Source organism: Kogia breviceps, chromosome 3 (genome assembly GCF_026419965.1).
Source record: "Kogia breviceps isolate mKogBre1 chromosome 3, mKogBre1 haplotype 1, whole genome shotgun sequence".
NCBI lineage: Eukaryota > Metazoa > Chordata > Mammalia > Artiodactyla > Physeteridae > Kogia > Kogia breviceps.
The window spans coordinates 138,009,346-138,122,687 of NC_081312.1; the positions used below are offsets into that span (position 1 = coordinate 138,009,346).

General features: G+C 40.0%; 2 protein-coding genes across 3 annotated transcripts; both read right to left on the reverse strand.

The window, feature by feature from the left end:
* Window positions 1–1,730: 1,730 nt before the first annotated feature.
* Window positions 1,731–6,016, reverse strand: FBXL22 (F-box and leucine rich repeat protein 22). Of its 2 annotated transcripts, none has more exons than XM_067030720.1 (2): window positions 5,672–6,016; window positions 1,731–2,617 (listed from the first exon to the last, which is right to left on the reverse strand). In XM_067030720.1, exons 1-2 carry the CDS (start codon window positions 5,993–5,995, stop codon window positions 2,207–2,209), a joined length of 735 nt encoding a protein of 244 aa, XP_066886821.1. In that variant the 5' UTR covers window positions 5,996–6,016; the 3' UTR covers window positions 1,731–2,206. The 2 variants fall into 2 exon arrangements, with proteins under 2 accessions (XP_066886821.1, XP_058913820.1); XM_059057837.2 differs by having other exon boundaries at window positions 5,661–6,016.
* A 3,281-nt stretch (window positions 6,017–9,297) lies between these two features.
* Window positions 9,298–109,727, reverse strand: USP3 (ubiquitin specific peptidase 3). The gene is made up of 15 exons (XM_059057750.2): window positions 109,389–109,727; window positions 82,627–82,687; window positions 79,179–79,310; window positions 65,436–65,519; window positions 61,982–62,063; window positions 60,394–60,476; window positions 58,451–58,564; window positions 55,750–55,863; window positions 46,904–47,050; window positions 43,205–43,311; window positions 42,947–43,027; window positions 15,306–15,424; window positions 14,012–14,125; window positions 13,785–13,852; window positions 9,298–12,269 (listed from the first exon to the last, which is right to left on the reverse strand). Exons 1-15 carry the CDS (start codon window positions 109,477–109,479, stop codon window positions 12,104–12,106), a joined length of 1,563 nt encoding a protein of 520 aa, XP_058913733.1. The 5' UTR covers window positions 109,480–109,727; the 3' UTR covers window positions 9,298–12,103.
* Window positions 109,728–113,342: the final 3,615 nt, after the last annotated feature.

The following is a 113,342-nucleotide window of genomic DNA, read 5'->3' on the forward strand; positions in this document are numbered from 1 at the left end:
AAAATCACCCAAAGGACGCCTGGTTCTCACAGGCTAGTAGTAGGCCCTCGCGTTCCACTGCAGCTGGTGGCCTGGCAGGGCTGGCTTTCCCCACACAGGGATGAGGAAGGATTATGCCGGTCCAGGGTCAGTGCGGTTACCGGTTTCTAGGCTAAGGGATGGTCTAACCACGGGCCCAGGGGCAGCAACTGAGGCCTTCGGCAGTCCCTGGAGGGGTTTGCGCGAGGTAGGGTGCTGTTTAACTGTCCATAGGCTCTGCCTAGAGAAATTTCAGCCCCTCTGGGCCTTCACCATCATCTTCTTGGGGCCCTGGCACCTGCTGGAGGTGGCCTGAGTGGGGGATCTCCAGCTCTCGTTTCATCCTCATAATAACCTCTGAGACCTGGGTGAGGCCCCTCTTACCCGTTATTTTTCTCATCACCTCTCCTGCTTACCTTTCCTTCTCACTCACTCTGTTCCAGCCATAACACACCAGCCATGCTCCTAGTCTGGGGCCTTTGTGCTGGAGGCTGTTCCCTCATGTCTGGAATATTTTCCTCCAGACGCTGCACTGTTCTCTCCCCAACTTCCATTCTCAAATGCCTACTTCTCAATGGGGCTTACATTGGTTGACCTCTTTTAAGTTGCTTTTTCCTTTCCAGCAATTCCCAAATATCCTCTTACCCTGTATTTTCCCTCTTCCCCAGTACTTATCTTCTTATACACCCATTACTTACTGTCTCTTCCCCCACTAAAACATAAGCTCCATGAGAATGTCTTGTTTTCCTTGCTGTTTCCCCAATATTGGGGCAACGAATTAAGGAACCCATGTGTATGGTCAGGCCTCTCAAGATGGCTGTTCTCTTGCTCTCTGTACATCCCCTGCCTGACCAGTGCCTGTTTCACCTAAACCTTACACACATGACTAATATTCCTTTGTTCTTGTCCCAGGCCCCAGCTGAGGCTGTTCTTATCAAAGGGGTGGTGAGGGGCGTGCCATTCCATTGGTTTCCCTCGTAACTAATGAGCTCACCTGACATCAATTCCCCGATAACTGGTAATCTCCCCTTCCCACCACCAAGCACAGACTGCCACCATGTCCTGCCCACCATCAGCTGCACACAGTGGGGCGTCACTCCAGGACCTTGCTTCAGACATGTAAGATTCCTCCATCCATTAAACCATTGATGTCTCTGCTGCTGACTCTGGGCTCTTTCTTCAGTCTTAAAGCTGGACAAGTGCAGGCCTTGTAGGCCTGTGGCGTGCAGCCCAACAACGGGAGTAGGCATCAAGAGCCCCTTTCACAAAGAAGAAACACCTGGCCTCAGGTGGTTAAAGGGCCTTGATCTCAGCTGGTGATGGGAGGAGCCAGGGTGTGAGTATCACCCACCACTCCACCATTCTCCCTCCTTTCCCCACTTACCCAAAGTTTTCCCCGTGTACCTAGAACCAGGAGGCTGCAGGATGGCTGAGAGCCAGCCCTTCCTTTGGTGGCTAAAGGTGGGGCACCAGTGACTAAAGCCCTGAAGTTGAACTCCAGGCGTGCGCCCATGTTCAGCAAATATAGCAGGTAAAAATTTAACTTTGCATTGCCTTTTAATGGCTTCGTTAACCAAGGATTTAACCAGGTCTGCTGCTTTTGTTTTTATGTCTTTACTTTGGGTTTTTCCAATGATTGTTTCCCTTTATGATGGGAGAACGGTAGAAAATAAGGATAACCATCCAGTTTATGAAAGAATCACAACAACAAGTGAATTTTCTAGAATCGCGTTTTCAGTCACTGCTAGGAATGTATCTGCCAGATGAAAGGCTAGCGGCCTGGAGTGGGCGCGGAGCAAACAAAGCCTCTAGGTAACCCGTTCGATGGCCCTCTAGCGCCCTGCGCCCGGGGTGCCTCCCCTCCTCCCGCTGGTGCAGCACGGAGACGCGCCTCCGGGTAGCTCCGAGCGGCCACGCCTCCCCATGGCTGTTATTTAGACCACCCCCTCCCCAACTGCAACCTCAGCCGGGGAGTATGGGCTAAGGGCTCCCGCGCAGCGCCAGGCGGAGAACCGGGTGCTTAGGGGAGACAGGGAAGGGTGCTGTGTTTAGTGAGAAACACCCGAGTGTTTGCCAAGCATCTGGCCATCAAATCTTGCACTCAGCCAATGTATAAAATCGTAATGTGGGGGAGGCGCTCGTATCCCCGTCTTGGCTGAGAATGTGGAGGCTGTCTAGGGGCTGTTGTTCAGTGCAGGCCACTCCTCCCGCCCGGAGGCCCAGGGCCGGTGTCCCAGCCACGGCCCGGCGGGCCTAGCGCAGAAGCTGTTTGCGGAGGACAGCGCCAGGCGAACGCAGGCCGCGCGGGGGCTGATCGGGGATCATGGCCGCGCTGTGCTCGGCGCGCAGCGTCAGGCGCGGGCACGCGGCGCTCAGACGGCGCAGGCCGGCCGCGCTCACGTTGCGGCAGAAGTCCACGTGCAGCGTCTGCAGCGCCCGCCCGTGCACCGCCACGGCCGTCAGCGTGCGGTTGGTGACGCGCGCGCAGTTCTCCAGGCGCAGCGCGCGCAGGCGCGGGCAGGAGCGCAGGAGACGCGCCAGGCAGTCGTCGGTGACGTGGCCGCAGCCCGACAGCGTGACGGATGCCAGGTTGGGGCACCTAAGGAGAGAACGCGGTGACCGCGGGCCGGGGCCGAGGAGGGTGCGGTTAGCGTGCTAGCGTGCGGCCGCCCCCGGTCACGCCCCTTAACTCCCTGGTTGGTCCCCGTGTCAACTCTGGGAGACCGGACAGGCCCTCCCGCTTTTTATAGAGGAGGAACGGACCCAGAGAGTTTCGGGCACTTACCCGCGGTGACACGCCGGGATCTGAACCGTGGTTTCTGTCCCGTGTCCCCTGTTCATTCTGCCACTCCACCCCACCTTACTTTAATCTGCCTGGGCTCTTAGTCCCAGGAGCCCAAACCCCGGTCCTGCTGTGGACATAGGTGATGCTGCTTCCAAGGAGGGTCGGCTATAGTTTCTTTGGTTCTTTCAGACTTGTTGCCTTGGGTGGGGGTGAGGAAAGCGGTGCAGGGTGACCGCTCCAGTCTAGCTTCAAGCTGAGGCCCTGATGCTCCTGGCAGGACGGTGCAGGGAGGAAGGGTTTCCCGTGGGGTTGCTTAGAGTCATGCCCATTCCAACCCGTGAGGCCATCGGGGCACGCCTCTTGAGTATTTGCCCTGAGTTCTAGAGCCCTGGTTTCAGCTCAGTTGACTGAGGCAGTTATTGCATCTCCAGTGGGATGCCAGCCTGTCACAGGCCAGGATCCGGAGGTAGCTAGACCCAGGCCTGAGGTGGGTACAATTAGGGACACAGGTAGCTTGTCCAGAAAGCTTGGTGGGGGGCGCCTCTCTGCCCCAACCTTACCAGCACCTGCTGGGGGAAAAGATCTTGAGCAAGGTTGGACTTGGCTTATTTGCGCCATGACCTTGATTAAGTCACTCGCTGAGCCTTAATTTACCTGGGTGTGTGTTTTGGGGGTGGGTGTTGGGGAGGGAATAATGCCTACCAGTGGGGTTGTTGTGATGATTAAGCGAGATTTGGGGTGTCTGGAACCTGTACAGGACCTTCTGTAGGCTATCATAACCCATGTTTCCTGGAAGCAAGCAGGACCAGACCACTTCCAGTCCAGAAGGACCTGTCTCGGGTGCAGGCCTTGGCTTCCTGTAGCCAGAGGGAGCTGGAGTCGGGCCACAGGGGCCCTCTCCCCATCAGCGTCCGCCGTTGCCCCTTGCCTGAACCTGCCTGGGCCAGCTCAGCTCCCTTGTCCCTGAACAAGGAGGTGAGGAACTAAAACAGACTGGGCATGGCCACGTCCACACACCGAGTGCATCCTGTCTTCCCAAGTCCACACAACTTCCTAAGTCTTCATATCAACCTTCCACCCCCAATTTCATGAATGAGGAAACTGGCTCAGGGAGCTCAAGTGACTTGCCTATGACATATTTGCTGTCTGACCCAGGACAAATGTCTGAACCTTCCTGGGCCACCTCCTCATCTGTCAGGCAGAGAAACTGTTAACTTTCAGGGTGGTGGTAAGGATTAGGTAGGTGTTTAAGCCCCAGGGCTGTTAAATGATCCCTTCCTCTAAGAACCTTTAAAATAATCCTGATGCAGGAAGAAACCAGAGAAAGAAAAAGCCAGCTCCTTCCCTGCCCAGCCATCCTCAGCTTTCCTCTCACAACCCCTCTCCCCAGCTGATTGCAGATCTAGATTTGGTGCATACTTATCAATACCTACTATGTGCCAGTGCTACTGTGCCATTTAATCCTTGCAGCCTGTGAGATAAGGTAGTTTATCCCATTTTACAGATAAAGAAATGAGGTTGAAAGTGTTTAAATATTTGGGCTGGGGTCACATGGTTGCACAGTAGCAGAACTGGGGGACTCAGCCCCGAGCCCTTTGCTTTTTTGGTGACACTGAAGACCCTTGCTGTACCTAGATAGTGGCCTTGGAGGTCCAGTCCACACCTTGCTGGTTTGGGGGATTAAACCTGTTTTCCCTACAACAAGAATGCAGTAGATTCGGGACAAGCTTTTCACCCCATACATATCGCCCTCCCGTCTGATTTCTGGGCCTTGTTAAACTCATCAAAATGTCATGGTCCCATCAGGGACCAGCCCCAAGTCCATCTTCTGTTTTCTTCTCTTGCCTTAAAAAAAAAAAAGAAAGAAAGAAAGAAAGGTGGGGCGAGGCCACTACACTATTTCCTTCCATTCCTTGTTGGGCTGCCAGAATATAGCAGCTGTTAGACTTGGGTGGCAGCAAGCTGACTGAACCTAGTTTGTTAGTAAACAAGGGGGTGTCTTTCCTCAAAGGCAGGACAGGACTGGTAAAGTCTCAGTGAGAGTCTGTTCTTGCATGGACTGCTCTAGGCAAGAGGCTGTGACTATGAAGGGAGTCTCACCCATGGCTAAGCCTCTGTGGGGTCGACAGGTCAAATACAGGATGTATTTGGGACAGACACCAAAAAAATTATTCTATCTGAAATTCAAATTTAGCTGGGCCTTTTGAATTTTTATTTGCTAATATCCGGCAGTCCTAGACTGGGGCAAGTCACACAACGTGTCAAAGAGTTCTGGTTTGCTCATTTGAAACTTAGGCTGAAACGCTCTCTCCTTCAGGTACCGTGAAGATTAGTTAGTTTCTAATAAGGAAACCATTATCACCACCCCTACTTCTGGAGCCTGGCTTGGTCAGCTAACCCAGGGCTGAGTACCCTAACTCTCCTTCCTCAGCCGCATTTCACAGGTCTTGGGGTTTGCTTGCTAGGAGCAAATCGGAGGGGTGAGCTGATTGCTGAATCTCGAAATTTCTTCCTGGAGCCTGACCTTGAAAATGAAGGCCCAGCTGGACCCACCCAGCACTTAATGGCTGCCAGGGAGGACAGCTGCTTGAAACACAGGGACAGCTGAAGCCAAGTTCGTCCTCTTTGCCGAAGCAGCTCCAGGACCCGTGAGGCTAAGAGGAGGATTGGTGCCCGTTTCCCCCAGGATTTTATCCATCTTCTGGGGACTGTGCAGTGGGCAGGCCTGGAGGGTCTGCTTTGGGCCTAGTCTGAGGCTCCCTGAAGCAAAGCTGTCTTGCTCTTGTAATTTGCTCTTCCCTGACCCCTGGAAGCCTCCCAGAGCTCTGGATGCCAGCGCTGCTCGGAGGCGGCCTACCTGTCGCACACCTGGAGGAGGAAATCACTGACTAGGCTCTCGTGCCGGCTGCAGATGCTCCTCTGGAGGGCGCTCTTGAGCCAGTCCTCGATGCTGCACACCTGCACGCGGCTGGAGTGCCAGCAGATGGAGAGGCTCCTGAGCGCCGGGCTCAGGAGGAAGTTGTCCTTCTTGAGTTCTGTGAGGGAACGAAAGTGCAGCAGGGGCCAGAGTGCGGGGTCCTCAAACACGTCCTGGAGCTGGGAGCAGGTCCTGGCAAGGTTCTTCCTGCTGTCCTTGTCCAGAAAGGAGAAGAGGTGTAGCAGGCACTCGCGGTTGAGCTGGGTGATGTGCATGGTGCACAGCAACCGCAGAGAGTGGCTGGAGCCCAGGGACCTGGCCTACCTCCTGCTGCTCCTCCCCAGCTCTGGGCTGGTGGACATATATGGTTGAGGAATGGTGTTTATTTTTGGCCAACAACTGGTGCTGCTGCTCTGAAGAGGGGGGAAGCCCAGACCCAGCATACGTGCAGCAGTCCGTGGCTCAGCTTATGTTCCGAGGAATTGAAAATCCTGGCAGAAGAGCAGCATATTGAAGTTAAATAGCTTCCTTAAAAGGGATTTCTTTCCTTTTAGCTGACCATGGTGTTAGGCGGAGAGCTCTTTTGGCATTTTCATTTGTGGTGCTGGCTAGACCACCTCTGTCTGGGCTTGCAGTCTCTACTCACTGGGAGGGACTAATTGTAAATAGTATCTGTTTTTGTTTCCTAGGACATCAATATGAGTCTTTTGCTCTACTCTTAGTAGGAAGAAGCCTGCTGTCTATGAAGAGCTAAGGGTGACGGTTTTGTGCTCAGAGGTGTAAGCAGAAGCCATGGGTGACGTCTTTCTGTTATTTTGTTAGGTAGTGATGGTTTCCAGGCCAGGCTGACCTGCCTTCAAATCCTGCCACTCTCCTCCAGGCAAAGGGATTTCTTTGGTCTCCCAGTTGGCTGTATTTTTACCCTGAGCTTTTTCATAAAAGATTTGTCTTAAGTAGCTTATCTCTCCAAGGTTCTTCTGTGTGTGTGTCATGTTTTAAACTTAAGTGTACTTGGCTTTACATTTTTCCAGATATGTGTCCCGCTGTATCTAGTCTGTATTTCCCAAAATGTCAGGATGGATGAGGTAGCTCTTAATACAAAACTGTTGAAACAATTTTAAGTTGAAGTATTTTACTCTTTTGCCCTTTAAGCCAGCCACACACCATCCTCCTTGTGAGTGATGCTTTTAGTTCCTGGAATTAAGGTGCTAGGCAGGTTGCCTGAAGGTTGTTCATTAAGTTCTCCCTTCCTAAAGTAACTGAGATTTCTCAGTCCATGGATCCATTTTCTAATACTGCTTCACTCCCAATCATTCACCAGACCCTACCGCATTTCCCCTCCAGTGAACTCCTAGCTCTGTGTACTGGTTGGTTGGTTGGTTTGTGGGCTACAGTAGTGAGATGAGGAACCGTTTTTCCTCTTCTGGACCAGGGAACACCACCTCAGTGGGGTTACCTTTGTCCCCTTTCCCACATAATTAGAATGGGAAGGAATGGGAATACTTTGTTTCCACTTGCGTGGAGTAACAGATGAGGCAGATATGGCGGACCCTCTTCGGGAACTAAGGCTCGATCACACCTGGTGCAGCTTTGCCTGTAAAAGCAGAATGCAGCCTAGAGGAGAAAGCAGGCATTCTGGCCAGCTCCCTGGCTCTGAGGAGCCAGTCTCTGTGGTCCCCTGTGCCTCAGGTACCCCGCCACTGCCAAGGTAAAGTGGAAGGGGTGACTTTTCTTAAAAACAACATGAACCAATAAACAGCCCAAAGGAAGATGTGTTTCTCAAGGAAAGGTTAACTAGGAACTGCTCATATTTCAAGCTAATCATTTTAATTGTTCAAATCACAGCCAACAGCCAGAGTCCCTCTTTGGGCTCTAGCTACACTCACCCACTGAAACGGTACTGCTGCACCGGAGGTGGATTTACTAGAAAGCTTTATTATCCCCACTTGCCCTCCCAAATCCTTTTCAAACCAGTACTTTTTAGAGGGCTGATCCCTGGAAGTAGTTGGTTCTTTCACCTTCCTAAAAGGCAGAGCCGTGTTAAGTGTGCTGGCCACAGGGGAGAGTCGTTGTGGTTCCTGGTGACTTCCAAGCTGCACTCCTGCAGCTTTGCTCGAACAGCAAAAGGTGGGCAGGGTGAAAGTTCAGAGCCTGGCCTCTTTGCTTCTCTTCCTGTGGGGTTGTAGGGAGCGCCCCAGGATGCGGGGTGGGTCCCTGTGCATACCTGCCTGCAGGGAGGGATCTGGCTTAGGGCCTGGCTGTTGTGACAGCAGCTCCTCCCAGCTCCTCCCTTTCAGCCCTGTGGAGCTCAGCTCCGTGGCTGCAGCAGTAGCCGCTATGGCCTCTGACCAGCACAGCTGCCAAAAGGAGACGTGTGATATGGGAACTGGAGGCAAAACCATTTGGGCTGCAGGCGCCTTTGTCTTTAGTTTCAGAAGACTGATAGAAACAGGCAAATAAGTAACAGAAAAACGATGGGTGTGGACACAGGGTGGGTCTTGGTTTTTTTTGCTTGTTTGCAGGGGACATGGGGGCAGAGAGGGGTGTAAAGCAGCATATGTATTTTTTAACAATGGCACTTGTTTGCCTGTTTGGCTTTAAAAGGCGATCCTTTGCTCGGAGCCCCAAACCTAGTTCCTCAGAGTAGAGTCTGGCTCCGAAGGAGTCAAGCGGACCTCATTTTTATAAAATCAGTGTCACAAGGAAAGACAGGATAAAGTCACTCAGTGCAGGTGAGCTCCCTCAGGACCTGAATGCAGGCACTAGAGGATCAATCCCACCACCACCCCTGCCCGTCCAGGTCACTCCGTCTGAGCCCATGTACACTAGCAGCCCCAGATGGTGAGGGGTCTGTAAAAACCTACTACTACTACCGGTTGACTGACTCTTAACGGCCTGTAGCTTGAGCTAAGTACATCATAACTTACTATGCTCCACTGAAAGGTGTTCAGAAATAATAGTCAAAAGGAAAGAGACCAGATCTTTAATGATACTTTCCATAAAACAGTTCAGGTTGGTGAAGCAGAAAAGGGATGTGATTACAACTTAAATGAAATCAGTCACTTGCACAGTTAATCCTCTCAGCATCATACAGACTAGGTTTTAGTGGAAATGATTATGTCACACACAACCAACCAACACTCACAGAGGGCAGTCTGGAGTCCGTCACAGTCAGACCTGAGAGGGAAGGTACTGCACCCAGTGAGGTGATGCACAGACCTTGGACCACAGCATGACGCCACCCACGCCCACCCCTTCCTGTGCTGTGGGCACCTTCCTGCGGCCATACGCTCACCCCTTGGGACCCATGCCCTGGATGCAGGAACGGACTTTGCTCAGGAGCTTCTCCAGGGCCTGTGTGGAGAAGCCACTTCAGCAACCGGGGGGATGTGAGAAAGTTTAGGGGACAGTGGAGGTGGAAGTGGGATAAGTATATCTAAATAGACTTATGTACATACACTGAACCAATGAAGAAGAGGTTTGGCTTTAAGAAATAAATATGTCCCCAACCCCAGAAACCAAGCTGCTGAGCAGGTTCCACAGGTGAGATACACATTTAACACTTAACCAGGGCCCATATACTTTACTGGTTTTATTCTATTACATTTGTCATCACTAGACACTGAGTAGAATACAGTGGACAAGCAAAAGTTTCTCCACCATGGAGAGAGATTTGTGTTGCCACAAACTGTTTCTGTCACCCACCTCTGTGGGAGGACTTCTGAGAAAGTTTTCTTGTTCCAAGGAGCCCTGTGACTCGGCGTGAGGCCCTGCCTCAGCACTGCTCTCTGAGTGAGAAGCCACAAACATGCTAGAGACAACACGGCACAAGGGAAGAGCCCCGAAGAGCACGAAGTCAGCTTTTGAAATAGGCGTGATAAAGCTGCACAGTTAAATTTTCAAAATACAGATATAGGCACATTTACATCACTGGTGTTGAAGTGCACAGTTCACATGGATCCAATCACTTTTCCAAAGAACCTTCATGATATCCTTCAAACACGTCTGCCGAAGTAAAATCAAGAAATAAAAACACTACAGAATTCAGAGAGGAGATGTGTTCATTTCCTAAGCCAACAGTGTTGCCTGTGTGAGGACCACTTTCCCCAACAAAGCAGTCTAGTCTGTTGTAAGTTCCATTTGGTATAAAGGCCACTTTCCTCCATCAACACTGCCCGAGGCTCTCTTGCTTGAGTTCTAACTGCTGCCTGTCCAGAGACTAATGATTTAAGTGCAAATGTTAGAAGTTACAGCTGTGTACCTTCTAAACAAAAGAGCCTGGATTCATAGGAGCGAGATCAAGGGAGATACACGTTTCAAGTTCAATGACATGTGATGTTAATGCACTGATACAGTAGATCAAATTATGTGGAACTGTCATTTTTGTAGATCAAAAACAGTCAAATAGAATTTCACATGGCTCGACCTGTGTAATTGAACATTGTGAACTGCTTTAAATACATGTTTCCCTCTTAATTCTGGGCCCTCTGTTGCTAAGTTGTAAGACTTAAACACGATGGCAGAGCTTTTTTCTCTGGAGTGAAAGTGCAGACCAGCGCTGTCTGAGAGGGTTCTGCACACAGGTGGAACTGTCCCAGACCTGGGTGGTCCTGTGCCACGCGTGGCTGCTGAGCATTTGAAATGTGGCCAGTGTGACTGGAGAACTTAATTTTTAATTTATTTTTAATTAAAATTAACATTTAACTAACCATATGTGGCCAGTGACTGCTGTGCTGGACAGTACAAGTTTAGACGTAATTTGCTCCTAGTCAAAGTATATAGCAGATGTGTTCTGCTCTGAGAAAATGTGGGATTTATCCGGTTAATGTTAAAGTGGAAATGGAGCACATCTGCAACTGCAAATATCCGACCTAGGAGGAGAGCCACCCAACTTTCTTTTACATTCATACACTTAAATTATCTGGACTATTTTTTTCTTTTAACAGAAAAACAAGAATAGCAAAAAGTCCGGTTGGCTGGCTTAACAGGAAGTACATTCTGCCCCTTGTAACAACTTGTGGAGAATTGAGAAGGGAGGAAAATAATGATTGGGACAAGGAATGAACATGAAAATGTGCATGGTCCTATCCCACAGGCCTAGCTGGAGCTCCTTCCTTTTCTCTCACTAATTTGCACATCATGCCACCAGCACCCCAAGATCCACAGGCTGGCTTGGAGCACTTGCAGAAAGCACAGTTACCTTTATTAGATGGGATTCTGGTTCCAGATTTCAGTTTGAGTTAAATCTAAATAGTGCTGGTGCCTATTTTTCTTGAAAATTTTAAAACAGACTACTAACCTCAAGAATAGAAACTCCACTATTCAAAGTGAAAATATTTTCAATTGCTCTGCTATGAGGATAGGCCAATGAGAACTGTTAAAACTTAGACTAGTAAAGACTTTAGTTTCCTTCTGTGGAAGCAGACCCCACAGTATTACCCGACGTTTAGGTAATGGTCAGAATCAACTCTGGAGGGTAGCATCTCAACCTCAGGTGACCAAGTAAGTAAGACTACAGCGGACATGCAGTTAATCCCAGTGCTACAACTAACGGGGAATTAGGTGCTGACTCAAAAAGGTGAACAGAAGCTACGGTTTCATGGCAGTGGATAAATAACACCTGGATAACATGTAGCCGAGTCATGGAATTTTTTAAACACTTAAGTGTATTTGGCCTTACCGGGAGTTTTCAGTACCCCTATCTCTATGAAAATACCCCAAAACCAAAAAAAAAGTAATTCTTGAATTTGCAATATAGTTACAACTGAACCAACAAATTTAGTTAGTGCTGATAAACAGCAGCTTTGAGAGATACGAAGAGCAGCAATTACCTGGTCTACTTAATGATGCCCTTTCAGTTATCTTTTACAAGCAAAAAGAATGATTACTGAGCAGTCACTGAAATCTTGTGGGCCACAAATTACGTGTACACATGATCCTTGATTTTGAGCCAACCTGATCTCCGTTAACAGCTGTGAGAAGGCAGCAAGCAGGTGGTTACGTTGCTCTTCACGATCAGGAACATCTCTTCCTTTCAGCATGTGAGAGTAACAATGCATTGATGTAAATGTGCCTCAAAGTGAGACCTGAACATTAATATAAAAAAGTCAAATAGAACTAAGTTCTTGAAACTACATATAAAAACTGAATTATTACAACTAAAGCAGCAAATCAAAATATCTGCTGAGGTTTTCTGGTAGAACTAAAAAAAAAAAATTAGTTGGTGCCCATGTTCAGTAAGTCACTACCATTGACAAAATAAAACTAAACCCAAAATAGGAAACTGAAAAGTGCATAATGAAGTTAAATCTTGGATCAAGTATTTATGGAAAATTGGAAATGTTTGTCCGGTATAGTTGACGAATAATGATTTGGAGGAGGTATTAAAGTTTTTCCGACCCAGCTTTGGCCTGGCGTTCCACATAAAAAAGGATGTAGGCCTTGGCCTTCACAACGGTGTCTTCATCAGTCAGTGTTACAGTACTGTCATTGAAATGGAACCAGCGACCTTCATGAGTTGCATATGCTGTGTAATGTCCAGAACCGACCCTGTAAGGAAAGGTCAAATGATCAAAGAAAAAGACTACAGAAATCACAAAAGAATCTATGCAACCATATAAATTACTAGGTAGACAATAAATTTTAATAAGTACTGTAATTAGAGAATAAATCCTAGAGGCTTGTAATTTAAGATGGTTGCTTGGGCTCATGTGCTTATCTTCTCAAAACTCATTGAAAACTCATTGAAATGACACTGGAAAACAGGGAAGAGTGCCATGGACTGACCAGAAATTGAGGATTTTTTAGGACACACACAGCAGTGTTTATATGGTACTGGATTAACAGAGAAACCAAACAGTGAAGGAGCTCTCAACCTAACAAGAAGAGGTCAAAGCCTATGGAAACGTGGAAAACTGAGGACCAGATTTCCTATCAAAGTCTTAGAAGAAACCTGAGCATAAGACAGAAATCTGCCTCCAGGGAAGCACTTTCCCTCCTACTCTGGCCATCAAAGGCTTTTCTCTCTCAGCATGACCCACCCACTCACACATGGAGCCCCAGAGTCAGTCCTCCCGGGTAGGAGAAAGCCTGTAGATAGAATAGAGACCTTCATAAACTGCTAGAAAAACCTTATTACAACATTTCCATGAGCTGAAGACATCAGACTAAGAGTGCCCCTGTCAACTACCAAAGAGAAACACATGTAATTTCTTAAGTCCAAAGAAAAAAACAAATGAGAATCAGACACTTAGTGGACTTGTCATTTATAACTATGAATGGTGAAGTCAGTGGAGCAATGTTTACAAAGTTCAGAGGGAAAAGGATTTTCAACACGGATAGCGGTTTGCCAAGTCTGAAGGTAATACTGCCATTCTCAAGCAGACCAGAAATAAGGTATATACCCCTAATACAAACTTTCAGGGGGAAAAAGTAATCGAGAATGTCATTTAACAAAATAAGAAATGCACCTTTAAAGTAGATGACATGAAGTAAAGTTGTTCTAAATAATCCCCTACTTCCCCCCATTTAAATATCAATTGGCCAAGGAAATCAACAGCTTTGGAGTAAAGACTACTCAGGATTTTGTGGACAATAGACTGGTTCCGAATGCTGGGCTCAAATGAACCCTTCTCCATTTTGGTTTCATGCGCCTTCTCTTCATGCTTTGCAACATCCTCAGGAATATTCTTTCCCACGAAGGTTGAAGGAAAGTTCTACTTCACCCACTTTAATGAATCTGAATCTACTGTATAGGGAGTCTGGGGAGAGTTTTCGGGAGTGGTACAAAATTGTGGGTCTTGGGCTTCCCTGGTGGCGCAGTGATTGAGAATCCGCCTGCCGATGCAGGGGACACGGGTTCGTGCCCCGGTCCGGGAAGATCCCACATGCCGTGGAGCGGCTGGGCCCGTGAGCCATGGCCGCTGAGCCTGCGCGTCCGGAGCCTGTGCTCCGCAACGGGAGAGGCCACAACAGTAAGAGGCCCGCGTACTAAAAAAAAAAAAAAAAAAAATGTGGGTCTTCACTCTGTATTCTGAGCCCTGAGAAGCCCGCTTGCATACTCACCCGGAACCATGGTGCACCACCACAGCAGCAAGGTCATAGAGGCAGTTCTCCGGGCCGCTGTTCTCAGGCTACAGAACAAGGGAGAAGGTATCCCAGGACTGAGTTAGGAGCAGTGGTCAATGACATCAGCATCTCCCTACCTCAGTGACCTCTACCCTCTCTTTGTGAAGACGTAATTTTACTGAAGAGCCATCTTTTCACCAGGCTAACAAAGGTAATTACCTTACCTCTAGTAAGTAGCATTTCATGTCTAGGCCTCTCAGGGGAAATTCTACATATGTATCAACTTTGTTTCTTAAATATGCTGTCCAATGAAATCTTTTCAAATGTAAGCATAGCACCTGGATGAGAGATAAAGACAAAAATTATAAACAATTTACCTTTCAATCAAAATTAGCTACTTGGTACTGATGTCTCTTAAATAATATTTTAGGTGGCCTACCAGTTTTTCTTTTGATTCTTGATATTAGTTTCTTCCGTGAATACCTTATTGTGGTACTGTGATTTATAACAGTATATTTTTAGTCTTTGTCTCCTTTCCTGGTACAGAGCTTCTAAAAGCCTTGAAATTTTCTAAGTGAGGAGAGCCATGAAGGTGTCTTTTTATGTTAATGAGGTATGGGCGCTTGTTGCCAAGAGAGCCAATCAAGAGATGAGAGAGTTGGAAGTTTCAGTCCCAACCCCCCTGACCCCCAAGAGGGGAGAGGGACTGGAGTTTGAATGATCAGCAGTGGCCAGTGATTTAATCAGTCAGCCTAAAGGACAGAGTTTGGAGAGCTTCTACGTTGGGGAACCAGAGCTCTTCCACGTGCCACCATGCAGGGCCCCAAACTCCATGAGGACAGAAGCTCCTTTGTTCAGGACTTTGCCCTTTGTATCTCTTCATCTGGTTGTTGATTTGTATCCTTTAACATCCTTTGCCATAAATTGGTAATCTAGTGAGCAAACGGGTTTCCTGCGTTCTGTGAGCTGCTCTAGCAAATTAATAGAACCCAAGGAGGGGGTCATGGGAACCTCTGATTTATAACTAGTCGGTCACAAGTAGGGGTAACAATGTGGACTTGCGACTGGTGTCTGAAGTCCAGGGAAAGGGTCATAGGAACCCTCTATCTGTAGTTTGTAGTTGAGAAGCATAATGCACAAAGTAACAACCTGGGCTTGTGATTGGTGTCTGATGTGGAGGGTGATCTTGTGGGACTGAGCCCTTACCCTGTGGAATCTGATGCTATCTCTGGGTAGATAGTGTCAGAATTGAGTTCAATTGTAGGACACCCATGGTGTCAGAGAAGTGCTTTTTAGTGGTGTGGTGGGGAAAAAAGAAACCTCCACACATTGTAAATAGTGATTAGCACACATTTACTTATGAATTCTTAAAGGGTGTATTTAGTTTTACTGAAAACCTTAGAGACCAAATGCAGAACAATTATATAAGTATAAAGTTAGAAAAATAATTTGTCTTCCAGTCAGTCATAAGCATTTTTTCCCTCAAAACTGCATTATAATTTGAAACTCAACACTTACCTTGGGTAGTTTCTGAATCCAAAACTTTTTAGTGGACTTTTGTTTCTTCTTGCACTTGTGGCACATATATAACTCTGTCTCATCAAGTTCTTCTAAGTCAGTAAAACTGCGAAGACAATCTAGAACCAAATTGATTTTGGCAGCATTAAAACAGGATGTCTTTTATAGAGGCAGTGTACTGTAGGAAGAAAAGATTATGAACTTCGAAGCTGAACAACTCAGGTTCAGATCTCAGCTTTATTAGCTATATGACCTTAGAAGAGTCAGCCTTTCTCAGTTGCAAAATGGAGACCAAAAAAAAAAGTCTACATTGAAGGACTGGTGAGGAAGAGAAATAACATGTATAATGTGCCTGGCATCATGTCTAATAATCTGATGATGATCAATTCATGATAGATGGTATTACTGTAGTTGGGTTTACTATTATTAGTAAAAGAATTAATCTGGATAATTCTGATAAAAATGGTTCCCTAATGAAATCAAGGTTCAAAGAGCAATTTTCTCTCAGTATCTTACATAACAAAGGACAAAGCCCCAAGTTCATAAAAATGTCAAGTTTACCTCAAACATTTTCAGTCATAACTTAATAAACATACATTACAGAAGGCTGCATTATTGACCTTCCTGTTATATCTCCAGTGAATCCTTTGCTTCACACACTACTCAGAATCCCCTAGATAAACCACAGCTATCTATTTTTCTTTTAAAGATTTAACTGTGTAATATGGCATTTGGTAAACTTTGGCCCCAAGCCAAATCCAGCCACCTGGTTTTGTAAATAAAATTTGGAACATAACCACACCCACTCATTTATATACTCTGTGGCCGCTTTTACACTACAACAGCAGAACTGATTTGCTGTAAAGCCTAAAAGCATTACCATCTGGCCCTTTATAGAAAAAGTTTGCCAAATCTTGGCAAAATTAGTAATATATTCAGAAGTCCATGTATCAATGAAATGTACATATTGTTCTGTGAGAATAAATGTGTATTTTTAGAGAAAAATATGAATGCTTATGTACTCACCACTCCAGTAAGGAAATGGACTCTCTCTAGTACTTGCGGAGCCAGACTTTATGTGAATGGCAGCCCCTAGAGCGGTTCAGGGGGGCAGCCTGTGCAGCAGCCCTGTTAAGAGCCCCCTGAGTGCCTCATCCCAGTCAACCCTCCCCCAACCCCAGAAGCAGTCATTATCCTGACCTCCGTTTAATCATTTCTTGGCTTGTCTTTATATTCCATATATATACATTTATGCATCTTTAAACAATATACTGTTTGGTTTGAGAAGTTGGGTCGCAAGCACAAACCTAGCGTATAAGGAAAGGCAACACTCTCGCTGTGCTCAGAGTGTTCAAGTCATAGTCAGCCTTGGCACTAGAGAGAGTGTGAGAAAGAGCCCATTCAGGGGAGTTAGTGGGGCAAGGCCTAGCAGGGATTAGATGTGGGCCGGGTGCTACACAGGCCAGCACGTAGCCAGAGGCCCATGTACTCTCTTCTTTTTTTAAGCATACCTTTTAAAGCATAACATATATTAGCTTCAGGTGTATAATATAATGATTCAATAGTTGTATATATTGTAAAATGATCACAATAAATCTAGTTACCTTTAGTCACTGTATATGTTTCAAATTTTTTTCTTCTGATGAGGACTTTTAAGATTTACCCTCTTAGTGACTTCCAAATATGCAATACAGTATAAACTATAGTTAGCATGCTATATATTACATCCCTGTGACTTTATAAGTGCAAGTGCAAGTTTGTACCTTTTGACCCCCTTCACCCATTTTACCCACCCTCCACCCCAGTTCTGGCACCCATCAATCTGTTCTCTTTATGAGCTTTTGTTTTTTAGATTCCATACATAAGTGAGATCATATGGTATTTGTCTTTCTCTGCCTGACTTATTTCACTTAGCACAATGCCCTCAAGATCCATCCATGTTGTCCCAAATGGCAAGACTTCATTTTTTTTTTTTTTTTTTTCTTTTTGGCTGCATCGGTCTTCGTTGCTGCACGCGGACTCTTCTCTAGTTGGAGCGAGCAGAGGCTACTCTTCATTGTGGTGCACGGGTTTCTCATTGTGGTGGCTTCTTTTGTGGAGCACGGGCTCTAGGCGTGCAGGCTTCAGTAGTTGCAGCACCTGGGCTCAGTAGTTGTGGCTCTCAGGCTCTAGAGCACAGGCCCAGTAGTTGTGGTACACAGGCTTAGCTCCTTTGCAGCATGTGGGATCTTCCCGGACCAGGGATCGAACCCCATGTCCCCTACATTGGCAGGTGGATTCATAACCACTGTGCCACCAGGGCAGTCCCGAGATTTCATTCTTTCTAAGGGCTGAATTATATTCCATTGTGCATGTGAGTCAGTGAGTGTGTGTGTGTGTGTATGTGTGTGTGTGTGTGTGTGTGTGTGTGTGTACGTGTGTATGTATCACATTTTCTTTACCCATTCTCCCATCAGTGGACACTTAGGTTGTTTCCATATCTCGGCTATTGTAAATAATGCTGCAATGAACATGAGGGTGCATATATCTTTTGAAATTAGTGTTTTTGTTTTCTTTGGATAAATACCCAGAAGTGGAATTGCTGGATCATATGGTAATTCTATTTTTAATTTTTTAAGGAACCTCCATACTGTTTTCCATAGTGGCTGCACCAATTTACAATCCCACTAACAGTGTATGAGGGTTCCCTTTTCTCTACATCCTCCTCAACACTTGTTATTTGTTGTCTTCTTGATGACAGCCATTCTTACAGGTGTGAGGTGGTATTTCATTGTGGATTTGATTTTTATTTCCCTGATAATGATGTTGAGCATCTTTTCATATACCTGTTGGCCCTCTGTATGTCTTCTTGGAAAAATGTCTATTCGGATCTTCTGTCCATTCCTTCAGCTGACTCTTTTTTAAAAAAATTTATTATTTTATTTATTTATTTTTGGCTGCACTGGGTCTTCGTTGCTGTGTGCGGGCTTTCTCTAGTTGCGGCGAGCGGGGGCTACTCTTCATTGCGTTGAGTGGGCTTCTCATTGCAGTGTCTTCTCATTGCAGTTGCAGAGCACAGGCTATAGGTGCATGGGCTTCACTAGTTGTGGCATGTGGGCTCAGCAGTTGTGGCTCATGGGCTCTAGAACGCAGGCTCAGTAGTTGTGGTGCATGGGCTTAGCTGCTTCGTGGCATGTGGAATCTTCCCGGACCAGGGCTCAAACCTTTGTCCCCTGCATTGGCAGGTGGATTCGTAACCACTGTGCCACCAGGGAAGCCCCTTCAGCTGACTCTTGAACAATGCAGGTCCACTCATACAGATATTTTTTAGTAGTAAATACTACAGTACTACATGGTCTGTGGTTGGTTGAATCCATGGATGCAGAAGAACTGTGGACATGAAGGGCTGACTATAAATTATACATGGACTAACTGCCTCATTGCTCAAGGGTCGACTGCAATCAGATTGTTTTTTTCTGCTATTGAGTTGTGCAAGTGTTTTACATATTTTGGATATTAACCCCTTATCAGATATATGATGCAAATTCAGTAGGTTGCTTTTTCATTTTGTTGATGATTTCCTTTGCTGTGCAGAAGCTTTTTACTTTAATGTAGTCCCACTTGTTTGTTTTTGTTGCCTTTGCTTTTGGAGTCAGATCCAGAAAATCTTCACCAAGACTGAGGTCAAGGAACTTACTGTGTATGTTTTCTTCTAGAGATTTTAGGGTTTCAGGTCTTACGTTCAATTCTTTAATCCATTTTGAGTTAATCTGTGTGTAACATAGTGGTCCAGTTTCATTCTTTTACATATGGCTGTCTGGTTTTCCAAACACCGTTTATTGAAGAGATGGTCCAGTCCTTTCCCCATTGCATATTCTTGGCTCCTTTGTCAAATTAACTGACCATGTATGCATGGTTTATTTCTGGGTTCTCTATTCTGTTCCATTGATCTATGTGTCTGTGTTTGTGCCAATACCATACTGTTTTGATGACTGTAACTTTGTAGTATAGTTTGAAATCAGGGAGCATAATATTTCCAGCTTTGTTCTTTTTTTCTCTAGATTGCTTTGGCTGTTTGGGGTCATTTGTGATTCCATACAAATTTTAGAATTATTTATTCTAGTTCTGTGAATAATGACATTGGTATTTTCGTAGGGATTGTACTGAATCTGTAGATTGTCTTGGGTATTATGGTCATTTTAACCATTGATTCTTCCAATCTGTGAGCACAGTATATCTCTCCATCTGTTCGTGTCATCTTCAATTTCTTCTGTCACTGTCTTGTAGTTTTCCAAGTACATGTCTTTTATTTTAATTAATTTTTATTGGAGTATGGTTGCTTTACAATGTTGTGTTAGCCTCCACTGCACAACAAAATGAATCAGCCATACACATGCAGATATCCCCTCCCTTTTGGACGTCCCTCCCATTTAGGTTACCACAGTGCATTAGGTAGAGTTCCCTGTGCTATACAGTATGTTCCCATCACTTGTCTATTTTATACATAATATCAATGATGTATATGCCAGTACACGTCTTTTACATCCTTGGTTGGATTTCTTTCTAAGTATTCTTTTTGATGTGGTTGTAAATGGTATTTTTTTCTTAATTTCTCTTTCTGATAGTTCGTTATTAACATATAGAAATGCAACGGGTTTTTGTATGTTCATTTTCTATCCTGCAACTTTACTGAATTTATTTAATTCTAACAGTATCTTGGTGGAGTCTTTGGCATTTTCTATATATAATATGTCATCTGCAAATAGTGACAGTTTCACATCTTCCTTTCTGATTTGAATGCCCTTATTTCTTTTTCTTGCCTAACTGCTCTGGCTAGGTCTTCCAATACTGTGTTGAATAAAAGTGACATAAGTGGGCATTCTTGTCTTGTTCCTGATATCAGAAGAAAAGATTTCAGCTTTTCACCATTGAGTATGATGTTAGCTGTGGACCTGACATATATGGCCTTTATTATGTTGAGGTGTATTCCCTCTATACCCACTTTGAGAGTTTTTAGCGTAAATGGATGTTGAGTTTTCTCAAATCTTTTTCTGCATGTATAGAGATGATCATATGATTTTTCTCCTTTGTTTTTGTAAATGTGGTATAACACATTGATCGACTTTGCAGATGTTGAACCATCCTTGCAAACCTGAAATAAATCCTACTTAATCATTGGTATATGATCCTTTTAATGTATTGTTGAATTGGGTGTGCTAATATTTTTTTGAGGTTTTCTGTGTGTATATTCATCAGCTATACTGGCCTGTAACTTCCTTTTTTTGTGGTGTCCTTGTCTGACTTTGGTATCAGGTAATGCTGGCCTTATGAGTTCGGAAGTGTTCCCTCCTCTTCTGTTTATTGGAAGTTTGAGAAGGATTGTATTCTTCTTTGAATGTTTGGTTGCATTCACCAGTGAAGCTGTCTGGTCCTGGACTACTGTTTGTTGGGAGGCTTTGATTATTGGTTCAATTTCCTTACTAGTAATCAGTCTGTTCACATTTCCTATTTCTTCATGATTCAGTCTTGGTAGGTTGTATGTTTCTAGGAATTTATCCATTTCTTCTATATTGTCCAATTTGTTGGCATATAATTGTTCCTAGTAGCCTCTTATGATCCTTTGTATATCTGTGGTATCAGTTGTAATGTTTCCTCTTTCACTTCTGATTTTATCTATTTGAGTCCTTTTTTAAAATAGTTTTTAATATGTGCTTTTACTTATTTATTTGGCCATGCCACGTGGCATGTGGGATCTTAGTTCCCCAGCCAGGGATTGAACAAGGCCCCCTGCAGTGGAAGCACAAAATCCCAACCACTGGACTGCCAGGGAATTCCCAGTCCTCTCTTTTTTGCTTGGTAAATCATAACAAAAGATTTGGCAACTTAGTTTATCTTTTCAGAGAATCAGCTCTTAGATTTATTGATCTTTTCTGTCGTCTTTTTTGTCTCTAATTCATTTATTTCTGCTCTGATCTTTGTTATTTCCTTCCTTTTAGTAACTTTGGATATCATTTGTTCTTTTTCTAGTTCCTTGAGGTGTAAAGTTCGGTTCTTTATTTGAGGTTTTTCTTGTTTCTTGAGGTAAGCATTTATTGCTGTGAACTTCCCTCTTACAACTGCCTTTGCTGTGTCACATAAGTTTGGTATGTTGTATTTCCCTTTACGTTTGTCTGAAGGTACTGTTTGATTTCTCTTTTGATTTCTTCTTTGACCTACTGATTGTTCAGTAGCAAGTTGTTTTCATCTCCACGTTTGTCATTTTTCTAAGTTTCTTCTTGTAGTTGACTTCTACTTTCATACCATCATGGCTGGGAAAGATGTTTGATATGATTTCAGTCTTCTTAAAATTATTAAGACTTGTTTTGGGAATTACCTAGTGGTCCAGTGGTTAGGACTCCATGCTTTCACTGCCAAGGACCCAGGTTCAATCCCTGGTCTGGGAACTAAGATCCCATGAGCCACACTGTATGACCAAAAAAAAAGACTTGTTTTGTGGCCTTACATATGATCTACCTGGGGAATATTCCATGTGCACTTGAGAAGAATGTGTATACTGTTGCTTTTGTATGGAATGTTGTGTATATATCTGTTAAGTCTATCTGATCTAATGTGCCATTTAAGGCCAGTGTTTCCTTACGGATTTTCTGTCTGGGTGATCTATGCATTGATGTAATTGGGGCATTAAAGTCCCCACTATTTATTGTATTGCTGTCTATTTCTCACTTTAAGTTGGTTAATATTTGCTTTATATAGTTAGGTGCTCCTATATTGGGTGCCAAAATATTTACAAACGTTACATCCTCTTGTTGTATTGACCCCTTTATCATTATATAATGCCCATCTTTGTGTCTTATTAGTCTTTGTTTTAAAATCCATTTTGTCTGACATACCTATCCTAGGTTTGTTTTGGTTTCCATTTGCATGGAATATATTTTTCCATCCCTCTACTTTCACTCTGTGTGTCCTTATATCTGCAGTGAGTCTCTTGTAGGCAGCATATAGATGGGTCTTGTTTTTTTAACCCATTCAGCTGCTCTGTCTCTTGATTGGAGAATTTAGTCTATTTAAAGTAGTGTACCTACTGCCATTTTGTTAATTGTTTTCTAGCTGTTTTGTAGTTCCTCTCTGTTCCTTTCTTCTCTTGCTCTCTTCCTCTGTGGATTGATGATTTTCTTTAGTGGTATGCTTAAATTCCTTTCTCATTATCTTTTGTGTATTTACTGTAGGTTTTTACTTTGTGGTTACCATGAGGTTTACGTATTATATTTTAGACTTACAACTTATATTTATAACAGTCTATTTTAAGTTGATAACAAGTTCAAACGCATTCTAAAGCTCCATTTTCCTCCTGCCCACATTTTACGTTTTTGATATCACCTTTTTTGTGTGTGTGTGTGGTACATGGGCCTCTCACTGTTGTGGCCTCTCCCGTTGCGGAGCACAGGCTCTGGACGCACAGACTTCACGGCCATGGCTCACGGGCCGAGCCGCTCCGTGGCATGTAGGATCTTCCTGGACTGGGGCATGAACCCGTGTCCCCTGCATCGGCAGGTGGATTCTCAACCACTGCGCCACCAGGGAAGCCCTCACATTTTTTAAAAACATCTTTATTAGAGTATATTTAATGTCACATCTTTTTATCTTAGCTCTTAATTATTGTATAGTTGTTTTACTACTTCTGTCTTTTAACCTTCATACTAGCTTTCTAAGTGATTAATCCACTACCTTTACTATATATATTTACCTTTAATGGTTAAAATTTATACTTTATGTTTTTGTTACTAATTAGTGCCCTTCATTTTCAGCTCAAAGAAGTCTCTCTAACACTTCTTGCAAGGTCACTTTAGTGGTGATGAACTCTTTTAGCTTTTGCCTGTCTGGAAAACTCTATCTCTTCTTCAGTTCTGAATGATAAATTTACCAGCTAGAATATTCCTGTTGGAAGTTTTCTTTCAGCACTTTGAATATATTGTGCTACTCCCTTCTGGCCTGCAAAGTTTCTGCTGAAGGATTAAGATTCTCTCCTTGTTTTTAACTTTTGACACTTTAATTATGTGTCCTGATGTGAGTTTTCTCTTTGTTGAAGTTCTCACTGTTGTTCATCCATTCTTCTCCTGAGATGGTGAGCAACTTTATGACCATTATTTTGAACTCCTTATCAGGTAAATTACTTATCTCTGTTTAATTAATGTTTTTTTCTGAGGTTTTATCTTGTTCTTTCATTTGGAACATAGTGCCCTGTTTCTTCATTTTGCTCGACTCTATGCATTAGATACAACAGCCACCTCTCCCAGTCTTGAAGGAGTGGACTTTGTGTAGGAGATGAACCATATTGCTCAACCATGCCCTAGCTCTTGGTTGTCTCTCAAAGCTTTGTGATTGTCTAAGCAGCCGCCTATTTTATTTTCAATAGTTCCCAGTAGTTGAAGGTGTGTCAAGACCTGTCAGTGTCCCGAAGAATCTCAGGCAGCAGCTTTTAAAGTATGCAAATATATACAGGCCTATGGGACTGCAAGCATAAGTTTCACTAGCCACCAGAGCTGGAGGTGTCCCTCCCACCAGAGTCAAAAAATTGGGGTCCAGACGAGGGTATAAACTCCTTTCTGGGAGATACCAGTGAGCTGTGGCAAGGCAGAGGGAGAGTGCAAAGATGACCTCCCTGGCCTGTGCTGCCTGAGAGTACCTCTATATGCCCCTAGGTGTGTGCCAAACCAGAAGCCTGCCTCTCAGGCCAAAGCTCCAGGATAAGTAAATTGGCCTCTTTTGCAGGAAGACTTGGGGTTTTAGTCTGCCGTCTGTGCAGTGCCCTAGAGGTAGTAGCCTACCAAGCACTATCTTCAATGGTTAGAGTCCTGTGGGACCCAGGAACACAAGTCCCTCCCCTCTGGCCTCCAGAGACAGGCAATCAAGGGGCATCCCATGGGCTGCAGTCACAAAAAATGGGGCACCAGATGTGTCTAAGAGCTCCCCTTCAGGATATACTGGAACTGTGGAGTATGGCAGAAGGACCCATCCTCCAGGTTCTCTGGAAAGGATTATAGTCAGCCCTTAGGTGTGTGTCTAATTAGAAGCCTACCCCTCAGGCTACAGCTATGATGATAAGCATATAGGCCTCTTTCAGAGAAAGGCTGAGCTCCTAGGTCTGTTGCTTCTTTCTGTGCCTGGAGAGTGATAGCTGTTTAAGAGCTTTTTCTCCATTGGTTACAGTCCTCTGGGACCTGTGAGCATAAGTCCTGCTGGCCACCAGAGCCAGGTGACATAAAGGTGTCCCCTGACAGCAGCTACAAAAATCCGAGTGCCAGACAAGGGTATAAGCTCCTTTCTGGAAGATACCGGTGAGCTAGAGCAAGGCTCTAGCCTTGCTAGAACACAAAGGTTGCATCTGCTGGCCTCCACTCCCTGAGAGCAACTCTGTAGGCCCCTAGAACTGCATCAGACCAGAAGCCTGGCCCTCAGGCCAAAGCTCCTGGACAAGCAAAGTCTCAGAAAGACTGGGTATGTTTGTCTGTTTTCTATGCAATGCTGTGGGGATGGCAGTCTGCCAAGAACTGTGTCTCCATTGTTATAGTCTCATGGGATGCAGGAATGAATGTAAGCCCCTCAGGCCTCCAGAACCAGGTGATAAAGGGGCAGCCCCTGATGGGAGCTGCCAAAACTGGGGCACCGGATGCATGTGAAAGTTCCCCTCCAGGAGATGTTGGTGCTCTGGAGTATGGCAGAGGACAGCCTGAAGATGGTGCCTGCTATCTGGAGCAAAACAGAAAAGGAGTGTAAAGATGGCACCAACCCAAAGCAGAACACACACACAAACAAAACGTGGCACCTGCAGGTTTTACCAAGGCAAAGGGAGAGCGTGAAGATGGCACCCACCAGCCTCCATCCCTGAAGGGTATTTCTGCAGGCCCCTGCCCCTCAGGCTGATGCTTTAAGGTTAGCAAATAAGCCTCACATAAAGTCTCGGTGCTTTTCAAAGGTCTGCTTCTGCATGGGACCCTGAAGTGAGTGAGTCTGTGCACAAGCCCTTTAAGAGCCATTTCTAAGTCTCGTGGTTCTGGTGGATGCAAGCCCTGCTGGTTTTCAAAGCTGTTTTGAGGCCTCACCTCTCAAGTGCAGGTCTTAAAAGTTGGAGTGCCTGGTGAAGGGAGAAGCTCTGGGTTTTGAGTTCCCTCCCTATGTGGGTTACTGCCCTGGGTGTGGGCTTATGGTGAGATTGTGTCTCAGCCTCTCCTACCCACTACAATGTGGTTCCCTTCTTACTTGCCCAATGTGCAGGAGTCGCTGTTAGTTTTTAGGGTTTTTTTCAGAGCAAATTGTTCCATATGTAGCTGTAGATTTGGTGTGTCCATGGAAGGAATTAAGCTCAGGATCTTCCTATGTCACCATCTTGAGCTGGAATCCCCATGCATTCTTTTTTTTTTCTTCTTCTTTTTTAATTGAAGTATAGTCGATTTGCAATGTTGTATTAATTTCTGCTGTACAGCAAAGTGATTCAGTTATATGTATATATACATTCTTTTTACATTCTCTTCCATTATGGTTTATCATAGGATATTGAATATAGTTCTCTATGCTATACAGTAGGACCTTATTATTTATCCATTCTATATATAAAAGGTTACATCTGCTGACCCCAACCTCCCAATCCATCCCTCCCCCAACCCTCTCCCCCTTGGCAACCCCAAGTCTGTTCTCTATGTCCGTGAGTCTGTTTCTGTTTTGTACATAGGTTCATTTGTGTGTGTGTCATATTTTAGATTCCACATACGAGTGATATCATATGGTATTTGTCGTTCTCTTTCTGACTGACTTCATTTAATGTGATAGTCTCTAGTTGCATCCATGTTGCTGCAAATGGCATTATTTTGTTCTTTTTTATGTCTGGGTAGTATTCCATTGTGTATATGTACCACATCTTTCTTATCCATTCATCTGTCGATGGACATTTAAGTTGTTTCCACATCTTGGCTATTGTGAACAGTGCTGCCATAGGGGTGCATGTATCTTGTTGGATTAGAGTTTTGTATGGACATATGCTCAGGAGTGGGATTGCTAGATCATATGGCAACTCTATTTTTATTTTTTTAAGAAAGCTTCATACTGTTCTCCATAGTGGCTGCACCAACTTACATTCCCCCCACCAGTGTGGGAGATTTCCCTTTTCTCCACACCCTCTCCAGTATTTGTTATTTGTACAATGATGGCCATTCTGACCGGTGTGACATGGTACCTCACTGTAGTTTTGATTTGCATTTCTCTAATAATTAGTGATGTTGAGCATCTTTTCATGTGCCTTTTGGCCATTTGTATTTCTTCTTTGGAGAAATGTCTATTTAGGTCTTCTGCCCATTTTTCAATTGGGTTGTTTTTTTGTTGTTGAGTTGTATGTACTGTCTGTATATTTTGGAAATTAATCCCTTGTCAGTTGCATTGTTTGCAAATATTTTCTTCCATCATATAGATTGTCTTTTTGTTTTGTTTATGGTTTATTTTGCTATGCAAAAGCTTGTAAGTTTGATTAGGTCCCATTTGTTTATTTTTGTTTTTATTTCTATTGTCTTGGGAGACTGAACTAAAAGATCATTGGTACAATTCCCTGCAGGCATTCTTAACTATACCTTTGCTCCCTGATCCCAATACCTGGAATGTACATCCCACAACTGCCTCTCCTCAACTCAACTTTTCATGTTTTTTTGGTTTTTTTTTTTTTGAGCCTTTCCCAACCTCCAGGGGAAGTGACACTTCCCTCTTAACCTTGTCCTAATAGATTTTGGTAATACTCCATTGCCAGCCTGCTATTTTATCTCAAGGATGGTTCCTAGGAAAGGGTATATTGTTTTGACCTTTTATTTCCTGAAGCAAGTAACAAATATTAAACTTAGAGTGACGCTGCCCTTAGGAACCTCCGAAGTTACACATCTCTAGCTACAGGAGTACTGACTATACCACAGACTGGCTTGTACTATGAATCCCTTTAGACTGATCACTATGGTCTTGTAATCTCTGAAGCTGAAATTATGAGAACTTCCATCAGCAAGTATTTGTTGCATCGTGTGAAAGCTGTAACCTTGCAGGGAAGGAGGGGGAGGTGAGGAATGGGATTAGACATAGGAAAGAAAGATATAATTTTCCACATTTAAAAATCAGCATGTAAACACTCAATAAACTAGGAAAAGAAGGCAACTTCTTTAACATGATAAAGGTCATGTATGAAAAATTCAAAGCAAACATCATACTGAATGGTGAAAGACTGAAAGCTTTTCCCCTAAGATTAGGAACAAGACAAAGATGCTTTTGCCACTTCTATTCAACATAGTATTGGCAATTTTAGCCAGAGCAAATAGGCAGGATAAAGAAAAGGCATTAAAATTGAAAGGAAAAAGTAAAATTATCTGTTTGCAGAAAGTATGATCTTTTATGTAGAAAACTCTAAAAATAAAAAACCAAACTGCTAGAGCTAATATACCAATTTGGTAAAGTTACAGGATACAGAATCAGCACACAAAAATCAGTTGTTTTTGTACACTAACAATGAACAACCCCAAAATAAAATTAAGACAATCTCATTTACAATAGCATTTTTAAAAGGAATAAAATACTTAGTAAAACATTTAACCAAGAAGACAAAGGATTTGTACTGAAAATTACAAAATACTGCTGAAAGAAATTTTATAAAGACCTAAATAAATGGAAAGACATCCCACGTTCATGGATTGGAAGACTTGATATTGTTAACATGACAATACCACCAATAGAAGTACAAAGATTCAATGCAATTTCTGTAGAAATCCCAGTGGCATTTTTTTGCAGAAATAGAAAAGCCCATCCTAAAATTCATATGGAATCTCAAAGAATCCCAAATAGCCAAAACAATCTGAAAAAGAAGAACCAAGTTGCAGGACTCACACTTTTCTGATTTCAAAACTTACTACAAAGGCATAGTGTAGTACTGACATAAAGTTAGTTTTCAGGGTTCTTTCAGAGGAAATTGTTCCATATGTAGCTGTAGTAGTGACATAAAGTGAAAGAGAATAGAGTCCAGAAGTAAACCCTCAAATATATGGGCAATAGAATTTTGACAAGAGCAACAGGATCATTCAATGGGGAAATGACAGTCTTTTCAACAAATGGTGCTAGGGAAACTGGATATCCACATGCAAAAGAATGAAGTTAGACCCTTACCTAATACCATATACAAAAATTAATTCAAAACTCTTAGAAGAAAATATAAGGAAAAAGCTTCATGACTTTGGATTTGACAATGATTTCTTTGATATGATACCAAATGCAGGGGCAACAAAAGAAAAAAATAGATAAACCAGACTTTGTCAAAATTAAAAACTTTTGTGTATCAAAGGACACTAACAACAGAGTGAAAAGACTAACCACAGAATGGGAGAAAAATATTTGCAAATCATGTCTCCAGTAAGGGATTAATAGATAAAATATATAAAGGACTCCTACAACTCAACAACAACAAAAATAAACCACTTGATTCAAAAATAGGCAAAGGACTTAGACATTTCCCCAGAGAAGATATACAAATGGCCAAATAAGCACATCATTCAACATCATTAATGATTAGTAAAATGCAGTTCAAAACCACAATGAGATACCACTTCACACTCATTATGATGGCTATTATTTTTTAAAAAAAACTGAAAAATAACAGTTATTAGCTAGAATATAGAGAAATTAGAATCCTCATGCATTGCTGGTGGGAATGTAAAATGGTGCAGCCACTGTGGGAAACAGTTTGGCAGTATCCCAGAAAGTTAAAGAATTACCATATAATCTAGCAATTCCACTCCTAGGTATACACTCAGAAGAACTGAAAGCAGGGACTCAAACAGATATTTGTACGCTTAGGTTTGCAGCAACATTCTTCATAATAGCCAAAAGGTAAAAGCAACCCAAAGTTACATCAACAGATTAATGGATAAACAAAATGTGGTATAAATGTACAATGGAATATTATTCAGTCTTAACAAGGCAGGCAATTCTGATACATGCCATAGTATGGATGAACTTTGAAAATGTTATGCTAAATGAAATATGCTAGTCACAGAAGGATAATAGTATGATTCATAGAATGTAGAATAGAGGTACCAGGGCTAGGGAAAGAGGAATGAGGAATTACTGTTTAATTGGTACATTTTCTGTTTTGGATGATTTTTAAAGTTCTGGAAATAGTGGCGATAGTTGCATAATATTGTGAGTTTACTGAATGCTGCTGAATTGTACACTTAAATTATTAACATGGTAAATTTTACGTATATTTTACCAGCATAAACAAACTTTTTTTTTAAGTAAGTGAAAATCAATATCTGCCTGAAGCTTTCATAAACAAAGAGAGTAGGGAAGAATGATGACTCTGAGATGCTCGGTCACTCAGCTTCTCCGTCCCATTAACCAGGTGGTGGTATGATTTGCTAAGCAAGACATCCATTCCTCAAGTCTCCCCAGCCACATAACACTGAGAAGCAGAAACAACTTGATGGTGGGGAAGCATCTTTTTCCTATATTTAACCTGCATTGAACCACTTTCCTGTGTATGGAAGCATGCAGTCATTCAGAGGGAGTTACTAATGAGTAAGTAGGTGGCATTGTGAAAGTCTCCGTTGATAATTATTTAGACCCTCTAATTTCAGGAATATGATACCCTTACAAATGTTGAGATCATTGAAAGAATATATCAACATTTCACAGCGACTCAGTTGCATTTTTGAGACCAAAATGTAAAATGCACAGAAGTACTGTAGTGCTCTCTGGTTTCTTCTCCCTGCTAAGAAACGGGTGGGTGCCTCTGCAGCAGCCCTGCAGGACTCCCTCCATGGGGAGGCCCTGCCCACTTTCCACACACGGGCCTACAGCCACAGCATCTGGCCTTGGCCCTGCATCATCCTGCTCCTTTTCTGAAAACAAAGCCCCTCCCTCTAGCAACCGTCCAGTCCTTTTCTTCTCCCCAACACAGTTTCACCTTCCTCCAGCATCTTTTTGCTTTCCAACATTTTCTTCCTTTGTATTTTTCCTCCTCCCTGACTTTGTGAGAGGCTTAAACTTATGGGGTGACCACCAAGTAAGTGGTCCCACAACTGACTTATGTACAAGATAGTGCAGAGTTCCCTCCTTTTCATGTGAGGCCGTACATGATAAACCAAAATGGAATAGAAGCCATGAAAGGCCCATCAGACAATTCACACGCAAGCAATACAAGCTGAGCCTAGTTTTTCCAACACTCAGTTTTAAAAATGGTGGCCTCAGCTGTCTCTTGGAGCCCTGTCTCTCTCTGTTCTCACACCTCCCCCTGGCGCTGCCACAGGTACAGGAAGCCCACACCTGCGGCTGTCCCTAGACAATGACAGGCCAGAAAACTGCTGTGCTGGGGGCAGCCTCTAGGAGTAGTTTCAGTGAAGAAACGACATTATAAATCCTTGCTGGATTTGTAGAGAACTACCCCCACTACCACAATCATCTCCCTATGGGTTTAAAAAAGCTTCTTTGGTTCTCCTGAAAAGTTAAGGCCTATTTGTAATGGTTTCTATGGGTTAAAAAAATAATAACTCACAACAATTCTAAAGTTCCAACTGCTGCCTTTTTATAAAGTAGCTTTTAAAGGAGTTTTTAAATTAAAATATTCTTAACCATGGTATTTCTGGAAATAAGCTTATAAGGGATGTTTTTTTTCCTCTTTGTGCTCTTTTGAATTGTCCCCAAATTCTACAATAAACATACAAAGAATTTTGCTTCTTTGTTTGAAACATATGCACATAAACATTTCTTTAAAAGGAGGACTGCCTAGATACAGCATCTCCTTGACATTCACAGATTTGACAACTGCCATCTTAACTATTTGAAAAGTCTGAATGACCCCCAAATGTACTACAGTGTAATATTTTGCAGCAGCATGAACATGAATCTCACCTCAGAGCTCCCATGTAGAAGTGAGTCACATGGCCGGTGACCAGTCTACTAGGCACCCGTCACTCACACCTCAGCCAAGTTTTGTTGTTCTCTACTTACCTTCATTAAGGATCTGAAAAAATGCTTAACGTTTTCATTTGTACTTTACTGCATTTCATGAGGGAAAAATATATGTGTTTGTGTGTGTGTATATGCCATATATATATATGTATGTATGTGTGTGTATGTATGTGTGTGTGTGTGTGTGTGTGTGTATATGCATGCCAAGGTGGCTTATGAAACTCCTAAGATTCTTAAAGGTTTCAGGGCATATATTTCATAAATGTCAGTCTAACGCATTACATAAACTGTTAAATAGCATTCTATAGAGAGCAGGGATTAACACTGATTTGTTGAAGTTACTAGATCACTTTATACACTATATAAATTAAACAAAGCAGTAATTGGGAAGTATGCATAAATAATCCACATTTTGTTGTACTCCCCCAAAACAAATATATAAAGGTGATATACAATAAGTTAAAAAACTCAAACAATATAAAAGAGATGAAAAATAGTCCCAGTTCCATTTCTTTCTGAATCCCACTACCCACTAAGATAGTCACTGTGAACAGGTGTATGCTGCTCAAGCATTTTAATGCACGTATTTTTTTAAATATTATATAAATGGAAGAATTCATGGAATAATTCTATATATGTACTTCCATGGATAGTGTTTGACTCTACAATATTTTGTAGCTTTCTTTCTGTGGCCTAGCTGTTGATCAGTTTTATCTTTCTTAAATGTTACATAGCACAGTGTATGAAATCAATGCCCTACTGGTGGACATATAAGTTACTTCTGATTTTTTGCAATAGCAATGTTTCCATGAATATCTTTTACATAAGTTACTGTCCACGTTCACAAATGAAATTACTATGTCTAAAAAAAAGCCCATTAAAAATGGTGATCACTACCCTCCAAAAACAACTGTACCAATTTATACTCCTAACACCAATATATGAGAGTGCCCACCATACGAAACTTTCACTAACAATGTATATTATCTGTCTTTATCATCTTGACTAATTTTGCTTTACTTACACTTTCTTGAATATAAATGAGACTTAGTATTTTTCCAGATGTTACACTGACCATGTGCATTTCTTTCTTATTCATATATTTTGCCCAAGTACTTTTTTTCATATATGTTATAAATATTAGTTTCAAGTTTATCATCTTTTCTACTTTGTTTATGGCATCTTTTACCATTATACAGTTAAATTTATGAATTTCTAGCCTTCATGATACACTTACAAAGCTCTCTCCTACAACATGATCAAAAAGATGTTTTACTATAATGTCCTTGTGGTTTTATTTTTCACACTAAATCTTGAAGTCTCAAATTAATCTGGGAAAACATATGAGTTAGGAATGAAATTAAGGATTCCCACATAAATTTTCATTTACACTAACAACTTATTGACTAATTTCTTATTTTCTCCTCTAACTTGAAGTGTCTCCTTTGCCATATATATTCCATATATATTCCCATATCCATAGTACTTCTAGGACACTACCTATGTCATCTCTGTCCTGCTCCATTATTTTTGTTTTAAAACTTTTTTAGTTCCTCTTAAGAATATCTGCTTATAGAAGAAATTCTGAACTAATTAGAATAAATTTAAGCAGTAATTTGGAGGAAAACTACATCTCTATTATACTGGGTCTTCCCATCCAAGAATATGACATGGCTCTGTTAATTCTAGCTTTTTCTGTCCTTTTATAACGTTTTATAATTTCTTCATCTAGGTCTTGCATATTTCTCAATAAATTTATCCTCAAGTACTTTGGAGTTTTTAATTACAACAGTGAATAGGATCTTTTGCTATGTATAAGAAAGCAGTTGGTTTTTGCCTATTTTCTATTTGGCCACCTTACTAAGCTTTTTAGCTCCACATTAAGCATTTATTTATCAAATCAATATCTGTGTTTATTTTTTGTTAACTGAGGGCTAGAAAACCAGGTCTCCTGCGTTCCAGAAATAGCTAGGGCTAAATATTCTTTCATAATTTCCAACTGATTCTCTTGAAATGTTCTAGGTATGTAATAATTTGGTCTTTCCTCTTCACTACTTATTCTTATTTCTTTTCCTTGTCTACTACCTTGTCCTACAGCAGCAGTCCTCCTGGCTGATTCCTGACTGTAATGGAAAGTCATTAGTGCTTCACTATTAACTATGATGATCACTGACAGCTTCTGATAGATAATCCTCAACAAGAACATGTCTATTCCTATAATAATAGGGCTTTTTTCCCTTCTTTTAATCAGTCATGAATTTGCAATTTTATCAAAACCTATTTGGGCATTTTGATTTTTCTTCTCCCAATAAATTATACTTTCTAATATTAAATCAGTCTTGCATTATTGAAATAAATCCTACTCGATCTCTGTATATTACTGTTTTAGGACACTACTGGATTCTATCTGCTAACATTTTATTTAAGATTCTTTATAGTATTAGTAAGATAAAGCTACATTGTTTTTCCTTTCGGATGGTATCTTTGTTAGGGTTTAGACATGGGGTTATTTTAACCTCCCATATACCCTTTCAGTTAAATGATTTCAAATGACAGTGGTCTTTCTCACCATCACCTTTCCTTCTTAAATGAAAACTAACTTTAACAATTACAGACCCAAAAAGCACAAAAGTAATTCTAGCCAAGTAGATGTCTAAGCATGTAAACGCAAGACTTATCAGGTAATCACACATCTCCATCCCCATTTAATAAACAAATGTGTATTACTCACCTAAATTCATCACACTGTGGACTGTCCAAGAAAAACGACTGCCCTTAATTGATATTAGTGGTAAACAAAAAGAATGAAGCGTTACCACATCCCATCATATACTTTTTAAAGCTGATGTAAGCTATTTATTTGTTTATTTTTTACTGAAGTGTATTTGATTTACAATACTGTCTGGGTTTCAGGTGCACAGCAAAGTGATTCAGTTATACATAGGCATATATGGATTTTTTCAGATTCCTTTCCCTCATAGGTTATTACAAAATATTGAGTATAGTTCCTGTGCTATACAGTAGGACCTTGTTGCTTATCTACTTTATATATAGTCATGTGTATATGTTAATCCCAAACTCCTATTATAATTTATCCCTTGCCCCGCTTTCCCCATTGGTAACCTTAAGTTTGTTTTCTATGTCTGTGTGCCTATTTCTGTTTGGTATGTAAATTCATTAGTATCTTTTTTTTTTTTAGATTCCACATATAAGCGATATATGGTATTGGTCTTTCTCTGTTGGCTTACTTCACTTAGTATGATAATCTCTAAGTCCATCCATGTTATTGTAAATGACATTATTTTATTTTTTATGGCTGAGTAATATTCTGTTGTATATATGTACCACATCTTCTTTATCCATTCCTCTGTTGATGGACATTTAGGTTGCTTCCATGTCCTGGTTATGGTATATAGTGCTGCAGTGAACACTGGGGTGCATATATCTTATCAAATTATGGTTTTCTCCAGATATATGCCCAGGAGTGGGATTGCTGGTCATATGATAGTTCTAGTTTTACTTTTTTAAGGAACCTCCATACTGTTGTTCATAATGGTTGTAACCAATTTACATTCCTACCAACAGTGCAAGAGGGTTCCCTTTTCTCCACACTCTCTCCAGCATTTATTGTTTGTAGACTTTCTGATGATGGCCCTTCTGAGTAGTGTGAGGTGATACCTCATTGTAGTTTTGATTTGCATTTCTCTAATAATTAGTGATGTAAGCATCTTTTCATGTCCTTTTTGGCCATCTGTAGGTCTTCTTTGGAGAAATGTCTGTTTAGATCTGCCCATTTTTTGATTGGGTTGTTTGGTGTTTTTGTTATTGAGCTGCATGAGCTGTTTGTATATTTTGAAGATTAATCCCTTGTCAGTTGCTTCATTTGCAAATATTTTCTCCCATTCTGAGGGCTGTCTTTTTGTTTTCTTTATGGTTTCCTTCTCTGCGCCAAAGGTGTTAAGTTTAATTAGGTCCCATTTGTTTATTTTTGTTTTCATTACTGTAGGAGGTGGATCCAAAAAGATTTTGTTGCCATTTATGTCAAAGAGTGTCCTGCCTATGTTTCCCTCTAAAGGTTTTACAGTATCCAGTCTTACATTTAGGTCTTTAATCCATTTTATTTTTATGTATGGTGTTAGAGAATATTCTAGTTTCATTCTTTTACACAGAGCTGTCCAGTTTTCCCAGCTCCACTTACTGAAGAGACTGTCTTTTTTCCATTGTATATTCTTGCCCCCTCTGTCATAGATTAGTTGCCATAGATGTATGGGTTTATCTCTGGACTTTCTGTCCTGTTCCATTGATCTATATTTGTTTTGGGCCAGTACCATACTGTTTTGATTACTGTAGCTTTGTAGTATAGTCTGAAGTCAAGGAGCATGATTCCTCCAGTTCCGCTTTTCTTTGGCTGTTTGGGGTCTTTTGTGATTCCATTAAAATTGTAAAATATTTTGTTCTAGTTCTGTGAAAAATGCTATTGGTAATTTAATAGAGATTGCACTGAATCTGTAGATTGCTTTGGGTAGTATAGTCATTTTGATAATACTGATTCTTCCAATCCCAGAATGTGGTATATCTTTCCATCTATTTGTGTCATGTTCAGTTTCTTTCATCATCGTCTTATAGTTTTTGGAGTATAGGTCTTTTGCCTCCTCAGGTAGGTTTATTCCTAGGTACTTTGTTCTTTTTGATGTGATGGTAAATGGGATTGTTTCCTTAATTTCTCTTTCTGATCTGTGGTTGTTAGTGTATAGGAATGCAAGAGATTTCTGTGGTTGTTAGTGTATAAGAATGCAAGAGATTTCTGTGTATTAATTTTGTATCCTGCAACTTTACCAAATTCACTGATGAGCTTTAGTAGTTTTCTAGTAGCATCTGTAGTATTTTCTATGTATAGTATGTCATCTGCAAACAGTGACAGTTTTACTTCTTCTTTTCCAATCTGGATTCCTTTTATTTCTTTTTCTTCTCTGATTGCCATGGCTAAGACTTCCAAAACTATGTTGAATAACAAAAGTGGTGAGAGTGGACATCCTTGTCTTGTTCCTGATCTTAGAGGAAATGCTTTCAGCTTTTCACCATTGAGTGTGATGTTAGCTGTGGGTTTGTAATATATGGCTTTTATTATGTTGAGGTAGGTTCCCTCTAGGCCCACTTTCAAGAATTTTTATCATAAATGGGTGTTGAATTTTGTCAAAAGCTTTTTCTGCATCTATTGAGATGATCATATGGTTTTTATTCTTCAGTTTGTTAATGTGGTATATCATCACACTGACTGACCCGAGGATATTGAAAAATATTTGCATCCCTGGGATAAATCCCACTTGATCATGGTGTATGACCCTTTTAATGTATTGTTGGATTTGGCTTGCTAGTATTTTGTTGAGGATTTTTGCAGCTGTGTTCGTCAATGATATTAGCCTGTAAGTTTCTTTTTTGTGGTACCTTTGTCTGGTTTTGGTTATCAGGGTGATGGTGGCCTCATAGAATGAGTTTGGGAGTGTTCCTTCCTCTGCAGTATTTTGGAATAGTTTCAGAAGGATAGGTGTTAACTCTTCTCTAAATGTTTGATAGACTTTGCCTGTGAAGCCTTCTGGTCCTGGACTTTTGTTTGTTTGAAGTTTTTTTTTTTTTTTTTTTTTTTGTGGTACGCGGGCCTCTCACCGCCGTGGCCTCTCCCGTTGCGGAGCACAGGCTCCGGATGCGCAGGCTCAGCAGCCATGGCTCACAGGCCCAGCCGCTCCGCGGCATGTGGGATCCTCCCGGACCGGGGCACGAACCCGTGTCCCCTGCATCGGCAGGCGGACTCTCAACCACTGCGCCACCAGGGAAGCCCCCTGTTTGAAGTTTTAAAATCAGAGTTTCAATTTTGGTACTTATGATAGGTCTGTTCATATTTTCTGTTTCTTCCTGGTTCAATCTTGGAAGTTTGTACCTTTCTAAGAATTTGTCCATTTCTTCTAGGTTGTCCATTTTATTGGCATATAGTTCCTTGTCTCTTATGATGCTTTGTATTTCTATGGTATCCACTGTAACTTCTTTTTAATTTGTAATTTTATTGACTTGAGCCCTCTCCCTTTTCTTCTTGATGAGTCTGGCTGAAGGTTTATCAATTTTGCTTATCTTCTCAAAGAACCAGCTTTCAGTTTCCTTGATCTTTTCTGTTATTTTCTTCATCTCTATTTCATTTATTTCTGCTCTGATCTTTATGATTTCTTTTCTTCTACTAACTTTGGGTTTTGTTTGTTCTTCTTTCTCCAGTTGCTTTAGGTGTAAGGTTAGGTTGTTTACTTGAGATTTTTCTTGTTTCCTAAGGTAAGGTAGTCTTGCTGTAAACTTCCCTCTTAGAACTGCTTTTGCTGTGTCCCATAAGTTTTGTATCATCTTGGTTTTCATTTTCATTTGTCTCCAGGTACTTTTTGACTTCCTCTTTGATTTCTTTAGTGATCCATTGGTTGGTTGATAGCATACTGTTTAGCCTCCATATGTTTTTTTAGTTTTTTCCTTGTAGTTGATTTCTAATCTTACAGCATTGTGGTCAGAAAAGAAGCTTGATATGATTTCAGTTTTCTTAAATTTAGCAAGGCTTGCTTTGTTGCCCAACATGTGATCTATCCTGGAGAATGTTCCATGTGCACTTGAGAAGGTGTATTCTGCTGCTTTCGGATGGAATGTTCTATGAATGTCAATTAAGTCCATCTGGTCTAATGTGTCATTTAAGGCCTGTGTTTCCTTATTTATTTTCTGTCTGGATGATCTGTCCATTGATGTTAAGTGGGGTGTTAAAGTCCCCCACTATTATTGTGTTACTGTTGATTTCTCCTTTTATAGCTATTAGCATTTGCCTTATATATTTAGGTGCTCCTATGTTGAGTGCATATATATATTTACAATTGTTATATCTTCTTGGATTGATTCCTTGATCACTTTGTAATATCCTTCTTTGTCTCTTTTAACAGTCTTTAAAGTCTATTTTGTCTGATATGAGTATTGCGACTCCAGCTTTCTTTTGATTTCCATTTGCATGGAATAGCTTTTTCCATGTCCTCACTTTCAGTCTGTATGTGTCCCTATATTTGAAGTGGGTCTTTTGTGGATAGCATATATATGGGTTTTATTTTTGTATCTGTTCAGCCAATCTATGTCTTTTGGTTCGAGCACTTAATCTGTTTATGTTTAAGGTAATTATCAGTATGTATGTTCTTACTGCCATTTTGTTAATTGTTTCGGATTTTTTTTTTTTCCGGATTTGTTTTTGTAGGGTTTTTTTCTTCCCTTCCTCTTTTGTTCTCTTGTGATTTGATGACTATCTTTAGTGTTGTGTTTGGACTGCTTTTTCTTTTTCATGTGTGTGTCTATTATAGATTTTTGGTTCGCAGCTACATTGAGGTTTTGATATAGCAGTCTATATATATATACAGTATTAAGTTGCTGGTCTCTTAATTTCAAATGCATTTGTACTCTCCTTTTCTCACAATTGCTCATTTTGATATCATATTTGTGGTTTGATGATTTCCTACCTTTACTGTATGTTTACCTTTATTGGTGAGCTTTCCCATTCGTAATTTTCTCATTTCTAGCTGTGGCCTTTTCCACCTAGAGAAATTCCTTTTGCATTTGTCATAAAACTGGTGGTGCTGAATTCTCTTAGCTTTTGCTTGTCTGTAAAGTTTTTGATTTCTCTGTTGAATATGAATGAGAGCCTTGCTGGGTTGAGTATTCTTGGTTGTAGGTTTTTCCCTTTCATCACTTTAAGTATATCATGACACTTCCTTCTGGCCTGCAGAGTTTCTGCTGAAAAATCAGCTGATAACCGTATGGGGATTCCCTTGTATGTTATTTGTTGCTTTTCACTTGTTGTTTTTAATATTTTCTTTTTGTCTTTAATTTTTGTCAATTTGATTAATATGTGTCTCGGTGTGTTCCTCCTTGGGTTTATCCTGTATGGGATTCTCTGCACTTCCTGGACTTGACTGTGTGTTTCCTTTCTCATGTTAGGGACGTTTTTGGCTATTATCTCTTCAAATATTTTCTCAGGCCCTTTCTTTCTTCTCCTCCTGGGACCCATATAATGCAAATGTTGGTACTTTAATGTTATCCTGGAGGTCTCTTAGACTGTCCTCATTTCTTTTCATTCTTCTTTCTTTATTCTGTTCCACAGCAGTGATTTCCACCAGTCTGTCTTTCAGCTTACTTGTTTGTTCTTTTGCCTCATTTATTCTACTATTGATTCCTTCTAGTGTATTTTTTCACTTAGGTTATTGTATTGTTCATCTCTTGTTGTTCTTTAAAGCTTCTAGCTCTTTATTAAACATTTCTTGTATCCTCTTGGTCTGTGCCTCCATTCTTTTTCCGAGATCTTGGATCAACTTTACTGTTATTACTCTGAATTTTTTTTTCAAGTAGATTGCCTATCTCCACTTCATTTAGTTGTTCTTCTGGGGTTTTATCTTGTTCTTTCACCTGGAACGTATTTCTCTGCAATCTCATTTTATCTACCTTTGTGTGTTTGAGGTCTCTATTCCCCAGGATGCAGGACTGTGATTCTTCTTGGTTCTGGTGTCTGCCCTCTGGTGGGTGAGGTTGGTCCAGGGGCTTGTGCAGGCTTCTTGGTGGGAGGGACTGGTGTCTGCCCCCTGGTGGGTGGAGCTGGGTCTTGTCCCTCTGGTGGGCAGGGGCAGCTCAAGAGGTGTATTTATAGGTGGCTGTTGGCTCTGGAGGACTTTAGGCAGCCTGTCTGATGATGGGTGGGGCTGTGTTGCCACCCTGTTGGTTGTTTGGCCTGAAGCGTCCCAGCACTGAAGCCTGTAGGCTGTTGGGTGGTGGGGTCAGTTCTCTTTGCCAAAATGGTGACCTCCAGGAGAGCTCACACCAATTGAGTATTCCCTGGGGCATCCGCCACCAGTGTCCTTGTCCCCACGGTGAGCCAGAGTTGACCCCCGTGTCCCCAGGAGACCTTCCAAGACCCTCCGGTAGGTCTGACCCAGGCTCCTATGATTTGATTGCTTTGCCCTGGGTCTCAGTGCATGTGAAACCTTGTGTGTGCCCTCCAAGAGTGGAGTCTCTGTTTCCTCCAGTCCTATGGAGCTCCTGCACTCAAGCCCCCTGGCCTTCAAATCCAAATGCTCTGGGGACTCCTTCTCCTGATTCCAGACCCCAAGGCTGGGAAGCCTGATATTGGGCTCAGAACTCTCACTCCTGTGGGAATCTCTGTGATATAATTATTTTCCAGTTTGTAGGTCACCCACCCGCTGGATATGGGATTTGATTATATTTTAGAAGCACCCCTCCTACCGTCTCATTGTGGCTTCTTCTTTGTCTCTGGGTATAGAATATCTTTTTGGTAGGTTCGAGTCTTTTTTGTTGATGGTTGTTCAGCAGTTAGTTGTGATTTGGTATTTTTGTGAGAGGAGGTGAGCTCAAGTCCTTCTACTCCACCACCTTGTCTCCAGCCTCTCCCTCATTCTTAAGCAGAAGTTGAGCCCTCACAGGCAAATGTCTTTGATGCTTCATCATGACAGATAATTGCCACTGCATGCTTCTTTGTCTCTCGAGGCAGCCTGGTTATATTTTTGATGTTGTACACAGTTCAGCTACCTTATGAAAGTTTCTGAAATATGCTGCCTTTTCATCTGGAAATTTTTCTAGCCCTCTGGGTCCTTTACTAGGCACCTTCTTGAAAACCACCAGCATCGTCTGAAAATCTTGTTTTGTTGCATTTCGCAGATACTGCATGGTTTAGAAATTCTAAAGCTGACAGTAATGGTTTAGAAATTCTAAAGCTGACAGTAAGCTCTTTAACAAAATGAAGTCTGAGAATTCAAAGGAAAGCCAGCTGAGAATACAGGAAACATGTTTCCAGCCAAACCCTCAACACCTCAGGATGGTCTGGGCCCCCTGATGCTAATACCAATCTTTATCAGATGTCAAGGAGTCTATGCCAAGAAAAATATTACTTGGATATGAGGCAAATTCCATTTGCCACTCTTCTTGTTTATATAGTACCAGTCAACCACCTAAGTAAGCTGTGTCATACACTCTCCTGGATGGTCTCAAGAAAGGAACATCTCTCAGTATTAGGGCATTAAGTTTAAGTGAAATGTCACAGAGGCAATAAGAACCATGTATGACCAATTCAGGAGGGGTATGGGAATCAGCACTGAAGGAAGGAGGAAATAAACCTGAACAAATGAGTGTCTCTGGGTCTTCCAATCAGTCAAAAATCATCTGGACTAAGGGTTTTGTTAAACATGAGGAATTATTATTCAAACATATACCCACATATATATATTGAGGAACAGTATTTTTACTACATTAATATTATTAGTGTTCTTATTGAAATTTTAAGATGAAGTCAATCTAATTTTAGATTATATAATATGAGGTTAATTCCTTTAAAAATTTAACTTTCACCGATTTCCCCTCTAAATGATCAAATAATATTTGTTTTATGCTTAAGTTAGCCTGTATTCACATGCCATAAATATAAAGGGAAAATGATCTGACAGACACTTGCTATCAAGTATACTGTGATATTTTCTTAATCAATCTCAAATAGGCCAAAAACAGTTTTAGAGAAACATACTAGCCACATATTTTAGGGGAAAGTGGCATGGATGGGGCTTCCTTAAATTTCTTCTGTACTCCTATGCAAAAGAGACAATCAACACTGTTGTATAGGTGGAGAACAAACTAAAAGCATCTACAAAGTGTTTTCATATACATTTTACAGGGTAATTTGATTCTACAGCAGCACCGTCCAGTAGAACTTTCTGCAACAGTGGAAATGTTCTGCATCTGTGCTGACCACTACAGTAGCCACTGGCCACATGTGGCTACTGAGCGCCCTAAGTTATATGGCTAGTATAACTGAGCAATAGAATTTGAAATTTCACTTTGATTAATTTAAATTTTAATAGGCACATGTGACTTCATGGTTGCATACTGGACAGTACAGTTGTTTTGTAAGAAAAGTTTACAGTATATGTATATTAATCATTATGACAATACTCCCTAAAACTTGTAGTGAACATGTAATTCAGGGTAGAAACTTTCTATTTGCCTTCACTGTAGAGGTACTTAATGACAGAACACATATTAGATCCTCTTTCTTTGTTCTATCCTAGTTTCTTCTTTCTATGACTAAAAAGAACGATTAGTCATTTTAGTGGTTGGTCAAGGACAGGTCTTTTGCCTTGACTAAAGTAGTTAATACTCATCAAGGAAAAAATCTGTTCAGAAATCTCTCAAAGTAAATGTGAATTTTAATCTTGCAATTAAAAGCAAGGCCTCAGGCTTAGCCAACAGTTAGTTATGTCATCAAGAGAGCTCTCAAATAAAAGAGTGAATGACACCATCATTTATAAAACTTTTCTGAGGTTCTTTCTTCCTCTGGTTACTAGTGGAATATCCATAGAATAAATTCTATTTCATTAGATCAGAAAAAGTTTTGTTGCAAACTTTCAATTTTAAACTAGTTTTAAAAAGAGGAGAAAGGTGAGAAATATTTTATGTTTCACCTGGCGGGTCAGTATCTCTGGCAGGCATGCTTGCTAAACAGAATTTTTTGTACAATATGAGACATTCAGGTTTGACTTTTGTTAAGTTATAACACAAATTCATTAAAACAATTATTTGCTATTTCAAGGGGGAAAAATTCTAGAACATCAAAGTATCTTTACCTCGTAATGAACAAACTGGTCCATTTTCTTGATTCTTAGAGCGCTTATTTCTGAACTGACTTGGAATATCTAATGAAAGGTCTTAAAAGGAAACAGGAAAACAGAACTGTTAAAGTCATATAACCACACTCAAAAAGTAATTTCAAAAATTGATGTATTTTTAAGGATTTATCTCTTTACTGTCTTAGTTTTCAAAGGAAACATTACAGTTATTATTTTAATACAATGTCATATCTCCATATGCCAAATATGTCTTACCTAGGAATGGATCAAACTTTCTAGATTCTGTCCCACATATGAGGCAGTTAACCTCATTTTGGAGAATGCCTCCGAATATAGCCGTGACAACTGTAGATGCTCCATTTCTAAAGAAAATCACACAGGAAAACATCTCAGTAAAAAACTAAAATACATACGTGTAAAAGGTCCTATAGGTGGCTCTGTTTGGGGGTGTGTGTGTATATATATATATATATATAATTTATTAATTTAAATTATAAAATAACACAAAAATTTCAAAGCTATATATAGACGTATACCAAATAAAAGGTTTAAGCCACTGTTCTTCCCCCAGCTCCTCTCCCAATCCCACTACTTTGTACAAAAGTTACTAACAAACAAACACTGAACATTTGCCATTACTAACAGATCACATACATGCCTGTACTCAGGGCAACAGGACCCCTTTCCCTCAATTATACCCCTCAGAAAAGAGGGAACTGCCTTAGATTGGACCCTTTGCAAGACTTCTCATTATGGGGAGCACTCAATTACTTTACTGTGAACAACAACCTTGATCAAAGATAGTTTCAGATTTTTTTAGATGGTCATATTTGGGGAAAATGAGGTAAACAAATTTAATACATACTTAGTAATCACTGGTGGAGATATGACTTCACATTTGAAGTGCCGGATGTTACTATCAACAAGCCTTTTTAAAAGCTCACTTAAAACAATATAATTCCCTTGTGGAGATCAAAAAATATATACAGCACTTTAAGAACAATAAAAAAACAACTGTTTGAATGTTACTTAACCTCTCTGTGCCTCAGCTTCATCAAATGTGAAACAGGCATAACATCTATCTACCTTAGAGGCCTGGTGACAATGAAATGGGAATATACATACAGTGCTTTTAGACAAGTGCTTACCAAAAAAAAAGCCCTTAGATTGTTGTAAGCATCTTTTATAACAATAATCAGGATCATACCTGCCTTTTGCTTTTCTTTCCTAAGTATGTATCTTGGACATGTAACTCACTCTTTGACAGGTGCACAGCCTGCCACGGTACGGACAGAGAATGCACAAGAACAGCATGATTAGCAAGCACTTATATTATTTAGCACACTTACATGCCAGTCTCCATTCTAAGTACTTTCCATGTAAATCAATTAATCCTCACAACAACTCTGAGGTAGATAAGATCATCCCCATTTTGCAGACCAGGAAGCTGAGGTTCATAGGTTAAATAACTTGGCCCAAGTTCACACAGCTGGCCTGACCTGAGCACCTGCTCTGGACACTATGCTCCTTAATTTAACTAATATAATATTCATGGGTAAATCAACTATACTTCAATTAAAAAATTATTTTAAAAACCAAATTGGCTTTGGGTTTCACTGCAACAACAGGAACCCACATAAAACTGTCAACAGAACAAATAAAGATGAATCAGAATAAAAATTAAAATATTCATGGATACTGAGGTTCATTTGTGTGATTTCATTAATAGTACTACACTGAACACAGATATTAACTTTTGTGCACTTATGCAGTTACTTGAGCCAGTATATTGCTCTTTTTCGCTAATAGCAACTTGAGGTGGTTTCTGTCACTTGCAGTCAATAGTACTCCTAATACACTGAACCGTACTTCGAGTTGCTCCAAATTAGACTTACTGCAATGATGAGACAGACAAAACCTACCTGAGCAATTCTATTATTTTAAAAGTTTGCTTCCTCTTCTATGAAAGGGCTTCCTTCCTTACTGGCAAAAGAAACATACTGTAGCTTTTTTGTTTTTTTAAGTTGTTCATAGGATACACATGGCTTTAGTAAATTATAAAGGGAAGATACAATGGGAACTGTAGGATATAATGGCCATTTCAGGTTTTAGATTTAATATCTGTATCACACACAAAGGATATACCCCCCAAAAAAATGATCTACTGAAAAATAAAGGGACTATGACTGACCCTTTCATACTGATGTTCACACACACTTTAATTAAAATGGAAACTGCTTTATTAAAAAGCAGTACATTTAAACTCAGTGTACTTCTTCCTTTATAATTTCTTCCTCTGAGAAAAAGATACTAACGAATTCTTGGCTATCTGATGTGTATGGCATTAAGCTTAGTCATTATACAATGACTTAAAACAAGATTCACGAATTATTTCAAAATCAGTTCCATTTATCATAACTACACAACTAGAGAGTTTAAATATTGGCTATTTGGACAGGCTGTTATGCTGCAAAGTTCCTTTATATTGGCACTCACGATTTTCTATGTATTAAAAAGAACACACTCGCCCTTTATTTCCACCATCCTCACCCCCACCTTCGGTAGGGTTCAGTGTGTTTATACGAATAAATGCAAATACAGGAGACCCTTTTTTTTTTGTAGTTTTAGCAAATATGATCCTTAGATCCTGAAATGCATCCTCCAGTGAATTTAAGGAAATATAAAGGAGACTGAGCTTTGAATACTTGATAATTTTTTTATGTTCCTAACTCACTAATGGAACTTAAAATTACTATTATTTAAAATATCATGAAAGGGTATGGATTAATACTGAAAACTAATTAGTTACTAAAAGAACATCTTGTATCACACAATGTGATTCCCTAAGGGTGCCCTGGGCATCAAATAAAATCATAAAGACAGACATATATCCTCCCACTTCACACAGACCATCCTTCATAGAGTCCAGTTCAATATCCTTTGTGTATGAATATATCATCCTAAAATACAGAACAGAATTTTTCATTTAATACTATGTTTGATTTGGTGCAAGAACATTTCTACCAGATCACAGGTCTTTCCCTTTCTGTACTGGATTCTAATTTGAACCATAGCTCCTAGGACCTAGGTTCAAACATTTTAAAAAGCATGGCAATTCATATTGATTGCCCATCTCTGATACAGTCAGATTAGCTGTGAGACTGCTCTGTCATTAAAAAGACCTTATCTTACACAAAATCCGATTTACGGACTGTCAGGCAACATACTACAGCAAACCCTATATATAACTTAGGGTTATATATAGGGAGTTCATCTTATAAAAATCCCTTTCCTGCATAGGTCAATATGAAACTTTTCCCAAAATTTGAACAAAAGGAGACAACTAACCAAGATCCAAGCTGAAATAAAAGTCAATTATCTCTCCCTCAGCAAAATAAACATTCTGATCTCAATGTATATTTCAGGGTATTAGTACCTGGGAAAGCAACCCAAAAGGTTTGTTTTGTTCATACTGAGAGCCAAAAAAAAATTCTGAAAAGTTACAAATGCCTCAATTTGATTAAAGAACAGACATATTTTTGGAACATTTAAGTCCAAATGAGGCTTTAGAACAATTCACATTCAAAATATTTTAAGCCTGTTATTCGTGAACAAATGTAATTATTTTAGTATATGAAAATTGTCTCCCATACTATTCAATACATTTGGAGGAAAATTTTTAAGTGCTAAATTGTGCAAGTATTTTCTATTTTTTCAAGTTTAAAAATAATCTATAGCAAATAACAATTAGAACTACACCTAGATACAAGTACAAGATGCCTTCTATCTGGAAGCAGGAGGCACGTGCTACTCCACTTGGTCACAAAGTTCAAGTGCACAAAAGTTTCAGCAAAGGTCCAGAAAACTTTCCACCTTCCATTATAAATCTAATAAACAAGAACACCAGTAGAACTCTGAGGTCTTCCCAGAAAACAAAAGGAAACTAAATCTTACATGCAACATTTGTTACTTGCAGACAGAGTAGAATTCTCTTGCAGAATTGATGAGCGGGAAATACCGTTGAAACCGCCCTGGAGTTCCAAGTGCAGGTGGTCTAACAGGTAGCGCATGAACTCATGAGCGTCCTGCTGCTGATAGCCCCTTGAAGCAAACAGAAACAGTCACTGTGGGGCTCTGCCTGCCCAGCCAAACATGCAGGAGGGCAAAGTGTTGAGAAGGGCCACAGCCCTGCACTCAGGGCACAGGGAGGCGCCCTGATCCGTCCTCCTCACTCCCTCCTTGTTTTACACATAAAAGTACCTTCAACACAGAATTCCACCACTGAAAAACAAGAATAGTAGAGCTAATTGGACTTCTAGTGATCTCAACTGACCTCACTTAAGAGGAAAACTGAGGGGCAAAAGAGGGGTGGTGTGACCTGCCTGAAGTCCTCCAACAGGAGAGTAACGTGTCTCCTGGATGGACTGTGAATCTGCCCATTTCCCACATGGCCTCTCTATGAGATGGCTCAAATGTTGAAATTTCACATCTCAACCTGCACCAGAAAACTAGGTCAAAACCACCATTATAAGAAAGAAGGAATTTAAAACTAAATCTTTAGACTGAAAGATACTAATTTTTAAACACTGGCCGAAAGGAAGAAAAACTTTATCTATTTAGAGTTAAAGACGTATAACATTCTATACTTGCATCCTAATCTCTGATTCAAGACATTTTTTAAATAAATAAAAACTTTAAAACACATTGACTCATAATTATGCTCTAGCCTAAAACGTTACAGCAACATATTCTGAGGTTACTTCTTACACTATGTTCAGTCAGGAAATTCTATGGAATTCTTCTACTCATACAGATCAATGACAAGTGAACAGTAATGAAATCTGACAGAAAATTAAGCTGGCACAGTTGGAAGGTAATAGAGGTTTATGTAGATAAATCCAGCAATGATATCTAAAGTACATTAATACAATTATGGATAGGAAGACTACTGCCTACATTTTTACAGGCATGGAAGGTTCTCTTTAATCTTTGCTCTAAGTGGCAAGTTTTCTGGCCTGGTCTTGAGTCAAAACGTCCACCACTCTTCCAGGCAGTGGTTCTATAAACAAAATTTCTTTCAACCAGAGTCCCCCACCTTTTCCTAAAATTTCTCCTGGAAATAAATTATGGAACCTAAATCGAAAGTCACTTTAGCATTTCACGGTAACTTTTTCGACACTATTTAGCAACTAAATATTAATATATATGTTCAAGTATTTCTAAGACTCTTATGAATAAAAATGTTAAAATTCACAGTCAAAAGTATTCAAAGTTGGTAGTTCCCTTATATATCTAAGGAGGTGCTTTAAACTATTTCAACATAACATACACTTTTTTCGTGACTCACAGGTAAGATCAGTATTTCAGGTCATATTTGAAATTCTATCACATATAAAAAATGTTTTATTCTCTCACCAAAATAACCTAATTTCTAATCATTATTTCTAAAATGGATCATGAAAACCAGTACCTTGTAGTTACGTCAATTTGCGTTTTCATCAAACACACCCGTCCCTTTTTAAAACAATCTGCCTAATGTACATTAATGAATATTTCCAACCATACCATGATTCTCTTGATTCTCTTTCTTTATATCAAATTACATTATGTTCTAATGTTTCCTTTACCATTAGAAACACATTTGTTGACCTGCGTGAGATCATGGAACACTCATTGTTTTATAAAGATAAGTTATGGGGATCGGTTTCAGTTTGTGATCTTTACCAGATAATAAAAAGTCTATGTTTCTTCTAGGACTGGGACATTTTTTTGATTCTGACTAAAGAGACATTTACAATTCCATTTCTAAACATTTAAATAAAACCTTTCATTGATTTATCTGAAAATCTTAATAATTATTATTTAGTATATTAAATTCAACAGACTTCAGTTATCTTTTCAATTACTTCTCAATTATACAGTCTGGGCTTCAGAGTTTCCTCTGCAGTCAACTTAGGTTTCTTTTGTTTGGTAATCAGGTTAAAGGAAACACCCCTCATATTTGGGTGCAGTGTTCATGTTCTGTATACAAATTATTTCAGTGATGTCACCCAAACAGGTGTTTGTGAATTAGTGAGGAAATGAATTTATGAAGAACCAACTGGTATCTCTGTGACAGATCAGAATTGAGAGAGAAAAGAATACAGAGGGAAAGCATGGTGGCTTCAATTTTAACACTGTTCCTTATCTTCACTTGTTTGTGACCTTCAATAAGCATTACTACTTCTTAATGTCTACAGAAAATCTGTGTCATAAAGATGCTATGAGAAATCATCTGTGGAGAGCACACTGCAAATACAAAAAGCCTAGAAGATCATGATGCATCCCTTTTGAATGAGGGGGCAGAGAAGGACAGACATCGCTGAGGCACAGTGTATAGGAACACAGAGCAACTGTCTCGTCACAACAAGTTTTGACACAATGAGGCAAGCCATATTTATTCGGATCTTAAGAACAAAGAAATGTTCCAATAAAGAATGATCAAGGAAAATGTTACTCTGCACCTGCTTAAGTGAAAGGCAGACACTCCAAATAATAAAAGACACCACATAATACAGGCACACACAAGCACTTGTGTGATGCTCCAACATGTGCAGCTCTGACACATGCCTGTGCATTACTGACCATTCTCTGTGTTTTGGCAGGACCAGTACATTATGTGTAAAATGGCAAAGACCAATACGGAATAGGATATGCCTCTACAGAATCAAATTTTATCATACTAGAACAAACTTCTTCTAAAGTACCTAGGTCACATTAGAATTTTAGATTCTGTTCATATTTAAAATAAGTTATTGTTTTGTCCAAATTATCTGCAAAACCAAAATCAGTTAAATTTAGCTATTCCTATCCAGTGTGAGGCACCAAATCAAGGCCGAGTTTCTTCAAGACAAAAATACCAGAAAATGAAAATGACAAAAATGATATTTTGTTTACAAACACATGCAAAAAAAATATGGTAGCTAAATTCTTAGAACTAATACAGCATACCTGGTTTTATTGCACTTTGTTTTGTTGTGTTTTGCAGATACTGCCGTTTTTACAAATTGAAAGTCTGTGGCAACCCTATATCAAGCAAGTCTATTGGTGCCCTTTTCCAACATTTGTTCACTTTGTGTTTCTGTATCACATTTTGGTAATTCTCGCAATACTTTAAACTTTTCCATTATTGTTATTATTTGTTAATGTGATCTATGATCAGTGATCTTTGATGTTACTACTGTAATAGTTTTAGGATGCCACAAACAGGCAGCAGACTTAATAAATGTGTGTGTTCTGACTGCTCCACTGACAGGCTGTTCCTGCCTCTCTCCCTCTCTCAGGCCTCTCTAAGGCCTCTCTATTCCCTGAGACACAACAATATTGAAATTAGTCCAATTAATAACCCTCAATGGCCTCTCAGTGTTTAAGTGACAGGAAGAGTCGCATGTCTCTCACTTGAAATCAAAAGCTAAAAGGATTAAGCTGGGACTTCCCTGGTGGTCCAGTGGTTAACAATCTGCCTTCCAATGCAGGGGACACGGGTTTGGTCCCTGGTCGGGCAACTAAGATCCCACATGCCACGGGGCAACTAAGCCTGCGTGCTCTAGAGCCCGTGCGCCACAACTAGAGAGCCCATGTGCTGCAACTACTGAGCCCACCCGCCACAACTAGAGAGAAGCCTGCACGCCACAATGAAGCTCCCATGTGCTGCAACTAAGATCCGATGCAGCCTAAATAAATAAATATTTTTTTAAAAATGCTAAAAGGAATAAGTTTAGTGAGGAAGGCATGTCAAATGCTGAGACAGGCCGAAAGTTAGGCCTCTTGCACCAAACAGCCAAGTTGTGAAAGCAAAGGAAAAGTTCTTGAAGGAAAGTAAAAGTGCTGCCCCAGTGAAGAGACGACTGATAAAATAATGAAACCCTATTGCTGATATGAAGAAAGTTTTATCCGTCTGGATAGAAGATCAAACCAGCCACAACATTCCCTTCAGCCCAAGCTTAATTTAGAGCAAGGCACTAACTCTCCTCAATTCCATGAAGGCTGAGAGAAGTGAGAAAGCTGCAGAAGAGAAGTCTGAAGCTAGCAGAGGTTGGTTAGTGAGGCTTAAGGAAAGAAGCCGTCTCCATAACAGAAAAGTGCAAGGTGAAGCAGCAAGTGCTGATGTAGAACCGGCAGCAAGATATCCAGATCTTGCTAAGATCAATAATGAAGGAAGCTACACCAAATAACAGATTTTCAATGTGGATAAAACAGCCTTATACTGGAAGAAGATGCCATCTAGGACCTTCCTAGCTAGAGAGGAGAAGTCAACGCCTGGCTTCAAAGCTTCAAAGGACAGGCTGCCTCTCTTGTTAGGGGCTCGCTAATACAGCTGGTGACTTTAAATTGAAGCATGCTCATTCATCATTCTGAGAATCCTAGGGCCCTTAAGAATAATGCTAAATCTACTCTGCCTGTGCTCTATAAATGGAACAACAAAGCCTGGATGGCAGCATATCTGTTTACAACATGGTTTACTGAATATTTTAAGCCCACTGTTGAGACCTACTGCTCAGAAAAGATTTATCACTGCTCATGGACAACACACCTGGTCACCCGAGAGCTCTGATGGAGACATACAATGAGATGAATGTTGTGTTCATGCCGGCTAACACGACATCCATTCTGCAGCCCATGGATCAAGGAGTCATTTTGCCTTGCAAGTCTTATTCTTTAAGAAATACATTTTGTAAGGCCACAGATAGATCCTCTGATGGATCTGAGCAAAGCAAACTGAAAACCTTCAGAAAGGATTCCCCATTCTAGATGCCATTAAGAACATCATTTGTGACTCATGGGAAGAGGTCAAAATATCAACATTGAAGCAGATTCCAAACCTCATGGATGACTCTGAAAAAAGTTCACTATTTGGAACAGCTTTATTTCGATATTTGCTAATTTACTGCAGTGGTCTGGAACCAAACCCAAACATTACTGAGGTATGCCTATATTGTTTAAAATATAAACAGCTTGGTGTTTTTTTAAAGTCCTCTATTTACAAATACCCAAAAAGGATTATTATTAAATTAAATCGATCTTTTCAAGTGATATTATCTACAAAGATCTTTTATATTTTCTACAAAGCCAAGTAGAATAGCTAGCAAATTCAAGAAAGATTTTTCAGTAATTTCTTCATCCATCATTTTTTAAACATTTAAGAAAACGAAAGAAAACTGTCTTGGGAAGTCAATGAAGATATATTAAATCAAGTTTTACATGAAAGTAGAAATGGCACATAAGTGACATGATGAATCAAGGGAATAAATACTATGAACTGATATGAATTATCAAGAGACTTTCCTGGAGAGTGTTAGCATTAAGCTGGATTCTAAAGAAAGAGATGCGACCACAAATACCGTAGACAGGAAGCAGATGACAGACAAATATATGGAGGCAACGAGACAAAATCATGTTAAGGAAAGCAAGGAGTAACCAAGACTAGCAGAAAAGACTATCAAAATTACAAAAGCTAATTGTCTTTTGACCCAGCAATTCCTCTTTTAAATATCTGCATTATACATATGAGATTACCCACTTCAGCGCTATTTGGAACAGCAAAGAAGAAAAAACGTAACCTATGTAATCATTGGTAGAGGACTATTAAATAAATCATGATGCAACCATGAAGTGGAATATTATGCAGCCATAAAATGACTGAGAAAGCTATTTATATACTAACATGAATCATCTCAAAGTAGAAAAACAAGATATGTTACCATTTACGTTAAAAATTATGGGGCTTCCCTGGTGGCACAGTGGTTGAGAATCTGCCTGCTAATGCAGGGGACATGGGTTCGAGCCCTGGTCTGGGAGGATCCCACGTGCCACAGAGCGGCTGGGCCCGTGAGCCACAACCACTGAGCCTGTGCATCTGGAGCCTGTGCTCTGCAACAAGAGAGGCCACAATAATTAGAGGCCCGTGCACCGCGATGAAGCGTGGCCCCTGCTTGCCACAACTAGAGAAAGCCCTCGCACAGAAACGAAGACTCAACACAGCAAAAATAAATAAATAAATAAACTCCTACCCCCAACATCTTCTTTAAAAAAAAAAAAATTATGCACATGCTTGTATGTCTATACACACAGAACATCACTGAAAGGATACACGAAAGTCTGTTAACTATGGTTGCTCCCGGAAAGCAAAATGAAAGGCTGGGGAATAGAGTAAAAGAAAAAACTTTCATTGTATAACCTTTCTTTACCTTTTGAAATTTTGAACCATGTGTATTTTTGTCTATTTTAAAAAAATACACTTTAAGGTATTTTTATGAAAAAAGAAAGGACAGGAAAAGCTGGGCATACTAGGAAGCCATAAGAAGTGTGGTAAGTTAGATATCTGTATCCTGGGAAGTTCAAACGCAGGAACAGTTGCCCTGCTGACTGACTGGCTTTTGGTTTGCATGGGAAAAGAGAAAGAATAGCTCTGATGATTTCTTTGTCCAAAGCTGTTGATTACATTTAGGGTACTTTTTTTTCTGCATTTATTTAATAAATGAAAGTTGTTCCTACTTCTACATGCATGATTGTATTTCAGGCTCCTCACTTTTTTCTCCCCCTTGGCCATGCCGCGCAGCTTACGGGATCTCAGTTCCCCGACCAGGGATTGAACCCAGGCCACAGCAGTGAAAACCCGGGATCCTAATCACTAGGCCACCAGGGAACTCCCCAGGCTCCTCTTAGTTTATTCCAAGGTATCACACTCCCTAGATACTGTCATATGTTAATCAAGGAAAATGGACTTTCTAAGCTTTAAAAAATTTTACTTTGGGATTATAAATACAAACATAATTCAAGATTCATTGCATTTCCACTTTGGCATGTTATAAAAACTTTTACCCTGTAGACATAATAGGATTAACAATTACGAGAAGAAAACCCTACCTCACACCTGGGCATTGTGCAGTGACCCTGCACTAAAACTTTATTCATGATATAATCTCAAGATCTAGAGCTAACCCAGAGAAAATTATTCTCTGATTACATGAAAGTGAGAAACAATCTGAATTACTACAGAATGAAGAGAAAGCCCTGCTAAGAACACACAGACATCCTATTCTGATCAGTCATTAAGGAAATCTAAGAGTTCACATGTACTAGGAATCACTCCGGAAACGCCATCCGAATTTCTCAACCTGGTTACCCATTCCAAAAGTTCTTTCCCTTCATTGGTAGGAATAATGGAATGAGTAAAAGTAAGCAGCTAAAAACTAAATCATGCTCACAGCTGGGCTAAAGAAACTAGAAAGAGCAGAGATATGGGCAGATTTAGATGAAAAGTAGAATTCTATTAAATGAAGAGGGAACTGAGTCACCATGGGAACCAAGTAGAAGAGTGGTTGGTGGGCCTCACTGGAGCACGCGGACAAATTACTGTTAACACATCTATCGCTGACCAACACCCCAAAGACCTGGGTTCTAATTCTGGTCCCAACACCTACTAGATGTATAAAACTGAACAAACTACTCTCCTCTGTCTCAGTTCCATCTTCTTTCAGGTGCGGCTAACACTTCTTACCCTGATGGGAATTTTGTTGTGTTTCTTAATGAAGATCAGATATACAATACCTAAAGTGCTCGACACATGACAGACATTCAACAAATGGAAGGAATTTCTATATTAAAACCAAACACAAAGATTAAATCCCTATCAAGAGTCTAAGTAGGTGATTGTTAGAAATTTTATATCAAGTCTAGACGTGATTAGCAGTAACTTAATCATTTCTACCTTTCCTATTTAGAGTCAGGAAATTCTAAAATTCTTACGAAATTATTTCTCTCCTTCTCAGGAGAGATTTAAATAACATGAAATATAAAAGAAATTTCCTTCAAAACAAAGACCAGGGTTAACAATAGTCAATTATGTCTGATCCTCAAGGCTTGACTCTTCGGTAAGGCAACAAATTATAGTCCTTTGAAGCTGTTACCCTTTAGACATTTCTCTATACTACCAATATATCTAAACCACTCTGAGACAGTAAAGCAAGATATATTGCTGAGTTTTACTAGAGCGTGCTGGTTTTAAAAAAGAAGGAGAGGGCTGTACGTAAGGTGCCAAAATCATGACTAGTAGGAACCATGACGTGCTTCAGAAAGATAAAATCAGCAGAAAGTGGCAAAGGCTGCTGTCAAGCACCCATAGTGCTTCAGATCTGCTGTTACCTACCGGGAGGACTAGCTTAGGAGAAGAGGTAGATTTCTCTGACAGCAGGGCTGTTTCCCCACTCAAGCAAGACCAGATAAAGAACACGGGAAACGCTGTGACTCTATAACCACATTAGGAGATGATGTGTTAACTGTGTTACCTTCTGGAAAGCGAATGAATCCCAATGGACTTAACTACAGTCTTGTAAGGTCTTTAGAACCCAGACCAGAACAGTGAATATGATACCATGGTTTTCTACTGATTACGTTTGGATTTTTTTTTTTTAGCTGAAATAACAGGACAGTGTATGATGATAATTACTCTGTATAAGATTTTGAAAAAAATCAAGGAAATTTTGTCCAGTATGTTTTCCTAGACCATGTTAAGTTATTTATAAGGGCTTTGTTTTTATAACAACAAAATGCCCTGCCTTTTGTTAAAGATTTTCCTAAGGTCTATCTATTATTTAAACACATTTGTCTAGTAGGATATATCCAACTTCTGCTCTTCTCCTTAAAAAAACAAAACACTGGTTTCATTATTGAGAATACCACCACTTTGTTGGAAATTATTTCAGGAACAGTGTAAAGACTAATATTAATGTTTTAAATATCCTTCATTAAATAATACTTACCTAAAATTCGGCATAATCTTCCAAACAACATAAAATAAGGACTCTGGGCTAAATGCAGTCTGGCTACCTTGCCATAATGCACAGAGTGTCTTTCTAAACTCTTCCACCAAAGACCTAGAAAAGAGCAGGGGATGATGAGACGCTCAGCATTAGTGAGAGGCTACTATTTCAATACACAATGACAAACTGTCTAAAATCCACAAATAAAAAATGAAAACATAAAAAGAGTTTGGTCTCTTCTGAACTAAACCTGACAGCTAAGTACAGCATCTCAAAACCCATACAAATAGCAGTAATTACAGACAAAACTAGTTTTTTAACTATATGTTGAACTCTGAGTATGCCACACTTGTAAAATAAAGCAATGGATAAGTTACAAATCAAATTACAAATTACCTAAGAATGTAATGTTTCAAAAAAACCCGTAAAACAAGTAATAGAATCTCTTTCTCCATCTCTTGCCTTTCTCCTTCCTGCCCCTCTCTAGGAGCGCACTTCCCAGACCTCGGTGCGTGACTGTCTGCTCAGCTCTGCCGCAGAGTTCATCTGGCCACAAAGCTTCAACACTCACCTCTATACCAATGACTCTCAAATCCAAATCTAAACTCCAGATTTTTCTCATGACCACTTTTATTCAGCTGTCTCCGGGTTCCAACAGGAATTTTCTACTGGCTGCCCTCTTGTCTCTCCTAACTCAGTGTGTCCTAAACCTGCTCTCCGTACTCTCCCTACTGCCCCTCAGTCTCCAATCACCCCTTCTCTCACAGGAATACAACTTACATTTTTTTCTTGGCACATGAGCTCCTGGAATAAAAAAAAAATTTGAGTGTGCCCAATTTCTGACAAATTCCCTTAAAGAGAAAGAGTGGTCCTTCTTATTCACCCCTTCCTTCTGCCTTCCAGCTAGAATGAGGACAAAACGGTGGTGCGCCAGCACCATTGTGGATGATGTGGATAAGAGTCTCACCCAGGGCTGGTGGGACAGAGAGCCAGAGGAGCCCAGTGATTGTGTGAAACAAACCTAGATGGATAACCTCCAACTTTTACGTGAGAAGATAAACCATGGGTGTTTAAGTCACTGTTAGTTTTGGTCTTCTATGCATGTAGGTAAACTTATACACCTCCTCAACTTCAATGACTGTATGTGTCAATACAGCTACCATACTCGTGGATACCTGGTTGATATCACAGGGGATCTCACTATCTTCTTTCTCAACCCCTGTTATCCAGTAGGTTCCTGAGATACAAATCATATTTTTTACTCCCTAGTACCTGAACCCTCATCCTATGTTTGAGGAGCCCCACCTTAAGAGTCAAAGCCTGCCTCCCACTGTGGAAGCTGAAAAGGCCAGGTACTTGCTCTCTCAGCCCTCGCCCACTCCGCCTTGAAGCCAGGACTCAGGTTCGTGGCCTGGCTATGCCTATTTGAAGCTGGAACAGTGCCAGATTGTTTCTGGTGGCAAAGAGCACGGTCAGGAGTGCAGGGGCAGCAGTAACAGCAGCATCCACCCAGCACCCAACTGCAGCAGTGCCGGCAATGGGAACTTCGGTGCAGCATGGACAGCGGTCCTAATGGGGCACCCTTATGGATGCCGAGACTCCAGACCTGATTGTCCCCCTATCCAGTAATGGTAAGCTCACCAACAGACTTTCAATAAATTCCTTTTCTGCCTAAAACGGCCAGCGGCAATTTCTATAATTCGTAACTAAACCCTAAATGACACTAATGCATCAAGTACTACTAATTCTTCCCTTAACTTTTGTGCACATGTACTTTTTTCCTCTTCATTTCACGGCTATTCCCTCTAACCAATTACTATAAAGTGAAAAGCCTCCTTGAATGCAGCAGGCACGTTCCAGCTCATCCTATATGCTGCTACCAAAGTAAACTCTTAAAACACCACTTCTAGTGCTATCATTCCATCCCTGCTCCAATGCCTGGCTTCACTGCATACTCCACACTATTCTAACACGGCCTATCCTATTCTCCCTCAGGCATCTAGGCAGAACACTGTCAGATTATAAGACGGCTTTTCAGAATGTGTGGGGATGGGGTGTGCGGGAGCAGGGACGGGCAGGCAGGGAAAACATTACCTTAAAATACATACAGATGATAAATCGTAGCTCTATTTCAGTAATGTTACGATACCCCTCTTAGAGCCATGATAATATGATAAATCTTTCTGAACCCCAAAGAGAACATGGCTGCACTGAATTTGAATATATATTGGTTTGGTTCTCAATAATCACTTGTCAACTTTTTTCCCCTTCCATATCAACTAAAAATTGACTGTACTGCTCCATAATTAATTTGATAACTACAAATTAATTTAATTCTCCAAGACAGGTTTACTTAACCCTATCAGACAAATCAATTCACAAAGACTAATGCTATTCACGCTGGTCTATACCTAGAACTGTACTTCCTTCGTAGATGTCAATTTTAGAATGCCCCAATTCACAGACTCAAAAAGCAGAGTGCTACATTTGTCCTGCCTACTAGGTAAATAGAAATAAAAGAATTCCAACAATTATTAAGATTGCTAGCTAGATACTCAAACACAATCGAGAGTTGTTTTGGTGTTCTTGTTGTTGTTTTTTTAATGCATGTGCCTATTAACTCAGATAATGCAATGGAAATCACCAGTAGAGCCATTTGTTCTGTAGCTCAAAGCCAGAAAGGACATATTCTTAGACTCACACGTTGTTGTCCCCCTGGCTCCTGGTATGGTACGTTCGCCTTCCTGCTGTCTTCCCATTCCTTAACTCCACAGCAGGCAGCTCTTTGAAATAACAGCAAAACTGCTCAATGTTACTATTTTAAAAGGAAGGGAAAAAAATTATTAATTTTTCAATGTATTAAGAAGTAAAGAAAGCACTATGAGACCTATACAGTATATGGATTTTGAAAATGTGATATTTCAATTTCTCATTAAAATGGTACTCAGTGCAATCTCTTAACATTGCATTTCTTCATTAAGTTCCTCATTTACTCCAAGAAAACAATATAAGGGGGACTTCCCTGGTGGCACAGTGAGTAAGACTCTGCACTCCCAATGCAGGGCGCCCGGGTTCAATCCCTGGTCAGGGAACTAGATCCCACATGCATGCTGCAACTAAGAGTTTGCATGCCACAACTTAGGAGCCCTGGAGCCACAACTAAGGAGCCCGCCTGCTGCAACTAAGACCCAGAGCAACCAAATAAATAAATAAATGCATATTTTTTTTTAAAAGGGAATATAAGTAGATGACTTTGCAAAGATAAACAAAGAACTTAGAGCAAAATCTCTGTTCCAGAAATCCTCAATTCCCCCTTCCCATCTATAGACTGTCACCATTCCTTTCTTTTCAGGGTCTTTGTTCCCAAGTGTTCAATAATTTCCTCAAATAAAAGCCATGAAACCAACCATATTGTTTAAATACACTATACAGAGTAACAAGGAGAATTCAGTAGTGACTAGAATTTCTTCTTTGAGCAAGACTAGATAAGCTGAGAGCCAGTACCTTTAAGGAGAGATCACACATGGCTTCTGTTCCTTATTAGCAAGGTGGCCTTGGGAAAATAATTTACTGTGGTCTTTGATACCACATTAAAATCTAAAAGTATACAACTTTCTAAATAATTTCTTCTGTATAACTTAGGTCAGCTTTGTTGTCTATTTTATTTTTCCTGCTCATCTTACTCTTTTTTTTTTTTTTGGCCACACAGCGTGTGGGATCTTAGTTCCCTGACCAGGAATCGAACCCGAGCCCCCTGCAGTGGAAGCACAGAGTCAACTGCTGTACCACCAGGGAAGTCCCTGCTCATCTTACATTTTGAAGATCCTCTAAACATCTGATCTTATGACTGTACTTAAGACTCAACTAATGACTGAACTAAGTTATCTGAAAAAGGTTCCTTATAGCCCAGGGGTCTGCAAACTATGGCCCACAGGACAAATCTGACCCTGGGCCAGTGAGCTTTTATATTTTTAAAGTGAGTTTTATATTCTTTTTTTTTTTTTTGGTGGTACACGGGCCTCTCACTGTTGTGGCCTCTCCCGTTGCGGCGGAGCACAGGCTCCGGACGCGCAGGCTCAGCGGCCATGGCTCACAGGCCCAGCCGCTCCGCGGCATGTGGGATCTTCCCGGACCGGGGCACGAACCTGTGTCCCCTGCATCGGCAGGCGGATTCTCAACCACTGCGCCACCAGGGAAGCCAGAGTTTTATATTCTTAAAGAGTTGTTTAAAAGGGAGATGGGTATTGAAGGGAGGAAAAGATGTGTGAGAAAGCCTGGATGTGGCATGCAAAGATTAAAAATATTTATTTAATCTGGCCTTTTACAGAAGTTTGCTGGCCTGTGCTCAAACCTATTCAAGAAGGAACAGGAACTAAATAATAACAGCTAACAGTTACTTACTGCTAGGCACTGTTGTAAGCACTTTATGTAAATTATATAATATCTTCCTGACTGCCCCGTGAGGTAGACTATTATCCCCAACTTCACTGATGGGAAAACTAAGGCACAGGGAACTGAGGTAACTTGCCCCAAGTTACTAGGCTAGAGTTAGTGGCAGAGACAGGATCTGAACCCAGAGCCTTTGCTCTTAACCATTCCACCAGAAACTAACGTCAGATACTTAAGCTCTGACTGTAACAGTACCTGAGTGACTGAAGGATGGCGTTCATGAAACACGTGTTCCCCAAATTCCGAAGGCCTGTGGCACAAATGGCAGTGGTGCTTCCCTGTAGAATGGAACAAGAGGTGGCCTTCAGTAATACCAAGAGAAGGCCAACTGTTTCAACATCAAAGAAGAACAAAGGCCTATATTTGAAACTCTAGCAACAAGCCAGTTTGGAATTGATACTTCTCAGTCCAACAAATATTTCAAATTCTCTTTCTACTCTCTGTAAACGTGTCTGGATATTTTTAGAAGGCTGTTTCTGATCCTAGGATTGTTCTAAATGGAAGCTTATGAGGGAGTCACCATTAATAAAGTACTGTGGAGTACACAATGCAAAAACCAGGAAGATCCTTAAAAGAAGTAAGTTTAAGACTTAATGCTGTCATAAGACTCTATTAAAGCTACTACAAATTGGAAAAAATATAAACATGCCAAGTATTTCTGTCCCCCAGCTTTTAACTCTAAGCCATGCAAATGACCAATACATGTTTTCCTAGCAATGGAATATCAATCTGGAAAATCTACCTGAACTTCCCTTAAAGACTAAGGCTTTGTTTTTTGATTAGCTGTACAAATGCACTGTGATGTCTGAATACTACACATGGTTAGTGAATCTACCCATCCAACCCAAAGCATCACTTTAGCTCTTTCTTCCACAAAATTGTAATACTTTTAATTAAGTGTGTGTCTAAACAGAGGTAGCATGACAGCAGAGAGGTAGATGCAGGACAAAATTACTGGTATATTTTCCAATATTTAGTCATCTTTACACTTTGTTACTCCATTAATGGCCACACATCTGGTAAGAGATGGGTATCAGAATGAGGAAGCATATTCTTTTATGGTGAAATTGTATTAATGAAGTCCTAAGGAAAAAACTTACCAAAACTTCAGACCCAAAGCATTTTTTTTTAAGATTTTTATTTTATTTATTTTTTTGGCTGTGTTGGGTCTTTGTTGCTACCTGCGGGCCTTCTCTAGTTGAGGTGCATGGGCTTCTCGTTGCGGTGGCTTCTCTTGTTGCAGAGCACGGGCTCTAGGCGCACGGGCTTCAGTAGTTGTGGCTCGCGGGCTCTAGAGCGCAGGCTCATAGTTGTGGCGCACGGGCTTAGTCGCTCCGCGGCATGTGGGATCTTCCCGGACCAGGGCTCGAACCCGTGTCCCCTGCATTGGCAGGCGGATTCTTAACCACTGTGCCACCAGGGAAGCCCCAGACCCATAGAATTTGCACTAGGGACCTTCAACAGCAGGAAGCAAGGATCTTTGGGATCCTATAGAGATGGAGTAATAAGGTACATGAGGGGGCGTTAAGAACAAATGCCTGCTAAGGCAGAGGAGCACGGTAATCATCCTGACGGAAGGAAGGCACTGACAGACAGACTCTCTGGGGTATTATGTCACGTCAAGAATCATTAGTACAAGTGGCAAACATTTTGTAAAATATTCCAAATCCAAGGCATACATTTATAAAAGTTTATAAAGGTCAACATTAATGTTAGAATTGTAATCAAATGGTGACTAGAATCTCAACCAATTCTTATATTTGAATACATTTTAATTACTTACATTTACTTTTAGTAACTTGCTGTTCAGTGATGAGTTTTCCAAAAGTTTTCTTTTCCTGTGCCTGTCAGCTGTGAAAGCTGAGCTATTAAAGCACAAACAGACAGTCAAAAAGACATTCATACATACACAACACTACACAGCAGGACAGAGTAAACATGGCTGTTCTAAGTATGTAGGATATGAAGCCCTGCCTGGCTTCTCAGCCAGGCCAGGAAGTGACCCATTAGGTCACTGTGGCCCACAAGTATTTCAAATAACTGAGGAGTTCCACTTCCCTTAGAAATCCCCACTGCTCCTCCAGCAGCCGGGGGTGGGGGGGTGGCGGGGGTGGCTGGAAGCTGCCACCCCCAGGCACTTTCCAGAAAAGCTGGCCAAGTGGATATGGTCTGTTGGACAGTCCCTCTCCTCCACCGCTCTATCTACCTAATCAATGGTGAAGCTTCAAACAAGAGAACACCCACTACTCATAAAAAAGAAAAACACTGGTCTGACTTGATTATTCTGAGATTTAACATTCAGTCTCAAATACTATGCCACTTCTTTCTTAATTTTGATAAAGGTATCATGTTTTGTTAATATGTTGTAATAGATGATGATGTAATCTGAGTTTGCAGAATAATAAATAAATTATAGATACATAGGCATATATCAATTCATTTGATTCAGCTATGCTACAAAGCATATTCTAAAACAAATCCCAATTAGCACATAAATTCTGAATTTAAATTATCTAAATGTTTCTCATTGAAAGAGATATTAAGTTTGAAATTTATTAGAAAATAATTCCTATCTTCAAAGGGTCACTTTAAAATTATTATGCATCAGGGGAACTAATCTAAAGGAAGTGAAAGTTACTATTAAACAACATAGACTTTTTAAGTCTACCAACTCTTTCCCATCTTCCAAAAGTACCAGGCTAATCCAAAGAAAATACATAATTATTTTTCTTTCCAGAATTTCCACATGAACTGTCTTTAGAGCATCAGATCTAGTGACAGTCAGCTGTTTCAAATCTAAAAATATTCTTAGGAAAAATGTCTTCAGAAATGTATGTCCCTCTCAGTGTACTGGTGACTATGAGGTAAAGAGAGATAATCCCATATGTACTACAATGTTAAGTTATTCCTTCACAAATTCTGTAGGTAAGGAAGTTCAGTCACAAGCACAGTGTATATACTGTGACAATGCCTAATAGTTAACTTTTAGTTTTAACCTATACAAAAAAACATTTAGCTTTTTAAAACTATGTTATTAAATTTTACCATCAATGATTCTCAAAATGGTAGAATGCTTTAGATCCACGCTATTTAATATGGTAGCTGCTCACAACATGTGGCTAATAAATTTAAATTAATTAAACTTAAAAATGTAAAATTCAGGGCTTCCCTGGTGGCGCAGTGGTTGAGAGTCCGCCTGCCGATGCAGGGGACGCGGGTTCGTGCCCCGGTCCGGGAAGATCCCACATGCCGCGGAGCGGCTGGGCCCGTGAGCCATGGCCGCTGAGCCTGCGCGTCCGGAGCCTGTGCTCCGCAATGGGAGGGGCCGCAACAGTGAGAGGCTCGCGTACCACAAAAAAAAAAAAAAAAAAAAAAAAAGTAAAATTCAGTTCCTCGTCACACTAGCTAATTTTCAAGTACTCAAGAGTCACATGTGTCTAGTGGCTACCATACTGGACAGTGTAGATTAATATAACGTTTCTGGTGCGCAGTGCTTCTCCAGAGGATACACTAAATAGTCTAAAGTAAAACTCAAATGTAATCATAGTTCTTTCATTGTAGCTTCCATTACAGATTAAAGGCTATGTTTGAAAAAATAAAAATAAATTTAGGTAATGTTTATCGACATAGAAAAAGGATTGCAAAGTAGCTTTTCAGTGGGACCAAGGAGAAGTGTAGACAAGGCAGTCTGTGACATCTTTTACCTGATGAAGAAATAAATGGAAATAAAAGATTCAATATCTGCATAAACGCATGCAGGTTCTTGAACGTCCGGTTTTCCCTTTGACTTAGTTCTGATGAATTTATTTGTCATGGAGATGATAGTCTTTTCTTAGAGAAAACTATTAGTAGCAGGAAGAAATAATTTGGTAGCTACCTACTTCTATAACAAAGAATCAAGTGAGTAAGATCTTTACAATGACATCACCACACCAAAGAGTGATATTTACATAAATTACTGCAGGAATCTCCTACTTCACAGTTAATTGTGATTATTTCAGACCAAATTCAATATTCTAGATCTGTGTGTCTATACCTACGTCTCTAACCCTAGATATGATCCTGCTGCTTTGTTCAAATTAAAAGGGAGGAGGCGCTTTGAAAAAGTGAGGAGCCCCAAGATGACAAGCCAAAGTGCACTTAAACCCAGACTGTTCTAATTGGCTTAGATTTCAAAGAAATCAATTCTTCCCTTATCAGCTTATAGTCTATTTAGACAGAGACATGCACAGAGACTTTGGTTAACCAAAGCTAGACAGTGTTTCACTCAAAGAACAGGTTATTCCCTCTCAGCACTCAATTTTAAAGTACTCTGTTGGCTTCACATGTAAATTTGCTAAAGGACTCCCACTTGTGGCATGTTCTCACAATACCATTTATACATTGACTGTCAAAATAAATAAGATGTTGTAAAGCAATTATACTCCAATAAAGATTTTTTAAAAAACAACAAAAAATAAATAAATTAGATGGCACCTGACGATTAGGGGTGATTTACACAAATTTCACCTGAGTCAGCGACCATTCCAGGGCCGTGCTTCTATCCACTGCAGCTTCAAAGACATTGCTACTGGGGTTTCTGTTTACTGCTTGAATTTTGGGTCTAGTGAGTTTTATCGGACTAACCTATTTGGCTATAGCAAAAAATAATTTCGTTCACTTAAACAGCTTAATTTCTTTACAATGACAAAGCATTTCACAGCTTCCTATACTTTCAAGTGATAAATACTGACCCTAACAAAAAAAGGAAAAGAAGAAACTAGGATCTTGTCACACAGATGCACGCTGAACAATAATATAATTAAACCTATTTTCCCTTGATACATAAATTTCAGAGTTTCTAAGAAGACCTCATAATACATTTGGATAAGGATTTTCTAATATCAAAGGTAACTCTATAATGATTTTGTATCATTTTTTGCCCTTCCCTTGCACTACCAAAATTCCCCTTGCAAATAAACTGAGGAGCTTATAAGCTGGTGGATAATAACTAAAAACCAGGCTCTGGAGCCCTTGGATATGGTTTATGACAAATATTAAACAACATAAATGCTGAGCTGTGATCACTGACTATGGGCATTTTCAGATACCCAACTCCAAAGTTTATTTTGTTCACATTTCAATCACACTAAAAACGTGATGAAGTTATGGAACTCATAAACAAAAATCCCACTCAGAAATGCTGAAAGACCCCTCAACCCCACTGCATCCCTTCTTTCCCAAGGCCTATTACTTACTTTTCCAAGTTCTGTAAGTGTTCTCTGACCTTCTGTACCAGTCCCAGCTTGTTGTCATTAATCACAAAATCATCACAGCGATAACTGCAAGGAAAATATTAATCAATGTGTGTAAAGAGCTTGAGGAAACCACAGTAATGAAATCACTAAAAGGCCAGGCTACTGCCAAGATGATCACATGTCTCTGCAGGCAGTTACTGTCAGTGGTGAGTTTAAAGAGGACTTGGAATCCACAATGGAATGCTTTTTAAGAGTCCTTTTTAAAAGCCACGTAGGCAATGAACACCAGTTTCTTTACACATTTTTATTCAAAAGCTCTTCAATTCCTCTTTCAAAAATGAAATACGCTACTACATGTGTTATATTCTTTTCAGTGGTACATAATACATGGAAAATGAAATACAAAGCACCAATTCTGTTCATGTAGCACGAAGCCTAAATCTTTAATGTGATCCTCCCCAACTCAAATTAATGGAGAGTTTGCAGGGAGGAGAGATTTAAGAGAAAAGCAGGAAAAAAGTAATTAACCTGTAGGGATATTTGAATAAAAAAACCTAAAAGCCATATATTTTACACATAATTTAATTTAAATAAACTGAATTCAGATGGTTGAGAAGAATGAATCTTTTCATTCCAAGGTGTTAGAAAACAAAAGTATAAAACAGTGGCTACATCTTTCAGGAAACCGATAACCGCTTTGAAGAAAGACATTTAAGATGTTCCTTAAAACTGATATTGTGTGTGTGTGTGTGTGTGTGTGTGTGTGTGTGTGTATTTTAGCAAGTCAATAAGCAAATAATATAAGGAATCACACATAATAAACTTTAACTTGTACATTAGCATTTTCTTCCTAGAGTAAGGCCAATTTTAATAAAAACAACTTACCAAAAAAAAAAACAAAAAACAACTTACCAGCTAGTACCAAAATATTCTTTTGAACTGCAGCTTTGTACAAAACCACTTATTATAACTACCAAAGAATGATGACAATAACACTGCCATTCTGAGCAAACAAAACTTTGAATGCATAGCAATTAGTAAAAATTAGGTCATCTCTAGCAGAATCCAAAAAAACATTTCTTACATACCTGAAACCAGTCTATAAAAAAATTGCAAATAGGATGGGGGAAAGTAATTAAAAAAAAAAATTACATACAAAAGCATGGCTTGTGTCCCTTATTCACAGAATTCAAAATGTAAGTGAGTGCTTTTGAAAACTTTAAGTAAAATATATATGTAATTATTTAACACGCCCTTCCGCATTAACTGACTGCCTATGTTGTCAATCAAGAGTCTCTAACGTATTCTCCAAGCTCCCGTGGTCAATCCCTAACGTTTCTACAAATAGCAAAAGCTACTTTTTACATCCTAGACCGTTTCTCTATGATCAAAGTGCCAGCAATTGGCAGGAAAATAATTCCTTATCAGTTTTAGGACAAAGACATAAAGGAATTAAACTAGCGAAAAGGTTTAATTCCTTGCTTCCTCTCAGCATAAATGTTAAGAGGGTAAGGTCTACTCTGCAAATCTGGGTTTAAGGCACTTGGTTCCTCCATGAACCTCAGGCATTCACTAAAGAATGAAATTGTCTTGTTACTCTAATTCCTGCTTATATTTTCATTCTATGTTTGCATAAATATATGCATGTATTTTGGTTAAAAGTATACCCAGTGTTCAAAACAAAAATAACTCCAAATGCTAGTGTTCATCTGGGGAATGAAGTCTAAAAGCAAATTCAGATCATCTTTCATGTATTTACATGCTGCTAGAATATCTCAGTGAAAAGTAAACCCCTTAGCTTCTACAAAAAAAAAAAAAAAGGTTTCTTTGTTTAAAGAAACAAATTGTTTCAGATTATATGAAATAACTGATTTTTTTCTTATTAAAGTAATTCTTTTTGGTGTGACATGAATTCAGCCTTTAACATTTGTTAAAGGAACGTTTTCATATATTTTGAAATACAAATTCATTTACGGGCTTGCTCCATTCTGAAGTAATCTGACTTAACTGGGTCTAGTTGTTTCATCTCTCTGAATGTTCATCATTAAAATGAATAAGTTTCTCTAGATTCTAGAGCTGTCCTAACGTGACTAATGCAACTGAGGAAATGCATTTTAATCTTTAAAAATTTTAATTGATATAAAATTTTATTTAACTAAAGCAGTATAAAATATATTTCCATTAAATACTTTATGGTTTTGGTAAAGCTATATTTCACTTTTATTATGACATCATATAAGATGTACTACAGTACACAGTGTGGGTGCACGTGTCATTTCTAGGATCACACATAAGCACATCACCAGTCTAGTTTATGTCAACAGAAGGTTTCAGTTATTTTTCTATGCAATAATGAAGCTCTGTAATGTACTTATTTGAATATTTTCTGCAGACAGCAGGAGTTACAGTGATACCTATGTAAATCGTAATTGGTAGTTAAACTGAAATACTTATTTTAATAATTAATATAAATAAATTATTTTTCTGGGTTAAAAACAATGAAAAAAAATTTTAACTTCCAAATGAAGTTTGGAACTTTTAAAAAAAGATTACACACAAATGTGTAATTGACAACATAGGCACACTACTGAGGCAGAATCGAGTGGAAAAGGTGTATCACAAGTTTTACAAATAATGGCAATTACGATTTAATACAGAAGAGCCAAATTAATAAGCTGTGTAAAAAAAGTTTTAAGATAATAAAGTAGACAATATTGAGTCATTTTCAGCAAAGGCATAATTTAATAAGAAGTTGCTTCTCTATAGTCAAAAAATAATCAATGAAATTTGTCACAATCAATGAAATCAGAATGAAATGTATAACAAAGAAGTTTCTTAGTGATTTTAAGGGTTTGAGCTTGTAATTCTGGCAAGCTTTAAAATAGCTTGAATTCTTGCTCAAGAAAGAAAACCATTTTTAGATGGAGAGATGAAACATTAAATTATTATTTCAGTTAAGGGAGTTATGTTTTAGAATTTGAGATAAAGATCAAAAAGGATATTTTACAAAAAGTGAAAGATCTTCAGTTGATCCACCAAGCAATTGTTAGTGAATAAAAGACCTTTCTAACATTATTAAAGATCAATTCATTCAACATTTGAAAATTTTAAGTACTTTTACTTTTAGCTTTAGATGAGTTTTACAGGACAAGAGACAATGGCCAATTAATACTTTGGGTATGTTTTGTTTCAAATGACTTCCAAATTGAAATGTCTTCATCTATTTGCAACCTTAAAAACAATCAACCACATGTTGTAAATATTTTTTAATCTTTTATATCTGTCACTTTCGCTAGACAGGAAAAAGTTTCTATCAAGACAGACAAGGACCTGCTACGTGGGATCAAAACCCCAGATTTAATGGAATTATTTCCCTTATTTGATCCATTGCATATTAACATATTGAAAATACATGTGCTCTAAAGTAGACTGTATCATGGATGCAGCTGACTCATCACCAGTTTATGGAACTGTTAAAAGAAATAGAAGATAATGAATATAATGACTACATGTTCTTTGCCAATGTTCACTGCTTGAGTCATGGAAGAATTTTACAAAGGTTTACTGCACTGTTAACTCTAATTCAAGATTTTCTTGAAACAGAAGGAACACCTGCCAATATTGAACAAAGAGAAAACATCACAGCATGATTTACATTTTTTCACCTATGTCACAGTGCACATGAATGAGTTAAATTTAAAGATCCAAGGAGAGAATAAAAGCTTGTGTGTGACCTAGCTAGACAGGTATGAGAATTTATGTTAAAATTTAAACTATTCATAATACAAATCAATAATGATTTTACACATTTCAACACGAATAAATATACAGAAGATTTTAAATACAATAGCATTATGTAAGTTGTCTGCAAAATCTACAAGAAAAATTGAAGAATGAGGGGCTTCCCTGGTGGCGTAGTGGTTGAGAGTCTGCCTGCCCATGCAGGGGACACGGGTTCGTGCCCCGGTCCGGGAAGATCCCACATGCCACGGAGCGGCTGGGCCCGTGAGCCATGGCCGCTGAGCCTGCGCGTCCGGAGCCTATGCTCCACAATGGGAGAGGCCACAACAGTGAGAGGCCCGCGTAACACACGCACAAAAAAAACAGATTGAAGAATGCTTTGTTGATATGGACAAATTTGGAGTTGATTTTCAGTTTATATAATGGTCCTTTGAATTTGATGTTGATAATACTGAGTGGTTACAAGAGTTAGTGGATTTACTTAAATTAGATACAGTTTTGAGACTGATATGCTTTTGCTTCGGACTCAATTATTCTAAAAAAGATGAGTCAGTCTTGCCAAAACAGATGCCAAGTATTAAAGAAAATGGGGTTTTTTGGTACTTTATTCATTTATTGGAAAATTTTTAATAGTGTTTGGAATCCACATTTTTAACTACTATTTTTATGACTAAATACAGATCAAGTATTTCTGACGAAAAGTTAGCATCTGAATGGAGATGTGCTATATGTGTAAAATACATACTGGATTTTGAAGGTTTCATATTAAAAAAAGATGCAAACTATGTCTAATAATTTTATATGGATTACCATGTTGACATGATAATATTTTGGATAACTGGGTTAAATAAAATATACAGTTAAAATTAATCAACCTGTTTGTCTTTGCTTTTTTAATATAGCTACTAGAAAATGTTAAATTACATATGTGACGAATTATTTCTCTTGCACAGCACTGCTAGCCTAGAAAATATCTAAGATACTAGCTGTTCTACTATACTACCCAATATTATAAAGAGGTAATAAAGATAACTTTAATGAACTATAAGAAATCAATTTTATTTTGGCTGAATTTGTTCTCACTGGCTTAAAATATTTTAAGTTTTCACAATTGTCCTATTGCCAAGAGCCAATTTTAGATCTTCTTACAGTCACTATGAAGGACATTTACTTCTAAGATTTTAACTTTTGTCCTGTCTGAATTCACTGCACTATACACGCGTTATTAGACGACGATGATAAAAGGAAAGCACCTGCTTCCACAGGTCAAAACGTCCAGGGGCGCCTGGCACGTGGTAGAGGGTCAATACATGTCAGCTTCCTTTTGCTGTGTAACCAGGGTTGCCTCACAGCACACCCGTCTCTAGCTGCCCCCATCCCCTGTTCTGATTTCTTCTTCCTCCTTGGCCCAGAGGTCAAAAGAAAATAAATAACAAAAGTAGGAAGTAAATAAGAATTTAAATGTTGTCTGGTTACATTAGTCTTTAGCTGAGATGCTGCTTTCAAACTGGAAACTATCCCACTAATACTGATATTTAAAAGTCCCAAGGCAATAAGAAGGATTTAAAGTAAACAAGTTCTGAAAATCTCTTCCTGGTTTACAATTGTGTTGAAGGTATTAGGTCAGTATTATGCTTACCTCTAACACCTGAAAAAAAATAAAATTTAGCCACTATTCTTAGTTTTCCCTTCAAGGAGATTACACCAGAATAAGTACAAAAAAGTGCATAATTTGTAGGCTGTGTTTCAAAGCTTCTAGATTGCTCCTCTGAAACTTGGAATGCATTTCCCATTTTGAAATAAATATTGTTATAAAATATGGTTAAATGTTGCAAGGTGAAAATACACCTGGTTCCCAAAACTAACTGAAATAATATAAAAAGTTCTACTCCTCTTTTTCTTCTTTCTACTGAGAAATTGGAGCTGAGGTCCAGGTTTTGGCATCTTTTCATGTAAATAGGACTTCACATGTCTAGCAAACAAAAGTCAGGAACTACCTATATTATACAACCAACTTTTAGGCTATTATATTAACACTTAAGCAAGTTTAAATTTAGTGATTTTAGGTGATTCTTCAAGTAAAGATGAGCTCTACCTCTAACAGACTACTTGTCAGACAAGGAAAACGTTTACTTCTGTACTTACTAAAAAGAAAGAACTGTTTAAGGAAATTTAAGTAAACTGAACACTAAAGACAAAAAAAAATACTTAGAAGTCATATCAGGCAACATATTAGAGATGTTAGATAAGGAAATCAGATATAAAAAGGCAGGGAAGGAGAAGGTACTGGTATCTTTCTCCACTTCTAACACCTTGAGACAAAGTATACTATCATCTTAGCTATGTAAAAATTAGTCTCAAATCAAATTCCTTGAACCAAATATGACGCTAACATAGTTTTAAAGTACTTCAAGCCAATAGTTAATAAACTGATTAAATGTAGAGTAGGGTATTATATATATACTGCTGTTCAGAGCAGAAGATACACAATTAATTTTACTACCTTGCACTGCAAGAACATGTAGCAGGTAGTAGATAAATTTTCATAAGAAATACCAATTATTTATACTACTATTATAATTGGGTAAAAAACTGATAATATCACAGCTCAAGTTACTTCAAATTCTGCTTATTCTAATAAATAGCAAAACTGTACAATTTCTTCATTACATTGATTCCTTATGTGTACATTTTTAAGATTGTGATTTTTTTCTAATTTCTAGCATCTAATCATGCCTAATCCTCTCTAAATATTTTTCTCTCTATAATCTCCCCCAAACCCATCTTTTTCCTCCTCCATCTCAACTAACATTTTATTCTAAACCTTGGTTATTTCCTTTAGTATGATATCCCCCTCCGCCCCACCCAAATACAGTGACTTTCAAATGCATATATATCTGTAGCCGAATTAAGCTATAGTATTTGATGGTCCCTGCAATGTCGACCTTACCTAAATTTCCTTCTCTCTCGTCTTTCCCTCCCAATCTTCCCTTTCACTTCAGTGTTACCTGCTTTACGTTTAGATTTAAGCTTTCATTCCATACACCACCAACTCCCTTACCCTCCCTCAGTATTTTCCATGTAGCACCATTCACTTGTTTAACAGCAAAAAATATTCCATACTTGGTCACCCCTATCTGTACTTTTTCCCCATTCTTCAAAAATTAAAACATGCAGCATGGCTCAATCATTTTCTCGTCCTAAAATTTAATGTGGGTTTACCTCCTTTTAAAAATTCTAATTTTAGAAACACTTGTTTCCTTCCTATTTCCAGCCTGCGCCTCATGCCCTCTCTAATTATAAAAGGAAAAACACCAGTCCACTAAGACGAAATCTTCAAATTATTTTCAATGGCTCCTAATCATATAAAAAATAAGCCACAAAACTGAGCATCCATCACCCCCAACACATTTACATGTTTGTACTAATTATATATGCAAGTAAATCTAAATTGATATGCATATAGTATAAAAAAAGAAAAAATTTAGAAGAATGAGCTAGAGATGAAATAAACTTTTTAAATGTCTTCATACCATTATTAAACTAGTATCTCAAAGTACAATATATACATAGGGTGAGGTTTGACATTAATGATAATGGATATAAATTCATCCTTCAGTCTCAAACTTTTTGTCCAATTTATCAGATCTGATTAGTCTGTGTTTTTATTAGATAGCCCATATTTTTACTTTGTAATGTATTTGATGAGCTCAGAGTAGGAGTGTATGTCAGCTTACCTTTTCCTTGTTCACCAGTATTTGTCTTACTATTGTTACTGTTATTATCTTGGAGGATTTTTTTCTCATAAAATATCTTTTAAAATGTGTATCCAGTTGAAGAGGGTTGATTCTTGGTAAAATTAAATAAATCCACGTAACTAGGCAGACAAAAACTGTTAACATACTGCACAATGCTAAAAGTGAACAAGGGTGAGGACGCCACACGTGAAGCTGATTCAGGACACTCCGTGTGTGGTTCATGACACATAACCACCTAGTCTACAGACCACTGGCACTAGGTATTTAAAATATTTGCCAATGATTTTTTTTGCCAGATAAAAAGTTTTAATAAAAGTTCTGCTATTTTCCTCCCATACCTTCAAGTGTCTTATTTTAGAGACCACTGCACTAAAGACTAGGTTCCTAACATACAGCTGGTTCTCAATGAATATTTATGTACTGAATAAAAGCAACATATTCGCTATTTTGATTTTTTTGGATGTTGTGCACATTATGTTCGAGGACCATCATGTTCATCAGACCCTGTCTCCAGGAAAACTTTTTTCTTTTCTTTTTTTTTTTTTTTTTTTGCGGTATGCGGGCCTCTCACCGCTGTGGTCTCTCCCGCTGCGGAGCACAGGCTCCGGACGCGCAGGCCCAGCGGCCATGGCTCACGGGCTTAGTCGCTCCGCAGCATGTGGGATCCTCCCGGACCGGGGCACGAACCCGTGTCTCCTGCATCGGCAGGCGGACTCCCAACCACTGCGCCACCAGGGAAGCCCACCAGGAAAACTTTTGAAGGTAAAAATTTGAGGGGGAAAGGAACTGTTTACAATGTCAGGTTTTCTTCACAAAGGATCCATATCTTTGCTTTGTATCTTTCTGTAATACTTATTCCTAGATTTAGTTTATAATTTTTGTCATTATGTTGAATGTTTGTTTTTTTGTTTGGTCATTTCCATTTTTAACTAATGACTGCTAATGAAGAGAAAGCTATTAGTTTTTGCATATTTATTATGTATCACCATCTCAAAATTATTAATTCTACTTGTTTTCTACTACAGTCACCCTGAGTTTTCTCAGCATTATATAATTTGAAAGCAGAAATAATTTGTTCTTTTCTAATATTTATACCAATAATTTATTCTGTCTTATTTCAATGGCTAGAACTGCCAAAGCAATGTTTAATAATAGTGACAATGATGTAAATGATGACAGGAAGTATTTGTCTTGTTTCTGATGTTAATGGAAATAGCTTTAGTATTTCATCAATTTGTATATGGTTTGCTTTCTTTGGGGGGGACTATCATATTTTAATAGTTTCCTTTTATTTCAATGTTATTAGTTTCTTAAAAATCAGAAATGGCTTATTTATAAATGTATTTTTGCTTCTAATGATACAATAATCTGGGATTCCCATTAAAATGAATATGTTGGCAGACTAGTGAAATTAACTCAGTAATTATATAATTTTTCTTTTTGACACATTTTACTGGGTTAGATCTGCTTTAAGTTATACTTATTTACAACTATTTTAGTTAGTGAAATTGACTTATTTTCTTTTTGGAGTTTCTATCCGATTTTTGTCTTAAGGTTTTTAAAGTTTCATAATATTAAAATACTCAATGTTAAATTTTAAGTGTGAGGCTACACTGTCTGATATAGTAGCTACCAGTACATGTGGCAATTTGAACATAATCATTAAAATAAAATAAAACATTCAATTCCTCAGTCCCACTAGCCACTTTTAATTGCTCAACTGCTACCATATTGTATGGCGCAGATGTCACACTCAAAACAAAGAAAATCTCTCTCTCTTTCTCAGCTTTAAAATTCTAAAGCTTTTTCCATTCCTGTTGTAAGTGCTATTGAAGCTACCCAAGTCATAAGTCTCCACATCATATTCTTGAAGCAATAAGAAAATATTCCCAGACCAAATCATTCTTCACCCACGTGAAACAAGAAGCAATCATCATACAAATGAACCTGATCTTTTTATGCAACAGTAAAGGAACAAGTCCTTTAATCTACTGGCTATAAGGCAATCTTTATCCAGTAAGTCATGTATAATACTAATACCAAAGAAACAAAATCAAAAACCTTTAATGCAAAAAGTACCCCTCAAGAAAGGGCAATGGCAAATCGATCATTAAGTTTCAAATTCCTTTTCACTCCCTTGTATAATAGATAACATCATAATATGACACCTAGAGTAAACTTTGACCTCCAGTTTTATTATAAATGACAGATATAGTTACAGAAAACAAAAAACAAAACAAAACAAGCTGATATTCCAGTGACTTCATTTATTTCAAACCAACAAAAGTTAAATCCAAAGAACTCTTTCCGAAAACAAGCTTATTTTTAAGTTCTCTTTTATTCAATTCTAATGCACGGCCATCAACTAAGCCAATTTTGGAAAATTAGAATACTTGCAGAGAAAACTCATTTCCTTTGTTAAAAGCAGACAAGTACCAGCTTATTAAGAAAGAGCCTTTTGTTTTCAGGCCACGTGCTAAAAAGTTTCCTTTTAATAAAACTTCAAAATACTGTTTTTAAATAAACAAAATTCTTCCTGTTCTCTAATCTTTACAACACTGAAAATTTGTGCCCAAAAAGTTTATAAGGATAGTCAACAAAAGATCTTCCCCTTTTTAATTTTTAATCACAACTGCCTTTGAAAATGATTCAGCATCCATTTAAACCCACAAATAAAAGCTTTATTTTTATTAGTTTTAATTAAAACTGCTATTTATTGTAGGTGTTTAAAATCTAAAATACAAGTCTTCTTTTCTAGACAAGTGAATTGACTCACATTTCATAATATTTCTTTGTTTGAAGGAGTGCTTTAAAACATTACCCTGCCAGGAAGGAAAAATTCTAATAATTTAGTTTTAATACTCCTTTCATACTTTTGAATTCTCAGAAATTCAGCTATTGTTGATAAGCTGACAAGACTATGTCAGATGTCAAAAATTATCTGTTTAGTATTTTAAATCTATTAACTCCAAATGTCTATCTACATAAGACGTCAAATAAAAGTTCCTAATTTTAATCTTTGTTTCTTCTCAATCAATTTTAATCTTTGTTTTTGATACAATAATGTATACCACATACAATGCCATTTGTATTAACTGGGGGAGGGAATTTGGGGTAGGAGGAAAGGAAATATTACTGAATGCACACACAATAATCTGAACACTTGCCCTTGCGTGAAAATCTTAAGATTTTCATTTTCATTAAAATCTTCACTTGTCTCCTAAAGGAGTGGGTTTGTGTCAAACCAAAATGATTCTCTCCCTCTTTTGAAATAATGACCCGTTTTATGTTCTGCTTGGTTAATATGTGCTTCTCCTGGACGCCCAGTTTATATCAGAAGTGAAAGGACCTGCTCTACAAGGTGTCCCTCTCGGGAGGTAAATGGAATAGCTCACATATGCTGTGATTTGAGTCTTCTTCAGGAAAAGGGTTCTGCAGCTCTTCAGTCCTTCCAAAAGGATCAGGAGGGCACAATAGTATAGATTTGGTACAACCTTTCCCATTTTTGGGAAACAGTTAACAAAATTCAGTCTTTCAAACATCTACTGCCTACTCGGCACCGCATAGTACTGTGGACGATACAAAGATCTGACATATGGTTCCTGCAGTCCCCAGGACATTTACGAATAACTAACGTGCAGCAGGAAATTATAAGTATCCCAAGGACTGTGAGTTTAGGGGAGATTACATCCAGCTACGGTTGGAGCTAGTTGGGGGAGGGGGGAGTGCTCAATGATAACCTCATAAAGGATATGCAAAGACAGGACAAGGCAGGGACTCTTGGAAAAGGGAAAATAAGGATAGAAAAACTGTAAGCCTCAGACCATGTTTCAACTTCTTCAGAGGACAGAGCACATGGAAAAGAAGCCTTAACATTAGCTACAGTTAAAATATTTTGACTACAAGCATAATAATTAATAATCAAATAGGTTAAACCTAATACACCTCTAAAGTAAACCAATTAGTCTAACCACAAGAAATTTATATACAAGGAAAATTTACAAACTGAAGTGAAATTAATAAGGTGCACTGGAAAATAACACACACACACACACACACCCCGCATACAGAAGAAGAAATCCTGTTTTGTTTCTTAATCATAGTGAGGTGTGGGGAAAATGTTAATTTAAACTGCAGCTTCATCAGCTTACTACTATCACAGTTTCCTTTTAGGCTGTCAGTATAATGCTACAGGATGATTCCCTGGCATTTTGTTCTAAACCCACAAATGACATGGTTATGTGACCAGCTGCAGCTCCCTTCCTGCATTTCAGAAGCTCTCCGAGTCCACACACTTGCGGCTCTGTATAACTTCACACAAAAGACTGGCAACTGTCCAAGAAACCCCTGCCGTGGTGTATATTCCCCAAGGTCCAAGATCTGCCATTTAATTCCAATTCGGCCGTGAAATGACTTGTACTTTAGCATACTATACCAATATAAAGCAAATTAAATTCCAGTCCTAGTTAATAAAGGTATTCCTCTAAAATGCAATATACAAAGACATTATACAGTCTATATTTTTAAAGAGACCTACAAACATAATTCCACTGCATTAGGAAAATTCCAAGATAATTCTTTAAATTTCCTCAAAGAGTTACTATTTCCTCATACTCTCACCAACAGCAAGAAAACCTACTGCACACAGAGATTTAATTGTATTTCCAAATTTCCCCACTAAATATTTCATGCACATTGCTAACTAAAAATCAAGAATAATGAACGTTTTCAACATCTGGTGCATACAGGTTGACATGACCTGCAATGATGACTGTGGGACAGATGCCTCAAGAATGATCTTAATTCCTGCTGTTTAAAGAGAAATACTTACAACCTTACAGAAACACATGGTTCTGTCAATTAGATAGCTGTGTCATTCTAGTATACAAATGTCCTGAGGGAAAGGCGGGGAAACTAATGAAAACACTTTACCAGCTTGGCTGATGCTTAATTTTTGTAGGAAGGAGTGTTTTACTATGAGAGCAAATAATAATAAACTGAGTGCTGGGCTCAGAAAATCTTCCCAAGATTTTCACCTTTACTGATGTCGTCATGTACCTCTAGCTTGTCTCTCTTCCACGTCCGGACATCTTCCACACAAAGGATCACTGAAATACTAGTGATCTACAGGACTAAACCTTACAATGTTTTATTCAATAGCCACAGTGTAATAATGTTAAACATGTAAAAATGTAAACTTGGTAAGCCACTGACCTTTTTTCCTTCCTTTTGATGGGACACCTTTCTACAATACAACAAGCAGCTAAGGATAATGTAGAAAGGATTAGCACACAACTTCAGCAGAAAGTGTGAATCAAAAGCAATATTTGGACTTTAAATCCCCATCCCTGCCCAGTACTGCCTTCATGTAACATTCGAGGGTTATATGGCAAAAACAAAAACAAAAGGACTCCTTTAAATGGCTTTTTTTCCCTTTCAATGTCAAAAACCTTTCGAATTCAGTACAATGATTAACACCATAAAGAATTATTCATAATTTACTAGTCAAGGAAAGAAATTTGCTTCACGCCAAAGTTAAAACTGTAAAATACACTGACTCTTTGAGCATACCGAATGGATATGGATTGTTAAACATCACTTGTAACCTGAATAACCTGTTCAAAGTAGTCAGAAAAATTCTTACTTTATTGTCATTTATATGAAACAGACATGTAGAGTATATTACAAAGAGAGAACAGGGCCTCCAATATCCTTTTAAAGGATGTGACACTTAAAAAAAAATTAGCCTGAAAGGCTACACACAAAATTCTTGATGTTTATCTACAGAGTAGAAGAGGAGAGGGGAACTGTGTTGGGACAGGGGAGACTGTCAAAATAATTTTTTAAACAAAGAAGTTAAAAATTTAAGATTATATAACAGAATGTTAACTGGACAGTAGGAATGTGGGTTTCTAATCATATTATTCTTCAATTAAAAACAAAACAAGAAAAAGAAAAGGAATTATAATGAACAACAACAAATAATTTTCATTTCCCTGAAGCTTAGTGGGATGGGAAAGAGACCTAGAGGTTGAAAGGGCAAATGCAAATTTACATCTGAATGAATAAGGACAGGCATTCCTGATAGCCCCGGTCCTCTGTGAATTCCAACAGGACTGAAAGGCAGTAATGGTAGCCCCCACAGGCTTAGAGACTGGGGGGAGGGGAAAGAGCGAGGAAGATGAGAAAACGCCTGCGCACACATAGTAAAGGAATATCATTTCCAGATAATATTAATACTTACCAGTATGTACTGTAGCTACTGCAATCCATACACACTGTGTGCTGAGCTTTTTCTTGCTTTTCTGATTTCTTATGGTTGGTTAAGGGTATTTGTGCATCTTCATAATGTTTTTTTGCATGGCCATTCACATACCTTACAAAAAAATCAAATGAAAATATATTTTAATCTAAATATTGCTTTGGAAGTTAAAATAGCAGGAGATGATAATAAAATTAGATGGTTATCAAATCAGAGTAAGAAAGAATTCCTTCTAATAAAGAGCATTCAATCCTGTAAGAGCATTCATCACTTAGTGATTTATCAAGCTGAGTACTTAAAATATGCTCCTTTTTTGCAATCAAATACAGTCAACTTATTATTATATGCAAGACTAGGACCAGGCAAGGAAAGGCGTTATCTATGCAAATCAGTTTCAATACCATTGATATTATCACTTATCAACTCCTTTGCTGATACTCTTGCTAGAGCCTTTTTCTTTTTTTAAGTTTTCTTAGGCTGCTAACTCCCAACTCAGCTATTATCAAAGACAAGCTTTGCAAACTAAATTACTCAATCACTGCCCACAGGGCGGTAGGCTCTGCTTAGGTTGCTGCTTAATATAAAACATGAGAGTCAGATATGGAAACAGGATAATGGCTTCAGATCTTTCATTTGAATGCCTGAATAATCACTCCACTAAAATGGAAATTGGTTTGTTTAAAAGAAATCCAAACAAAACAGAAATTATCTTAAGCTTATATAAACTGTTATTTCTTACTACATGGGCAAAGATAATCAAAGGTTGCCTACAGTCAGAAAAATTTTCTAACACTTTCCAACTCAGATTTAATAAATCATTTTATCACAAAAAGCAAAATGAAACTGAAATAAGGGTTCATCTACACCTTCACCTAAATACTGTACAATGCCATAACAGACCACTACTTGAAGACCCTCATAAAACAAAAACTTCCCAGTTCCTAGAAAGCTGCCAATTTATAGAAGGTAAGGCCTAACTGTAAACTCAGAACAGTCAAAACAAATGTTGGTTAAATAGTGCCAAAGTAAACCTGCTCAGAGTTAAGATGACATTTTTGTCATGATATGCCTTAATTGTACAAGGAGCAACACTTACCTTGGGGAAACTAGGATAGTTTGTGGTAAGTAAGGAGGATCAACTCCAAGCCTGGCCACTCTACCCCAGGAAACCTGGAAGCATCAGAGGCTCTACTAACCTCAACTCAGAGTTTGATCACATTTCCCTCCTTTTTTTTCACTGTAATAAACATAACTAAGACTTGTGTGTAAGGTCTTCTGTTCACAAAAGTGGACTAAAATGAATTTTTCATTCCATTGTATATATGGCTGAGTTAAAATAAAAATAATGATTAAGAGTATAAACTCAAAAATTAGACAGCCTGGGTTTTAGCAGGCGTCATCACATGCTGGCCTGGTGAGCTTGGGTGAGTTACTTAACTTCTCTACTTCTGTTTTCTCATCTATAAAACAGAGATAACAGTACTTATACCTCATGGGTTGTTAGGCGATTAAATAATCCATGGCTCAGAATGCATGAATGAATGAATAGTACATATAGTTCCTTTAGCCACCATACTGTAACCTCCAAATGTACTAGATATTTCCATGGTTTACTGTAATAAATGTCAGTGATAAAGTAAGAAGTGTATTACTGCTAACATTAAGATTAGCAATGTTTTGGCTAATATTCAAATACATGTCAGAAGTTAACAGTCATGTATAAACTACCACATAAAAATAAATATTTCCCTCATCTAGTTTTAGATTTTAACCAATTTGGTCTAAAAAGGAAAAGTGTCAATATACGTCACAGATTTTTTTTAACAACAATCACAAAAAATTGGAAAAATAACTTAAAAGGGACGGTGTCATGAAGACCAATACAATATATAACTCAAATATACTACTGATAAAGTATATTTCCTAGTTTGAAAGAATATTCAGTTTAAGACTCCCCTAAAGACAAGTGGTCTAAATTATTTTGAAAAATCATCATTCTTGGCAATCAACACCCAGGATTACATGGCAAAAGAAAATTAGCCAATCAGCTATGTAAAATGAAGATCCAAATGCAGGTTACTCTCATTATCTGTGTAATCTACTTAATTATATTTCTCTGAAACCATGTCAGATTTCCAAATTTAAGATTGCTTACCATTGGAAACATACTACCTACAGAGCCTAGAAAATTTTCAATTTATTTTTCCAATACCTACTTAGAGAACTGTTTGTTGCTTGCTGTTAAGAACACTCATGTCTTCACTTTTTGAGAGTATGTCAGGTCTTTTTGTTGACATATGACCTTCCAGATTTAGGCTGTAAAGCACTATGAGACAACTGGAGGATAGAACTATATAAATTTTATTGCATTATAATTCTCACCTCTCAAAATCTAGGAGAGGAATCTGTCTCTTCAAGTGCAGAATTTAAGTGCTTCTACTTTTCTTCTTTTTTTAAAAAAATGTTATCTGTACAAAGTATTTTCAGGTTCCCCAAATCCTAGAGATTTCAAAACCACAATAACCACAATTAAGATATGCAGTTAACATTTTCCAAAAGTACTCTTAAGTGTACATGGAAAAATAGACTCAATGCCAGGACTGAAAATGTGAAAAATCAAGTTAACTGAACAAAGATGCTCTATTCACGCAATGAGGGTTTACGAATAACGATGGGGAAACCATCCAAATAAATACAATATAGATTTCAGCCTGTGTGACTCGGTATGATTTCCCACCTCCTTGCTGCTAAGCTACTAACTTCTGAAGCAAATTCAAAGCAGATTTTCTAAGCTAAAAGAGCCATAGAAATAAATGTGCTACTACCAGACACACAAAGTTTGATATTTATTTGAGTTTGTGCTAGAAGAAAGAGTTACTAAAGTATTTAAGTAACATCATTTTGAAGCCAAGAACTGGGAGGAAATGCTCAGGCTTGAACTGGGTTTGGGAGTTCCTGGAAAGCAAAAATGTCTTAACGGAACAATGATATATTTGGTACATCTTAGCATAAATAATGAACTCCATGGTGAGACCATTTTGGAGGGAATTCCTTTATCTGTTTTGTTTTCAGAAGAATGATGTGATATCTGGGATTTGATTCAAAAGTCAGTAAAGGTAGGGAAGGGTAGGTAACAGGTGAAACAAAATTGGCCACATGTCAATAAAATATTACTAGTAGATTGTCTTGATCATCAAATTAATTCTTCTGAGTAGCAATATAAAGGGGTTTTCCCCCCTACATTTTCCTCAGTTCCATCACTGAACAAAGGGATTCTATTAGGAGAGGGAAGCCCTACAGAGAATTACACACACGCTATAACTAAACAACGGTGCTAAATAAATCCAAATCAATAAAACTTTGACATAAAGCTTAAAGGTAAACTGAAAAAAGCAAGTTGGGTTAGTGAAGTAATAAGCACATCACCTACCTTCCACAGTGGACACTTGAACAAGTCAAACAGACCCAGGGGCTTTTGTTGGACCGGCACACTAATAAAAAGAAAAATACACAATATGCCAATTGTATCACGTTATTTCCCAGTTTCTCCCCTAATCTGTAATACCACATCCTGTGATTAAGTTATAAATTCCATGGCTGCTTAGGTGTACTGAAATCACAAATCCTTGCTTTGTGAGTGCATTTACACAAAACGGCTGCCTAATTAATGTTATACTGAAAGAATCTAAACGCATGTCCACAACAACTGCTCATATTAATTGCGGACTCAACTCAAATAGTTTAACCACAGGTACACTTTTCTCCTTTATTACTTATTCCTTTTTTTTTTTCCAACAGTCTCTGACAAGTTAAGGACAGTCTATTTTCTCATCAAAAGCATTTTTAAGGGAATTCCCTGGCAGTCCAGTGGTTAAGACTCCACGTTCCCAATGCAGGGGGCACGGGTTCCATCCCTGGTTGGGGAACTAAGATCCCGCATGCCGCATGGCGCAACCAAAAAATAAATTAAAAGACAAAACATTTTATTTTTATTTATTTATTTTTTAATTTTTTTGCAGTACGCGGGCCTCTCACCGTTGTGGCCTCTCCTGTTGCGGAGCACAGGCTCCGGACGTGCAGGCTCAGCGGCCATGGCTCACGGGCCTAGCTGCTCTGCGGCATGTGGGATCTTCCCAGACCGGGGCACGAACCCGTGTCCCCTGCATCGGCAGGCAGACTCTCAACCACTGCGCCACCAGGGAAGCCCAACAAAACATTTTTAAAAAAAGATTTTAAAAAAACATTTTTAAGTCTAATTTTTTAATCACATGTCTTTACCATACAGATCATACACTACTATAAATGACAACTCTTTCAGTTTATTTAGTGAGAGGCATAACCTAAGGATACAATTCGGAAGACTAAGCCCAGTTCTTCCCAAATTTATGTCTCAAATACATTAAATATAATTCTAAATATGATAACTGCATGTAATTCTTGCTGAGGGTATCATCAGGACATTAATTACTTTAGTTTGAGTATTATAGGGACATGGCAGGCAAAAAGGGGTATGAAAACTTTTAAAACACTGATTACAATTTTGCTTGCTGTTTATTCAATTTTAAGCCCAATAAACATAACAATGATTTTAAAAGGGAAGGGATATAAAAATCACCTGGAACAAGATTTTTCAAAACACATATGTTCTACTCAGGCAGAGATATCTACATTGGGGTGGGTACAGAAGGACAAAAGAACATGTCTGTTTTGAGAAAAGCAAATTCCCAGGTGATTCCCTAATACAACCACTTGAGAACCACTAGTCAGCCTCCTAGGGGCCACCTAGGGGCACCATAGCACATCCACACACTCAAGATTATAATAAATCCACTGCCTGGCACACAGTATATGCTCAATGAACAGTTGTTGAAACAAAGTTTAAATTTCTTAGTTTAAGATACCAAGCTATTCCAAGATCTGATCCCTACTATATTATATTGGTCTTGTCTAATCATACATCACAATCGGCCTTTCTCATTGTTAAGAAAAATTAGCCAAAACTGGAAATAAAGTGAATCAAGAAGTATAAGCCCTTTCAGTGTATAATAAAACACATTATACCATGAATATCCCAAAGATATTTAATTATAATACCATTGTTTGACCTGCTGTTTACTATTGATTAGGGCCCAAATTCTATGAAGTTACAGGTGAACTTGTAGATTTTTATTTGGTAGAGATAGTATCTGTCTGGCAGACTCCAAGGGCTATGGTTTTACTACCCTGTAGGAAATTAATGGGTTTTATATCTAGCCTAGCAATTTACTTCAACATTCATTCTTCAGTGTCTGCATTCACTCAATTCCTCACATGCTCTTGGAATCAGCTTTACCATCCTGCTGGTTCCCTTATTAATGAGTTAAATAAATCTTTGACATACATTCATTCTGCATTTGGGAGAGAAGGAGACGGCAAGGAAGAAGAGGAGAGCACAGTGATATACTGCCCAAGGGCCTCTGCCTTTCTGCTCAGCACAGGGCTCTAACTATTTTTGAAAGAGAAAACTTTCAGTGGTAAAAATCCCCTTCCAGTTAGCCAAGGGCTTTACCTTTCCTTAGTGCATTACATTAACTGCTAGGGCCATCCTGAAGGCATTTTAGTTTTTTACTCAGTTGGGTCCAATTTTGTTATATGTGCATGTAAGTCACATGACAAAGGCTAATAAGAAGAACGCCAGGGCTTCCCTGGTGGCGCAGTGGTTGAGAATCCGCCTGCCGATGCATGGGACACGGGTTCGTGCCCCGGTCCGGGAAGATCCCACATGCCGCGGAGGGGCTGGGCCCGTGAGCCATGGCCACTGAGGCTGCACGTCCGGAGCCTGTGCTCCGCAACAGGAGAGGCCACAGAAGTGAGAGGCCTGCATACCGCAAAAAAAAAAAAAAAAAACTAACAGCAATTATTTTAGGCAAGTACATGAGAAGACTATTGTGAAGGGAGACTGTTGGCTTTTTATTTGTACACCCCTGTGGTATTTGATTTGTATTAACAAAAATATGACATTTTTATAGTTTGAATAGAAAGTCCTATAAAGTATATTTTTACAGGGAAAAATAAATTAGAATACAGTTTACTTGAAACAGATATTCCTGGTCTGCGATATAACTTGAAGGATTAAAAAACTACAAATATTACATAGTTTTATTCTTCCAGCAAATCTTTCTCTTTTAGTAAATACTAAGAAACACTGTACTCAATCTGGAAGAAGTTTAATATTATCCTGAAATAAGTAATTATATTATAATAGTAAGTTTAGGCCCAAGTTTTTAGTCATTTACAGGTTTTTGGTTTTTGTGTAATTATGGGAAGATTTTTTCCCCCCTCCTTTGAATGAGGAAAATAAAATCTAGAACAAAATCACTGTTAACTTTGGTGTGTATCCTACCAAGTGTTCATTTTTCCCCCAATGGCTGTAAAGTGTGAGTATGGACAAAAAGTACATACAATTTTGTGATCTAATTTTTCCACTATCAGTATATTAAATGCATTTCTTCATGTTACTGAATTAGAACAGTGTACTCTAAATCTAGTCTTATAAAATCTCAATTACCTCATAAAGTTTTATCAGTTTTTAAATTTCTTAATTTCAAATTTTCAAAAAGATACCCTAAGCCTGAGGGGAAGAAATTGGGAATAAGTGCCTAATAGGTACAGGGTTTATTTTGGGGTGATGAAATGTCTTGGAACAAGATAGAGGTGGTAGTTGTAGATGTACTAAATGCACTGAATTGAATTGTTCACTTTAAAATGGTTAATTTGGGGAATTCCCTGGCAGTCCAGTGGTTGGGACTCGGTGCTTTCACTGCCAAGAGCCCAGGTTCGATCCCTGGTTGGGGAAATAAGATCCCACAAGCTGCATGGCATGGCCATAAATAAATAAATAAGTAAATAATATTATGTTATGTGAATTATACCTTGATTAAATAAATAGATGCTTAAGACAGGGATGAGGAGAAAGAATGAAAGGAAATAAAATAGTATTGACTTTCAAAAACATCGGAAAGAAGTGACTGTGCCTTCTACTAAATCTCAAAAAAGACCTCACTTTCTAAGTTAAGAAATCAAATTTCTTTTATCATGAATATTTACAATAAGAAAGTTAAGACTTAATGTGTGATAAGACAGTTGGTCTTGGCTATTTAAATGACAGTACTCTCTGAGCGCTTAATAGTTTCACACCAGAAGAACATCTGAAGGCTAGGAAACTACACAGAAAAGGGTATTATGGGGCATTCTGAAGCCATTATTACACTGCTTTGGGGAATATTCACTCTGTGTATATATACCTTATCCAAATTATAAAACCTTTAAAGTACCCAAGACAATTAGAAAATAGAAGGAAAAATACTGACTTTAAATTAAACTCTCAATTATTGCTACAAATAGAACAGGTCACAGCATACGTAAAAGAATACCTGCAATATAATCTTAAATTCATTTATTTTAATCACCTTAAGAGGACAAACTTTATTATAAAAGGTAGTCTCAATTTATAGACAGATGGGTTTCAAGTTTATCTGTAGGATGAAAACATTTCCCATGGAAACTGCATTAGAGGTTTGCAGGCTATTTTATAAAACTCTACAAGAACCATAACAAAACTGAAATATTATAGTGTGTGTGTGTGTGTGTGTGTGTGTGTGTGTGTGTATAAAACAAAACCATACACAGTCAATAAAAAATGTTTTTAAGCTATAAATATACTATCTATTCAGCAGAACATAAAAATATTAAACTGAAGGGTTCTTATTTTTTAAATCTTAAATGCCAGTACTTGAGAGAAAGAGGTTAATAAGGTTGGAAACTTGTAGAAGTTCAAAAAGATAAGTCTGAAAACTTATAAGGGCTCTTTTTATTATGCCTAATTACACTTCAAGGTGACGTCATGGCAGGGAAACCATGCAGTATATTTCTCACACTGTTACATGTGGCCGCAGCAGGGTAAATGGATGTCATAAACTGAAGTCTGGTCCTCTTTCACTCAGATTATGAAATTTCCTCAAAGTTACTCTCCTCCAGCAATCTGTCCTGTATGCTTAGATTCTTCCAACCCTGAGCTCGGGTTTCCTCTCTCAGCTCCTGAGCATCTCAGCCTGGGGGGCTGGTACTATCCAGCTCCCTTCACTCTCCTCCTGCTGCTATAGCCTCAGAACTCTCCTCTGGCCCTGTCCTCACCCTCAGCCACGAGCTCTGCAAGTTGGCAGCAGCACCCCTTTGCGGGGAGTGGAGAATGTCGATCCCCTTCTAAGCTAGGGCCATTTCCCACAAGGTAGAAGCTCTGACACAGGTTGGGCAGGGGAGACAGGTGAAGGAGGCCCAGACTCTAAAACATGCTCGCATTCATGGCTTCTTCCTAAAGCCCCCAAAAGCCTTAACCCTCATGGAAACTAGGAAGGGACAGCTGATGGAGCACAAAGGCAGAGGGAAAGCATCCAAGTGATCTACAAACCAAAGTGGTTTTACTCCCTGCTACTCCTATGCAGGGAAGAACAGTCTGCTCCTTTACCAAGAGACAAGAAGGGCAGAAAACTAGGGAGTTCTAGGGGACTTCCTGGGTGGCACAGTGGTTAAGAATCTACCTGCCAATGCAGGGGACACAGGTTCAAGCCCTGTGTCTGGGAAGATCCCACATGCTGCGGAGCAAGTAAGCCCATGCGCCACAACTACTGAGCCTGTGCTCTAGAGCCCGTGAGCCACAACTACTGAGCCCTCATGCCACAACTACTGAAGCCCGCGCGCCTAGAGCCCGTGCTCCGCAACAAGTGAAACCACCGCAATGAAGAGTAGCCCCCGCTCACCACAACGAGAGAAAGCCCGTGTGCAGTCAAAAATAAATAAATAAAATAAATTTATATAAAAAAAAGAAAACTAGGGAGTTCTGGGCTTAAAGGGGCCTATTTACACATGAATATCTTTAGAAGGCAAATATCTTTCAGAAGGCAAAATGGCATCCACAGCAAATATAAATTTCCTCCCACTGAACTTCAATAGCCTTATTATTCACTATATAGAACCTAATAAGATTAGAATACATTTGGTATTCAAGGCCCATCAACAATTCTCCTGGAATTCTAAATTTTTTTATAAAACATCATGCACTAGTGCTTGCGATACAACTTAGTCACTGTCTCGACACGCAAAATAGTTCAAGCACTCAGCACTGATAGGCAAGCTATTTAGAGTGCATCCATTATTCAGTAGTTGCTTCAACTGGCAGAGAGGCTCTTGAGCTTCTTAAGAATTCAGAAAGGTGAGGATCCAATGACTAGGATTCTAGTCCTGGCCCTATCATTACTAGCTATAGAACTGAGGACATCACTACTATTCTGAGTCTATTTCTTCACTGTAGAATAAAAACTAGGTGATGAGCATGTCCCCTCTAACTATAAGATTATTCAAAGAACACAAAACAAAAAATAGATTAAATAATCATATCATTCCCTATAGATAAAATTCTTCCAACTCTACTCTCCTCCTAATTTTCTTAACAAAAAGATGAATTGCTAGTGTAGTATAATCTTCTAAATCAACAGCCTTCAGTTTTTTTTTTTCCTGCTCCCACAACACTTGAGAGGCAAACACATCCCCAGCACATTGCCTGTCAGTAACAGCAGCTCACTGCAACAGCGAGGTCAGAAAGTGTGTGGAATCGCTGTTCAAAACCATGGTACAGGGGCTTCCCTAGAGGCACAGTGGTTAAGAATCCGCCTGCCAATGCAGGGGACACAGGCTCAAGCCTTGGTCCAGGAAGATCCCACATGCCGCGGAGCACCTAAGCCCGTGTGCCACAACTACTGAGCCTGTGATCTGGGGCCCACGAGCCACAACTACCGAAGCCCGTACCTAGAGCCCGTGCTCCGCAAGAGAAGCCACCACAGTGGGAAGCCCACGCGCCACAATGAAGAGTAGCCCCCGCTCGCTGCAACTAGAAAAAGCCCACGTGCAGCAACAAAGACCCAACACAGCCAAAAATAAAATAAGTAAATTTATTTTTTAAAAAAACTGTAGACAAACATGCTGCTCCAATAGTAAAACTCAGAATACCACCCGCCTACCAACAACACAGGTTTTTTTTAAAATTAATTTATTTATTTATCTTTGGCTGCATTGTGTCTTCATCACTGCATGCGGGCTTTCTCTAGTTTCGGCGAGTGGGGGCTTCTCTTGTTGCGGAGCATGGGCTCTAGGTCTATGGGCTTCAGTAGTTGTGGCACATGGGCTTAGTTGCTCCACGGCATGTGGGATCTTCCCGGACCAGGGCTTGAACCCGTGTCGCCTGCATCAGCAGGTGGATTCGTAGCCACTGCGCCATCAGGGAAGTCCCTAACAACACAGTTTTTAAAGTGCCACACTATAAAACCAGCAACCCATAAGAAAATATTCATAACGTGTTTTTTCAAAGAGCAAGTTCTTTATTTAATATTCATCTAGTACATACCATGTGCCAAGCACTATTGCACTTTATTGTGCCACTTTATAAATATTACTTCATTTAATCCTCTACAGTACAATGAGGTGTGTACTATTATTGGCCTATTATTATTATTATTATTATTACTGGCCTGTTTTATACATAAGGAAGCTGAGAAACAGAGAAGTTATATACCTTGCTAAGTTAGTAAGTGACAGAACTGGAACTCAAACTCAGTATTTGAAGGTATGGACTGTTGCAGAGCAGTAAGTCCAGAAGGTTGTCATTTTTGCTTTAGAAAGATTACGTACTATGTGTTTCTGTGTATACATTATATACCTGTATATAAACTGCTTGAAGTCTAGAAGGGTACATAGTAACTGTTAACAGTCATGTAAAAAGAATGGGATGGGGGATTAGAGCCACATGGACCTACTTTCAGCTATACTGTTTGAATTTTTTCAGAAAACATTACTTCTTTTATAACAAAAATAAAGTTCAAATGTCTTAAATTTAAAGATACTGGTATTATAAAGTTGTCCTAATGAAATAAACTTATTCTAAATTATTAAGCATGACTGGTAAGTGAAACCAAAATCCTAGATTACTACTCTACGGGTGTGTAAACATATGATCAATGAAAAATATTTGCATCTGTTATTCAAAACGCACGCACGCACACACACACACTCCATAGAAGTATCAATAGTAAAAGTGTTATTCCTCTCGAAATTGGAGGATAGGGCAGAATTATCATAAAAATTCTATAAATATTCCAGTACATATACAAGTAGCAATATACTCCAGGACTAACCCAGCTTACCCTCCAACTGATATATTCTTAGATGTTTAGAGCAAGATGTATAATCTTCTTTATACCATAAATGCTCTTCGAACCACATACTCATGAGCCTATTCTATGCTAAAGTTTCTGAAGTCTCTTCTATCTTCAACCTGAATCCTCTGAAATTACTCGGGGAAAGAGTGGTAAAGTCACATAAAGAAAGCAGGAACTGGGCCTTCCCATAGTCCAGAAAAGAAGAAATCCAGCGATATTAAGCAACCGCTAGAGGTGCCAGAGTGGCCTGAGCGTAGCCAAAATCACTGCCTGTGTTCCCACCCCTACTGCCACCTCCCACCCCCGGCACTGCGGCCCATTCTGGGAGTGCACACTGGGTTCCCAGGGAGCAGGGAAACAGGAGAATTCTCATACAAAGCAACAGGCAGCGCCCAGGGCTAAAGAAGTGAGCCCATGCAGAGCTCAGGAGACTAAGCGGAGGTCCAAATACTGAAGGAGTTGGAGACCAAGCATGAGCACCAAATCCAAACTGCTCAGAAGTGACAGGCTGGGGCTCACAGAAGATTACGGAACCAAGAGTTCAGGGCCAAGGCAGGGAAGGCAACTATGAAGTAAAGCTTACCTCTGTTGCCTTTCCGCTTTGCCCCATGAGAATCTTTCCCACCTTCCTCCTCTGGCTTCAGTCCCATTCTTATTCAAGGCTGGCAATCAGTTAATCTCTCCTGAGTCATTAGATAAGTAAATTTCTCATCAGTTTTCTGATAAAGTCACAGTTCAGTATTTCTCACAACCATTCATTCTCTCCTTTCTGCTTAAGGGCCCTAGGATAGATTTTATTTATTTATTTATTTATTTATTTATTTATTTTATTTTATTTTATTTTATTTATTTATTTATTTTTTGGTTTTTGTGGTACGCGGGCCTCTCACTGTTGTGGCCTCTCCCGTTGCGGAGCACAGGCTCCGGACGCACAGGCTCAGCGGCCATGGCTCACGGGCCCAGCCGCTCCACAGCATGTGGGATCCTCCCGGACCAGGGCACGAACCCGTGTCCCCTGCATCGGCAGGCGGACTCTCAACCACTGCGCCACCAGGGAAGCCCCCTAGGATAGATTATAGATGACCACTCCTCCCATTGAGAGGCAGGTCTATGTCCTCTTTCCTTGAATCTGGGCAGGCTCTGCAGTGCCCTGACTAACTGAATATGGCAGAAGTGACTGCGTGTCAATTTGCAGGTCTGAATTTTAAGAAATTGACAGCTTCTTCTTTTTATTGCTTGCTCTTGGGGAAGCCAGCCACCATGCAAGAAGCCTAATCACCCTGAGACCAACACACTGTGAGAAACCCAAACGACACAGAGAGACCTTGTAGAATGTGACACCATGGGGCGTGGGGGGCGGGGACAGAAACAGAGAGGAGCACAGAGGCACAAGACATGTGAGTTAAGAAGCCATCGTGGAAGTGGATGCTCCAGCTTCAGGTACACCAGCTGAGACAGCCCCAGTCAAGTTCCTCCTGAATTCCTGACCCACAAGATGATAAGAAAAATAAAGTGGTTGTTTTAAGCCACTAAGATGTAAGATAGTTTGTCATGCAGCAACAGATAATCAGAACACTACTTGTAGAAGGAGGGGTATCAGCGATACAGCATCTACCATTCACCCCTGCCAAACGACTCATGGGAATGACTGTCGTCGTTTAGTAGAAGTGAGGATGAGACCCTTTGAGAGGTTCTACTCCATAGGAATCAAAAACTATCCAAAGACTAGACTATCCCCTCTGCCACAGTGGTAGTAAGACAGTAAAAAACACTGCAGTCTATCATCAACTAAGCTGCAATCATCCTTTAGACTGGCTCTTTCTGTATCCCATTAATATTTTAAATCCAGGTGTGCTGTCATTACCATAAGACAACCTAATTCTTAAGCAAAACATCACTCCTAATGTTGTCCTATATTGTAAAAAACGACCTTCAAAAATCTCAAAACCACTATTCCCGTATTCTACTCTAAATAATTCAATTCTTCTTTATCCAAGATAAACCAGGATTACCTGTTTCTCTTTAAGGAGCACCATCCTTGGCTCTCAGAGGCTAATCTTGAGACTGCTCTAGCCAACTTTCCTAATCTTTTTCATGTCAGGACATGCATGGAAAATGATAACATCTGTATGGTGCATATGCACATAAACTGAAGAGTCAACGCAGGGCCAGAAGTGATCTGTTTGGAGGCTCCAGTCACCCTTAGGCTGAGGGGTTCGTTATCTCAACACATATGTAATCCTTTTATGGCCCTTCTGATGGAAAGCTATGTGGTCAATCTTTTTACCTGGTAATCTAGCAATGCAGGAGGAGGTCGCCCTTCTACTCCAATGCCCACTTGTTGGAACAAAAGACTGGAAGTCATCAACCAGCTGCATTATCTAGGAATCCAAGATGCTCCTCCGAGTTTATACTACTCACAAATGAGCTGAGACCTGTAGGAGAAAATGGATGCCCCAATCCTTATTTCTATCCTGTGTATAACCGTCTTATCCTGCCATTCTATAACCCAAGGGAGCAGCCAGTTAACAGTATGACACAGGAATCTAACATGAATTAAATTAAAAGAGAAAAACTACTACAACAGCTGGGTCTGAGTACTTAGGTGGTAAAACAGCATTGACGAGCATGTAAAAGGAAAAGTCAACTGCTTAAAATGAACCTGAGGGCTCCCCAGGTGGCACAGTGGTTGAGAGTCCGCCTGCCGATGCAGGGGATGCGGGTTCGTGCCCCGGCCCGGGAAGATCCCACATGCCGCGGAGGGGCTGGGCCCGTGAGCCATGGCCACTGAGGCTGCGCGTCCGGAGCCTGTGCCCCGCAACGGGAGAGGCCACAACAGTGAGAGGCCCGCGTACCGCAAAATAAATAAATAAATAAATCAGTGTATTAAAAGAGGGAAGGGAAGGAAACAACCCAAACAACTTTTGAACATAACACTTCATATTTTGTGAGTATACAGACAAAAAGAAACTGTAAACAAATAGTGAACTCTAGTTATAAGGAGTTTTCTTTGCAATGGTATGGGTTAGCAGTTTAGAACTACTTTCTTCTGATTATGGCACGGGGCAAACAAGTACATATGCTGAGATAATGGGAACCAGATTCTCTGTTAGAGAAGGGCATTACAAATACAGAAAGGGCAAGACTAGATCTGTAGTGCTGAACTGGAATTAAAGGTATCAAATGAACTCATGGTTACACACACACACACACACACACACAAATATAGACATGTTTATTTATTTATATATATTTATATTTCTTAGCTCCTATTTGCTGAGAGATCTTAGTTTACAAACCTTATTCCCCACTGAAAGGAATGATGGCTACTTGGAGAAATGGCTGATTCCAGGACTGGGGCAGGCTGAGGACAAGATGAGCCTGGAGCACCTTGCCATGCCAGAAAGCATGAAAGGGCTCCAAGAACAATAGGGGCATGTCAAAATTATGGCCTAAGGAGGCTCCCACTAGCCAAATCTAAGACAATTTGAGCTTCAAAATAAATAACAGAATGTCACAAAATAAAATAAAAATCTATGAGTCCATGTTAATAAAATAAATGAATAAACAAGTGGGTGAGAAAGGAAAGCTCTTCCTTGTATATACTTAGAAGAAATAAGTTAGAAAATCAACATCTTGCAACCATCCTAGTAATACCTGATTCAGTCAAGAATCATCAATGGATGCTAAATTACTAGATGAAAGTTTGATGAGGAATAAGACATCTATACATAAAATCTCAAAGCATCTCCTACAAATTACCTATTAATAACAAAGGGAAAATAGTAACTTTACAGTAAATAACCTTGCAAATATCACCTTAATAAAATAATCAAAGTTAACATCAAAATGAGACAAACCAACCTCATATACCTCTTGTTATGATGCCCTGAGAATACACATTGCTTCTGCAGTATTCCTACAAAAACAATGCACAGCCTGAATCTAATCGTAAGGAAACAACAGAAAAACTCAAACTGAAGTACACTCTATAATTAGCCTGTTTTCTTCAAAAATACCAAGATGTGAAAGACAAAGACAGGATAAGGAACTGTTGCAGACTGAAGGAGACTATAGAGTTATCACAACTAAGTGAAATGCATGATCCTGGATTAGACATGGGGGGCAGAAAAGGGAAATAGCTACATTATATGAAGGACATTATTGGGACAACTGGAGAAATCTAAGAATGGAATGTGCATTCGATAATACTATTATCTCAGTTATTAAATGTCCTGATTTTGACCAATACCCTGTGCTTAGTGAAAAGAAAGTCATTGTGCTTGGGGGAAAAAAAGAAGTATTTCTGGATGAAGGAGCATTCATTAGGTCTGCAAATTACTCGGTGGCAGGGGTGGAGGGGAGGTGCATAAAAAGAAAGTTCAAACGTGTAACACAAATGTGGCAAAATGTTAACAACTGATGAATCTACGTAAAGAGTACATGGGAGTTTCTGTACTATTCTTAGCAATGTTTCTTTAAGTATGAAATTATATCAAAATAAAAAGGCTTTCTGAGACTAAAAAAATTTTATTCTTTTCTCCCAATTAAGAACATTTTTTAAAATTACTAAAACACAAGGGAAAAGGTTAAATTACCATTGTGCAGAGCCAAACAGTACTATAAACCTGGCAGTAACTTCCCTTTATTGATGGATGATAAATTAATCCAGTAAAAGTATTACAAGATATTAATTTCAGTGGTCCAAGTGACCTTACAAATTTTTCTTTCAATGTTTCTTTTATATATCCAAACTCTGGCTTGTATTTGGATTCCCAAGCAAAGTCAAACCCCCAGGCTTACCTGCTCTCTCTGCTGACTCAGGTAATAGCAACAATATTTTGCTCTGTTCATTAGGGAAGGTAAATCTGAGTTTGAACTTTTACTCAAAAACAGTACTGCAAAATTTCAGTTTTAGTGATTTAACTCTCTGGATGATGACTAATAAGATCCATTTCTGATAGGGCAAAGCATTTTTTTGCCCTAAAAACTGGATTTTAAATATCTCATTTAAAAATAAACACCAGGGGCTTCCCTGGTGGCGCAGTGGTTGAGTAACCCGCCTGCCGATGCAGGAGACACGGGTTCGTGCCCGGGTCTGGGAAGATCCCACATGCCGCGGAGCGGCTGGGCCCGTGAGCCACGGCCGCTGAGCCTGCGCGTCCGGAGCCTGTGCTCCGCAACGGGAGAGGCCACAGCAGTGAGAGGCCCGCGTACCGCAAAAAAAAAAAACAAAAAAACACCAAATTAAGCATGGCAGACCAATTTCTCTCTTACCTCCTCTCCATCCTAACATCTCACTAAAATGACAAAAAAGAAATTAAATCGACATTAACTCACAAAGATCATGTGAGACAAGCACATTTCAACACATTTTTGGGAGTCAGGAAGAAGCTGGAGGAGCAGTACTGATCTCAGTAGCATGAAGGAAGCTACAGCCTAAGTGCCAGCAGAGACGAGTGCAGACAGGAGGCAGCTCTGGGCTCAGGGACACTGGTCACAGCAGACAGCAAAGGTAAGGGTGGCACTGAAAACAAGGGGCCAAGGGCTGCAAGGAACAACAGACTCATGGAACTTACTACATCCTGATGTCAGAACATCAGTGGCCAGGTGTGCAGCTCCAAGGCGGAAGACTGAAAAACTAAATGGTGCTAAAAAAAATATTAGCCATACAGACATCTTGAGTGTCTTCCACCAATAAAGAAGGTGGCCTGCCCCCAACCTTACCGTGAAGCCCACTACAGACAAGCCTCACTCACAGAGCTTTTTACTGCCTCACTCTTACATGAAAAAATAGACAAAGATAAAACAAGATCCTTGAAGAAAACCTCTAGTCTGAATCATTTTGAAAAGAAAAAGAGGAACTCAGAGGAAACAGAAACAATGCAGGGAGCACAGAAAAACCTCAAAACAAACAAACTCTAAAATCCAGGAGTAATGAGAGAAGATACTATAAAACAATAGCAACAGGATGTATGAAAAAGCAATGGTCAGAAAAATGAGAAAAAGCTCTTGAAAATTAAAAATATTATTATCAATATTCAATAAAAGGGTGGAAGGGAAGAAAAAGAACAACACCTAGGAAATATCTCAGGAACTAGAACCAAAAGGCAAAGAAATAAAAAGATAAGAAGGGCTTCCCTGGTGGCGCAGTGGTTGAGAGTCCGCCTGCCGATGCAGTGGACACGGGTTCATGCCCCCTCCTGGGAGGATCCCACGTGCCGCGGAGCGGCTGGGCCCGTGAGCCGTGGCCGCTGCGCCTGCGCGTCCGGAGTCTGTGCTCCACAACGGGAGAGGCCACAACAGTGAGAGGCCCGCGTACCGCAAAAAAAAAAAAAAAAAAAAAAAAAAAAAAGATAAGAAAATTACAGGTTCTACCCACAGTGCTCAACATTCAATTAATAGGAGTTGTACAAAGAAAAAAGTACAAACTAGGAGATTTAAGTATAGGAGGATGAGTGTACTCTCAAATGTTTAGATTGAAAAGTCCCCTGAGTACCAATTGCAATCATTGTTGCTTTTGTTGTGGTCATCCATTTACAATGCTTGGTGTCAGTTTATTTATCTCTTGTAAAAATAAAGTACAGTCTGTTTGTGTGTGGGAAAAAAAAAGTCCCCTGAGTACCCATCACAAGAAAAAAAAAAAACAACTAATGATTCCAAGACACATCATTCTGAAATTCCAGAACACCAAGGATAAAAGGAATATCCTAAAAGATTCCAGGAGAAAGAATAAAAAGATATATATGAAGGAACAGTAAACAAAAAGGCAACAGGTTTCTCAATAACACTGGAAGCCTAAAAACAAAGGAACACTGCTTTCAAAATTCTAAGAGAAAAATCTTTTCTAACAGTCTATAGTCATCCAAGCAGTTAAGTATAAAGGTAGAATAAAAGTGTCTGACTTGCATGGGATCAAAAATTTGCCTCTCCTGAGACGGGAGCTAGATGATGTACCCCAGCAAAATGGTCTAATAAACCAAGGAAGAGAAAGACCTGGGATCCAGGAAATGACAGATCTAATACAAAAGAATCGCAAGGGAATCACAGAATAAAAACTGTCAAGTAGGCCTAGAGAACAGTCAGTTCAGATGGGAGCGAGAGAGGTCTGGGAAGGAAAGCTTCAGGAAAAAATAATACTAAGACATTATGTGTTTAAGTGCTTGGAAAATAATATCCATAGACATTTAACAGGTTTATAGGTTACATTTGGCAGAAAATGTACAGAAGGCAAAGTAAGCAATTTTTTCTATAAAAAGGCAATTATTAACTCAAAGAAAAATAAAATGCCAGACAAGAAAAAAAGTAATCACCATATTAATCAAAATTTGCAGTCTAGTTATATCGAGAAATGGAGAGAGGGGCAGAGGGGAGGGTAATGCAAACACTAATGTCCTCATTTACCACAGCAAGATGTCAAGAGATGATACCTAAAATGGATAACTTAAGAAATAACAGTGTATTACTTAGAAGTATGTAGGTAAACATGACAGAGAAAGCTAAATAGAGCTGAAAGTGGTGGTCTGTGGACAGAAGCGCTGAGAGGAGAGGGGAGGGAGGCTGCTGCTCTACTTTAACCCTTTTGATACTACACTGTACGACTTAACTGTACACGTATTACTTTTTTTTTTTTTTTTTTTTGCGGTACGCGGGCCTCTCACTGCTGTGGCCTCTCTTGTTGTGGAGCACAGGCTCCAGACGCGCAGGCCCAGCTGCCATGGCTCACTGGCCCAGCCGCTCCGCAGCATGTGGGATCCTCCCGGACCGGGGCACGAACCCGTGACCCCTGCATCGGCAGGCGGATTCTCAACCACTGCGCCACCAGGGAAGCCCTACACGTATTACTTTTGATACTGCACTGTATGACTTAACTGTACACATATTACTTTTTGAAAACATGAATTAATCTTTAAAAGGTAAATTGATATAACAGTCATATCAATTCAGGAAGTTGCCTAAACCATTTTTTTATCTTTAGAAAAATGCCTATAATCTATTACATGAAATAAAAATTACAATAGCACTTTATCATTTGGGGCCTGGCACCTACTGAATTCCCTGTATACTACAAGGCTAATTTGCAGAGCTAATGGTATGTGTCCTCTACTAGAGAATGTAATTTCAAAGCGGGCCAAAATTTATCATCTATATGTTAACAGATCCAGATACCTACAGAGCCAGAAAAGAGAGGGCATCTGGTCCTGCTGATTGCCTACACAGAGGCAAATTCTGATCCATAAGACTGGTCCCCTCAACTGGCTCAAGCATTTCACCGTATTTTGAAATGCACTTCTGAAATCAGTTTTCAATGTCAAATGAAAACAACATATGGAAATAATGTATGTGAAACTACATATTCTCTAAAACTGTAATGTACTAAACACATTTTTTATTATTCACTCTATCACAAACTCAGACTTGTTCAGACCTACTTTGGTGAAAAACACCTAATGAAGCTATTATGCTTTATCTATTCTACAGTCTTCAGCTAAATACTGGAACTGTGCCCCTACCTCCAAATGAGCGGAGAGGGTAGTGGGGAGAAGGGTTAGAACTACTAAAGTCAAAGCAGATTTTACTAAATCAGAGTCAAAATGGGCCACTTTTGCCTTTGGAAGACCAGACACAAATAACTACAAAAAAAATTATCCGGGGTTTATATTGTTTCAAAAATAACTTTCCTTATGAAGTTGATTATACACAGAATGAACACAAAAGACATGAATCACTTAAGAAAAATTATAGCATCCAATATTCCATTTATTTAATATAGCAAGATCTGATGCAATTCAACGCCTTTGCCAGCAACCTGAGTAAGCAAATCCATGGTTAAACAATAGAGGGATTTTCAAAAGAAATGAATCAAGTCATATATGTAAACACCACACAACTATTATTTCAAAACAAAAGTGTATGCAAGATAAGAAAAGATGCATATATATATTTTATAGGAAGCACTCCCTCCCATAAATAAATGAAACAATTAAGAGGTTAAGGGACCTCGTATTATCAAAGACTTTACTCAGAGTGGAGGTTTAATATCTGCACTGTACAATTCTTTTCCTAGTTTTTGTGGTATATAATATAGGTTAGCACTAAAGCACAAAGTTGGGGATGGGGGTGTGTGAAATTACAACAGTTGTATTTACTGGTGTGCTGGGAAACTATTCTTTTAAAATCAACAGGACTTTTTAGGAAGAAATGGAAAGAAAAAGCAAATTGGGCACATACTTATACTCTGCTTAAAGGGCTAGATACCCAAGATTAGAGAAAATAGCAATCTGTAAACTCCGATAGCTGCTCTAATTATTTAACACAAACCAAGAGTTGGAAATTTTTTACAGCCAATAGGTACAATTTTAAAATCTGACCCACATCTCCCCAAAAATCTCTATTAATTATTCAAAGAAAAAAAGCCTGAAAATATTTTTTAAATGAGGTTCTAAAAAGACTATACACAAACAAAACACTTGAAATAACTGAAATGAAACCGATGCAGTTAAATTAAATTAGAATTAAATTCTCACAGCATGAACGTTGAGCTCTGGCAGCTACTTCATACACGTAACGTGAAGCTTGAGCCAGTTGTTGCAAACAATTTCTCCAATGTTAATACAGCTCACAATTAATATTCAAAATAATTCAAATGGAAACTAGAGTTAATCTCAATTTTACTGTGTGACAGTAAAATCTAAAAATCACTCAATCAATAATATAAGTGTCGGCCTCAGTGTGTAAGTTATATAGAAGTTCTTTTTCAAAAATATTATATTTGAATATATCTCTAACATGTTATCTATCAATTATCCCAAGGAAACATTCCATCACTTAAAAAAAAATTGGTCCCTAGAAATTTCAGCAGGATCTTCACAAACTTGTACCAAAATCCTACCATCCCAATATTGTACAACAAATGTTCAAGACAAAGGAATGGACAATAATCTATTATCTAAAAAAGAAAACCTGAGTGTGGTCAGTAAGGACAAAGATTTTTAAAGAAGCTAAATCAACAAGTGTACTATCTTACAATCAGTTAAATTAAACCTGCAAGAACATGACAGTTAATCACTAGCCTGCTCTTCCTGGTGATGAGATAGTATAAGAACAGTCCATAAAATTAAGAGTCTTCAGGGCAGGTCAAGGATAAACAGGCAAGCAGATTTCTACAAGGCTGCCTTAAAGCCAGCTAGAACAAAGAAAACATATCAGGAAAGAACATCTACTCAAAATGGAAAACAGCCCACTGATAGAGCTATTCAATCCTAAAGTACAAAGTCTCCAGAAAAAATCCAGTTGGTTATAATATCTTTTCAAAGACACAAGCTGGTTCATATTCAAAATAAACTCTCAATTCCCTCCTCAAAAGAGCCTTATAAAATTTAATTAGCTAGCATTGATTAATGGTGAAGTATTTAGATAAACACAAAGACAACTACAAACTTCATTTTCCAATGTCCAAGTTTAATTTCAACAATAGTTTTCAAAATCTGCAACTGCCATCTTAAGCTTATCTGCATTTTATATATCTGTAAATAGCACACATATATACCTAATTTTCAGTATGTCTTAAGAAGGGGGGGAAGAAGGGAGGGAAATCTGTTTTAAGCCCTGCAGTCTAAAGACTATAATTAACTTTTACAAGAAATATAATTGGAAAATCTTAGAATATAGCTAGATGGAATCAACAAAGTACCCCTGCCTAAAAGCAAAGATTCCAATAACCTCTGAGCTACCAGAGGCAAAAGCAAAATTCCCTTTCTTAAGAATTCTCTCCCTCTCCCACCCCACAACAAACCCACCTCCAAAAAGAATCTCCTCCAGCAGAAACAAAATGAAAAAATGGGAGGGGGCAACTTCAAGAAGCAAAGCACATTTATAAAATAACCAAAAGCTAACTGCATTTTATCCATAGCTATGGTGAGAAGGCTGACTCATGATATCTGAACTAAAGTAATATGAATTTCAGCCTACAAAAATATTAGACCTGAACCGAAATTCAGACATTCAAAAACAGTGTTCTTCCAACTGTACTAACAATCTAGTTCCAACTTGGTGGCACTTTAATCAATAAACAGGGGGAGGAAGGGCGAATCAAATACAGAAATCTAAAATTATTTTCAAAAGGTAGAATTTAAAATGTACTTTCACATCAAAAATCTTCAAAGGAATTATTCAGAGTATGTTTCCAAACACTTATAATCCTTTAACTTATCAAACATTAAGTGACTAGATGACAAAATAAAGACCCTGCTTTTACAAAGGCAAACCAGAAGTATGGTTTGAATGGTATTTCAATTTAAACTTTGGGCTATCTCTAATGCCCCCAAGCATCTTGAGCAACTCTGTTAATCTTTGTCTCAGTTTCACAATCTATGAAACAGGAAAAACTACAAGGATGGGTAGTTAATTAAATTAGGATTAAATGCTAGCCAACTGCTTTGAAGTTACTTTATGTAGTTCTCAGTTCTCCTCCTACTGAGTAAAACTAATAGATGAGAAAACATCTGGAATTACTATATATACTAACATCTGCAGACTCACAGCAGTTAAAAGATGATCTCTGTTTACAAATTTCTAAGCCAAAGATCATTCAACAATCGGAAAGATTTCAGGATACAATTGCAATGAACAATTTTTAGGTAAATTTCCTTTCATTGTGAAAGATACCTACTCTTACCTACATTCTCAACACAGACTGTTAAAAATCACAGAGCATCTTGAGAGGTCTTGGCACAAAACAATTCTGGGTAAGATGAACAAGCTGTTCCTGTTGTTAATGGTATTCTCAGCATCCTAAGCTGTCAATCAAGGTAAGCTTCATCACAAATAAACCCTCCAAAAAGTACTAGCCCCTGTTGAGAATCTGAGTACTTCCTCCTAAGCCATCTGTCCAGGAAAGCTCTATTAAAACACCTAGAATGCAGTTGCTCTCATGTTTAAAGGAGCTATGAATAAACATAAAACACTAAAATACATTAAACAGTATATATTTTCCACTTCAAACATTAATAAACTACTACCCAAGTCTATATGGATGCCTAGGTTGAATACAAAACCCATAGGTTGGACACTAATTTTTTTTTCAAAGAAGGAAAATATATAATACAGCTCAACTAGGGGGGAAATAGCTCAAAAAGAAGAAACAAAGCAGGTTGGGGGAAATGTACGGATATTTGTAAATTACTCCCTGATGGAAGAGGGACTCAATTAAATTTTAAAACAGGAATTTAAATTACTCAATGAGCTACAAACTAAATTACTCACTGTTCTGCTTACTGAGCTACAAACACTAGAAAAACCTAAGTATTTCCAAATTGAGTTTAAAGGATCCAAAATTAATCTATTATATTCCATTAAAGAAGGAAATTGCATAAATTTCAAAGAGGAAAAAAGTAGGATGGTATAAGAGCCTAAGGCTAATGCTGTAAAAGCAAAGAATGATGAGAATGAGTTATTTTGAGGATAAATGAATAACAAGAAACAGAAACAAAGAGTTCAAATTCTCCCATCAATCCCATCCTTTCTCCTGCTTAGGCCAAGAAGGCTATTGTTCTTTGTATACTACTATCAGAAAATAACTTTTGATCCATGTGTCAAAACTTCTTCACAACAGCAAAATGTTAGGCTTAATCCCTAGACTGCAGCCTCTTCAAACAAATACATGGAGCACATTCTAAATTCCAGGTCCTTCACATGTACTACCAATTATTCAGAGACTTTGGAAATATGCTTAGGCTGCTTTAAGGTTCTGGGGGCTGGGACTGGGGGTGGATACTGCCAGAAAAACCAGAAAGACAATTACATTTGACTTAAGCGTACAAATATTTTTTTAAAAGTTTAAATTCTTCAGAAAAGCATATAAAAATCAAATGTTAGTCTTCAAAATTAATGTGAAAACAGTATCACCTGTCCATTGATTTTTAACTGCCCCATCCACATTTACTACTAAAAATGGCCACCTGCCCACCTATAAACACAGAATGTCAAACGAATACAAATTCGTTGCGGTAACAACATTGCAGAGGGTCAGTTGCTCACAATCCAGTCAAAGTTTACTTTACAGACTAAAAACTGGAAGTGAGGACTGGTGAAAGCATTCTGGGGAGAAGCTCACTTACTTTCCATTTATTTTAAACAAAGTTTAAGGCCATTCCAGCCACCATCCAAGTGGAAGAAAGTTCCTTCATTCATTAAGCAAATATTTACTGAGTGCCTTATTACACGCTAGGCACTTAATAAATATTTCATACAGGGTTATTACTAAAAAGCAGTAAACGCATTTGACCTTATGATGAACAAATGACTGGTCCTACCTAGAAAATTTAGTCTACTGGGCATACAAGAGTCTTCTTTAGATTTAGGTTGTGAGAGAAATACGATACAAAATAACCCATCATCCCATCAAGGTGATTTCTCACCTTTATCACAACTTTATCACCAACTACAGATTTATTACCAATGACAAGGAATCAATAATCAGAACACCATCCTACTAAATGGATCTTCAAAAAAGGTACCCCCCAAACTGCAAAACATTTACTTAATCTACACGTACTTTTTTAAAAAAAAATAAATTTATTTATTTATTTATTTATGGCTGCGTTGGGTCTTCGTTGCTATAAGCGGGCTTTCTCTAGTTGCTTGGAGCGGGGGCTACTCTTTGTTGCGGTGCACGTTCTTCTTATTGCAGTGGCTTCTCGTTGTGGAGTACAGGCTCTTGGCGTGTGGGCTTCAGTAGTTGTGGCTTGTGGGCTCTAGAGTGCAGGCTCAGTGGTTGTGGTGCACAGGCTTAGTTGCTCCGCAGCATGCGGGATCTTCCCGGACCAGGGCTCGAACCCGTGTCCCCTGCATTGCCAAGTGGATTCTTACTTAACCACTGCACCACCAGGGAAGTCCCTACACTTACTTTCCTTAGGTAATGTGAAGGCAAGCATGTACTAGAAACTTTAAGAAGCCTTCTCTTACTTCCCTGGTGGCGCAGCAGTTAAGAATCTTCCTGCTGAGCCTGCGCTCTAAAGCCTGAGAGCCACAACTACTGAAGCCCCTGCGCCTAGACCCCGTGCTCCGCAACAAAGAGAAGCCAACGCAATGAGAAACCCGCGGGCCGCAAGGAAGAGTAGCCCCCGCTCGCGGCAACTAGAGAAAGCCTGTGTGCAACAACGAAGACCCAAGGCAGCCAAAAATTAATTAATTAATTTTTTAAAAGAGAGGCCTTCTCAACTCTTTGAAGAATTAATCACGGAAAAATTCTCATGCCTATGCTATTAAAATATCTCCAGTTTAACTGGCTACTTAACCCAAACGCTTGAAGTCTTCGGTTTTCTTTAGTTATTAAAACAGTTGTGTTTAGGGCATCCTTTTAAACAATTTGGGTTTCCCCCCCAGTATTTTGCCACTGGTTTAACTCTTTTACCCACAAAAATAGGAAATGCCCAAGCCTCCAGCTTCTGAAAATAACCTCTGAAATGTGTACTTAACAAAAATCTTGAGATAATGTCCTAGTTTTTATTTAAAACTTTTTCATTTAAAATGAGAATGCCTAGGGACTTTCCTGGTGGCGCAGTGGTTAAGAATCCGCCTGCCAATTCAGGGCACACGGGTTCAATCCCTGGTCTGGCAACATCCCACATGCCACGGAGCAACTAAGCCTGTGTGCCACAACTACTGAGCCTATGCTCTAGAGCCTATGAGCCACAACTACTGAGCCCATGCACCACAACTACTGAAGCCCATGCGCCTAGAGCCCGCGCTCTGCAACAAGAGAAGCCCCCGCTCGCTGCAACTAGAGAATGCCGCGTGCAGCAACAAAGACCCAATGTAGCCAGAAATAAATAAATAAAAATAAAATGAGAATGCCTTTAGCAAAATTAGACATAAATCAACTTTTACCTCATTAGGAGATTGCTATTTTCAACATTTACCTTAAACCATAACATGGATTAATCTTCTAACCAGTTAGTTTCCTATCTCTCCCCAACTAGATTAGACTGTAACTTTTTTGAGAGCAAGGTACTGACTACTGGACCCCATGGTACCAGCTAATACATTTTATAAACTCTGTAAGCCTCCACACAGACATAAATGTTGCTAGTTTTAAGGCCTTAAGGAATACTTTAATATTTTAAAGCTATTTTGATCAGAGCAGGTATCCTTAACTGTTACTATCGTTGTATACAAGTGGGTTCTCAAAGTGTGATCCTGAGGCCCTGAGAGTTTCCAAAACCCCTGCATGGGGTACATGAGCTCAAACTATTTTCATAAATAACACTGATGTTACTTTTATTCTTTACCCTCATTCTCTCACCAGCATGCAGTGGAGTTTTCCAGAAGCCACATGATGTGTGATGTCTCAAGAGACAATGCAAAAGCAGATATGAAAATCCAGCTGTCTTCTATTAAGCCAGACAACAGAGTTGAGTTGCAAAAATTAAAATAATGCCAATCACCAATTTTTTTGTTTTCAAAAGTATAGTTATTTTATACAAACTATTATGTTAACAGGTAATGGATTTATTATTGTTAATTGTAAATGATTTAATAAATATATATTAAAATTTTTTTGTATTAATTCCTAGTACAGCAAATATCAATAGCTATAAGCTGTACAAACAAAGGCTCTTTGGGCTCTTAATAATTTTAAGAGGGTAAAGGGGTCCTGGAGACAAAAAGCTTGAGAACCACTGTGGTAAACAATTAGAAAACATACACAATAATATGTACCAAGGGCTTCCCATAGATAAGAAGCTCAAGTTAATTGTGAAGTATAATTACTTCTTATACCCCTAATCTTGTTGAATAATATATCTCCTTGCAAAGCATAATTCAGCATAAAGCCAGTCCATCCCAGGCCCTATCTAAGGGGCTTTAGATATTTATTGAGAATCCTCTTTATAAAGATGTTCTGACCTATAATACCACCTATTACTTGAATAGTGTTTGGAGTTTCTCAAAGTTTTCACAAAAATTACCTTGTTCATCCTAACAACAACCTGTGAAGTAAATGTGAAAGTATTACTCCCACCCCACCCCCCTTTTTTTTAACAGATGACATAATGAAACCGATGCTCCAAGGAAATAGAACTACCTTCCAGGGATGTATTACTACCTAGGAGAGCCTAGGATGTTGGTCTTTTGCAATTTGCTTGGCTGCCTTAAGGCTGTTTCGCTGTGGTGTAACTGCAAGCTCCCAAAGAAAACAAGGCAAGGGCATTAATTTTATTGTCCCAGTGCCAAAACAGAGATTTTTCCCTCCCTAATAAGAATGTAATCAGACTCAATACTTGTTCACCTCATTATTCCACACACTGGCTACCCAAAAAGAAAGAAATGAAGGAAGAAATTCGAGAGTGCTGGAGAATAAACGCCAGAATACATAACCCTCCAAGATGATGAATTAGTCAAGGCCTCACAGCTTTTTTTTTTTTTTAACCCCACATTTGTTTATTTATTTATTTTTGGCTGTGTTGGGTCTTCGCCTCTGTGCGAGGGCCTTCTCCAGTTGCGGCAAGCCGGGGCCACCCCTCATCGCGGTGCGCGGGCCTCTCACTACAGCGGCCTCTCCTGTTGCGGAGCACAGGCTCCAGACGCACAGGCTCAGTAGTTATGGCTCACGGGCCCAGTTGCTCCGCGGCATGTGGGACCTTCCCAGACCAGGGCTCAAACCCGTGTCCCCTGCATCGGCAGGCAGACTCTCAACCACCAGACCACCAGGGAAGCCCTCACAGCTTTAACAATCATTTAATCACTGAAACAACAGGCAGGCAAGAACTCAATCAAGCTCAACACAAAAACATGAGACTATATCAATGAATGGATGCCAAGAAGTTAAAGTGGAAGGCCCACGTGAAATGGGTTCAACTCATAGAACAGGATCAGAAGGAAACAACCCACATAAAGTTGCAAAACTAGCTTTATTGGTTCTACAAATCCACGCACATGACTAAAATCACCCTCCCAAAGCAATGTCAGAGACAAACTTCGTTGCAAGATGCAAAGAGGACATCCTAGCCCTTGGATAGAAATCACCCCTCCCTTAGGACTACACATACTAGTTTGTTCTTTTTATCAGCACAAGCCTCTTAGTTATCCTCCAATTTAACTTAAGTTCCTCAAGACATGCTCAATTTTCTGCATCTCTTTTCCACACTCAAGTGGATGCCCTGACTGACAAAGGCAAGACTGACTCACAACAGGACATCTGCCACTTGCATAAACTCTCTTCCTTTTTTTAGATGCATGTGACCAGTGAGGCCATTTTAAAATTTGATGTGATTTTACCTAGAAACAGCCAGAAGTGTGCTGTCTGCTTTGTATCTATCCCTGTAGGTTACCACAGATGAGAAGTAATTTCATCATTCTTCATGAGGTATACTTTTCCTAGTGTTTACTTTGGTCATTTTTTTTTTCAATCGCTGGAGTGGGGGTTACAGTTACAGCACCACAGCTCTAGCTACAATTATAGATAATGCAACACCAACTAATTTGTAAAGCAATTTGACACACCTTATTTGTTGTTTCATACTCAACATCCACTGTAGAAGAAACATTCGTAGGTAAGTTTCTACACCCTCATAAAAGAACTGCAATACTGCACCGTAAAACCAATTAACCGGTTAATCTTTATGGGCTTCATGCAGAAAAAGACAATCTGACTTTACAAAGGCAAGCAAAGCATCAAACCTCTGAGAGCTCAAGGAAACCGCAGTTATTTCCATTCCTTATCCCAGGGTACATTTTTCTTTGTGGCCTTACCTGGGTTTTTCTCCAAGGACATAAACAACATTTAAGAAGTAACCTGTCAAAAGTGTCAAGGCATTCTCTAAACTATCCTCCCAGCTCCGGCCCACAATGAGAAATGTCACACAGCTAAATCGTACCACTGCTGTTTTCTTCCATTTATTTTTTCAAATGAACTTAAGATTTTTGAAATGCACAATTCAAATTTTACACTACAACGCAAGCTACCACTGAGCATCTCAAAGCTGATAAACAAAGACTCTATCGGCGGCACCAGGGCCCTACCAGGAAGTAATCAAAGCAGTGTGGCCGGTGCGATCTTAAGTCGCTAGAGCAGACAATAAGAAGGCACTGGGGCTTCCGAGGGGCCCGGCAGAAGGAGATAAGATGCTTAAGCAATGCAAAAGCATTACATAAACCTAATAACTGTCCTACAGCACACAGACTCGGAAATCCCAAAGCAATTTTAAACAAACAAAAATATCTGAAAGACAACGCGAGCCGCCCCTCCACAGCAGCTGCTCGATCAGCCTTCTGAGCTTTTTCAGCCCGCAGCCTGTTTTCAAACTTCACCTTCCCGGGCTGATGAAAGACTCCGACCTCGGCCGCCCGAGTTCTGAGCACCTCTCCAGGTCCCGGCTCCCGCTCGCCCAGCGTGGATCTGGTCGCCGGAGCGTGGGGGGAAGCGAAAGGAAGCGGGTCCGGGGCAGGTAGCGAAGGGCCCCAGCGCGCCCTGCAGCCCAGACAAAGCTGCGCCCCTGAGCGGCGCTTTTTCCGTCCGGTCTAGGAAGGGACGCAACTCGGGCCCCGCCACACGTGCGGCCGCCTTGTGGGGGCCGGACACCCACCCCCGCGGCCCCCGACCCGGCGACACAGGCCAGCACAACCCCGGGGCACTGCAGGGCGGCGCGAGGGCGCGAGCCGCAGGCCAGGGTCCCCGCTCGCCGCCGTCCCCACGAGCTCGTGGCCCCAGCGGTCTCTATCCCTCGCGGGCCTCTCCTTCGCCGGCCGGACCGTCGGGCCGCGGGAAACAAAGGAGCCGCCGCCGCCGCTCCGCACGCCTCGCCGCGTAGCCCTCCCCAGCCGCCGGGCCCGGCTCGCCCGCACGTCTCCCCGAGTCCGCGCGCCGACTGCCCGCGGCCCCTAGACGGCAGGCCCGGCAGAGCCGGGGCCTCGGGTGCGCTGCAGGGCCGCCTGGGGCCGCACTCACCGCTGCAGCACCAGGACGACGGGGAGCCGTTGGGGAACTTGGCTGAGTCCGGGGCGATGCAGACGCTGGAGCTCAGGTGCGGACACTCCATGGCCACGAGGAGGGCGGCGAGTAGGACTGAGGCTCCGAGACCAAGCGGGGGGGGGCCGCGGAGGAGGGACTCCGAAGGCTCTGCCTGGGGTCGCTCCTCGCCCGGCGCTCGGCCGACGGCGGCTGCGTCCCGAGCCCTTGCGTCAAAGAAAGCAAAAGCTTCCGGGCGCCGGGTTTTCCCGCCTGCCGTCTCCCGAACCCAGCTCCGGAAAACGTGGTGCTCCGGTATCCGGGTTCTGCCGCCACCCCTAGGCTGGGGGCTTCCGTCTTCCCAGGCCGGCCCCTCCCCTCCCCTGGGCAGGCCCCGCCTACAGGCCCGGCCCCGCCCCCGTCCTCTCCCGCTGGGTGGGGTCCCCGCGCTCGCATGCTGGTGGCCCAGAGTCGGACTGCGCTCGGAAGTGACTTTACCAACTCCGCTGCTCCCGGCAGCCGCGGCTTCCCCCGGCCCCGGGTAGGGTGGGGCGCCAAGCCGGGGCACGCCGGGCCGGTCCGCCGCTTTTACCCCAGCCCGGCGAGCGCTCGCAGTCAGAGAAGACTGACCCTGCGTAGTGTGTGGTGGCCTGACTACACTGCGTTAGAAAATCTGGCCACACAAGTAAGTGTGAAGAAGAAAATAAAAACCACCTGGGCAGACAGACAGCCCCCATTTTACACACGAAGGCACAACCTCAGAGAGGTTAAGGGCCTGGCCCCCGGTGGCCCAGCGGGCTGCATAGGTCCCAGAGCAGTACTGGTTTAGTGGTCTGCTCCCTACGGCAGGTACGATACTGACTGGGTTCTAGGTTCTGAACACGTGGCCTTTGCCAGCCACCTGGGTGCTGAGTGCGGGGTCGATCGTGAATCTGGGTTCAAACCCTGTCACTGTGACTCACCATCTGCATTACCTCGAGCATGTGGTCGGACATTCATACCTCACCCTCCAGTGTAAGTTTAAATGAGGTAACTGTAACCTGGGTGTGCTGAGCGGGGCGGTCCCGGTTACCAGGTGATAAAAAGGGAAGGGATCTAACATTAGTTAAACACCTGCTGCTGTCTCCTAGCCAGGCACTTAACACACAGTACCTCATTTAAACCTCGCACCACGCCGCCAGCTGCTGTAACCATCCTCTTTTTTACCGCAGGGGAAACCGAGTCTGTAATTGGTTAATCCGTGCCGGGATTGGATCCCCGCCTCTCTGACCCCTTCGTAGAAAAGAGGATAGGGCAAGCCTCCAGCGGCCGCTAGGGCAAGCGTTACACCCTAGCGAGCCTGCTATCTCTCTGGGGCACGGCCTTGAGGACGTCCCGGGCTATTACGAATATTGCCTCAAAGTTGAGGCTCCTTGTAAAACCCGGCGAAGGAGCAACAGGGCCAGGAGGCGAGTAGGGGGAGGGGGAGGCTGATGTGGCAATCCTGCGGGCTGGGCGAGAGGAGGAAGGAAGGTCAGGAAATGATTAACCGGGCCCGGCCGGGTAGTGGTTAGAGCAGGGCACCTCCCCGCAGTGCAGTCCTGGAGCAGTCCAGGGATGCCCTCTCAGTCACTTAGGACGCCTCGCCATCCTCCCCACCACCCGCCGCCTCTTGGTTTCGGCCGCGCACTCCTCTGCCTAACGGTGTCCACTCACCTGCGGCCTCTCTGTCGACACTTTCCTCCCCCCCCGCCCCCCACCTCGCCAACTCCCGGAGTATTTCCAGTTCCTCTGTCAACGCTCTTTGATTGCTCCCCAAGTTTTACTTGACTGCTTTAGAGCAAGCCATCTTGAGGGTTTATGGCAGTGACGAGTCGTGCAGCTGCTCAAATCCTAGCTCTGCTTCCTCCTTGATGACCGACTTTAGCAAGTGTCTCTAGTCCTCCCAAGCCTTTTTTATCCGTAAAACTGGGAAACTAATACTTATCTCTCAAGGAAGATGCGAGAATTCGTGAGAATTGCCACCCCGTAGTAGATAGTCAATAATTTATAGCTTTTTTCTTTTTTCTTTTTAACGACAGCAGGTGAGAGAATAATTCCTAGGAAGGGGGAGGATAAACAATAAATGTGACCTCTGCCCAGGCTGTCCCAACCCTCTCTTCCTATCAACCGATTCTTTTTCAAGGCCTGGCTGTATCAACCTCTGTTTCCTTCCGGAAACCTACACCCCATTTACGATCCATGCCCCCTTATTTAGCCATGAAACATGCCCTGAACTCACGCCGGTCTTTTATCCTAGCATGTAACGGTTCCTTTTTCACCCTCGCAAAGACTCAGTTTCCTTATCATCTAGACCTCAGCTTAAACATCACTTCCTCAGGGAGGCCTTTCCTGACCCTGCCCCAACTCCAGGTTACCTCCAGGTGTGTGATGCCCTTGTCTGCCCCCATATTCTGCCTTTTTAAAACACTCTTCAGGCACGTAATTATTTATTTAATCTCTGTCTTCCCCTTGGAGGTCCATAAGGGTAGCAAAAAAGTCTGTCTGGTTTTCTGCTGTATTCCTAACATAACATGTGGAACATGGAGGGCATCCAATAAATGTGTTCAATCATGAATGAGTGATCGATTAGCAATGTCTACCATGGGCAGGCGGTTAGGAAGCGGCCCAATACATGCCAGGTAGTCAACCCCTTCGCCCCCACTTGATCTGTAAATTTCCCTTCAGCTCTGAGTTTATGATTTTAATGGCATCAGGAATGTGAAAACACCTTGTGAGGTGTAAACTGCCAGGGGAGAAAAAAAAAAAAGAAAGGAAAAATAGTCTTTATTAGAGTCTTCTCTCCTTAACTAGAAAACAAACCCCTCCGAGCAGGGGCCCTTAGTCCCCCCTGACTGGTATAGACAGCAGAGGGCGAACTATGACTCTCGGGCAGTTCAGAGAAGCTGGGCAAAATCAGAAGTCCCTCCTGGGACTTTTGCTAGGTTTACCTAAAACTTTCCTGTGTCTCTGAAAGTTTTCATAATTAAAAAATTTTTTTTCTTTAGAAAAAAAACCTCGTGGTGAGTAAATGTGTCAAACGGGGGAAGACCACGGGGCACGCTGGGAAATCTGCTTTTTTAGCCCCTCGTTTCTTCGGCTACATTTATTACTACGTTTTCTTTTTGGCTCTCGGCCCACATCCCTTTGGCGCTGAGGAGCTCTGACTTACACAAGGGTGAGCCCTGGTGGTGCTGAGCCAGCCTCCAGCACGGGTGCCGGGTGCCGGGAACGCGCCGCCTCCGAGAGTCCCCGCCCAGCCCTCGGGAGTCCCAGGGGGTAGGGATGTGGGAGGAGGGAGGCTTTTGCCAGCAGAGGAGGGCGAGTTTTAAAAGTTTGCATTTTTCAGAGGAGAGGAATGCACAATTTCAACCACACTATCAGACGTTTTTCTTCTAAAGGCTATATCTATATAAAGGGAGGAGGGAGGCTTGAACCAGGAGCGGGGAGTGGCGAAGTGGGGGGTTATAGGTTGCGGAGGGAACCATGATCAGGACCGGTCTCAAGGTTGTTATGACCGTCCCCTAACTTTTAGACTTGAGACTTCTGGCAGAATTGGTGGTCCCGAAGCAAGGATTGCAAGCTGACCAGGCCCTGGGGAAGAAGCCTTATTGTAAGCACCGAGAGAGTTAGGTTAATTATTTACCTTAGAGATCTTTCTAGGAGCAAAACCTCCTTGGAAAACTCACGAGGAGGCTTGGTGAGTATTCAGAAGGAGGGGGAGAGGGTGAAGAGCAGCCGCTCAGGGATTCTTTTATCACCTTGTTTAATTTTCCAAAAGGCACTTGTCTGATACTTCCTTGCTTGTTTACTTGTTTATCTATTGTCAGTCTCCTCCATGAGAACAGAGACCTTGCTAGTCCTGTTCATTGCCTGATTTCCAGCTTCTGGAATTCAGCCTGGCGCATGGCAGGTCCTCAGGAACTATTTGTTGAA

Coding starts and splice junctions, on each gene's coding strand:
- FBXL22 (XM_067030720.1), bottom strand. CDS start 5,995: ATGCACATCACCCAGCTCAACCGCGAGTGCCTGCTACACCTCTTCTCC. Junction 2,618..5,671: donor TCAGTGATTTCCTCCTCCAG/GTGTGCGACAGG, acceptor TTCTCTCCTTAG/GTGCCCCAACCTGGCATCCG.
- USP3 (XM_059057750.2), bottom strand. CDS start 109,479: ATGGAGTGTCCGCACCTGAGCTCCAGCGTCTGCATCGCCCCGGACTCA. Junction 82,688..109,388: donor GTCGTCCTGGTGCTGCAGCG/GTGAGTGCGGCC, acceptor TCTTTTTATTAG/TGTGCCGGTCCAACAAAAGC. Junction 47,051..55,749: donor AAGATTATGCCGAATTTTAG/GTAAGTATTATT, acceptor GTTTGCTTCAAG/GGGCTATCAGCAGCAGGACG.